Source organism: Haematobia irritans, chromosome 2, assembly GCF_050003625.1.
Source record: "Haematobia irritans isolate KBUSLIRL chromosome 2, ASM5000362v1, whole genome shotgun sequence".
NCBI lineage: Eukaryota > Metazoa > Arthropoda > Insecta > Diptera > Muscidae > Haematobia > Haematobia irritans.
In genome coordinates this window covers 6,728,334-6,872,512 of record NC_134398.1, presented here as the reverse complement: position 1 = coordinate 6,872,512, position 144,179 = coordinate 6,728,334, and the positions used below count along the sequence as shown (strand labels likewise).

At 33.7% G+C, this 144,179-nt stretch overlaps 2 protein-coding genes and 2 long non-coding RNA genes across 10 annotated transcripts; 3 read left to right on the top strand and 1 right to left on the bottom strand.

Moving 5' to 3' along the window:
- The first annotated feature begins 47,654 nt into the window (after nt 1-47,654).
- LOC142224522 (uncharacterized) lies at nt 47,655-48,021 on the top strand. The gene is made up of 2 exons (XR_012719166.1): nt 47,655-47,744; nt 47,812-48,021. It is a non-coding gene; the product is annotated as an uncharacterized LOC142224522 (long non-coding RNA).
- Nucleotides 48,022-51,833: 3,812 nt separating this feature from the next.
- Nucleotides 51,834-52,477, top strand: LOC142226700 (uncharacterized). Its single transcript, XR_012719729.1, has 2 exons — nt 51,834-52,199; nt 52,268-52,477. It is a non-coding gene; the product is annotated as an uncharacterized LOC142226700 (long non-coding RNA).
- A 587-nt stretch (nt 52,478-53,064) lies between these two features.
- Arglu1 (Arginine and glutamate rich 1) lies at nt 53,065-60,897 on the top strand. The gene is made up of 5 exons (XM_075293237.1): nt 53,065-53,655; nt 53,735-53,791; nt 53,854-54,054; nt 55,804-55,887; nt 60,265-60,897. Exons 1-5 carry the CDS (start codon nt 53,344-53,346, stop codon nt 60,430-60,432), a joined length of 822 nt encoding a protein of 273 aa, XP_075149352.1. The 5' UTR covers nt 53,065-53,343; the 3' UTR covers nt 60,433-60,897.
- A 12,861-nt stretch (nt 60,898-73,758) lies between these two features.
- On the bottom strand, nt 73,759-129,096 carry jp (junctophilin). 7 transcript variants are annotated; one of them, XM_075293230.1, is made up of 8 exons: nt 128,682-129,096; nt 104,683-105,940; nt 96,924-97,138; nt 84,276-84,547; nt 84,076-84,212; nt 82,030-84,001; nt 77,478-77,678; nt 73,759-75,395 (listed from the first exon to the last, which is right to left on the bottom strand). In XM_075293230.1, exons 2-8 carry the CDS (start codon nt 104,973-104,975, stop codon nt 75,309-75,311), a joined length of 3,177 nt encoding a protein of 1,058 aa, XP_075149345.1. In that variant the 5' UTR covers nt 104,976-105,940; nt 128,682-129,096; the 3' UTR covers nt 73,759-75,308. The 7 variants fall into 7 exon arrangements, with proteins under 7 accessions (XP_075149345.1, XP_075149347.1, XP_075149346.1 ...); XM_075293232.1 differs by lacking the exon at nt 128,682-129,096 and adding an exon at nt 119,564-119,709; XM_075293231.1 differs by lacking the exon at nt 128,682-129,096 and adding an exon at nt 119,221-119,365.
- Nucleotides 129,097-144,179: the final 15,083 nt, after the last annotated feature.

The following is a 144,179-nucleotide window of genomic DNA, read 5'->3' as shown; positions in this document are numbered from 1 at the left end:
AAAATTTTCTATAGAAATAAAATTTTGAGAAAATTTTCTATAGAAATAAAATTTTTCTATAGAAATAAAATTTAGACAAAATTTTCTATAGAAATAAAATTTTGACAAAATTTTCTATGGAAATAAAATTTTGACAAACCTTTCTATAGAAATACAAATTTTACAAAATTTTCTATACAAATAAAATTTTGACAAAATTTTATGTAGAAATAAAAATTTTACAAAATTTTCTATAGAAATAAAAATTTGACAAAATTTTCAATAGAAATAAAATTTGGAGAAAATTTTCAATAGAAATAAAATTTTGACAAAATAATCTATAGAAATAAAATTTTGACAAAATTTTCTATAGAAATAAAATTTTGAGAAAAATTTCTATAGAAATAAAATTTTGACGAAATTTTTTATAGAAATAAAATTTTGATAAAATTGTATATAGAAATAAAATTTTGACAAAATTTTCTATGGAAATAAATCTTTGAAGAAATTTTCTATAGAAATAAAATTTTGACAAAATTTTCTGTAGAAACAAAATTTTGACAAACTTTTCTATAGAAATAAAAGTTTTACAAAATTTTCTATAGAAATAAAATTTTGACAAAATTTTCTATAGAAATAAAAATTTTACAAAATTTTCCATAGAAATAAAAATTTTAATAAAATTTTATATAGAAATACAGTTTTTACAAAATTTTCTATAGAAATAAAATTTAGACAAAATTTTCTATAGAAATAAAATTTTGACAAAATTTTGTATAGGAATAAATTTTTGACAAAATTTTCTATAGAAATAAAATTCTGACAAAATTTTCGATAGAAATAAAATTTTGACAACATTTTCTATAGAAATATAACTTTGACAAAATGTTAGATAGAAATACATTTTTGACAAATTTTTCAATAGAAATAAAATTTTGACAAAATTTTCTATAGAAATATAACTTTGACAAAATGTTAGATAGAAATACATTTTTGACAAATTTTTCAATAGAAATAAAATTTTGACAAAATTTTCTGTATAAATAAAATTTTGCAAAATATTTTTTTTTTTTTTTTTGTTTGGAGGTAGATTATTTATGGCTCGAGTGACAGCCGTGATCACTCTCCCATTTACGCTATGCTCCTCCATTTGTAACATTTCGACTTCTTTTTGCTTTTAAAGTTTAGAAATGTCACTCGCTGTGAACACGAGTCAGGCGAATGAGAAAGTACTCGTCGCCACAGAGGCGTATTTAACAAGGTTGGAGGAAATTTATTTTCCAGACAGGTTAAAAAAGTGGGTGCATCGCTGGGTCAAGTGAGTTTTACGGCCATCCTCGCACTATTTTCTTTTCACAATCACTCTTAATGTTCTTTGCAACACCAGTTTCATGGATGTAAAAAAAACGTAAAAAGACGAGGTGCCCCTATCAGGACAAACATCTAAATATGTTGCATCCCATTTTTATCTCAGAAACTCCTTAACACTTTAGCTGAGCATTTTTGAGCCAATATTGATCTAGAAGATATTGGCGAATCGGACAGTAAATAAATAACCTCTCTTTGTCACATCATAACATGACAACATACCATTTCGGGCTTAAGGTCCATATTGTTGATGCAATTTAAATAAAAATTATCGCCCACTGTGTATTACCATCGTTAAAGATTGTTGATAGAGTTTTTGTTTGTCTCCATTGGAGATTCATAGTATCAGTGTACCCACCAAAGCCCTTTGAACAATGCATGAATGAAACTGTCGTATTATATATCGATGCCTTGTTGTTTTTTTTTTTTTTTTTTTTTTTTGTATTTTAGTCATGGTCCATATTAACGTGTGTCTCAAATGCCGAGGGAGGGAACTAAACTAAAATGTGTGGTGGTAACTAAGGGTCCATATCTTTTGAGGAGGAGGAGGTGGAGACTGACGAAGATCATAATCTATGTTAATGGGCAATATGTGTAAAATCGTTAATTTATGATTTAATATTTCGTCGTATCATCGTCCCATCATTTAGGCCTTTTTTTCGAACCCTACCAATAACCAATATTATCAGTTAACGAAACGAAAAAAAATACAAAAAAAATATCAAAATCCTAAAGCCATTAAACGACTTTTGCCTATGAGAGCAAACAAGCACTCAACCATTCAAACACATCTTCACTGCCGTACCATGCCACTATACCAATCAATTATTTAAATTTCGATCAATTAAACGATGAAATATGTCGATTTAGTAAAATGTCAAAATAGCGGGACATCTGGGCTAATACCTTATAAACGATACCAGAAAAAATATATGAATGTCTCAAAATACCTCAAACTAAACAATAACAGCAGAGTAAAGTGATGATGATGATGACGAAGAGAGGATTAAATTTAGTAAACTGATATAGAATTTAAAGAACCTGTAGTTGGGAAACTGACAGTGAATGAATTGGTAATATACAATAAGTTGGAAATTTGAAGAGAAATAGTTTCGATTAACAAATTTTCTATTGAAGAAGAGGGAATTTTGAAACTTCTAAAGGTTCGAAGAACTGAAATAATGTAAACCGCAAATAAAATAGTTGTCCTCTGATTCATCAGAAAAATAGGCTCCAATATTAACAAAGCAAAAAAGGCTGCACCAAAAAAGAAGTGAAAATGTTCTTTTAGGATCCAAAGTGGTTCAGTATTGGAAAATTGAAGCAGAAGCATTGAATTTAACTTGGGCTGGTCATGGGACGGAAGGCCACCATTTCAACAGCCGTTGCACTGAATTTGCATCACTTGATCCAAATTCAGTGTTTTGAATGTGTCAAAACTACCAAATTTTTTCGCTAAGAAGTTTTCAAAACCCACATAAAGAAGACAATCCCATATCGCAAGGTTTTAAGTCTATTATTAGACTCAAATTAATGGTCTGCATCCGAAATGTTTGTCTTCCCCAATCTTCAATACTGTCTTAGGACATTTTCACGATAATGTTCAGTATTTATTTTGACCCCACGGTTGACATTTGTGAGCGGGGAGTAGATAGTTTTTGTTGATCTGTAGTTATCCTCTATATTCGACTTAAACGGATTTATGGCTAAGATCAATAATGTTACTTTGGACGACAATCCCTTCGTATTATTCCAACCAAACTCAGCAACTTTTATACTTGTTCAAATTTCAAAATAATCACAGATTAACACTTTCATTGGTAATTTTATGCTGTCTTTAAATGAGACAACGATGCATCATAGTCTTGAACTAAATATGAGACCTAATAAATTTCCCATAGTCCACTATGAATAGGTTAAAGATGTGAAGGGTCCATCTTCACATCTATAGGTATAAGAGTCGATGAAGTGATAGGTATTTTGTTTACTAAATGATGATATATCGCCGAATATTATCCACACCATCAGAGCTCTTGTAGAGCTTTTGTTGCTTATCGAGCGATTCATCGAGTTTATTTTTGTGTTTTTTTTTATTTACACACAAATATTCAAGCATACGTACATATTTATGTAAATAAATTTAGGAAATATGAAACAACTCTATAAGGTAAATTGATATGATTTTTTTTTTTGGTTACTTAAAAAATACATATGCTAACAAACTATGTGATAATTTATGGGAATGATAGTGTTGCCATGTGTTATTTACAAATAATAAAATAATAAAAAAAAACAAACAGAAAATAAGAAATAATAAAATGATACAAATACAAATAAAGTAAAAAAATTAATTTATTTTGTTTTGTTTAAATTTAATTAATTTAATAATTAAATTAATTTGATTTAATTTAATAATTAAATTAACTTACATAAAACAAATTAAATAAAGTTATGTTAGATTGAAACCCTTGATGCCCCGGTTTCCCGCCTCATGTCGGCTAACATACAATTAAGGCAACAGTCGATTTTTTTTTTTGTGTACGATAGATAATTTTTAACGTTGTTTTCTCTTATTCTAGGACTTCAATGTTCTTGGTTAATTCCTCAATCTGTTCCTGTACACTCAAAAAAATGTTTACTTGGATCCAAAAGTTTTTACCTTCTGTTAGGGACTCTGGTATTGATTCCGAGCTGAAGAATCTTTTCTTTAAGGCTTCGGAGGGACTTATTTGGCTTTAAATCAAGGCTCTATAAAATTGAATTCACTCTAAAAAGAGTAACTTGGATCCAAAGATTTTGACCTACCCTTTAGGATTTCGGTAGATTCCGAGTCAACGATGAGGCTCCCTCAAAATAAAGACACACTAAAAAGAACTGTGGACCCGCAAAGAAGAAAAAATTTGGTTAAGTTTAGAAAATTTAGTTTATTTTTAGATGATCGTATTACAAAAGCTGACATCACACCGATATGAAAGTAAGTAAAGTTTTTTTGGACAAATTCAAGAAAATTTGCCAAAATTTTATTACTATACAAAATTTTGTCAAATTTTTATTTCTATAGAAAATTTTGTCAAAATTTTATTACTATACAAAATTTTGTCAAGATTTTATATCTATAGAAAATTTTGTCAAAATTTTATTACTATACAAAATTTTGTCAAGATTTTATTTCTATAGGAAATTTTGTCAACATTTTATTTCTAATTTTTCAATTTTGTCAAACTGAATTATATACGTATTTAATAGGCCTTTTTTTAATATATACCCCGTATGGACTAACTTGCAATTGAAAAGACGGTGTCAAGAAGTTTTAAGATAACTTGCCATCGGCAAATGTTACCGCAACCCAAGTAATTCGATTGTGGATGACAGTCTTTAGTACACATTTGTATGCAATCCATGGTGGAGGGTACATAAGATTCGGCCTGACCGAACTTACGGCCGTATATACTTGTTTTTAATTGAAACGTCGTAAACCACAGAAATTACAGTATCAATCACCAAAGTCAATTAAACAATTAACAATTAATTAAAAAATTAATTGATTGATTGATTGATGTTTGTTTTGATTAAACATTTTTTGAATCGATTTAATTTTTAATTGAATATTTTGAAAAATCAATTAAAATTTTAATTGGAAATATGTTTGTGAACATTTTTTCTGTGTAAGGAAAATTTAATTAAAAAATAATTGATACTATTAATTTTCATGATTGATGTTTGTTTTAATTAAAAATTTTTGAACCGATTTAGTTTTTAATTAAATATTTTGAAAATTCAATTAAAATTTTAATTGGAAATATTTTTGTGAATTTTTTTTCTGTGAAAAGAAAATTTCCTTTATTTATTCATATGATGTTAATGGAAAGACGCAAATTTCAAAGATTTCTATCCAAAATTGGAAAAAGAACATATTTCAAGTAAAAACTATGAACTTTATTTTAATAAAAATTGCTTTATTTAATAAAAATTGCTTTAAATTGTCCTTAATATTGTGCATATTCTAAAATGTAGGTAGCATAATTTTTCACATAAATTTAATGAAGAACATTTTTAAAGCAAAGATTATGGATTTTCTTTAAGTTACAAAAGTAAACGTCCTTAGTATTGTGTAAATTGTTTATGCTAAAATTTGGGATGAATAATTTGTCATGTTAAAATATTTTTAAGAACATTTTAAAATCAAAGGTTATGATTTTTTTTGTTTTTCATGTTAGCCTGATACTGAAACAGGCGATTAACGTTCAAATGCATGATATGTTAATTTACAATTATGAAGTTTCATTTTAATAAAACTTCTTCATTTTAAAGGAATTTTTCCCTAAAGTTGTGTAAATTGTATGTCCTAAAATTAAGGTTACCTAATATTTCATATTAGATTAATATTGTGTTCAGTGTAGTCTCTGTTAGGGTGCACTATAATTTCATGTGACGTGGAAGAATTAAGATTTCTGTTTATCCTATTTTTTAACTTCCCCACATTAGTGTGGCAACCCTAATTGCATTGCATTATCTATTTCCCTATGCCATTCATTTATCGATCTCCAACATTGTAATATGCTTATTCCGCCGCGACACGGAAAAGGGCACACAGAAGAAGACCGGTCAAGACCAATATGATGCTACAAAAAAAAATATAATCCGCTACACGTTTGATATATTGAGATGTCCAATGGTAAAGTCGTGAATTTGTAATCGTGAATAGTTTCACACAAAACCATGAAAATATCGTGGATTTTCATTTCCCAGCCACATCGGGAATAGGTTGGGTGGGGTGGGGTGGGGGAAGAAGACCCCTTACTGAGTTGTTATTTGGAGTTTCTTGGAGATTTTCATTATGCGTTTCTCATCTCATCTTCAGGTCAGGTGGAACTCTAATAAATTAGAACCACAACAAGTTTATTTTTATTCGATGATATTGTCCATCTAACCATCCAACCAAATAAAATAGTGGCACTTCACTACTGATAACTTCATAATTCAGTATGTCGTAGATTTTGGTCACACAAAAACAAAACAAATCCAACACACAACACTCTTAGCATCACCTGAAACCAGTGACCATAAATTAATTTTAATATATTGACAGCGACAAATGTCTCAAACTTGAGCGTTTCCATAACCAAAATCAATGATATTGGCCAAGGGATAGACGGACGGATGGACAGACAGACGGTTAGCTAAACTTTGGAGCAGCCAAAGGGGGCTCTTCAACTAGGTGCTTGTCTAGATGGCTGAAAGTCACTCACTCTATATCTAGCTGGCGGCCAAAGCATAACTAAAGTGTGAAACTACTGTTATAATGATGGCATAAAATCGTTAAAAATGTTAATCCCCTCTCTCTAACGCTCAAAGATCCCAGCAAGCAGGGCCCAATATTTTGGTGTTGACTGTTGTCTTTGGTTGATTTTGAAATTTACTATAAGCGAAAATCAATCTCCATGTGTCTAACGTCTAGCTTATAGAAAATTAGCATTTGGGGAGGGAGAGAAAAAAATCATTTTGCGCTTATTAGCAATTTGTTATTGATGACAACAAATTATCGCCGGTCCCCCGCCCAGAGACCCAAGAGAGGCAATAGATGTCTGGACATGTTAGCCAAGCCAAAAACAACTTAACCTGTCTCATATTGGTGTTCGACCAAGATTGTCACATTCCATGCCCCGAAAGCTATTTTCGGATAGATACGCAATGAGCCGGCTTAACTGGCATATACGAAGGCAGCCTAAGACCGGAAAATTTGTTTATATGGTGACAAGAAAAAAATTCACCATGCCATAGAGATGGATGAGTCCATTCATGATGTATGATCCTCGTTGACAGGGGACATTTAAGACAATGAAATAAAGAGTTATCGCTTATTTTTTTATTTCTAGTGAAAATGATTAACAGATGAGCAAAATTCCAAGGTTATCCTCATTTGTCACAACCAATAACAAGGCGGAGCTGATATTTAACAACAAAGGCAACAATGATGTGTGTCAAAATTATTGTAGAAAATTGATTTTGCTATCAATAATATTATTGCAATCTATAAAAGGTAGTTGCATATGCAAATGCAGTTGCTGCCACTGAAAAAAATATTAACCTAATATGAATAGTTAGGCAACCTAAATTTGAGGATAACAACATACAAAACAGAACACTGAGGGAAAATTTCTTTAAAATAAATAAATTTGAATTAACCCTCTAATACCCGCTTTTAGGCGGGCTTCATTAAATAAGGAAGCTTTTAATAAAACACGCCTTAAGACAACAAAAATGGGCAAAATAAAGAGAAAACTTATTTGAAACTACTCAAGAGGCTTTGCAGCATATGCTGAATTTTACCGTATAAATTGTTCTTGCTTAGTTCTCTTTATTTTGTGTGGTTAACATTGAAAATTTTATCAGCTGGCAAAAAGTTGGGGCATTAGAGGGTTAATAAAAAATTCATCGTTTTCACACAAAAAATTTTTTTTTATTGACTCAATCACGAAATTTATTAATCCAATTAATTTTTTAATTGATATGTCTTTAATCACGAAAATTATAGTATTAATCACTGTTTTAATTGGGCATAAAAAATATTTGATGAGGAACAAAATTCTCCGAACCCATTGAAATGTGGCTCTTCTAATTCCATGCGAAAATTGTTTCATATCGAAGGTGTTAATTTTCATCTGGCTTCTCTACATATAAAACCAAATTTGGTAACTGACCAATTTCGTGTAAGTGAAGCAACTTCTTGGCTCTTTCCAGTCAAACTATTTTGTGCATTGGTGAGCTCCTGCTCTCATAGGAACTTGAAACAATGAAAGTTCATATTTTTTGTGTTGCATCCTTTCTCGCGATATGTTCTACTCACGAGCAAGTTTTCTACCACTTTTTGGACGCAGTGCAACACTTCCACGGTTGCCACAGTTGATACAATTCTAACAAAATGGTAGATTTTTTACTATTTCGTAGATTGGTAGAATTCTTGATGGTTTTTTATAGCTTTTACAAAATATTCCACTCCAACTAAGAGGTACTTCAATTCTTTATAGAAATAAAAACCAAATTTTCAATAGAAAAAATTTGGTAAAAACTGTTAAAAAAATAAAAGCTTGACAAAAATTTAAATAAAAATGAAATTTCGACAATTTTTTTTTATAGAAATAAAGTTTGGACAAAGTTTTCCATAGAATTAAAATTTTGGCAAATTTTTCTACAGAAAAAAAATTGTGGCCAAATTTTCTATACACTCAAAAAATATTGTCGTGAGGCCAAAGATTTCATGTCCTTAAAATACGAATGCAAATTTTGCTTAGCGTAGAAGACGCATTTCTCTAATAAAAAGTTTTTTTTTTCTTGTCCAAAAGTCGATAAAGTTTTCAATGAAGTCCTATTTTCCTTATAATTAAGTGATTTGACTTAAAAATGGGAATCATAACGTGAAAGAAAAAGCCATTGGGCTAAAGTCAACTTGACTTTAATAATTCAGAAAAATTCTTTATAATTAGTGAAATTTTCTTTATATTTGTTGTATTTTTGTATCTTGACAACAAAGCAAAAACTCGTTCAAAAATAGGGCATGTTTTTCAACACTTTATTTTAAAGATGTGTTTTACTTGAATCATAGCATAATTTCTACTGAAAGTCGAGTCTGTATTTGGAAAATAAATTTGTCGTTAACCCGCTTTTAAAGGACTTTGATAGCATATGAAGAATAAAAGCTGAAAAAGCGAAAAATTAAAATTTGCTTCCTACACAAAAAAATTCTGATTCAATCACGAAATTAATTGATCCAATTAATTTTTAATCGAAATGTCGTCAATCATATTATAGTATCAATCATATTATCGTCAATCATAGTATCAATTAAAAAATTAATTGGAGGTCAATTAAAAAGTTAATTGATCCAATCAAAAAATTAATTGATACTATTATTTTTGTGATAGATTTTTGTTTCAATTAAAAAATTTGTTGAATCAATTAAATTTTTAATTGAATATTTTTTAAAACTCAATTAAAATTTTAATTGGAAAAATGTTCGTGAAATTTTTTTTTGTGTGTAGAACAACAAAAAAAAAATCACGAAAATTTTTCCAATTAAAATCTTAATTGAGTTTTTAAAAATATTCAATTAAAAATTTAATTGATTCAATAATGTTTTTAATTGAAATAAAAATCAATCACACAAATTAATTGTTTCAATTAATTTTTTAATTGGATCAATAAATTTTTTAATTTTTTTACTATCATTTCTGTGATTGAAGACATTTCGATTAGAAACTTAATTGGATCAATTAATTTCGTGATTGAATCAGAAATTTTTTTGTGTGAACCAAGTACACAAAACCCAAATTTAAAAGAGAAGTATGTCTTAAAAGTATCCTTACCTGAATCCTCCGCTTCTTTGGCTCGGAACCAATACCAAAATTGTTAAAGTAAAGACAAAATCTTTGGAACCGGGCATGCTTATTTTTTCAGTGTAGGAATAAAATTTTGACAAAATTTTCTATAGAAAAAAAATTGCAATAATTTTCTATAGAAATAAAATGTCGTCAAAACTTTCTATAGAAATAAAATTTTGACAAAATTGTCTATAGAAAGAGAATTTTCAAAAAATTTGCAAAAATTTTGTATAGAAATAAAATGTTGTCAAACCTTTCCATAGAAGTAAAATTTTGTCAACATTTTCTACCAAAATAAAATTTTGCAAAAATTTTCTATAGAAATAAAAGTTTGCAATAAATTTCTATAGAAATAAAACTTTGTCAAAATTTTCTATAGAAATAAAATTTTGCAAAAATTTTCAATAGAAAAAAAATGTCTATAAATTTCTATAAAAATACAATTTTGTCAAAACTTTCTATAGAAATAAAATTTTGACAAAATTGTCTATAGAAATAGAATTTTCAAAAATTTTTTTATAGAAATAAAATTTTGCAAAAATTTTCTATAAAAACAAAATTTTGCAAAAAATTAGTATAGAAATAAAATTTTGTCAAAACTTTCTATAGAAATAAAATTTTGACAAAATTGTCTATAGAAATACAATTTTCAAAAAAACTTTTATAGAAATAAAATTTTGCACAAATTTTCTATAGAAACAAAATTTTGCAAAAAATTTTTATAGAAATAAAATTTTGTCAAAACTTTCCATAGAAATAAAATTTTGACAAAATTGTCTATAGAAATAGAATTTTCAAAAAACTTTTTATATAAATACAATTTTGCAAAAATTTTCTATAGAAAAAAAAATTCTGCAAAAAATTTCTATAGAAGTAAAATTTTGTCAACATTTTCTACCAAAATAAAATTTTCTATTGAAATAAAATTTTGTCAACATGTTAGCAAAATAAAATTTTGTGTCAATTTTCTATAGAATTAAAATGTTTTCAAAATTTTCTAAAAATTAAAATTTTGTCAAAATTTTCTATAGAATTAAAATTTTGTCAAAAGTTTCTATAGAATTAAAATGTTGACAAAATTTTCTATGGAAATAAAATTTTGCAAAAATTTTCTATATAATAAAATATAATCAAAACAATGCTATCATTTCAGCGGGCAGAAAAGAATCCAAAGGTGTAAACAGGGTAATTGCAGCACGCTCGTTTGTCGGCAGTGCTGAAAATGCCCTCAATTTGCCTCTAGGCGTGGCACTATTTTCACAACAGAATTCGAAGCCTTTTCGCACTTTTGCCTGTTTGTTTTTTTTTTTTTTTGAGAAAAGAACCTAAAAAGTACATTTTCCGGGCTAAACGCAAAAAAGTGCGCATTTTTTACAAGAAAAGTAAACACCATACATTTTTTTAAGTTTGGTGGATTTTTGATAATATTTTCCTCAAAATTTTGGTAGTTTATTTTTGGCCCGAGTGGCAACCGTGAACACTTCACCTTTTCGTAATATCAAGGAAAATATTAATAAATTCGTAAAATATTAATAAATTCGCAAAACCATCATCACACGCAGGGAAGGAATATGATCACCCCAACCATGTTCCAAGAGCAAAATTTTACTTTTTCACGGAAAACATGTAGCATGTTTACCGAAACCATGTTCTTTTCTCAGATATTATGTATATGATTTCGGAAAGCATGTTGCGTTTGACGAGAAAAGAATATTTCTCCGGCAAAAAAAAATTTTACTTTTTCGTTGTGAAAAAAAGTAACATGGTGCTCTTGAAACATTTTTGAGGTGATCATATTCCTTCTCTGGGTGCACAACGCTCATGAAATATGAAGAAATTTTAGGTAAAGAAACGATCTTTTTAACGAATAATTGTCAATGTGCAGTATTTTGTAGACATGAAAATGTTATTGTTTTAATGAAAAATTTTGTAGACATGAAAATTGCATTGTTTTAATGAAGAATGATTCATAAAATTAACGAAAATAATATTTTTTTGTGTATTGTATATAACTTCCTGCAAATGTCTTTATTTTAATGTATACACATAATTGTCACGTGGTAAATACCAAAATCCTTACGGTAGGGTCACTATCTCTTGATCCAAGATTTTTTTTTTTTTTGAGAGTATAAAGACAATCCCTAGATGGATGGAGGTTTGGTTAGGTTAGGTGGTAGCCCGATGTATCAGGCTCACTTAGACTATTCAGTCCATGTGATACCACATGGACAGTCCATGTGATACCACACTGAGTGCTGCCCGATTCCATGTTAAGCTCAATGACAAGGGACCTCCTTTTTATAGCCGAGTCCGAACGGCCTTCCACATTGCAGTGAAACCACTAGAGGAGCTTTGAAACACTCAGAAATGTCACCAGCATTACTGAGGTGGGATACGCCACCGCTAAAAAACTTTTTGGTGTTCGGTCGAAGCAGGAATCGAACATGCGACCTTGTATATGCAAGGCGGGCATGCTAACCAATGCAAATGACTTTATTGGCTGGCCTAAATGGCCAAAACCAATTCTAACCCAAATCGCTGACATGTTCAACTTTCATGAACCTATCTGTAAGCTATCGATGTAAACCCAATTTGCAGAGCTCCATTGGAAAAATAGTCGCTTCGGAATACTAACGAACAGATAAAAATCTTTTCGCATAATTGATATACAAAGTAAGACAGGGAAGAAAAAAAAACCAAAAACCTTATGCTTAATTGCATCGATACCGAAGGATTTCCATTATAGCAGACGTACACGCACCTGACACCATTAACCCAAATGTGACACCATACGTCGTATATTTTGATATGTGGTGTGGGGAGGTGGGTTGGCAAGTAGTAAGAGGAGGGAATATTTCATTCATTCCTTCTGACATGTGACATAATCAAGAGCCCCACACCAGAAATCACAACTTTTGTTGCCACCACATGATGCCATTGTAACAAAAGCCATGGTGTTGACGATAAAGAAACAAACGCTTGATAGGCGAAGATGATGGTGGTGATGACGATGACGATTCAATAGAAACCAAACATATCGACAGAATCATTAAATTGCGATGTACAAAAGACCAGAGATCTAAATGAAAGAGTTTTGGTTACTTTGGGAATAGCGTTTAAATCTTTTTACCACTACCCACTTGTTACCACAGAAAACACTCATCTGCCGCATCTATCTAACCAGAGCCACCGTATGGCTGCGGCTGTGGCTGTGGCTGTGACAGCAAAGTAACCTGCATTATGTGGCAAAAGATGCATTTATGCCTGAACTCTTAAATGCCGCTTATTGCTACTGCTCTTGCTTGCCACCGCAAATCATTAAGGGCGGCTGCACTAAACTCAGTTTAATCAAGCTCCAGCTAACCGCCATTAATACTCAATGGTTGGTTGGTTGGTTGAAGCTGAAAGAAACGCAAAAAACAAAAATCATCGATATATCGTTGGCAAGTTTTAGTTGAAAGTCCTTAGCCACGTTGCATGTCTGAGGCTAAGGACAGTCATCCAGCCATTCAGCCAGCCGACCAATATATATGGTTGCAATATTTTATGACATTTGTGGTTTGCAGATTTTCACAAAAGCAAATCTGAAATTATTTCACTTGATCGGGAAGCTCATTGCATGACATGGACTTGTCGCAGATAATTTGATGTTTAAACCATCATCACTACTACCGCATGTAGCAAAAATAATTTTGTGGTTTTTTGGCAGACAACGCAACTGCAAATTAAAGACATGTGTAAAAACCAATTTTTGTTTGGAGTTAAGATGAGCTGTTAATTTTGTATGATTTAAAAATCCAGATTTTTGATTTATTCTATCTAATAAAGGATGAACAAATCTTTGAGATGAATTAAATTAATTTCGTCACTATGAGGTCAAAAAAAAATGTATTTATCAGAAATTAGAAATTGTAGTTAATTTTTCGATTTTTTCACACTTTAGAGAAATCGGTTTTTGACTTTCGAAAAAATCGAATTTCTTGTTAGTAGAGGAATTTTGCTGCTTTGACTTTGACACAAGGCTCTGCTAAATTATAGCGGCGCGATCATAAAATCGCTGTCCATACCATTACCGTGTGCCCGTTCGTAGACTCAAATTCTCCTTTGTGTTGACGGAATGCACTTGCGAGAGGACATTTTATCACAGAACACTTATCACAGAACACGATGTCGGAAATCCAGCACTTTCCTTTGGCGTACGATTATGTGATTTTTGGGACTCGTAAGGCTTTACTTTGAGCGTGCTGAATTGTACCTTTCACTCGCCGAACCATTTCATGTGTTGTGCTTTGAGTTTGGCAACGCTACCAGTATCATTATAACGATTTATTGTCCTATAAAGATTTTCATTTTGAGGGGTTTGAGCTGTCGGGAATCCACCGCTTTCGAGCGAGACCATCAATGCTTTTATGTGATTTTTGGAACTTGTAAGGCTTGTTTAATTTGAATTATTGCTGCTTTGCCTTTCAATACTCTACCATGGCGTTTGGCAACGCCACCAGTATCATAATAACGACTTATTGTGTGAAACACATAGATTTTCTGTACTTTGAGGGGTTTGAGTTAGTGAAAAATAACCAGTTTCGATTTTGCCTTCAAATATAACGTAATCACACTACCAGAATTCGATTTCATGAGAAATAAATACCTTTTTATATTTATATAAACTAAAACACATATGCATTAGGTTGCTTGTAGATAATATAATGAACTCTCAATGAAACCAATACTATACAGCTCTCATTTCTAGTGTTAGAATCCATTAAAAATTATAAAAATTTTTAAAATATATTTATTTGACAAAATATCACAGAATTTTTTTATTTACATCCAAAACATTGAAGTCGGATCACACCTAAAGAAGTGATGCAAATTCAGTGAAACGGCTGTTGAAAGGGAGGACTTCTGTCCTATGACAAGCCCATGTTAAATTCATCGCTTCTGCGTCAATTTTGCACCACTTCCGAATCCAAAAAGAACATTTTCATTACTTTTTTGGCAACGCTTTTTTTTGCTGGGGCGTAATGTACTATTTTGAGATGATCAACACTTTGGTATTTTTAGTACCAACCAGAGAACTGCAACCGGTGGCTTTTTATACCCTCCACCATAGGATGGGGGTATATTAACTTTGTCATTCCGTTTGTAAAACATCGAAATATTGCTCTAAGACCCCAAAAAGTGTATATATTCTGGGTCGTGGTGAAATTGTGAGTCGATCTGAGCATGTCCGTCCGTCTGTTAAAATCACGCTAACTTCCGAACGAAACAAGCTATCGACTTGAAATTTGGCACAAGTAGTTGTTATTGATGTAGGTCGGATGGTATTGCAAATGGGTCATATCGGTCCACTTAAACGGACCCCCTGATTTGGCTTTCGGAGCCTCTAAGAGAAGCAAATTTCATCCGATCCGGCTGAAATTTGGTACATGGTGTTAGTATATGGTATTTAACAACCATGCAAAAATTGGTCCACATCGGTCCATAATTATATATAGCCCCCATATAAACCAATCCCCAGATTTGGCTTGCGGAGCCTCTAAGAGAAGATCCGGTTGATATTTGGGACATGGTTTTAGTATATGGTCTCTAACAACTATGTAAAAATTGGTCCATATCGGTCAATAATTATATATAGCCCCCATATAAACCGATCCCCCGATTTGGCTTTTGGAGCCTCTAAGAGAAGCAAATTTCATCCGATCCGGCTGAAATTTGGTACATGGTGTTGGTATATGGTCTCTAAAAACATGTTAGAATTGGTCCACATCGGTCCATAATTATATATAGCCCCCATATAAAACGATCCCCAGATTTGGCTTGCGGAGCCTCAAAGAGAAACGAATTTCATCCGATCCGCCTGAAATTTGGTACATGATGTTGGTATATGGTCTCTAACAACTATGCAAAAATTGGTCCACATCGGTCCATAATTATATATAGCCCCCATATAAACCGATCCCCAGATTTGGCTTGCGCAGCCTCTAAGAGAAGCAAATTTATTCCGATCCGGTTGAAATTTGGAACATGGCGTTAGTATATGATCTCTAACAACCGTGCCAGAATTGGTCCATATCGGTCTATAGCTATATATAGCCGATCTACAATCACACAAGAATTGGTCCATATCGGTTCATAATCATGGTTGCCACTCGAGCCAAAAATAATCTACCAAAATTTTATTTCTATAGAAAATTTTGTTAAATTTTTTTCTATAGAAAATTTTTTCAAACTGAATTATATACGTATTTAATCGGTCTTTTTTGATACAATTTAGAAGACGGTGGCAGGAGGTTTTAAGATATCTTGCCATCGGCAAGCGTTACCTCAACTCAAGTAATTCGATTGTGGATGGCAGTGTTTAGAAGAAGTTTCTACGCAATCCATGGTGGAGGGTACATAAGCTTCGGCCTGGCCGAACTTACGGCCGTATATACTTGTTATATATAAACTAAAACAAATATGCATTAGATTGCTTCTAGATAATATAATGAACTCTCAATGAAACCAATACTATACATCTCTCATTTCTAGTTTGGTTTATATACTAGTCTTAACTTGGCAACACGTTATCTCAGCTAGTCTGTAATTAAAACGCCCGATCTGACACAGATTTGCGATATTTTGGACTATTTTACGTAATGTGCCATTTTGAGATGATCAAAACTTTGATATTTTTCAGTGCCAACCTTACTCTCCAAATTGAGATCGTGAGATTTTTGTGGTCATTGTGCGCAGAAACCTATTTTTTAATCGATTATTGGTTGACTTGTGATGTGTGCGATGGTGCTGAGTCCTGTTGGAATGTCCATATCCTGTGGCCGCAATGTTTGTCTGCCCTGACTTCTAATACTGACTTTAGGATATTTTCCCAGTAAACGACAATTGGCCGTTACAATGGCCCTTGACCTATCGGCGGCACTTGAGTTCTGGTGGCCAATCGAAGGTGTAAAAAATTTTAAGCTGACCTCTTTGGCAAGTAACAGGTTGGCTGATAAGTCCCCGGTCTGACAAAGAAAAACACATTTTTTGTCAAAATTCGTTTTTGTTATTCAACGTAGTTCCCTTCAAGATCGATACAACGATTATAACGACCTTCCAATTTTTTGATACCATTTTGGTAGAACTCCTTGGTTTTGTCTCAAAATAGGCCTCAGTTTCGGCGATCATCTCTTCATTGCAGCCAAATTTTTTTTTCCCTGCGAGTCCTTTTGAGGTCTGAGAACAAGAAAAAGTCGCTGGGGGCCAGATCTGGAGAATACTGTGGGTGGGGAAGCAATTCGAAGCCCAATTTACGAATTTTTGCCATCGTTCTCAATGACTTGTGGCACGGTGCGTTGTCTTGGTGGAACAACACTTTTTTCTTCTTCATATGGGGCCGTTTTGCCGCGATTTCGACCTTCAAACGCTCCAATAACGCCATATAATAGTCACTGTTGATGGTTTTTCCCTTCTCATGATAATCGATAAAAATTATTCCATGCGCATCCCAAAAAACAGAGGTCATTACTTTGCCAGCGGACTTTTGAGTCTTTCCACGCTTCGGAGACGGTTCACCGGTCGCTGTCCACTCAGCCGACTGTCGATTGGTCTTAGGAGTGTAGTGATGGGGCCATAGGTTAAAGTGGCAGCCCGATTAAGATTCAGGCTCACTTAGACTATTCAGTCCATCCATTGTCACATATCGACGGAAAAACTCGGGTGTATTACGAGTTAACAGCTGCAAACACCGCTCAGAATCATCAACACGTTGTTGTTTTTGGTCAAATGTTTGTTAAACAGACTGCAAAACCAAATCTGGTAACTGACCACTTTCGGCCAAGCGAAGCAACTCATTGGCTCTTTCCAGTCTAGCTTTTAAGCTCTTCCAATTTTTCTAACTTCAATGGCTCATTTGTCCATAAGTGTTGCATCCGTTCTCTCGATAAGTTCAGTTAAGGAGCGTTGTCAATTTCGATCAAATCCCCTACCTTCCTCTTCCAGAAAATTTCTAATGTTGTTACTGTTTTCTTCGTCGACTTTTTGGATGCGATGCAACATTGCCAGTAACACGGTAATGAGCAATAGGACGATAAGCAAAATATTTATTCACTTTTAAATGCTGGAGGCCTCAATCGGTATCCATTTTATGGGTTTCCACCCAAATATAAAGCAATCACACTATTACGCTTAAATGCAATAGATCGAAATACTTTTATAAGCTTGTAAATAACAAAATGAACTATCACTGGAATAAATCTGCCAGCTGTCTGTCAGCCGAATGGTTTAAAAATAATAGAAACCAGAAATTGGTTGCAATGCATATCAACTTAAAGGTCACTGGATGAACATCTGGGATTATAAAACACCGAGAGTGGAGAGAACCCGAATCAGGAGACATCTGAAAACCACATGCCAAAGATCGGTAGTAAGATCATTATGCCATTATTGAATAGGGCTGATACAAATAGAGGGATGCCAAAACGTGGAAGCATTTTCTCTAGAACTGACCTTCTTGGAATCAAATCGGGTTAAGTAAGGACAATGAAACCTCAGAAAACCGGACACTTCAGAAAAGTGGCCAATTCTCGTGAGACGTTTGCTGTATGAACACATTGAAACTAACCTCTCATAACTGGACACCTTCCAAATGTGAATAAAATTTTAGTGGATACTCACACACTTGTGAGAAGTTTCATCGTAGTTCTATATTTTACCTACCGACTTAATTCTTTTTTCCCCATAAAGTTCTTTTGTTATACCCTGCGCCACACTGTGGAACAGGGTATTATAAGTTAGTGCATATGTTTGCAATACCCAGAAGGAGACGAGATAGTCACATGGTGCCTTTGGCAATAATGCTCAGGGTGGGTCCCTGAGTCGATCTAGCCATGTCCGTCTGTCTGTGAACACATTTTAGTGATCAAAGTCTAAGTCTCAGTTTAAGTCCAATCGCTTTCAAATTTGACACAAGTTCCTGTTTTGGGTCAGAATAGAACCTTATTGATTTTGGAAGAAATCGGTTCAGATTTCGATATAGCTCCCATATATATCTTTCCCCCTATATGCACTTATGTAGACCCAGAAGCCAGAGTTTTACCCTGATTTGCTTAAAATTGTGCACAAACATAACACTTGGTCGCAGTGTTACCGTTTTGCGACTTTAGTCGCATTTTGCAACCTTTTTGACGTAATGCGACTTTTTGTGCGACTTTTTTATAAGTTGGAATTCATCGCTGTGCTGGGAGCCACCGTGGTGCAATGGTTAGCATGCCCGCCTTGCATACACAAGGTCGTGGGTTCGATTCCTGGTACGACCGAACACCAAAAAGTTTTTCAGCGGTGGATTATCCCACCTCAGTAAAGCTGGTGACATTTCTGAGGGTTTCAAAGCTTCTCTAAGTGGTTTCACTGGAATGTGGAACGCCGTTCGGACTCGGCTATAAAAAGGAGGTCCCTTGTCATTGAGCTTAACATGGAATCGGGCAGCACTCAGTGATAAGAGAGAAGTTCACCACTGTGGTATCGCAATGGACTGAATAGTCAAAGTGAGCCTGATACATCGGGCTGCCACATAACCTAACCTAACCTATCGCTGTGCGCCTTACGCGAAGCCACCGCAATGGCCCGCCTTGTACACAAAGGGTCATGGATTCAAACACAGTTTCGACCAAAGAGCAAAATGTGTTTCTACGGTGGATGCTGAATGTTTCAAAGCTTCTCCACCACAATGTGAGACGCCAGAACTCGGCTATAAAAAAGTTCACTTTTCAATGACAAGTTGTCATTGATCTAAACATAGAAGCACTCATAACTAAGAGAGAAGTAAATCACGTATAGTATCACAATGGACACCTAGCCTACGATACCTACCCTACACGGTGTTCTGGTTTGTTAAGTCGTTGTTTTGTTGCATATCATTTAAACCACTAGCTCCGTTCGAGTACCCACTAATTTTTGATAATTATCACAAATTTTTACTGGAGTCTTTCGTTTACTCCAAAAAGCCAACAAAAGAGAGTCAGAATGAGATCAAATTTGAAGAATAGATAAGTTTCCAGTTTTTGCTAGGATTTTTTTCCCCTGTAAAATCTTGCAAGAGTTAGCCATAAACAAATAATACGTGCAATATATTTCACAGAGTCAATTAGGAGTGTAGTATAAAAAATAAATATTTTTGTTTTTTTAATTGATTTAAATGCTTTTAATTGGCTGATAGTAAATTGGCACTTGATGGCGTTCTTGTACATTTCTGCTAATTTTAGGAAGGAGAAAAAAAGTTAATTTTTTATTTATTGCACGTTTACGTTTTACTGCATTTTATGATACAATAAGTTGCTAAAATATCTCTTGATGTTAAAGGGTGTGTTCCTTTATTGTTTCTGTGTTGATTTATAGAAGATTTTTTGTAATAAAAATACTTCACAAATGTATGCGACTTTTTTATCATTATGCTACTTTTTTGTGCGACCTTTTTTTAAGTATGCGACTTTTGTTTGCGACTTTTTTAAAATTTCCATATATATATTTCCGTAATATATATTGATTGAAATCGGTTCTGATTTAGATATAGCTCCCATATATATCTTTCGCCCGATATGGACTTATATGGCCCCAGAAACCAGAGTTGTAGCCCAATTTGGCTGAAAGTGTGCTAAATTTTATTGAATTCGGTTCAGATTTAGATATAGGTCCCATATATATCTTTCGCCCAATTTTCCGTCATATGACCACAGAGGTCAAACTTGTACTCCGATAGACGTGAAATTTTGCACAGGGAGTAGAATTAAAATACTAAGTATGCATGCCAAATTGGTTGAAATCGGTTCAGATTTCTATATAGCTTAAATTTTACGTCTATAGATTATAAATTTTGTTCGGATGGAGTAAGATTTAAATGTATGTATTTGGGACAAAAACCTTTATATAGCACCCAACACATTTGACGGATTTAAAATAGTATCGAAAATGTGTGCGGGCCCCGACCGTCTTTACATTTTACCTACTTGTTCTTCGTTGTAAATGAATGCATATATTGAGTTTACTTTTAAAGATTTGAAGAAATCAAAAATTAACATCAAATAGACAAATATAGATTTCTTTTGCGGTTTATCCTTCTACGTTCGCAGTTAAGCTAAGTCGATAATACATAGTTTGTGGTAAATTGCAACACAGAATACATATGCATGGCACCTTCATGTCATCAACCACATCAATGGAAATGCTTATATTTCTTGTATCAATACAAACAATTTTTGCATCCATTCCGTAAAGTATCAGAGCCCTCTCAAAAGAATTCAATGGGACAAATGACATTCGCCAGTAGTTGGTACTTCAAAGTTTGCGGTGATTGAAACAAACACGCAAGCATCTACTTTTTCACTTTGTTTTTGTGGAATTTGAATGAATGAAATCTTCTTTTGCGTATTAGTTCATATACCGACCACATCTGACCATGTGGCTACGGAGGTTTAGTTTTTTTTTGTACTACGTGAATATTTGGTTTTCTTCCCATAATGAAAGCGAAAATTACACAGTCTATAGAGAGCATAGCGAAACCGTGAATTATATGATTTTTTTCAGTTTTTTGTTTATTTGAATAGACAGAGGGAGCAAAAATCTTAAAAAGTGCTTGCGGTTTCAAGAGAACAACTGACGCTGTCCAAGTATGGTTTAGGTTTAGGTCTGTTGCGAATTGTCTATCCTTGAAATGGGGTTGACTTCTTTTTTGAGTAAAAAATACTGAAATTTATAATCGTATGAACACTTAAAAGGAAAAGCGCTATCCAATGCAATGCCTTTGTAAAGTGTTTTTCTAGGAAGCATATATCCTTTCGAAACCATATTTATGTAAAATATTTGTTTATCAAAGGCCTCAGAGAAAGTAATTGAATTTTTTGTATTCAAAGGTAAAAAAAAATATTTTTGGTTTATAAAGTAGTTAGACTCACCTCTTCATGTAAGAGCAATTTACTCTCGTTTTGAACTTTCTTGTAAACGACAATTCTCAAAATTTCCACTCGTATTTTAGTGTCCTTTTTTTTGTAGGCTAGCACAATTTAATGTTATATTCGTTTCAGTTTTCAACGTATAAAGAGTACACCTATAGAAAACATCGTGAACGCCATGCTCGATTCAAAACGATCCGTTTATGAAAGTGTGTGTTGATTGTAGTGTCAAACGGAGAACAGGCCGTGTCAATCTGACAACGATAAAGTGACATCATGCGTAGCCAAAACAACAACCAGCGTTCATGATTTGAAAACGTAATGGTTATGAAATTATTAAAAACAAGTATATAATGCAGTAAGTTCGGCCGGGCCGAATCTTAAATACCCACCACCATGAATCAAATATTGTGGACTGAATAGTCTAAGTGAGCCTGAATCTTAATCGGGCTGCCACTTTAACCTAACATGAATCAAATATTATAGTTTACTTTGAAATTTCAGGGGGGTTTGATGAGAGATATTCTCCCAAGCAGAGCAATTCAACCAGTACACTTCCCGAAGATAAATTTAAATATTTTACCTATGAAGACTCTACAATATTCTGGATTTATAAGAACCATTTTTGTTTGAGTTTTAGAGAAATCATTAACATCTCTTTTAAATGTGCAAGGTAATGATGAAATTACAACTTTATTTCAAATTTAAAATTTATAGATTTTCATCCCCATTATTAAAATAATTACGAGAAGTAAAATCTGGAAATTTTACATTCAGGTTCAAGAAATTTTCATGATCGCCTTCTATACCCTCAAGAAGTGAGTCCTTAACAAATGGACCGATAAAAACTAAATCCGATACATTTTTTTTAATTCTAAAATTCCAATATATTTACAATTTCAGGCAAATTGGATAAAAGCTACGGTTTCTATAATCCCAAGAAGTAAAGTCTAGAGATCGGTCTATATGGGGGCTATATCAAAACATAGACCTATATTCACTATTTTCGGCACACCTTTTTATGGTCCTAAAATACCTCTAGATTTTCAATTTGAGGCAACTTGAGAAAAATACTACGATTTTTATAAGCCCAAGAAGTAAAATCGGGATATCGGTCTATATGGGGGCTATACCAAAACATGGATCGATACTCATCATTTTTGACACACCTCTTTATAGTCCTAAGATACCTCTAGATTTCCAATTTCAGGCAAATTGGATAAAAACTACAATTTTTTTAAGCACAAGAAGTAGAAGGGAGATCGATTATATGGGGGCTATACCAAAACATGGACCGATACACACCACTATTAGCACACCTCTTCATGGTTCTAAAGAACCTCTAGATTTTCAATTTAAGCCAAATCGGATAGTAAATACAGTTTCTAGAAGCCCAAGAAGTAAAATCGGGAGATCGATCTATATGGGGGCTATACCAAAACATGGATCGATACACACCATTATTGGCACACTTCTTCATGGTCTTAAAATACTTCTCGATTTCCAATTTCAGCCAAATCGGATAGTAAATACAGTTTCTAGAAGCCCAATAAGTAAAATCGGAAGATCGATCTATATGGGGGCTATACCAAAACATGGACCGATACTCACCATTTTTGGCACACCTCTTTATGGTCCTAAAATACCTCAAGATTTCCAATTTCATGCGAATTGGATAAAAACTATGGTTTCTATAAGCCCAAGACCCCAAATCGGGAGGTCAATTTATATGGGGACTATATTAAAACCTGGACCGATATAGCCCATCTTCGAACTTGACCTGCCTGCAGACAAAAAACGAGTTTGTACAAAATTTCAGCACATTTGCTTCATTATTGAAGACTGTAGCGTGATTACAACATACAGACAGACGGACATGGTTAAATCGTCTTAGAATTTCTCCCTGATCAAGAATATATATATACTTTATATAGTCGGAAATCGATATTTCGATGTGTTACAAACGGAATAACAAACTTATTATACCCCCGTCACCATTCTATGGTGGTGGGTATAAAAATCGATACCGTGACTCGAACCTGGATTATCTGCTCCCTACGCGTTAATAGTCTTCTTAGCACATTGAACTACCGACAGAGTAGCCATAACAACGTCTAACGAGTATTTTTAGACTTTTCATGGCTAAAGAAAAACGAAAGCCATTCATGGAATCGTAAACGCCCGTGGACGAAACCGTAAACATTCCGTTTTGATTTTTCATGAACATTGCTGTTTCATTTTGTTACCATCCGTTCACAATTTTGGAACGTAATTTTATTTATTAGTGTATAGATTTAAAATAAATTTGTGCTACTTAGAGAAAATTTGTTGTAATGATTCAGATGTTTGACTGCTTCACTTACACTTCGTCTGTCGGAGGAAGCATATAACAAAGTAGATAGAAATTTTATTGAAATAGAAAGAAAGGCTTAATCGAACCACTTTTCGCATTAATAGAAAATACAAAATTTTTCAATATCCGGTTCCGATTTTTGTAACGAAATCCGATTAACAGTTGTGGGTTTTGGACATCCTAACAATAGGTCTCTCGAATTTCCAATTATGTGGAAAACCTCGTATTTCCAATATCGTAACATATTTATAAATCCCAATATCCACAGGTTTCTGATTACCTATACACTGCCAAATTTTCCAATTTTCCAAATCTTGTTTTTGTAATCGCAGTTACCATATGCATCGAAAATTTGCTGTTGACATGATAATGCATTCTTCCCCATCTACGGCCGAAGGTCTGTATAATTTCTGCTTATATTCAAATTACTTTATTCCGAAGTTGTCAATCATTTTTCGATAGACAAATTTACTAACACCCGAGAATTTTCAAATTCCGCTCCCATCAGATCTTGTCATATGTTATATGGACGACATCGTTCCTTCCTCTCATACATCAGAAATTGACAGTCTCCATAATTTCTTATTATCTACAAATTGACGTAATCATAAGCATTCGATTGTCTATTAGATGGCAAATTCAGCAGTTTTTTATCGTCTGTAACTCGACGTTTTCATCAAGTCCCGTTTATAGATACAAATATAACATAATACAAGATGAAGAGTGAGAAACACCTACGCTCTTACTCTGATCTTTTGCGGATCCTTATGAAGATCCCTGGTAACTTTATCGTTGTCGGAATCAAATTTTTCCTGTTCTTTGTTAGTTGAAAATTCTGAATTTTTCGGCTGATGTCTTTTGCGGTCTAATATTGGTAACCCAATAAAAACTCTCATTGACAAATAATCCTACAGCTAACTCAGTTTTAAATTGGTAAGCAATTGCAATTAAATGGGAATCTCGGTTACTTGAGCATGTCCTATGAGGAAAGTACTTATCACCAGCATTATCAGATGCTAAGTTGCAAGCGTGGACGAGATATAAGCAAACAATGTAATTTGTGAGAAATAAACAACAAACGTTTGTGCTACGTGGTAGTACATATAAAAATCTGGGGTATAGTAATCGAAACAGTCAGGTGATAGTAAGTCATTATTCCCAACCATACCGTATTGCTGAGGGTATGGCACAATGCTTTTGCTATACCCAGAGAAGGAATATGATCAGTTTAAACGTGTTTCAAGAGCAAAATGCTATTTTAATAAGTTGAACATGTAACATTTTTATTTTCTCAGAAATTACGTATTTGATTTCGGCAAGAATGTTACAGCGAGAAAAATCTTACCAACCAAAATGTTCCATATTCCCCGTCCAAACAAGGCAAAAAAAATGTTGCACTTTTTATTAGAAAAGAAATAAAAAAATTAAAAAATACAGACCTCGAGCTCGTTTCAATCAATCAACAATTCATTAATTGGAGAAATCGCCATTCATTTCAAATCTCCATTTCTCATTCTCTGGTACTTGCATTGCCGTATCTAGACATTTTTAACCAGGGGGGCTAGAGCACCCTATCTATACTACAGTAACAATATATAATGAAAAATCATATTATATATAGGTTTTCACATACTAGGGGGGCTAATTTTTTTCTGGAGGGGGCTAATACCTCCCCCCAGAGGCCTGACTACGCTTATGGGTACTTGAAATCTCAAATCTTCTCGTTCTGACATAGTGAAAGGATCAACAGTTTCCGATTCCTAAAGCTGATCGCTTTTGTGATCCCTCCCTCCCTGGTGGATTATTTGACGATCGCCGTTATGAGATTCCCTATAACTTTGATTTTGAATAGAATATCGGTTCCATTAAAATGGAGATTTCATAATTTCGAAGGCCGCAAATCTTGATGACTATTCTTGGTTTCTATCTAAAACATTTTTTTTTTTTGATAGTATCGAACAAATTATGGTTCATCAAACATGCTGGGTGAATAGTTAGTCTTAGCCATTTAATATTGCCCCATACTCTGTCTACACTTCATTCTTGTATCTGTGAAGTTAATCTTATGGATTTTTCAAGTGCACTCCAAAATGAATACAATAACCAATGGCATTTCTGGTGGGGGTATATACTGGACCCCACAATCATCCACACGGTAAAGGTAACTTTCCGTATGTACAGATAATGCTCCATCATCATATGGTGCTGGGTGATAGTGATTAGTTTAATAACGTCATCTCATTCTGTCTTCGGCATGGCAAGAACTTCAAAATATGCACAGTACCACATTGGAAATTGAAGACACATTGTCTGTAGAAATATTTTCCAGACAACCAACAACTCAATACAGATAGATGGATGATCTTGGTTGGATGGATAGACACGGCGGACACTCTGGCTGGCTCAGCGCGTACAAATGCATTTTCAGTTGGTACGATGGAATGTCCATTTTGAAAAGTTAAACTAACTGCTGGGTCATATTCTGAAAGTGTGAACTAACGACATTGATGAGTTTTTTCATCAGCAACTCATGAATCATGATTATGGCCTTTCTTTCATAGGCTCCTCCATTCGAAGCGTTATTTCGAGTTTTCATAATGAAATTTCTGGCATTTCATATTTAATGCCTTAGCCAGGCACATTGGAAATGGATACATTACATTGATGTTCTGAGTTGTGTGTTTGGATTGGGGGGTTTGAGTCACACTCATTTTACATGTAACACTGAACACTGAAACCATTAAAAATTCGAGTAACATTGACCATAAGAGGTGGCGGCATCTTCCAAAAACCCCAATGAGGACGTAGAACCTATGGCCAGGCCAATGCCATTTCCCTTCTGAGCGCATCTTTGTTGCATGCTAATGACAGTCCATCAATCAGTTGCTACGGCAGCCATTCTGACTGCTTGCTTTGCATGCAGCATAACTCCTGCACCAAATCGAAGTACATTTCAAAACAATCAAGTCAGTCAACCAGTCCATCTAGCCAAGATGGAACATTAACGGTCTTAGATGTCTAGCGATGGATGATGGTAATTCATGACTTTGGTATATTTGAAATTGAGCATAATCTATTTTCTACCTTTGACGCAGCAATTGGAACCTCAAAAACCTTACAAAAAAATCAACTTCTCAATTTTTTACTCATTTATGGACAGGGACCGGTATGTCATTATTTCATCATTTACATCGCTCATTTATCAGCATTTGCTTCAACCAAAAAAAAAGAAACAAACAAGTATACAAACGCAAAACCGCCACATTATAATCACCAATGAAATAAAAAACAATTTTTTTCTTCTCCCTAAAAAGAAGGTAAAACCATCATTAAGAGAGACATCATCAGCAATTGGCAATCGCCCCCTACAAAATACAATAGAGATATCACAACAATAAAAAAACAACTCGAATCTAATGAAATCAATTCAGAAGATTTTTCTATAATTGCAGAAGTGTCAGGATAATTGATTGCCGTATGATAGGATCAAGATTAGAGTTATAGCTTTGGTAGTAGGAAACTGCACGAATAAAAATCCAAAGCAAAAACAATATACAGTGTGGCTAATATGTATTGTTATCAATTTTAGGTTGATATTTCCTATGGAAATAAATTTTTGATAAAATATTCTATAGAAATAAATTTCTGACAAAATTTTCTATAAAAATAAAATTTTGACAAAATTTATTTTAGAAATAATATTTATATAAAATTTTCCATAGAAATAAAATTTTAACAAAATTTTCTATAGAAATAAAAATTAAAAAAAAAATTCTATGGAAATAAATTTTTGACAAAATTTTCCATAGAAATAAAATTTTATTTAGGAATAAAATGTTGACAAAATTTTCTATAAAAATAAAATTTTCACAAAATTTATTTTAGAAATAATATTTATATAAAATTTTCCATAGAAATAAAATTTTAACAAAATTTTCTATAGAAATAAAATTAAAAACAAAAATTCTATGGAAATAAATTTTTGACAAAATTTTCCATAGAAATAAAATTTTGACAAAATTTTCTATAGAAATAAAATGTTGACAAAATTTTCTATAGGAATAAAATTTTGACAAAATTTTCTATAGAAATAAAATTTTGGAAAAATTTTCTATAGAAATAAAAGTTTAACAAAATTTTTTATAGAAATAAAATTTTGACAATTTTGACAAAACTTGCTATAGAAATAAAATTGTCTATAGAAAACAATTTTTGACAAAGTTCTCCATAGACATAAAATTTTGACAAAATTTTCTATAGAAATAAAATTATGACAAAATTGTATATAGAACTAACATTAAAAAATTTTATAGAAATGAAATTTTGATAAAATTTTCTATAGAAATGAAATTTTTACAAAATTTTCTACAGAAATAAACTGTTGACAAAATTTTCTATAGAAATAAAATGTTGACAAAATTTTCTAAGAAATAAAATTTTGATAAAGTTTTCCATAGAAATAAAATTTTGATAAAGTTTTCTATATAAATAAAATTTTGTCATAGTGTTATGTAGAAATAACATTTTGACAAAATCCCAGCAAAAGAGCGTCGCCAAAAAAGTAATGAAAATGTTCTTTTTGGGTCCGGAAGTGGTGCAAAATTGGCGCAGAAGCGATGAATTTAACATGGACTTGTCATAGGACGGATGTCCACCATTTCAATAGCCAGTCAACTGAATTTGCACCACTTCTTAAGGTGTGATCCAAATTCAGTGTTTTGGATGAGAATTAAGAAATTTTGTGATATTTCGACAAATAAATAGTTTTTAACTTTTTGTATGATTTTAATGCATTATAACGCGTGTCTTGAATGTTTAAAATCAAATATTTTAAAAAATTCGCAATTTTTCTAAAAACTATTTTGATTTTTTTTTCGGCAAAATTTTAATAATTTGTACCATTTTATTAATTCTTAATCTGTTTTTAACGCATTTGAAACAAAAGATTTTTAAATTTCCTATTAAAAATATTAAAAAAAGCGAGTTATAAAAATTGACTCAATTGAACCTCCTCTACAGTTAAAATAAAGAACATCTTTGGGAGGACATTTTTGGAAGTGCTTTTAAAGTTGTGCCTTTAGAAGAACTTTCAATTTTTTGCTGGGATGTTATATAGAAATCAAATTTTGAAAAAAATTCTATACAAATAATATTCTGACAAAATTGACGAAATCCTATTTTGACAAATTTTTCTATAGAAATAAAATTCTGACAAAATTTTCTAACGAAATACTATTTTGAAAAAACTTTTCTATAGAAACAAAATTTTGACAAAGTTTTCTATAGAAATAAAATTTTGACAAAATTTTGTATAGAAATAAAATTTTGACAAAATTTTCTATAGAAATAAAATTTTGACAATATTTTCTATGGAAATAAAATTTTGACAAAGTTTTCTATAGCAATAAAATTTTGAGAAAATTTTCTATACAAATAAAATTTGGCAAAGTTTTCCATAGAAATAAAATTTTGACAAAGTTTTCTATAGAAATAAAATTTTGACAAAATTTTCTATAGAAATAAAATTTTGACAAAATTTTCTATAGAAATAAAATTTTGAAAAAACTTTCTATAAAAATGAAATTTTGACAAAATTTTCTATAGAAATAAAATATTGACAAAATTTTTTATAGAAATAAAATTTTTCGTTTTGTTCTTGTTGGTTTTGTTCTTTAATCATTGTTATTGTTTTTTTTTTTAATTTCAGCATAAAACCATGCATTGACTAAACTACAAGTGTAGCTTAACCAACAGAGCAAAAGAATGTTTGTCAAATATATTTGGGCAAAGCCCTATAGACAATTCCGAAACGTGCGTCCTTGCAGTCTATAGGGCTTTGCTCAAATAAATTTGACAAACATTCTTTTCCTCTGTTGGTTAAGCTACACTTGTAGTTTAGTCAAAGCTGAAATAAAAACAAGTATATACGGCCGTAAGTTCGGCCAGGCCGATTTTTTCATGGTTGTTTGAGACCATATACTAACACCTTGTACCAAATTTCAGCCGGATCGGATGAAATTTGCTTCTCTTAGAGGGTCTGCAAGCCAAATTTGGGGGTCCGTTTATATGGGGGCTATACGTAAAAGTGGACCGATATGGCCCATTTGCAATACCATCCGACCTACATCAATAACAACTACTTGTGCCAATTTTCAAGTCGATAGCTTGTTTCGTTCGGAAGTTAGCGTGATTTCAACAGACGGACGGACGGACGGACGGACATGCTCAGATCGACTCAGAATTTCACCACGACCCAGAATATATATACTTTATGGGGTCTTAGAGCAATATTTCGATGTGTTACAAACGGAATGACAAAGTTAATATACCCCCATCCTATGGTGGAGGGTATAAAAAAAATAAAAAAAAATTATATATTTGCTACAAATTAAAATTTTGACAAAATGAGATTTTCTTGTTTAGTAGTTTTTTGGTAAAATTTTCTCGAAATTGTGGTAGATTATTGTTTGACACGAGTGGCACATCTATTTGTGGACCTTGTGATGAACTTGATATAATTGGGGAAACTATATCAGAAATTTAAATTTTAGCAATCTCTAATAACACATCGAATATAGAATGGAATTTCATCACAATCTTTCTTTTAATATTTTTGTTTTTTATTACAAAAATTCTTCGTCTTTTATCCCTCGAAGATCTAATTGTATTTCCTAATTTAATAATAAATCATTTCACTTCACTCTATAGTAAGCCAGTCCAACCAACTCAAACCTTTAACCATACTTTCTCAGTTTTCCTTACATACATCGACTGTGGGGATATCTTAATTTTATTTCATTAGAAAAAAATTTTTATTCCAAAAAAATTTGGAAAGCAAAATAAGACACACTGGCGCACGTCATAATACATGGGAAAATGGTTTCTATTAATGGAGAGGGAGGTTTTACATTTAATATTGATGTTATTGTAACACCTACCAAAAACTTGTTTCCTTCGAGATAGTGCCCCAAAAAGTGACCGTCAAAGAAAATAAACGAATGTTGCAATGAGAAAGCAAAGTGGATTGGTATGTGAGGTGCATGTGTAACACTTAGCTCTTCTATACCATACGAAAATCGACATCGACAAACAGATCCAGATCAGATCAGCAGCTTAAAATTGCTGTAGAAGCGTCAGGAGGGGGTGAGGGGAAACAGATCATTGCGATAACATCTCCACCATCATGGTAATGTTGACACATGGCAACATGGAATTACTTTTGAAGTAAAGCGCTAAAACAACAAAACCGCCTTGTCAAGAGGAACCCGTTGTTGGATTTACGTTCTTTTTTTCCTCTTAGTTTTTGAGATATTAACTGCCGATAATGATTAGGCAAAAATGTACTTGAAAAAATATGTGCGTCATCTATAATGTGGGAGGGGTTTCAATAAATTGGAGAACAAAAGATTGATTGAAGTTCAAGCTTTGGAGAGTTGGTGTTTTGAAAAGTTTCCAATGGATTTAAATATCACTAATGAAGAGAACAAAATATTTAGCTTTTTAGAGATATTTGCCAGATAAGATTTATACCATCAGGGTCCACGTTGTTCAATGGAGTAGAAATCGAAAGAGCAATGTTTTATCCTCTGCTAGTTGGTGACATTTCAGGGGATTTCAAAGCTTTTCTAAGTGGATTCACTCTGATGTGAAACGCCGTTTGGACTCACCTATGGAACACGATTGCCACAGTTGGGAGAATTCTACCAAAAATGGTAGTTTTTTTACTTGATGTTTTGGTAGATTTTGCAAAACATTTCTCTCCAACTAAGAGGTACTTCAATTTTGCATATAAATGAAGTTTTGACCAAATTTTCTACAGGAATAACAGTTCGAAAAAATTTTCCATAGAAAAAAAATTGGAGAAAATTATCTATAGACATAAAATTTTGAGAAAATATGCTAGAGGAATATAATTTTGAACAAATATTCTATACAAATAAAATTTTGAAAAAATTGTCTAGAGAAATAAAATTTTGAGAAAATTATCTATAGAAATAAAATTTTGAGAAAATTTACTAGAGGAATAAAATTTTGCAAAAATATTCTATACGAATAAATTTTTGAAAAAATTCTCTATACAAATAAATTTTTTTACAGAAATACAATTTTGAGAAAATTATCTATAGAAATAAAATTTTGAGAAAATTTGCTAGAGGAATAACATTTTTAAAAAATATTCTATACGAATAAAATTTTGAAAAAGTTTTGTATAGAAATAAATTTTGAGAAAATGTTCTATACAAATAAAATTTTGAGAAATTTTTCTATAGAAAAAAAATTTTGAGAAATTTTTCTATAGAAATAAAATTTTGAGAAAATCTTCTATAAAAATAAAATTTTGAGAAATTTTTCTGTAGAAATTAAATTTTGAGAAAATTTCATTCCATACTAATCACAGAGATTTCTTCCAAATTTTCTACAGGAATAACAGTTTGAAAAAATTTTCTATAGAAAAAAAATTTGAGAAAATTATCTATAGACATAAAATTTTGAGAAAATATGCTAGAGGAATATAATTTTGAACAAATATTCTATACAAATAAAGTTTTGAAAAAATTCTCTAGAGAATTAAAATTTTGAGAAAATTATTTATAGAAATAAAATTTTGAGAAAAGTTGGTAGAGAAATAAAATTTTGAGAAAATTAGCTGGAGGAATAAATTTTTTAAAAAATATTCTATACGAATAAATTTTTGCAAAAATGATCTATACAAATAAATTTTTTTACAGAAATAAAATTTTGAGAAAATTATCGATAGAAATAAAATTTTGAAAAAATTCTCTATAGAAAAAAAATTGGGAAAATTATCTATAGAAATAATTTTTTTTTTTTTTTTTGAGAAAATTTGCTAGAGAAATAAAATCTTGAAAAAATATTCTATACGAATAACATTTTGAAAAATTGTTCTACTGGAAAAACAATTTTTGAGAAAATTTTCTATAGAAATAAAATTTTGAGAAAATTTGCTAGAGGAATAACATTTTGAAAAAATATTCCATACGAATAATATTTTGAAAAAATTTTGTATAGAAATAAAATTTTGAAAAAAACTTTCTATAGAATACAATTTTGAAAAAATTTGCTAGAGGAATAAAATTTTAAAAAAATATTTTATACGAATAAATTTTTGAAAAAAAATCAATACGAATAAAATGTTGAGAAAATTTTCTATAGAAATAAAATTTTGAGAAAATTTTCTGTAGAAATAAAATTTTGAGAAAATTTTCTGTAGAAATAAAATATGAATTGAGAAAATTTCATTCCATATGTTACTAATCACAGAGATTTCATCAAAAACTTCAGAATTAATTTGATAGATTGTGGTAAAATTTTCTTCAAATTTTGGTAGATTATTTTTGGAACGAGTGGCAACCATGGTATGGAATCAGTTTGCACCACTGTAGTATCACAAAGAACTGAATTGTCTAAGTGAACCTGAAATAATGGGTTGCCACTATACCCAACCTTCACACAGAAACATCGTAAAGCTGAAATGTCAAAGATATTTCTTAATGGATATTTAGGCACTTTTTTGATAAAAATATATCGTTAGGTCACATATTGAAGATAAGCAAAAAAGCTGAGAGAGTAGGCATTTCCAAAGATCTCAAACAAAATGTTGGATGTGAGATCATTTTGGAGTAGCCTTTGATGTTGTTTAAGCTCAATTCCACTGAGTTTCTGCATGTATTAATGAACCCAGTGGACCAAGGACCAAGGTGTGCGAAAAAGCCCGAAACAAGGCAAAGACTGAAAGGTGATGACTACCGATGTCTGTGATGAACCATAACGTCGACTTTAAGAAGGCTAAAAGGATTTCCATTAGGTCATTTCAACCATTAATTATAATATCGGATGGGCTATTCAGCCGATTCTGTTGCTGTTGTAGCTCCAGGGATTTTTATGTATGAACAAATGAGGGGAGGTAAAGAAAGACGAAACAAATTACAAGGATTAGACGTTTAAGTTTCAATGTTCCGTTCCAGGAATAAACTGAACTAAATAAGTCCAGAGTGAATTATTTCTCAGTTCTGTTGGTTTCACAGGACACGCGAAGAGATGCTCCGTGATGTGAGGCGATCGTCCACAATTTGAGCAAACATCTTGAATTGCTAAGATCAGAAGTGAGAGGTAATTGAGATGCCGTATATTAGATGGGATAGCACCGACCTGATGTCTCTTGCAGTCGTCTCTCGTCATTGTTGACAGGTGGTGGTCTTGTATCAAGCCCAACGCTGCTCTGATAGGAAGATATTGCCTTCTGAACCGCTGCCGTATGCACGGCATCCAAGCCGCGGTTCAGGTTCAGGAAATGCCTGATCTTTGCTGGGATAGCGCCATCCCTCGTCGTCATTGGCATTTGGGGCCTTCCACCCAGCCCAATGCTGCTCTGATAGGAAGGTGCTGCTGTATACACCGCCCCCAATACCGTCCTTATTCCCTCATCACTTGCAACGCCGATTAAGTGATGAATTGACTGTAGGTCTTTTCTGCAATCGAAGCAGATAAACTTGGCTCGTTCAGATGGTGCTCTCCTGGATGTGGCATGGCGATACCTTACGGTAAACAATGTTATATTTCTCCATAATTACTCACCGGCCACACGTCCGACAAGTCATGGTAAAATTGACCAATTTCTACGCAATCTACCTTATTCTGAGCGACGAATTTCATCACCTGATCTGACCATGAGAGGCTTCTTTATAGTTTCTAAACTATCGCTCGCTGGTCTCTGAGAACCTCAGCCTCGAGAAAATTTATTTTCTCAAAAGTCTGGTTGTTTGCCTATTATCAGGTGCCGGCGGGTTAGGAGGTCACAGTTTTACCTCAACGAGAGCATTTGTGGCTCATGCTACAGATACTGCTTTGATGTTTGGTAGTGACATCCAGTGACAGTCCGCAGTGCATATTCTGCACCATTTGAAGATTTCTCCATTTGGATCTCACCGATTCTTTGCCAAGGATGCTGGCTAAAGCAAATACGCAAGCATAAAATACAATGACTTAATACTTAAAGCGGTGATACGCGCCTCGACGAACGCACTCAGCATTAGCCTCTACTTCACAGTGTAATGAACTCGGTTGATACGTTGTTGGAATTCAGTGGTCTCATGCCCAAAGCGCATAAATCGCATATATAAGCTTGGAATATCATCGATAGCCACTTTTCCAAATTGTTTAGTGTAATATAAACCACAGCTACAGCGACAATTTGAGGTATTTTCCGCTCCAACTTGCTTATTGTGTATATTTCAGGCGATTCACATCTTATCCACCTTTTCCTTATCGTATGGAATATTCACTCCGTCTATCAGTCTTGCACAACTGAATCTGGTCGAAGGAATCTATATGATCATACATATCGAATTAAACACTTAGAACTCACCACACAAACTCGCTTAGCTTCATCATTGGGGTAAATAGAATCTTTTTTCTGACCGGGACTAAGCTCAGCAGGACCATCTAAAAATTAAAATTTTCAAAGTTGACTGAAAATTTTCTTGGATGAAATCAGCCCCCAACACCTTTCCTTTTTTGCTATCCATGATTGACAAAAATCAGGTTACACATTCAGAAAGTTATTAAACTCTTAAACGAAACTATTCCCTTGCTAACAAAACTTAAGCCCACAGTTTTTTTATCTACAAACGCACAAGTAAATCTTACAAGTGTGAAGTTTTGGAAAATTATTCGAAAATCACTGACTCATCAAGTCAGACATGAATTGCACGGAGAGCGATATAAACAATGCCGGGGGTAATGATTGGAGTATCAGGATTGATCTACCACTTGAAGTTCACCCGCGCATACTTATGCCTCTCACAGTAAAAATTTGATGGAGTGCCCAAATGAGCATCATACCATGGCTATACATTTGCCAGCCCAAAAGGCTGGGCTGTTTGGTTGGTCGGTCAGCTTGTTGGTCGGCCTTTTGGTCCGCTTACCGCTGGTTGACTGTTTACTGGTGTGCACATTTTCATCTATGGAGATTATGATTGTGCATATAACACCGCGTAGATATGTAAGTACCCATGTGCATAATAAAAAATGATGAGTATGTTTTCTTGAAGTTGTAGCTCAGCTGAGTTATATGTCCAAACGCGATTACCGCAACGAATCGCTCTGAAACATCAATCGACATTAGTAATATTCATTGCTGTTGATCGGCACCACAACAACACGAATGAACAACAACATTGGCATTTGATTTCTGACCGTGATTTCCAGTGGAGGGAGTTTGTCAGGCCTTTTGGAGACGATGTCAGGCGGTGGCTACCGCACACAGCCAAGGGAATTTCAATAGCTCTTTTCACGCACTCTGCAGGATTTACTGCAAGACTTTTCTCCCTTGGACATTATTCAGTCATTACAAGAGGTTTTTGGTATGATGTCTCTAATTGTATCTGGGAATTTTCCCTCACTACTATTGGTCCAATATTCGGACTCTGCTAGATTAGGTTAGGTTAGGTTATGTGGCAGCCCGATGTATCAGGCTCACTTAGACTATTCAGTCCATTGTGATACCACAGTGGTGAACTTCTCTCTTATCACTGAGTGCTGCACGATTCCATGTTAAGCTTAATGATAAGGGACCTCCTTTTTATAGCCAAGTCCGAACGGCGTTCCACATTGCAGTGAAACAACTTAGAGAAGATTTGAAACACTCAGAAATCTCACCAGCATTACTGAGGTGGGATAATCCACTGCTGAAAAACTTTTTAGTGTTCGGTCCCAGCAGGAATCGAACCCACGACCTTGCAAGGCGGGCATGCTAACCATTGCACCACGGTGGCTCCCATTGGTTAGTATACATGCCTTGCATGTAACATTTTTGTTTAAATTTATTGAAATTCCCCACCAAATCCCCGAGTCCCCAACTCCAAACATTTGTCCCAATCACGAAAAAAATTCCGCAATTTGGGGACAAATCCCCAATACTGGCAACAATGATCCCAGCTTTGGTCGAACAACAAGATGTTTTTCAGCGGTGATTTGTAACCTCTCTGTGTGTCAAAGCTACTTCAAGTGGTCTTGCTGTAAACGCCATCACTCATTGAAACTCTAAGAACGAAGAACTTAACCACCTGCTGTACTATAATGGACGGAATGCTATAAGTGGACCTATAAAGTAGTGGGCTCCAACCATACCCACTCTAAGTGGTCCCATGCCTATTGGAAACATAAAGTCGGGAAGCACTCATTGACGTAACAGGAACTCAGCACCTGTGGTATCACAAGATTCGAATCGAATGACGCAGAAACTCTAAGGATTTAAAGAACGCCAAATCCAGATTTTAAATATCTCTCGGTGGCGCTTGCCGTCTGCAGGGTCTGCCATTGGTTCAGCTACCACGCGTTCATTCAACCGACATAGTGATTTATGGTGTTTTCTTTTCTTATAAAAAATGCCCACTTTTTTGTAATTTGCCCGAATTATGAGCTTTTTAGGTTCTTTTCAGCACTAGGGCTGTTTTCTTTTTGCACTGGATGCAACATTTGTATGAGCTATCCAGAACATCGTTGCACTGGTGTTCTATCCAGAACATCTCATCAGTGCAAGTCGCGCCGATGTTGCCAGATTTTATTTTGATAAAGGGACGCTTCATCGATTCACAATAGAAATTTATTATGATTAATTTCGGGGAGCCACCGTGGTGCAATGGTTAGCATGCCCGCCTTGCATACACAATGTCGTGGGTTCGATTCCTGCTACGACCGAACACCAAAAAGTTTTTCAGCGGTGGATTATCCCACCTCAGTAATGCTGGTGACATTTCTGAGGATTCCAAAGCTTCTCTAAGTGGTTTCACTAGAATGTGGAACGCCGTTCGGACTCGGCTATAAAAAGGAGGTCCCTTATCATTGAGCTTAACATGGAATCGGGCAGCACTCAGTGATAAGAGAGAAGTTCACCACTGTGGTATCACAATGGACTGAATAGTCTAAGTGAGCCTGATACATCGGGCTGCCACATAACCTAATCTAACCTAACCTATGATTAATTTGTCGAAAAACATGAAATTCAAAGTGATACAGTGTCATAAATACTCGCAGCATTAAATATTTATTACTAATTGGAGCATTTCATATATTAAAAATGCAAGATTTCACTTCTTTTCTGTGATTGTTTTTAAACAGCTGATTTCAGTGTTGCATATTTTTGGAGAAGTCCTGGATAAACGAGTACTCTGTTTTCTTTTAATCCTTCACGGCTTAGCATATCCAGTGCTAAAAGAAAACAGCCCTACTGCTGACGAACGAGAGTGCTGCGATTGCCCTCAGAAGCAGAATTGCATATGCTGTTTGCTCCTCTGAATTCTTGTCTGTCCGCTGAAATTATAGAATTTTTTAAGTTGCTGGCAACATTTTAAAAATGTACATTCTTTAAAGACTAAATGTAGACAAAAACCTTTTTTCAGAAAAGAAAACACCATTAGATTTTCTTGCGCGAAAATAACAAATCGAAATACCAATCGATATTGATGCTCTCCATTTCTGAGGGCAATCCTATTTCTATAAGCTATATTTTCAGACCACCTCGTATGGAGAGATCTTCATCATAGGATTCATAATTGATTCCATATATACGAATTAAAAAGGCCTTTATGGGTTACTTCCTAACTCCTGTCGTCTATCCATTTTCAATCTCCTGCATACTATAAACATACTTTAGACATTATCGAATATTATTGGCGATTTCATTCGTTGGAGTGGAGAGATAATAATCTTACCTCGGTATGCTTTGCTTTGGAGGTTTCTTTCGATCCAAAAAGCAAAACAAAATTTCTGCGCCGTCATCGTTTGCACAGTCACTTCAATTGGATCAAAAACAATAAGCCGCCGCCGTCGCAGCAGTTTGCCGCCGCACCATAAAAATCGACCCAACGAACGACCTCGCTCGCTTAGAGTTGCAGTAATAATTATTATTATTACTGGATACAACAAACCTTCTCGACCAAATGAAGAAATAATATTCAACTAAGCTCCAAACTGTCTAACACAGCAAGATCTCTTAATGGATAAAAAAAAAGTTCAGTGCAAAATAAGAAAAAACACAACAACGACAGACATACCAAAAAGTGATAAATAATCGAATAGAGACAACGGAATACAACAAGAAGTAGTGGAAATTCCCCCCACTTCATCTCCTTATCCCAAGGGGAGAGCTAGACAGGCATACGGTCATTGCAAACATTTATGGCGATTGAGTTATTTCATTTAAATCACCGGCCAGCTGGGTTCGGCAATTGATCTCAATTCACAATAGCCAGCCCATAGGATTGTAGGTGTGCGTGTATGTGTGTGTTATACGATTATATATCGATCGATTATTGTGATCTAATTAATCATCTTCACAAGTATGTATCAGATTTGAACATGGCCCATATGATGTTGTCTGAACGGTAGGTAATCCAGCTAATCGCTTGACATGTTATCAAGAGATTTGATTTGAGACCTCTTCTCCACCACCAATTCTCCTACAAAGCCTAACCCTAATTTCAATTTTTCAATCATAACAAAATTATTCTGTAGACCCATACCCAAATATAAGGAAACTGTCATTTGTGCGTCACAAATCCGGGTTAAGTTTTGTAATAGAAACTCTAAATAATTGTCCAAGTGTGAATATAGATGGGGGGAATGGAGTGATCGATTTATGACAAAACCCTCAAACCAATAGGCTCAATAGTTGGGCTCAATTGCTACTACTGCCACTGTTGGTGGTATAATTCACTGATCAATGTCCCCAAATGTAAATTGACCATCAGTCATTGGAATTTTGTGTAGTAGCACTTTCAGTTTTTGATATTGATAATGGAGACGGTGGTGTTGGTTGTGCTTTTGGTGGCCTATGATGACGATTCCTGTTCCCTCACTCACTCACTTACTTCAATAATAAAATTGCCACCACGAGTGCGTGAATAATCGTTCAAATTGATCGAGTGTCTTAATTCAATTGTCAAAGTACAAGAATCTAATATGCGTACAAAATGTTTTTTGGGGGGACATTGTAGGGCCCCATGGTTTGGCTGATCCCTTTCCAAGTAATTGTCATAATACGCGTGCCCACAGTTCGGAGAACAGGTTAACAATGAAAAGCGATAGAGCTTTGTTTGACATTACGGATTTAATGAAATTGCGTATTATGTTGAGATAACAAATACTTTTACTTTTTGTTTTCATTTTGTTTTGGAATGGAATTTCTTTGCACACACCCTCAAAAAAAATCGCTTCTTTAACATATGTTCCAAACATATTTTGCAGGAAGCACATATATTATTGGATACTGCCGAAACATTAATATGTTTGATTTATGTGAACATATTATATGCTTGGAAGAATTTTTCCCAAAGACGATTCTGCTCATTGCCTAACATACTCGTAATTTTCACATCCACGAAATATTTTAGTTCTTGGCACCTTTTTCTGTAATACAAATAATGTTGAAGAAATTATTCACTTTTATAGATTTTCTAAATTTTACCTTTCGCCTGCACGGAGAATCGAGTTTGTAAGCCAACACACTATCCACTGGATTACGTAGCTGTTATAGTCACCAGGAGATAATTATCGTTATAAATTACATTTATATAGCATAGTTTGCAGCGCCCACGAGCCCATGCAAACATAACATTATTTAACAGAAACATACATTTGTTTGCCACGTGGAGCAGTGGGTAGCATGTCTGCCTTGCATGCAAAGGGTCGTGGGTTCAATCCCTGCTCCGACCGAACACGTTTTTTTTATTTTTAATTTACACATTTATATTTATACTATATTAAATTTTTATAATGAAAATTCGAAATGTGGATTATTAAAGATTTATAGTCAGTAACAGTGCTTGATATAAACAAAATTGACTGATTTTTGGATAAAATATTATTTTTTTTATTGCAAAAATAACAATTTTGTAACAAAAAACTGTTTTTGGTACAAAACTTTAAACTTTTGAAGGAACTCAAAAACTCTAACAAAAGAAGAACGTGGAGTCGAGTATAAACATACATAAATAATTTTATAATATAAACATAAATTTAGTTAGGCGTGAACAGTTTTTTTACTAGCATTTAACACCGTCGCTCTAAAATGCCTTTTATTTTTCTTTAATAATTCATTTTAAAGAAAATAAACTTTTTTAATTGTTTTAGCTGCAAAACTCGAATTTAATGCCCGCTTTTATATTTGAAGGTGTCCGTCAACTACTCGTGGACTACTTATTAATAAAGAGGAACTAAACTTTGTTTTTATACATTTTACTGTGTAATTTTTCACTATTTCCTCCTTATTTCATTTTACTGTCCCAACTCTAAAAAGAGTATAATGCCCTTTCGTTATTTTTATGAAGACCCCTGATTTCTTTTAATGAACCAAGAAAAAAATTGTGCCCATAATGCCAAAATGATAAACAAAACACATGTCCACACATTCATAAAATGGTGCTCTCAAGGCGAAAACATATGCTGTTTGTTTTTCAAATGTCTATTCTCTTGGTTCCGAATGTCTATTCTCTTTATTCAAATTAAATAATATTTAAACAATTTTCGAAAAACAATTTTCCGAAACAACATACAAGCGGTTTCACAGAAATTGTTCTCGTTTGATTCTTTCGCTGTTATGTTGATATCTTTCGTCAACTCTCCCGGTTTCCATCTCTATTTCTTACTCTATACTCTCTCTGTCGCTTTGAATAAAATATCACAACATATGTATGTTTAGTCGAAATTTGTAAATTTATATATGTTTGCATTCACACATATGATTTTTATGAAACATTCATGCCACAAACATAACATATTCTAACATATTAACATAGATGTCCCAAACATTTAGTGTCAGTTTAGGAACATTACATGTTTGAACTTAAATATATTGTGTTTTAAAATTGTGCCCGAAACACATTTTGTTTATATCGGAACATATGAAAAACATATTTTTCTAACAGTGCAGGCAATTTTAAACCAATGAAAGGTCATAAATGTGACCAAGATTTCCATTTTCCATAGGTAACAGGTTGGCTGATAAGTCCCCGGTCTAACAAAGAAAAACACATTTTTTTGTCAAAATTCGTTTTTATTATTCAACATAGTTCCCTTCAAGAGCGATACAACGATTATAACGACCTTCCATTTTTTTGATACCATTTTGGTAGTACTCCTTCGGTTTTGCCTCAAAATCGGCCTCAGTTTCGGCGATCACCTCTTCATTGCAGCCAATTTTTTTCCATGCGATCATCCTTTTAAGGTCTGAGAACAAGAAAAAGTCGCTGGGGGCCAGATCTGGAGAATACTGTGGGTGGGGAAGCAATTCGAAGCCCAATTCATGAAGTTTTGCCATCGTTCTCAATGACGTTTGGTACGGTGCGTTGTCTTGGTGGAATAACACTTTTTTATACTCACCACCCACCATAGAATGGTGATGGGGGTATAATAAGTTTGTCATTCCGTTTGTAACACATCGAAATATCGATTTCCGACTATCAAGGAGAAATTCTAAGACGATATAACGATGTCCGTCTGTCTGTTTTAATCAGGCTACAGTCTCCAATTATGAAGCAACCGTGCTGAAATTTTGCACAAACTCGTCTTTTGTCTGCAGGCAGGTCAAGTTCGAAGATGGGCTATATCGGTCCAGGTTTTGATATAGTCCCCATATAAACCGACCTCCCGATTTGGGGTCTTGGGCTTATAGAAATCGTAGTTTTTATCCAATTTGCCTGAAATTTTAAATCTAGAGGTATTTTATGACCATAAGAAGGTGTGCCAAGAATGGTGAGTATCGGTCCATGTTTTGGTATAGCCCCCATATAGACCGATTTCCCGATTTTACTTCTTGGGCTTCTAGAAACCGAAGTTTTTATCCTATTTGCCTGAAATTGGAAATCTAGAGGTGTTTTCGGGTCATAAAGAGGTATGCCGAAAACAGTGAGTATCGGTCCATATTTTAGTATAGCCCCCATAAGAACGAACTCTCGATTTAACTCCTTGGGTTTCTAGAAACCGTAGTTTTTATCTGATTTGCCTGAAATTGTAAATATTCTGGTATTTTAGGCTCACAAAAACGTGTATCGGATTAAGTTTTTATCGGTCCATTTGGTAATGCCTCCATATAGACCGATTTCACTTCTTGAGGGTGTAGAAGGCCCACTGATCATGAAAATTGCTTGAAACTCAATGTAAAATTTCCAGATTTTACTTCTACAGATTTAAAATTTCAAATCAAGACGTTATTTTATAATTTTCTTGCACACTTACAAGAGATGTTAATGATTCCTCTAAAACTCAAACAAAAATGGTTCTTATAAATCCAGAATCTGATATAGTCCTCATAGGTGAAATCTTTAAATTTATCTTCGGGAAGTGTCCTCAAGTCCTCAAGCCCTCCTGAAATTTCAAAGGAAACCCTAATTTTTGGGTTCATGGTGGTGGGTATTTAAGATTCGGCCCGGCCGAACTTAGTGCTGTATATACTTGTTCTTCTTCATATGGGGCCGTTTTGCCGCGATTTCGACCTACAAACGCTCCAATAACGCCATATAATAGTCACTGTTGATGGTTTTTCCATTCTCAAGATAATCGATAAAAATTATTCCATGCGCATCCCAAAAAACAGAGGTCATTACTTTGCCAGCAGACTTTTGAGTCTTTCCACGCTTCGGAGACGGTTCACCGGTCGCTGTCCCCTCAGCCGACTGTCGATTGGTCTCAGGAGTGTAGTGATGGAGCCATGTTTCATCGATTGTCACATATCGATGGAAAAACTCGGGTGTATTACGAGTTAACAACTGCAAACTCTGCTCAGAATCATCAACACGTTGTTGTTTTTGGTCAAATGTGAGCTCGCGCGGCACCCATTTTGCACAGAGCTTCCGCATATCCAACTATTGATGAATGATATGACCAACACGTTCCTTTGATATCTTTAAGGCCTCTGCTATCTCAATCAAGTTCATTTTACGGTCATTCAAAATCATTTTGTGGATTTTTTTGATGTTTTCGTCGGTAACAACCTCTTTCGGGCGTCCACTGCGTTCACCGTCCTCCGTGCTCATTTTACCACGCTTGAATTTTGCATACCAATCAATTATTGTTGATGGGAGCCACCGAGGTACAATGGTTAGCATGCCCGCCTTGCATACACAAGGTCGTGGGTTCGATTCCTGCTTCGACCGAACACCAAAAAGTTTTTCAGCGGTGGATTATCCCACCTCAGTAATGCTGGTGACATTTCTGAGGTTTTCAAAACTTCTCTAAGTGGTTTCACTGCAACGTGGAACGCCGTTCGGACTCGGCTATAAAAAGGAGGACCCTTGTCATTGAGCTTAACATGGAATCGGACAGCACTCAGTGATGAGAAAGAAGTTCACCAATGTGGTATCACAATGGACTGAATAGTCTAAGTGAGCCTAATACATCGGGCTGCCACATAACCTAACCTAACCTAATTATTGTTGATTTCCCTGGGGCAGAGTCCGGAAACTCATTATCAAGCCAAGGTTTTGCTTCCACCGTATTTTTTCCCTTCAGAAAACAGTATTTTATCAAAACACGAAATTTCTTTTTTCCCATTTTTTTCACAATAACAAAAGTTGCTTCACAAAAGACGCTCTATCTCACAAACTAATTGACTTACAGACGTCAAATTTTGACACGAATTATTTTAAGGTTGGTACTATATAAAAATAATATGCATTTAATACTAGCGACCGGGCGTCAGACCGGGGACTTATCAGCCAAGCTGTTAATTAGTGTTTATAGGAAAAATCTTTTTTTTATATATACATACTGTTGCCAGTATTTGTATGGCTCTTGTCCCCAAATTGGGAAGCTTTTGTCCCCAAAATACGTCGCATATTTAAATTAAAATTACCCACAGATATCCTCAATAAATGTTTAACCAGTTTTTCTGAAAAAAAATGAAGAAATAGGCTCTTCTGTAGAAAATCAGTAATAATTTAAAAATTTTAAAGAATATAAAATTTTTGTTATACCAGCTTGCGAGCTGCAATAAGATCAAGATTTCGAATTTCGGAGTTGTATCAACATGAAATGAAAATTTACTTCTCAATACTAAAGTAATAATATCTTCATCGTTTCTATATATGAGAAATATTGTCCAAATCAGAGATGAGGGGGCAACAGTTAGATCCGAGGCCGAGTTCACAATGGTAGAATAATACCTTAGCCAAACTGAGTAAAATTATACATTAGCGATTGGGCCCCAAAGTAAAATCATTTGTCCTTTTGATGCCTATGATCCATTTGATCCCTATTATAGTTTTTATTATATGACGACTCCTTGTGCTTCTTTTTTAGTAATGTAGAAAAAACGAATTCCTGTAAACCTGACTTACCATACTGAACTGAAAAAATCGCCACAAAAATCCCCAAATTTATTGACCACCCATCAAATCTCCAAGCCCCCAACTCCAAAATTTCATCCCAACCCCGAAAAGTTTCCCCAATTTGGGGACAAATCTCCAATACTGGCAACACTGAGTGGACCCTATGGTCGCCAAAATTTTGTCCACATTTGAGAGGTGTTCCCTTTTGAGAGGTGTATGCTTTTCAGAGTGTCCAGATTTGGCAGCTTTCACTGTACTTCCCAACCTATCTTGAATTAAATTGAAATTAGTTAATTGAATTAAATTGAAAAGGATTGAGTTGTAATTTATTTTAAATTTACTTATCCTTTATTAAGTTTTCTATGCCACTTAACCTTTATTAAGTTTTCTATGCCACTTCGTTCACCAATGCCACATAACCTAACCTAACCTATGCCACTTAATATGTACAGGATAGCTGATAAGTGATGTAATTAAGAAAAATGTGTGCTGTGTGCGATGGTGCTGAGTACTGTTGAAATGTTTAGGGTCTGCGGATCAAAATGTTTGTCTGCACATGGCTTCAATACCGTCATTAGCACATTTTCCTTGAAACATTCGGCATTTAGTTCGAACCCATGCTCGAAATATACTTGAGGGGAGAGACCTTCGGCCGTTATGGCGACCCACACTTAAGTTCTGTTGGCAAATCGAAGGTGTAATTTTTCAGCCTACCTCTATGGAAAACAATCGGATCGGGTTTACTTGATCATATTGTTTGAATTTGGCATCAATTTGAAAACAAAATTCGCGGTAACAGACCACTTTCGTGCAAGCGAAGCAAATCCTTGGCTCTTTTTGTGCACCGAAGCATTTATTGGATTATCTGTGGCTTTAGTCCAAGCTCAATAAGCCAATAGGATGTGTGTTTTAAAGATCTTTCCAATTAGAAAAAACTTACCGCCATCTAAATTTCAATTTGTTACTCATGAATAGATGTGACCTTTAGAGCTCGATTCAAAATGGGTTAAGCGGCGACATCTATACGTTACTAAAAACAGCAATGCTCATGACCACCCTGTTACTGTACAATAAATGTAGTCGAAATCATCCTGTTACAATAAAGTGCAGTGATGCCACCACAATAGGTAGGTTTGTGCACTTTTCCAGTAAAAACTTGCAAATGGATTTTATGCATCGTCCAGATTATAAGTTTTTCTGGACAGAATCTCCCATGTTCCGATATTCGGAATCGCAAATCGCAAGAATTTATTTTTCTTGCAACGAAAAAATAGAGATTCTCTCGAACTCCAATACAATTTTAATTTGAACTTCTCATTAAAGAGAACAACAATATTACGAAGATTTAAGTTTAAAAGTTTCAGGGTTATGAAATGATGGCCAAAAGAAAGTATTGCGATTTGCGATCCCGAATTTCGGAACATGGGGGAATGTCTGTGTTTGTAAAGAATCTTACAAATCGATACGATTTGTTAGCGATGACTAAATAATCGGTAAATGTGTTATCGATCCCATAAACATGCAGAAGTATCGATTATACACCAAAAAAAAGTGACCTCACCGTGGAAGAAAATGTAGGTTTATTTTAGAAAATTTTAACTAAAATAGTGAAACGTTGGATAGAAATAATGCAATAATTAAATTCTGGCTTTATTCGCATTTTCATGTCACGTCATTAAAATAGCAAAAAATTATTCAAATAAGGAACATTTACTCATATTGCGCAAAATTTAACTAAAATCAACTAATCTTCATGAACTAAAATAAAGTTCAGTTGGCATTAGAGCCCCCTTTTTCTGGGTGTGCCTTCGGACTTAACTTATAATGTTTCCGATATATGGGATATGTTCGACACGAGCACTGTCGTCCGGATAAACTTATAGTCTGCAAAGCGCATCATGCGCCTTCAGTTCAGCGTCATGCGCCTTCATTCAGTTATTCCGGACGGAATGTAGGTGTTTGTAAAGAATCTTACAGTGTGTCGGATCGATACGACTTGTCGGCGATGACTAAATAATCCGTAAATGTGTTATCGATCCCATAAACATGCAGCATTATCGATTATGCCTTCGGACTTAACTTATAATGTGAACAATATATAGGATATGTTCGACACGAGCACTGTCGTCCGGACCCTGCCAGCATTTCAAAGTTCCATTTCATCCTCATCGCTACCACAGACTCGTAAATGTCACCACAACCATCGCGAACTGTGGTGGCGGAAGCATATCAAAAAGTACAAAATGTACATGAAAGTATTTTGCCATCACTACTGTTAGAAGAGCCATTTTATTTTTTGTTAAAAGCCAAGCGCAACCAGCTTGTTATATTTTATTTAAATAAAAACGAAAATAAAGTTCTGAAAACATAGATATTACGCTTAAAATTGTGAAAGGTATATGGTGAACAATTTTCGACTTTCCAAATAGAATAAAGTGATCGTTTTTCAAATATTTTTCCAGGCACGCTGTCTCCATCGAAAATAAACAAACTGGCTGATAGACGCTGCAATATGTAACTTGCTACTTAAAACTCAACATCATTCTTTTATTAATGCAAAAAATTATGTTAAATGTGATGAGATAAACCGAAAAATGTTATATTTATAAGAAATTATAAATGTTTAATCAAATCAATAAACATCTACACAATCGTGTTTTACTTGACCACAATGATTCTTCTACAATTATCTTAAAATGCACTTTTTCTAATAATTGCACTCATGAGAAACTTTTTCGTAGTAACTTGGCGTGGTACAACTTCTCAATAGTGACGGCGCTTTTCCGACGAGTTTTTGATGTCGTATATGATTGTTTTCGACGTAGTGGGGATTCTCAGAAGCGCCCCCAAATTCAAAAAATGTTGGCAGGGCAATAACCAGCTGGCAACGTATGCTATGGTTTGCAAGATTTTGCTGGGGAAAAAATCTCTAGTAAAAACTTGCAATTTCTCTATCTCATAACTGTTAAATGTAGTCTCTCTCCGGCTCTCTTTTGCTGGCTTTTTGGTGTAAACGAACGACTTCCAGTAAAAATTTGTGATAATTATCAAAAATTATCGGGTTCTCGAACCGAGCTAATATAAAATGGCTCTTCTAACAATAGTGACGACAAAATACTTTCATTTACATTTTGTACTTTTTGCTTGCTCATCACAGTTGGCGATTGTTGCAGTGTCACTTACGAGTCTGTGGTAGCGATGAGGATGAAATGGAACTTTGAAATGCTGGCAGGGTAGTTGCTGCTTTCTATTACAAAATTAACATTTTATTTTTCCTTTGACAATTGATCTGCTACTGCTTTGATCCGCTGTATATTTTCTGAATAAAAAGATAATCCTTGTATGCGTTATATTTAAATAGTTTTAATAAATAAATTATATCTTTCGATTGTTTTTCGCATTTTTTGGTTTTGTATGGAGTTTCAACGCGAAAACCGAACAGAGTACCGGCCTTTATTCGACAAATTCATCACAAGAAATTGCTGTCATGAATCGAGAATGTCACTTTATCAAAATGCAACCTGGCAACACCGACTTGATTTGCACTGATGATGTTCTGGATTGCTCATACAAATGGGCTAGAAAATCATCCATTGGATATCGTCTTTGTGATTCTTCGCCTTCTTACCCCAATGGTCCCTCCTTCCTGGACCATTTTTTAATCAGCTCAAACCTGATAAATAGTAACGCGACAAACTACCAAATATCAACATTACCATCTTTTTCGGATCACTTTCCAATTAAACTCACCTTAAAATTGGATCATACTGGTCTTATTTTGAGAACTCCAACAACTATTACTTCTTACAAAACCACCAATTGGGAAAATTTTCGCCGTGACATGGATTCAGCTTCAAATCGCCTACTACCTCAGCTTAACGACAACATAGGAAATGATGAAATCGATTATTTAATTGACGAATTTAATGAAAATTACAAAATGATACATAACTCACACTCTCAACAAATCCAAATTGACAACAACAAATTCCCATTGTCAGAAAGGACGAAAAGGCTGTACAAAATAAAACACAACTGGCAGAAGCAATTGAAGAATATTTTCCATCGCACTGGGAATAGACGAAGTAGTGAGTATGTTATCCTCTCTAAGCAAATTCAACTCCTGAAAACAATAATTAAAGAATCAGTCAATATTGAACAGGCTGAAAAATTCAAACAAAAATTACAAAATATAAATACTGGTCCGTCCGCCTTCAAGGAAATTTATAAAATAACGGGGAAAACAAAATCCCCATTTTGTAACCAAATTGTTATTAATAATGACATTTCCACAAATTGTAGTGAAATTGCCAATCATTTCCAACAATATTATTCCACAGTCTTCCAACGTACAATTCCCCTTCATCCTGTACCGGATTTCAACACAAAAGTACCCGCTTACATCGGAGCTTCAGCTTCTCACATATACTCATTTAACGAAGACTTCAACGCATTTCAAAACGCTGATAATCTTCATTTTACAAATACAATACTCATCGCAAGTATTATAAATAATAAAAAATCAAGTGGCATAGATGGAATTTCCAATTTTATCATTAAAAAATTTCCAAGTACTACGATAAAATTATTTACCTGTATATTTAACCATTGTATAAATAATGGATACTTTCCTTCGGCCTGGAAAGTGGCAAAAGTATTGCCATTAAAAAAAACCTACTAGCGTTGATCCGGCTGATTTTCGTCCAATATCACTTCTATCCAACATAGGTAAACTTTTTGAACATATTCTAAAGGAAAAAATCGTAAATGATTTCATCATTGACCCCATACCATGCTTCCAATTTGGATTCAAAAAAAGTCATTCCACTCAACACACCCTGTTGAAATTCCACAATGACATAACATCAAACCTGAGGATGCAGAACTGCACTGTTGCCATTGCATTGGACATTCAAAAAGCATTCGATTCCGCATGTCACATGGGTATTCTATACAAACTTGCTGAACTGGAAACTGACCCGTACATTGTAAAAATACTCACCAGCTATTTCACAAACCGAAAATTCACTGTTGACATCCAAGGAACTTCCTCTAATTACGGCGAAGTAAATAGTGGGGTACCACAAGGTAGCGTCCTGGCACCATACCTGTTCAATATCTTCCTAAATGACTTTCCACATGTCCATAATGGTTCTCAAGCAATTTTATATGCAGATGATTGCCTAATTTATACCCATAGTATTTCTCCAGCAGATACACTTAAAAAAGCAGCCAGACACCTCAACCTCATCAACGACTACTACCAAAGATGGGGTATAACAATAAATGCTTCAAAATCCGAAGCAATATGCATAAGAAATGCTTCTGGAAAATGCCCCAGGTTTGTAGTCCCTGAGAGTAAAATTCTTAAACTCGCTCTAAATGATGTTGAAATACCCTTTAAGACGAGCATAAAATACCTAGGCGTCACTCTCAACACGCTGCTCAAATTTAACGATCACGCTAGATCGACACTGCAAAAGACAAAACGTTTACTTGGGTCCTTTTCTTTTATATTGGGTAACAAACACTTACCTCAAAAAACAAAACTGTTGCTCTATAAGGTGGCTATAAGACCGATGTTATTATACGGGTTTCCAATCTGGTTCACTATATCACCAACAGTGGCCAACGAATTGGAAATCCTCGAGCGCAAAGTCCTGAGAAAATGCGTGAGCAAACACTATCAAAACCGCGAAAAGAAATTCTCCAATTCCCACATCTACGAATTATAAGGGATTGAACCACTCTGCAGATACGCATTCAAACTCCAGCTATCATTCATCGAGAGGTTAGCCACACACGAAAACGATCTGCTGACAACAATTTTTAATATAGAACAAAATTTACATTGGTTTGATTCAACTTACCTTTCACCTGTTGCCATCATTAACGAAACACTTGACAATGAATCAGCCAACGACATCTTACCACAATTCTACCAGAAATATTATCCTGGAACTCATAGAGGATAAAACAGTATAATTATAAATAATTACTACACTTACAATTATCTAATATTTACAAATAATTTTGTATAAACATAATCGTATTGAAAAGCAATTGATCTATACACTTATTTTTTACTACCAATGTACCTATAAAATGCAAACAGCATATTCGATCAAACTGTGATATTAATGTAAACATACTTACCACTATACTATAATTAGCGATTATGCTAGCTTTCGTTGCTACCATACAATTTTGTTATATCGTTCCTAAGCGTTATGTAGTTGTAGATTTATTAAATTATTTATTTATTTTCACAGACACTCACGCTCTGTAAGCAACAGTAAAGGCAAGGAGCAAGCCTTATTTCCATTCATGTTATGTGCAATTTACGCACAATCGATACATTCATAAAAGCATGTTGCTATTTTACCCCATATATTGTGTATTAGAACAAGACAGATATAGTTCTAAGTTTTCCATAAAATTATCGATAAACACAAATCAACATTGTAATCGAAAAGAAAAAAGTCTCAAATAAATTTACTTACTTACGGCCATTTTCATGTAGCTCCGTTAGGCTTTAACTGCCAGTTAACAGAAAGTAAATTGCAAATATCTTCTCTCCGGTTAACTCCCTGCCAGCATTTCAAAGTTCCATTTCATCCTCATCGCTACCACAGACTCGTAAATGTCACCACAACCATCGCGAACTGTGATGGGGGAAGCATATCAAAAAGTACAAAATGTACATGAAAGTATTTTGCCATCACTACTGTTAGAAGAGCCATTTTATTTTTTGTGAAACGCCAAGCGCAACCAGCTTGTTATATTTTATTTAAATAAAAACGAAAATAAAATGCTGAAAACATAGTTATTACGCTTAAAATTGTGAAAAGTAAATTGGTGAACAATTTTTGACTTTCCAAATGGAATAAAGTGATAGTTTTTCAAATATTTTTCCAGACACGCTGCCTCCATTGGGAATAAAAGTACTGGCTGATAGACGCTACAACATTTAACTTACAACTTGTAACTCAACATCAATCTCTTATTAATGCATAAAAATGTGTTAAATGTGATGTGATAGCCGCATAAATGTTATATTTATGAGAATTTATAAATGTTTCATAAAATTAATAAACATCTAAACAATCGTGTTTTATTTGACCACAATGATTCTTTTACAACTATCTTAAAATGCACTTTGTCTGATTGTTTGAAGGGGCTCTTATCGGCTTCCTTCTAAATGTATCCAGAAGGGCTCCTAATAATTGCACTCATGCGATACTTTTTTGTAGTAACTTGGCGTGGTACAACTTCTCAATAGTGACGGCGCTTTTCCGAGGAGTTTTGGATATCGTATACGACTGTTTTCGACGTAGTGGGGATTCTCTGAAGCGCCCCCAAATTCAAAAAATGTTGGCAGGGACTTTAACTGAAATTTTTTCGTCAGTTAAGTTCCTAACTGGCCTATGGAATATAAAGGCAGGATGACAGCTTCGTCTAGAATAAGGTTTAAAAGTTGGTTAGTTAACGGAACACTAACGGAGTTTTATGAAAATGGGGGTTACTCATACAAATGTTGCATCAAGTACTAAAAAACAGGCCTAATATAAAGACGTGATTCATACTAAAAAATTGCGGGAACAGACCTAATGTTATTTGCGCGTGCAATTTGATTGACTTCATAACTATCCACATTGAACATAGCCATAGAGAAAAATTAGCACTGAACACAGCTCTGTATGTTGAACGTAGCCGCAGGTCACAATCATGGAATGAAAAGAGAAAGAAGAATTAAAACTGCGAACGGGAATTTAAGAAAATTTATATCCAGCGGTCAGAGACAGTTTTACAAGAAAAAAATTGCAAAATTCGTGAAAACGTGTGTATATTTTACGTAGTTTATTGTGCCAGCATAAATTGCCACCAATAGCCAAAACGTGGGCTAAAGTTAAATAGTCCAAAAGTGTGGAACGGGGGGATAGTTTCGTCCTAGTCATAAGGAGCATTCACAACCGGCCATCAAGTTAAACAAAATGGGTTCCCGGTCACGAAGTCCAACTCCCAAACGGCGGCACCACAAAAGTAAACACAAAAAACGCAGTAAATCACATCACAGTGAACGAAAACGCGAAAAAGATTCGGAAGTATACTATGAATATAGCCAGAGCAAAAAGGAAAACAGAGACAGGGAAAGGGAAAGAGAACGTGAACGTGAACACAATCATCATAGGTCCAGCCGGAAAAGATCATCATCTTCGACATCGTCGAGTTCATATACAGACAGCGGGGACAATCACAGTCATAGAAGTAGCCACAAAAGGAGTCGGTATAAGAAGTTAGATGAGGTAAGTGACCAATGTTTCCTAAAAGGATATAAATTGGAAAAGGTTATGTAAAATCTTTTTGTTTTTGTATTGAATACAGGTCGAACGTTTGGCCGAAATGGAAAGACAGAGAAGACAAAAGGAGGCTGAGCAAAAGGTGAGTATCCCTTAAAAGAATATCCTTTGGTCTGTATTAAAATGCTTGGAAAATTGTTTCAGATTATCGAAGAAGAAGCATCGAAACGCATAGAAATGCTGGTGAAAAAACGTGTAGAAGAAGAATTGGAAAAGAGAAGAGATGAAATCGAGCAAGAGGTGAAACGACGAGTCGAGGAAGCCAAAGCAGAAATGGAAAGAGAAATGATGCTCGAATTAGAGCGAAGGCGTGAACAAATTCGTGAAGAAGAACGCCGCAGAGAGGTAGGTGCTCGTTTTCAGGGATTAAGTAGGCGACTTGGAGCTTTTGTGTCATTTATACTCCTAGCCATCATGAAGAATAACTTGAAACTTTTCATATTCCTTCCCTTCATCTACATCAAACAGTCCCCAACATAAAAGCCATCCTTTACATTCCATCAGTACATCCTTCGAAAGATCCTTCATATTCACATCCCCTATATCCTTTTACAATTCTACTCAGATCCCAAATCCCTATACCTTCACCACTGTGTATGAGACTCTTTGTATGCAAAACTATCTTTGATTTTTTTAATTACAAATTTATTTTTCCATAAATTTTGATTTTTGATCTCATGAAAACTCGTTGATGAGTTTTCAGCAAAAACAAAATACCCCTTTTGTGTGGCCTGTAATATATGCTTTCCTCTTATGGAGGAAAATAGACAAGCTCCACACATAACCATACATCATACAACCACAAATCAAAAGAATACACTACTACTAACTCTCCACACAAACAAACCCAATAGAAAAACCAAAAACAAACAAAAAAATCAAGCAAGCCACACAAATATACGACAACCCCATCTGCTACTGCAACACCATTGATCTCAAGTGACACATGATTCAAAAATATTACGAAAGCCTTGTAGCAGTCGTCGGTGACTAGACCATGTGTTGTGGACTTTGGAAGTAAGTTTTAAATTTAGCATCATCAAGGGACCTGAACCAATTGAAACCAATGTGAAAAATCGACACTCGCAAAGAAGATCAATCACCAGGATCATTATTTCCTTTAAAAAAAAATGCACAAGTTTACCCACCCCCACATAAAGACTTGGGAAACCCCCATTGGCCTATAGACGGAAAGTTCTCTCGATACGAAAATCCATGTGAAAGCTTTTCGATATGACGTTGTGACAGGTCCATACAAATTTAAGTCCGATTTTTAGATTTTGTTTTTATAAGATCTGCTACAAAATCGAAGGGGATACAGAATCCAGTAAAACTGAATTTTCTATATTTCGCACATACTTTTATAGATCATACCAATCGAGTTTGTTGTATCTTGCCACATGTACGCCTTGCATCATTCTATCTCTCGATATCTGTTGTATTTTCTTTTTAAGTTAAACGACCATTATTGCAATATTCAGTTGTTGATGTTGTTCTTGTTGTTCAGAAATATATGACATGTTTAGAGTAACTTACTTGTTGTAATTACCATGTACATAAATAATACTACATATTTTGAAATGCAAAAGTACATATTGGAAACGCGGTGTTGATGTAAAATGATTGTAAGTAAAATTTTGAAATTTAAATGGATTAAAAAAAACCAAAAAAATACTGGCATAGTAAACAAAAGCAAGAGCCACAAAAAACAAAAGAACTCTCAAAAAAAAAGTAATATAAACATTTCAAATACTATTATTAATATATTTTAAAGAAACCATCAAGAAAAAAATGAACATTTTCTAGTATTAAGTATGTCTATCTTCATCTATATATAATTTTTTCTTAATATATTATGTATGTATCCACTAGATATGTGTATATTAATTTATATGCAATTTACCAAGATGAAACTCAATGGTGCTCTCTATGTACTTTAAAAACAATTTCCCATGAAATGCAAATTAAAAAAAAATAGAAATTTTAATCAATTGTTTTTGTTTTGTTTAAGTTCATATTTTGATTTAGCTTAAACATTTGTTATTCAAAATCCCAAATGCTTTAATAACATTTAATAATTTCCCTAATTTATAGGAAGAGGAGAAGAAGAAACGGGAGGAGTTAGAAGAAATTTTGGCTGAAAACAATCGCAAAATCGAGGAAGCCCAGCGCAAATTGGTAAGTCAACAAAAACATTAAACTATGCACACAGATAAAATGTATTTTGTCTTCAATCACGAAATCAATTGATTTGTATTCTTCGACATCCTCGAAGTACATTTGGTGTCCAATTCGCATACAATTTAGTGCCCAATTAAAGAGAACGTAAAGCTAATTCTTGATTCGCAACAAGGCCGTCTACATGTATTTTTATTTAATTTGACCAAGACAAATTTCGGACGACTATCCAGCGTTTGCTGGGTAAAGGCTTAAAAATCAAATCCTTTCTTCATTTGAGATTTTTTTATCGAATTGCAAATGATCAGCTAAAAGATGTATTCCTTAGTGCCGATAATGGGGTTAGGGTATAACATTTTCTAAAACTATATATCAAATTTTTAGGGCAGCTAATGAAATTACGATTTACGGCAATTTTCATGTAGCTCCGTTACGCTTTAACTGCCAGTTATCTTCTCTCGGGTTAAATTTAACTGAAAAATTTTCAGCAGTTAAGTTCCTAACTGACATATGGAATATATAGCCAAGATGGCAGAGAAGTCCCTAGCATGGTTTAAAAGTCCGTTAGCTTCATGAAAATGGGAGCTAAAAATGTAAAAATTTCAATTCGAAGTAATTATGAAAACAAGTGAGTAAAGTAGAAAGTCTGGCGGGGCTGACTATATCATACCCTAAACCACCCCCATTAAATTAGTAAACATTGTTTGTGGGGTATGAGTGGTATAAGATTGGGAGATAACCCACATTTCCATATGTAAGAACATTAAGGGCTACATAGTTATGGGAGTTTTAAAGGGTGATTTGTTAAGAGCTTGATAACTTTTTTTTAAAAAAAAACGCATAAAATTTGCAAAATCTCATCGGTTCTTTATTTGAAACGTTAGATTGGTCCATGACATTTACTTTTTGAAGATAATTTCATTTAAATGTTGACCGCGGCTGCGTCTTAGGTGGTCCATTCGGAAAGTCCAATTTTGGGCAACTTTTTCGAGCATTTCGGCCGGAATAGCCCGAATTTCTTCGGAAATGTTGTCTTCCAAAGCTGGAATAGTTGCTGGCTTATTTCTGTAGACTTTAGACTTGACGTAGCCCCACAAAAAATAGTCTAAAGGCGTCAAATCGCATGATCTTGGTGGCCAACTTACCGGTCCATTTCTTGAGATGAATTGTTCTCCGAAGTTTTCCCTCAAAATGGCCATAGAATCGCGAGCTGTGTGGCATGTAGCGCCATCTTGTTGAAACCACATGTCAACCAAGTTCAGTTCTTCCATTTTTGGCAACAAAAAGTTTGTTAGCATCGAACGATAGCGATCGCCATTCACCGTAACGTTGCGTCCAACAGCATCTTTGAAAAAATACGGTCCAATGATTCCACCAGCGTACAAACCACACCAAACAGTGCATTTTTCGGGATGCATGGGCAGTTCTTGAACGGCTTCTGGTTGCTCTTCACTCCAAATGCGGCAATTTTGCTTATTTACGTAGCCATTCAACCAGAAATGAGCCTCATCGTAAAGCGCGAAACACATTTCGAACCGAACACTGATTTTGGTAATAAAATTCAATGATTTGCAAGCGTTGCTCGTTAGTAAGTCTATTCATGATGAAATGTCAAAGCATACTGAGCATCTTTCTCTTTGACACCATGTCTGAAATCCCACGTGATCTGTCAAATACTAATGCATGAAAATCCTAACCTCAAAAGAATCACCCTTTATAACAATCTAAACAAAAATGTCTGATATTAGAAGCTATAGTTGATTCTGAACCTACAGAGTTTGTATACCACTAATATTGCTTCCATTATTAAAAAAAGAGAAAATAGCTCAATTAGTTTGGTTAATAAATCCAAAATGGTGCAAATCGGCCAATATATTTATGTACAAGCTACATGTACAAGGCTAAATAGATCGTCTAATAAATAAAAAATTGAAATTTAAGTAACGTTGGTTAATAAATAAGAGAATTATAGCAAACTTTGGGAAAATCGAGCTATGCATATATATATGGGACCTATATCTAAATCTGAACCAATTTGGATAATATTTGCAAGTTTGATTGATACCAAAGAAGGTTATCATGTGCTAAATTTTAGTACGATGGGGTAATAAATAAGGAATTTTTGGTAAAAATTAGCTTTATTAGGGCAAATTTTTGAAAATCAGGCGATACATATATATGGGAGCTATATCTAAATCTGAACCAATTTGGATGATATTTGGGAGGATTGGTTGATACCACAGAAGGTTACCTTTTGCTAAATTTGGGTAAGATCAGGTAATAAATAAGGGTTTTGTGGCCAAATTTGGGAAAACCGGGCGATACATATATATGGGAGCTATATCTAAATCTGAAGCGATTTCGATGATATTTGGCAGGTTTGGTTGATACTACGGAGGGTTACCTTATCCTAAATTTGAGTAAGATCGGGTAATAAATAAGGGTTTTGTGGCCAAATTTGGGAAAATCGGGCCATACATATAAAGGGTGGTTAAAATATCAAGGGCCGATGTTGATTTTGAGTAAAACACAAACTATTTAGGAAATTATTGTAGTTTTATTTTATTATGATATATTGATATTACTCAATTATGTATGGAACAAAATATCGGCCAAATGGGCGCCGCGACCTCGGTGGCACACCTTCATTCGATGGTCCAAATTTTCGATGACGCTCAGGAATAATGGAGGTTCTATGAGGTTAGGTTAGGTTAGGTTATGTGGCAGCCCGATGTATCAGGCTCACTTAGACTATTCAGTCCATTGTGATACCACAGTGGTGAACTTCTCTCTTATCACTGAGTGCTGCCCGATTCCATGTTAAGCTCAATGACAAGGGACCTCCTTTTTATAGCCGAGTCCGAACGGCGTTCCACATTCCAGTGAAACCACTTAGAGAAGCTTTGAAACCCTCAGAAATGTCACCAGTATTACTGAGGTGGGATAATCCACCGCTGAAAAAATTTTTGGTGTTCGGTCGTAGCAGGAATCGAACCCACGACCTTGTGTATGCAAGGCGGGCATGCTAACCACTGCACCACGGTGGCTCCCAAGAGGTTCTATGACGTTAATGTGCCGAATTATCTCATCCTTTAGCTCTTGAATTGTTGCTGGCTTATCGACGTACACCTTTTCTTTCAAATAACCCCAAAGAAAAAAAAGCCCAACGGTGTCAAATCACATGATCTTGGATAACACGGCCATTGAATTTTTTGCGCAAAAGAGCCATTGTTTCGTTAGCTGTGTGGCAAGTAGCACCGTCCACATCCATATATTCCTATTCGGACCATAAAATGTTCGTTATCACCTCACGATAGCGAACACCATTCACAGTAACTGCCTGACCGTCCTCATTTTGGAAAAAATACGGCCCGATGATGCCGCCAGCCCATTAACCGCACCAAACAGTCACTCTTTGTGGGTGCCTTGGTTTTTCGACAATCATTCTTGGATTCTCATTCGCCCAAATGCGGCAATTCTGTTTATTGACGAATCCACTGAGGTGAAAATGTGCCTCATCACTGAAGATGATTTTCTTCGAAAATTGATCATCTATTGTTGCCATTTCTTGGAACCATTTAACACGTTGTTGGATTGTGTATCTCTCCATGGTTCAAATTGAGTAAATCTGAAATAGAGAAATGTCAAATAAAATTCGGAAAAAAACTTGGCGTTTAGGTGAGGTTCACATTCAACATTGGCCCTTACAATTTAACCACCCTTTATATGGGAGCTATATCTAAATCTGAACCGATTTTGCACACTTGAAGGGTGATGAAAAAGATTGCTTTGTGCGAAATTTTACGATAATCGGTTAGTAAAAAAGCGCAACGTAATATCATTTGTCGAAATCGGGCGATACATATATGGGAGCTATATCTAAATTTGAGCCGATTTCTTCCAAATTCAATAGCGTTCGTCCTTGTACCCAAAAAACACCCTGTACTAAATTTCATCAAAATCGGTTAATAATTGCGACCAGAATCCTGCGAACAACAAATACATGGACAGGCGGATGGACGGACACCAAGCGCTAGATCGACTTAGGAGGTGATTCTGAGTCGACCGCAGTGTTTCCAGGTTGGTGGTCCTGGTGGTCGATTAGAATTAATGTGAATTAAAACAGTTATTCATTGGGGGGAAGATTCCAAAATTACCTGGCAACACTGGTCGATCGGTATATATTTTATGGGGTCTAAAATCAATATTTCTGGTAGGCACATTTTTGGCAGTTATTTACCCCGACCACTATATATAGTAATTATACCCTGACCACTATGTGGTCAGGGTATAATAATTATATATGACTTATAATAAATTTATTTTCTAAATTCGTATAACTAACTAACCGCGATTCTTTTTTGTTTTTCATTACAGGCTGAGGAGCGTTTGGCCATCATTGAAGAGCAACGCTTGATGGACGAAGAACGCCAACGAATGCGAAAAGAGCAAGAGAAACGTGTCAAAGAGGAACAAAAAGTCATTCTAGGGAAAAACAATTCACGACCAAAACTTTCATTTTCATTGAAACCGGGCGCCTTATGAGTTTCTCCTGCTTAGTTGATTCGATTCTTCATTTTTTAGTTTGTATTTGAAATGTTGTTCAAACGCTTATTAAGTTCCCTGTTTTTCTTTTCCTCTTCTAATTTTAAGTTTAACTTTTTAGGTTTCGTAGTTTTTAAAATTTAGAAAAAAAGATTTGTTTTTACCAAATCTTTAAACAAAAAAACAGACGAGATGGTGCTGTCTTTTTGTACACGAAGAAAAAAAAAAAGATGCCAACTTGTATTTCATTGTTCATATTTGTCTCTTTTGAGATTATTTTACTTGGTCTGATTTCCAAGTAAATCACAATCTTAGACGATGCCAAATTATGGATATTGATAAATAAGCAGCCTGAATCATTGCAAAATAAATATTTAACAGAAAAGCAAGAACAGATAATAATGAGACCTTGATATTCCTCTCTAAATTGCGAAACAAATAAAAAAAATATATATACATTTGAAATTTAGTCTGAATAAACGAAATCAATTCCAGCAAAATGGTAATGAAAAACAAAGTATATTTGTAATTTTAAAATATGAATATTAAAGTGTAGCAATCAACAATTTTTTGATAATTTCTAACAATAAACATATAAAACGTTTTTTTAAAACTCATACTCATAAACAAATTGCGATTTTTTGCTTTTTGGAGGAAACTAAAACTGTAAACAAAATTTTCGAGAATTTGGGACAGTGTATAGCTTTATTATATTTGATAAGATTTTTCAGAATATTTAAAAAAATTTTAAGATTTTATATAAAATAATCGGGCTTGTTTTCGTTTTCACGTGAATTGTTGACGGGGAAACTTTCCCTGCGCGATTTTTCTGCAATGACTTTTCGCTTCACAGATGGGAAAACTATTCATACAATTTTTTACGGTGGAAGCAAAGGAAATCTTGCTTATTTGGGAAGAAAAGGGGATTCATATGTTTTTTTATTCGATTCGCATGCTTTAGAGGTGTGCATGTGAGGTATAGTTTATGCGCTTTACAGACTATAAGTTTATCCGGACGACAGTGGTCGTGTCGAACATATCCCATATATTGGCCATATTCTAAGTTAAGCCCGAAGGCATAATCGATACTGCTGCATGTTTATGGGATCGATAACACATTTGCCGATTAATTAGTCATCAACGAATTGTCGTATCGATTGGACACACTGTAAAGCGGACGTTAGACGGTCGGATAAATACTACGACAGGGGTTCGCCTATTTGTTGTGTGTTCGTTCAAGTTTTACCCTCACATTTCACGAACAATTATGATAACAACATGAAGAAATAAGAAGAAGCATAAACACAAACAATGAAGATGGACGAAAAGTTAGGTGTAAAGCCATTTTTTAATAAAAAATGGAAGAAACAATAAAAATTCCAAGCTGAATTAGCGATCCATCATTAATTTCATTGTAGAAATGCTTGTTTAATTATGAAAATAAATTTGCTTTTTCTAATGTTTGGCGAACATGCCCTTACACGTGAAGATTTGTGCCTCCTAAAGGCCGGTATGCACCTCTAGCGATAAATTTCATTCCCATAAGAAATGCATTGCTATTTATGCTAACGAAATTTTCGGTAGCGTTCAATTTCGAAAGCTGGTACGCACCTCTAATGAAAATAACAGGGTTGTCAAAAGCATATTTTGGCAGCAAACATTTAATTTATTACAATCATTGTGTGCGTAAAAGTTTTAAAAGGTCTGTAACCCTGCCAGCATTTCAAAGTTCCATTTCATCCTCATCGCTACCACAGACTCGTAAATGTCACCACAACCATCGCGAACTGTGATGGGGGAAGCATATCACAAAGTACAAAATGTACATGAAAGTATTTTGCCATCACTACTGTTAGAAGAGCCATTTTATTTTTTGTGAAACGCCAAGCACAACCAGCTTGTTATATTTTATTTAACCCTGCTATTATGTTGGGGTCATTTGATGACCCAAATCGAATTTATTATTACCCCATTTCTTTGTGGTGGAATATAATTAAAAGATCTTACTACTCAGTGCATGAATTGGTGAAATGTACTTAATTCAATAGGGTTTGTTAAAATTTTATGTTCGTAGGGCTTTTTATTCTTGGTGTATACACATAATAGGTTGGGGTCATTTAATGACCCCATATATTACACAGGGGAACAAACACGAACTTTTTTGTGTTGATTTGAAATTTATAGCAAATTTTAGTAATTTGAGGTCGCTGAATCCAAATATACACTTGGTTTTTATCCATCAGTTTGACTTTTCGAGATATACCGTTATTTTCATAATTAAGGCACTTCACTACATATATTGGAAAAATTTGAAAACGGTTCACCATTTTAAATAAAAACAAACCGAAAATCCCAAAGAATATTATCTTTAAGCCGTCTTTACATTGCTTTTCAATTTTCTAAGTAGTTTTAGAGATATCGTTTAAGTTTTGAAAAAAAAAAAATTGAAATTTTTAACAAAAAAAAATTTGTTCTTTAAAAATTCCTACAAAATAAAAATGGGTCAACAATCACAGTTTTGGTTCAGAAATAGTTAGCTTAATATATTTCGAATAAAATGAGCTTTATTTCATTACAATCGGTGCACGACTTTTAATATTGTTCACGATTTACTGAATTGATATAAATCGCGATTTCCGTATAAAAATTACATTTTCTAATGGATGAATGTTTGTATGTAATAAGTTAGTGTTTTTATGGTTCTGTTGATGAAGAACTGAATATTGTTTTTATAGTTATTTGGGACGATGAATCCAAATCTGCACGTGGTTCCACATTTCGGTGAAACCACATAGAGAAGCTTTGAAACTCAGAAATGTCACCAGCAGAAGATATATTATTCCACCCGCTGTAAAAATACTTTGGTGTTTGGTCGAAACTGGGGTTGAACCCATGACCCTTTGTAAAACGGGCATGCTAACCATTGCGCCACGGTAGCTCCCATTACCACCTACATACAACTTTTTTACAACCAAAAGGCGCGAGTAAATTAAAAAAGTGTAAATTTTTTCATTAAAGAAAAACTTCCAATAAAGCATAACTGGCAAAATAAACGGTATGTTCGTCTCAACGACAGAAAATTCCAGTAACAACAACCTATTCCGATGATCCCAAACTATAAAAAACCTTTTAATTAGATACACATTTCATTTTATTTTACAAAATTAAGTGTGGGTCATGATATGACCCCAACATAAAATCTGTAAGTTTTTTCTAACATAGTAGCAGGGTTAAATAAAAATGAAAATAAAGTTCTGAAAACATAGATATTACGCTTAAAATTGTGAAAGGTATATGGTGAACAATTTTCGACTTTCCAAATAGAATAAAGTGATCGTTTTTCAAATATTTTTCCAGGCACGCTGTCTCCATCGAAAATAAACAAACTGGCTGATAGACGCTGCAATATGTAACTTGCTACTTAAAACTCAACATCATTCTTTTATTAATGCAAAAAATTATGTTAAATGTGATAAACCGAAAAATGTTATATTTATAAGAAATTATAAATGTTTAATCAAATCAATAAATATCTACACAATCGTGTTTTACTTGACCACAATGATTCTTCTACAATTACCTTAAAATTCACTTTTTCTGATAGTTTGCAGGGGTTCTTATTGGGGTCCTTCGCAATTGATCTAAATAGGCACCTAATAATTGCACTGATGAGAAACTTTTTCGTAGTAACTTGGCGTGGTACAACTTCTCACTAGTAACGGCGCTTTTCCGACGAGTTTTTGATGTCGTATATGATTGTTTTCGACGTAGTGGTGATTCTCAGAAGCGTCCCCAAATTCAAAAAATGTTGGCAGGGAAATAATAAACAATTTATTTGAGGAATATTTGGAACATATATTAACAATTTTTAAAAGCGATTAGCTGGTTTAAAATTTGTGTTCACAGCCCCGTTTTTTTTTTGTTGTAGACTTAAATAAATTTTTGCTACCGAAAATTTTGCTAGAGGTGCATACCGGCCTTAAGGTGTGTACTATGTTCGGTTTTCGAGTTGAAAATCACTTTATTTTCGCGATTACTTTTCCTCAAATAATCAAAATTATAAATGAAAACAGACATATTTCTGTAAAGTCTAGCCGAAATCTAGAGGAACAAGAAATTGCACATCAATTTAGTTAATTTATCTGCTTTATATTGAACTGTTTTAATAAAGTAACCGCGAAAATTTCAACGCGAAAAGCGAACATAGTACTTACCTTTAATCAGAAAAATCAAAGTTGTTTTGATTTTATGGCAACAAGCGAACATGGCCTTATATTAGGGGATTTGTCGCCGCAACGTGTGTCGCAGAGTTTATCCGACCTTTAAGGACACCTTATACGGTCGGGCAAAACTTGAACACACAACAAATAGACGAACTTCTGTCGGAGTGTTTATCCGACCGTCTAAGGTCCGCTTAAGATTCTTTACAAACACAATCGCTAGGAATTATCAGCGATGACTAAATAATCAATAAATGTTTTATCGATCACATTAACAAGCAGCAGGATCGATTATGCTGTCGAAAATAACTTATAGTGTGGCCAATATCTGGGATATTTTTGATTTTATAGTCTGGACGGCGCATCACTGGAAACCAAGAACAACCAAAAACTGTTTGGGAGGAATGAAAGTGGAAGGTGAAGTCTATTCGAAGGGAATTTCCGAACATAAGATGGTTCGAACATAAGTTCGAGTTTATCCGCTAAAGGTGAGTATTAAGTTCGAGTTTAGCCGCTAAAATTCACTAAAGTTAAAACTATATCAGTAAAAAAAGACATAAAATTATAAATATTTGTTGCAGATTTCATTATATCTTGATGGGGAATAGCCCAAAGCAAATTTTCACAAAGTTTGTATTCCTTAAAATGGATTATTAAAGAAAAGTAATCGTGAAAAAATGACGATTTTAGCGGCTAAACTCGAACTTAATACCCACCTTAAAATCGTAATTTTTTCACTAAAGTGAAAACTAAATCAGTAAAAAAGGCATAAAATTATATATATTTGTTGCATATTTCATTATAATTTGATGTGGAATAGCCCACAGCAAATTTTAACAAAGTTTGTATTCTTTAAAGTAAATTATTAAAGAAAAGTAATCGTGAAAAAATGATGATTTTAGCAGCTAAACTCGAACTTAATACCCACATATACACCCTAAATTGTAGTTTGAACTGAAAATTTGGATATCGGCATTATTGTACAAATATTCTTCCAATGTCAACAGCCAATTAATCCCATTTGCTAAACACACATACAAAACCTTCCATTATTACAAAAAATGCATTTTTGTTTTTATATGATAGTATTTCTTTTTCTTTATTTGAATTTTATTCGTTAGTTTTTATTCTTCGGTTTTTTTCATCTTTTTCTTCATTGTGGTTGGGTTGGATGTTTCTTCGTATTTTGATTGGAGGATACACGTATAATAAATATTTTTAGCGCTCTTACCAGGGGAGCATATTTATGAAAGCTAATATTGATTTATTATAGAGTTAATAATGTTATCAATATGGTTTAGAATAAATTTATTATTAATAAAAATTTCTTAGATTGGCGATTGCCTTAATTCAGTACTATGCTTCCAATATTGTATAAGCGTAAATCAAAAATATTTTGTTTCTTATTTGATCTACTCAAATTTAAAAAAAGAAAAAAAAACTTGTTTGCAATTTTTTATTTTTTTTTTTTACTGTGCAAATTTACCACTATCATCTTTGATTTTTTGCTAGCTTCATATGAATGATACTAATAATAATAATAATAAAGTAGCATATCCTTTGTATTTCACTTTTATTTGTCTTCAAAAAAAGTTGATACGTATAAAAATGTAGTTAATTTTGTTTTTGTTTTTTATTTTTATTTTTTTAGTTTTGTTTTTCTTTGGTTATTGGTTTTTAGACTTATTCAAATTGTTTGCCAATCTTTAGAGTAATTGCACTTGTTTTTCTTTGGGTTTAGGCTATTTCATCCTTCAGCAAAAGAGGGAAATAGAACAGCCAAAAAGGTATAAATAATGTAGTAGGCTTGGTAAAATACCATAAGCAACCGTTACCATGATGTTTTAACAATGAGTCGTTATTTTATTTTTTTTTTTATTATTTTTTATATATATAAATTTCATTTATTCTTATTTTCATTTTAATAATTAAAATTACCAAATAATTTACAATAAAAATAAAAGAAAAAAATGACAAAACCAAATAGTAAGATTTCTTTTATTTTTCGATCCCTTCGGATTGATTAAAACTATTTTTTTTAAGTCCAGTTAGCATCTGGTACCCATAGGCAATGTACTTGCATTTTGCTGCGAAATTTTCATTAGACGATATAATCGACACACATCGCAAAATAGAAATAGGTATTTTTGCAACAATATTTCGAACATAGAATTCTATAAATGCCAATAAAAAAATTCGCTTTATATTTATGTGCCCTGCTACATGCTCATTTGCCACTTGAGTTTTAGGCCCCTTAGGCGCTTTACAGACTATCAGTTATTCCGGACTGAATGTCGGTGTTTTTTAAAGAATCTTAAGCGGACATTAGACGGTCGGATAATCACTACGACAGAGGTTCGCCTATTTGTTGTGTGTTTGTTCAAGTTTTACCCTCACACTGCACGAACAATTATGATAACAACATGGAGAAATAAGAAGAAGCATAAACACAAACAATGAAGATGGGCGAAAATTTAGGTGTAAAGCCATTTTTTTACTAAAAATGGAAGAAACAATTCGAATCTGAATTAGCGATCCCTCATTAATTTCATTTCAGAAAAGCTTGTTTTAATTATGAAAATAAATTTGTTTTTGCTAATGTTTGGCGAACATCCCCTTACACGTGAAGATTTGTGCCTCCCAACCGGAAAAAATCAAAGTTGTTTTGATTTTAGGCCAACACGTCCCCACAACACGCGAACATGGCCTTATACTAGCGGATTTGCCGCCGCAACGTGTTGTGTCGTAGGGTTTATCCGACAGTATAAGGTGCCCTTTACAGTGTGTCGGTTCGATACGACTTGTCGGCGATGACTAAATAATCGGTAAATATGTAATCGATCCCATAAACATGCAGCAGTATCGATTATACCTTCGGACTTATAATGTGCACAATATATGGGATATGTTCGATACGAGCACATTATGCTCATTATGCGCTTTACAAAATATCAGTTATTCCGCTCGTGTCGAACATATCCCATATATTGTGTCATTATATAAGTTAACAGCCTGTTTCTGTATGTCGAACGAGTTCAATCGATCGACTGAAATACATAGAAACAGCTGTTTTTTGGTTATAAATTCAGCTGTTTGTTTCCATTTTAGTCGATCGACAGAGCTCATTCGACATACAGAAACAGGCTGTAAGTCCGAAGGCATAATCGATACTGCTGCATGTTTATGGGATCGATAATACATTTACCGATTATTTAGTCATCGCAGACAAGTCGTATCGATCCGACACACTGTAAAGGGCACGCGAACCCTATAATTCTTGTAATTATCACAAATTTTTACTGGAAGTCGTTCGTTTACACCAAAAAGTCAGCAAAAGAGAGCCGGAGACAGAGAATGAAGCCGCCGAGTCGCGCCGCCGATTTTAGCCGCCGCCGACCAGTTTCTTCCAGCCGAAGCCGCCGCCGAATATATCGACTCATCTCGACTCATAATTAGCCGCCAAGTAATCAAAAATATTGATTTAAATCAGAAAAATTTATTAATAATTGTTGTATTTATTGTTAAAATGTTTAACTTTCAACCCAAAATCCATCAGTATCATGTTTCTATAATAGCTTTGCAACCATTTAGCTCAGAAAATGTAAATGAAATGAAAATTTGATTGTAAGTTTGGTTGTACAACTAATCTCATTACCATTCGGATTACCTCAAATCGATTTTATAATGGATAATTGTCCGCCGCCGAATAGACGAATTTATATCGGCTTAGCCATCAAGCCGCCGCCGCCGGAGGCAAAAAATTAGTGTCAGCCGCCGCCGGCAAAAATGGGTCGGCTTCATTCTCTGGCCGGAGAGAGACTACATTTGACAGATAGATAAATTGCAAGTTTTTGCTAGAGATTTTTCCCCAGTAAAATCTTGCAATCCTTAGCAAACGTTGCCAGCTGGTTGTTGATAGCAAACAAAGCACCAGTACAGTGAACATTTTCCGCAACTGCATAAATACTTAGCGAAGCTTTACTTAGAACGATGTTATGATCGTTAAAATTAGCAAGACGTGCAGTTTCTGACCATAAGAAATTCATATTTGTTTTTGTTTGCGAAATTTTCGCCAGGACGATGTTAGCGATTGTTAAAATTCTATACCATAAGAAAATCATATAAAACTGACTTATCGACATGCAACAGAAATTTTAACGAGAGCAACATGCCGGACCATAGAAATAATATGTTTTGCTAGAAATAGACGCACTCATAAAAATTAGTCAACTTGTTGGAAATATATTCTAGATATTTCTAAAAGGTTTAGGATAGCGTGGAGTTAAAACCTATACATAAGGGACGAGGATCCATACCCGCTGAAGTTTTTCACGCCCATAGAAAAATGTTTTGGCTAGTCAAAATCTAGAGCAAATTTTCTCTCACTCTCTCACAAAGTAGTCTTCTATGTATACTCTTTTAGCGAAATTTCAGCAACCTCTTGCTAACGAAAACTTCCAGAGGCGTTAGTACATAGAAAAAATATTTTTCGTCTTTTATCACGAAATTATCCAATTAATTTTTGATGGGAATTTCTTCAATCACAGAAATACTTGTATAAACCAGCAACGAAACAAATTTAATTGATACTATTAATTTCTGTGAATAATTTTTGTTTCAATTAAAAAATTTGTTTAACTTATTAAATTTTTAATTGATTTTTTTTTTTGAATTCGATTAGAATTTTAATTGGAAAGATTTTGGTGCTATTTGTTTTTTATGTGTATCGATTGTTTATATTATACTCCCATAAGGTTATTGCCATACATGAAAAACCTGCCTTATTGGCAAACAAGAAGAAAAAGAGCTGTATACCGGGATTAAAGCTACGATTTAAACTCTAGCAAAATGTTTGCGGCTCATATGAAATATAACAGGTTGGCTGATAAGTCCCCGGTCTGACACATAGATGGCGTTGCTAGTATTAAATGCATATTATTTTTATATAGCACCAACCTTTAAATGATTCGTGTCAAAATTTGTCGTCTGTAAGTCAATTAGTTTGTGAGATAGAGCGTCTTTTGTGAAGCACTTTTTGTTATTGTGAAAAAAATGGAAAAAAAGGAATTTCGTGTTTTGATACAATACTGTGTTCTGAAGGGAAAAATTACGGTGGAAGCAAAAACTTGGCTTGACAATGAGTTTCCGGACTCTGAAAACATCAAAAAAATCTACAAAATGATTTTGAATGACCGTAAAATGAAGTTGATCGAGAGAGCAGAGGCCTTAAAGATATCAAAGGAACGTGTTGGTCATATAATTCATCAATATTTGGATATGCGGAAGCTCCGAGCAAAATGGGTGCCGCGCGAGCTCACATTTGACCAAAAACAACAACTTGTTGATGATTCTGAGCGGTGTTTGCAGCTGTTAACTCGTAATACAACCGAGCTTTTCCATCGATATGTGACAATGGATGAAACATGGCTCATTCACTACACTCCTAAGTCGGCTGAGTGGACAGCGACCGGTGAACCGTCTCCGAAGCGTGGAAAGACTCAAAATTCCGCTGGCAAAGTAATGGCCTCTGTTTTTTGGGATGCGCATGGAATAATTTTTATCGATTATCTTGAGAAGGGAAAACCCATCAACAGTGACTATTATGTGGCGTTATTGGAGCGTTTGAAGGTCGAAATCGCAACAAAAAGGCCCCATATGAAGAAGAAAAAAGTGTTGTTCTACCAAGACAACGCACCGTTCCACAAGTCATTGAGAACGATAGAAAAAAATCATGAATTGGGCTTCGAATTGCTTCCCCACCCACCATATTCTCCAGATCTGGCCCCCAGCGACTTTTTCTTGTTCTCAGACCTCAAAAGGATGCTCGCAGGGAAAAAATTTGGCTGCAATGAAGAGGTGATCGCCGAAACTGAGGCCTATTTTGAGGCAAAACCGAAAGAGTACTACCAAAATGGTATCAAAAGATTGGAAGGTCGCTATAATCGTTGTATCGCTCTTGAAGAGAACTATGTTGAATAATAAAGACGAATTTTGACAAAAAAATGTATTTTTCTTTGTTAGACCGTAGACTTATCAATCAACCCTTTATGGTTACATCTACTAGCAAGATCTTGTTATCGATTTTCAAAATTTTGCTCTTAATAGCTGTATGTACTGCTTTTGAAATTTTTGTTACGCATAACAAAAATATCGAAACGACAATTTATTGATGACTAAATAATCGGTAAATGTGTTAAGCGGACCTTAGACGGTCGGATAAACACTCCGACAGAGGTTCGTCTATTTGTTGTGTGTTCGTTCAAGTTTTGCCCTTACACTGCACGAACAAATGTGATGACAACATGAAAAAATAAGACGAAGCATAAACAAACAATGAAGTTGTACGAAGATTTATGGGTGAAACCATTTTTTACTGAAAAAATTGAAAAAAAAAAATAAAAAAAAATCCTGGTATATGTGTCAAAACAATGATGCCTGAAGTAATCCACATTTAATATATTACAAATTACTTGATGAATTTAAAATACTTGTCGCCTGGTTTCCCATTGATTGGAAGTGGATATTTTCCACGTTTTTGCCACAATACTGGTTTAGATTTATATATTTCTTTAATTTTCAACCAGAATTGGTGATCCATCATTAATTTCATTGCAGAAATGCCTGTTTTTAATGTAAAAATAAATTTGTCTTTGATAATGTTTGTCGAACATCCCCTTACACTCAACCCCCACCCAACCAGAAAAAATCAAAGTTGTTCACGTCCCCGCGACAGCCGAACACGACCTTATACAATCGGATTTGTCGCCGCAACGTGTTGTGTCGCAGGGTTTATCCGACCATATAAGGTGCCCTTTATGGATCCCATAAACATGAAGCAGTATGCCTTCGGACTTGACTTATAATGTGGCCAATATATGGGATAAGTTCGACACGACCACTGTCGTCCGGATAAACTTATAGTCGGCAAGGCGCATAAAATAGCCATACATTTCTTATAGGTACCGAAATTTCCCCTAGGTGTACATAGCTGGCCTTATAGATACATGGTAGAACTGCTTTATCGGTATGCAAACACGATAGAGATATATACATTAGCGTAGCTAGGCAATTTTCCTAGGGGGGGCTATAGCCCCCCTAGCTAAAAATTTATAGACTGAACTTATAGGTTCAATTAATGTTTTATTTCATAAAATTGAATAAAAAATTAGACATCAAAATAACTCGACAATTAATTTATAATAAAGCAACTAAAAATAGTTCCACACTTTTCCCAGCAAAAAAATTGTGAGTTGTTCTAAAGGCACAACTTTAAAAGCACTTCCAAAAATGTTCTCAATTATTTTAACTACACAGGAAGTTTTTTTACTTCATTTTTTTTCATATTTTAATGTGTAATTTTTTGTTTTCTATTTTTTCTAAATAGTTTAAAAAAAGAGTAAGAATAAATAAATTGGTACAAATTATTCAAATTTTGCCATAAAACTGCTAAATCCATTATAGAAAAATCGATACTTTTGGAAATTATTCGAAGAAAAACGTTTCAAACAAGCGTCAGAATGCATTAAAAATCATAAAAACAATAAAAAACAAGTAAGGAAAGTCTAAAGTCGGGCGGGGCAGACTATATTCTACCCTGCACCACTTTGTAGATCTAAATTTTCGATACCATATCACATCCGTCAAATGTGTTGCGGGCTATATATAAAGGTTTGTCCCAAATACATACATTTAAATATCACTAGATCTGGACAGAATTTGATAGACTTCTACAAATCTATAGACTCAAAATTTAAGTCGGCTAATGCACTAGGGTTGAACACAAATATGTGAAACATTTAAATCTGAAGCAATTTTAAGGAAACTTCGCAAAAGTTTATTTATGATTTATCGCTCGATATATATGTATTAGAAGTTTAGGAAAATTAGAGTCATTTTTACAACTTTTCGACTAAGCAGTGGCGATTTTACAAGGAAAATGTTGGTATTTTGACCATTTTTGTCGAAATCAGAAAAACATATATATGGGAGCTATATCTAAATCTAAACCGATTTCAACCAAATTTGGCACGCATAGTTACAATGCTAATTCTACTCCCTGTGCAAAATTTCAACTAAATCGGAGTTAAAAATTTGCCTCTGTGGACCCTATACCAAATTTTAGGACAATCGGACTAAAACTGCGAGCTGTACTTTGCACACAAAAATACATCAACAGACAGACAGACAGCCAGACGGACATCGCTAAATCGACTCAGAATTTAATTCTAAGACGATCGGTATACTAAAAGATGGGTCTCAGACTTTTCCTTCTTGGCGTTACATACAAATGCACAAACTTATTATACCCTGTACCACAGTAGTTGTGAAGGGTATAATTATTTATTTGGGAAAATATCACAAAATTTTTTAATTCACATTCAAAACACTGAATTCGGATCTCACCTTAAGAAGTGATGCAAATTCATTGCAACGGCTGTTGAAACGGTGGACATTTGTCCTATGACAAGCTCATATTACATTCATTGCTTCTCCGCCAATTTTGCACCACTTCTACACCCAATAAGAACATTTCACTACTTTTTTGGCGACGCTTTTTCGCAGCATTATTAAGATATTAATTTATGAAAGAATAGTTTTAATATCAATTACTATTTTTTTAATTAAATTGACTAAACTAAATCAATCAAAAGGTCAACCACAGCTTTATTTCAGAAATATCTGACATCAAACATTGCCATCGGCAACTGCTACCACAACCCAAGTAATTCGAGTGTTCATGAAAGTCTTTAGCGAAACTTTGTGCGATTGTATATACTTGTTTAGTTGTTAAAAAAATTAAAAAAAAAACTATTGACATTTATTGAAAAATGGAAAATCATAAATAGAGTTCCAAATTCTGGGGGGGGCTAAAATTTTTCTGGGGGGGTCTAAGCCCCCTCCCCAGAGGCCTTCCTACGCTTATGGATATATACCGGTCTTTATTGGCATGTATAGTTATAGGTACCATTCTTTTAAATGCAACAACAATTTGTAGCAATAAAGTCTTGTGCCTTGATTGCTGAACTTCAACAAGTAGAGCATTTTACTAGAATTTTCCCACATAAAATTCCCAGAAAATTATAAAATAAAAAACATAATAAACATATAAAATATTAAATTATATTGAAAACAAATTTTATTAATAAATACAAAATTTTCCAATCTGAACAATTCCAATTCGCTAAAAATATTGAAGGACTGCTAACGAAAATTAAGTGAAAATATATATATTGAAAACAAATACATATGCAACTGAAAATGTATAGTTACTGGGGTTCATTTTAAATGAACACAAAAAATATATATATATAAAGAAAACCCATTAAAAATGTTATAGAATCTTAAAGCCAACAAGTCCTTTTTTTTATTATAAAATAAACATGAATGATAAATAGAATTATGATATTTGGAGGGATACGATCTTTCGTTAAATATGGTTTTGAAAAGTGTATGATGTCTGTATGGGGGATGTTATTCAAATGGATCAGTGTCTCTATGTGTGTGTATGTGTGCAAGAGTATCGCTTCTACTTCTACTTCGATTTTGGAGTTCGACGATTGTTTTCTCTTGTCTTCATTAATTTCGATAATAGACTAATTTTGTGTAGTTTTGTTTAATTTTTGCTAAATAGATTCACTAGATCTTTTAAAAAGTATATAAAATTCGTTTAGGTTATTGTTTACTTTTTTCTCTCTCCCTCTCTCTTGCTCTTTTACTAAATTTCTAAGCTAAATTCTGAGTGTGGGGAAGGTGAGAGAGGATTTGGTTTTTAGAGCATTCTCAAAATCAAATGCTTTTGTATTTCTTCCTTTTTCTTTAGTACAGGCATTTTACAAATTTTGCCTAAGGGTAATATGAGTGTGTTTGTATGTGTGTGTTTATGATTTGAGGACATTGTTTTTGTTTTTTCTTCTATTATTTTGTTTTCTTTTTCATTTTTTAGATTAAAATTAAAATATATACAATGTACATATTACGTTCATTCTAATTTTTCATAGATTTGTTGTTTTGTTAAATTTTTATAAATTAATATTTGTTTGCTTTTAATTATGTTTTGCATTTTGTTTTCAGTTTAACATGATTGCAGTCCAAGTGTTTGAAGTTATTTTATTTTTGTTTTTGTTTTTTAAGTTATCTTTGTTCTCTTGCTTCATACATATTTGGGATTTTGTTTTACAAATATTTACTGCAAATGCTAAATAATAATATTATTTTTTTTTAATATAGATATATTTATATATATTCATATATGTAGATGTATTGTATATAATATAAATATAAAATAGATTTTATTTTATATTTAGAAAATAAATAAATAAAACATTTGTTTAAATTCAAATGATTATAAATTAAGAAAAAAATAATATAGCAAATAAATAACGAAGCTCTTTCATTTCCAAAAACAAACCCCTTGCATTGTCTCTGTAGGTGTACACCAAAGGGGCAAAGCTAATGTAGTAAAGTTGTATGTTAGGGGCTTTGTTTTCCTAGATATCGACGAGCTTCTCCGTGGCTAAGAAAAACTGAGTCTAGTTGATTAAAAGTTGTATTAAAATTTTCCATATCCTGTGACTGTCGTCTGCTGTACAACATTTTGGTTGTAGGTGGCTGTGGTAGCTGCTTCGGAGGCGGCAACGGCGGCTAGGTAAGTGTTCGCTATGTCAGCATCTTGAAAAAGATTATGGCCAATATGATATTTACAAAAAGCACTAAGAGCACCAACTGTTGTCGTGAGAACCAATCCTGTAATGGCAAAATATATTGCATAGAGAGAAGTAGTGTGTTCAAATTGTTAATAAATTTTACATACACCCCCCAAACAAAAAAAACATTCCTCAGGAACGAAATTTCTATTTTATTTGCACGCAGAGAAGGAATATCAGAGATAATATATACAAGAGGATGGAAAATTCTTTTCTACAAAAACAATAAATGTCAGCCCTATAGATGTCGCACAATGCCTGCAGCTTTGGTATTACCGACGTTGCGGTCGAAGCGCTGATAAATTGTTTATAAAGGCATCGGCAGTTATAATTTCAAATTGTCTGCCAAAAATTTTGATAGAATGAAATCATTTTAAAAAAAAATAACTTTTGTTACTACAAAGTAGGCTTTAAATCCTATTTTATTTACGTTTCGTAAAGTCGGCAGAGAACTGAAGTGGGTGATGCCAACGCAAACTGTATGATATTTGAGAGAAGTGCCGACAAAAACTGCATGATATTAGAGAAATTTTCCTTATAACTGCTACCTACTGACGCAGTTTCATTTCATAGTTTCGTCCTCTTGTCTTTTTATTCTCTCTGAGAATATTACCACCAGGGTTACCATTTTGGTCCGATCGGATCAGAATTGGTCCAAAATATTATTCATTTTTAAATTTGGTCCGATGGTCGTCGGAACAAATGGAATTTGGTAGATATTGGTCCATTTTCGTAAAATCAGCCTTTTTTTCAAAATTTTATATAGAAAAAAAATGTTGAAAATATTTTCTATAGAAATAAAATTTTAACAACATTTTCTATAGAGATACATTTTTAACAACATTTTGTATACGAAGAAAATTTTGGAAAAATTTTATATAGAAATAAAATTTTGCGATAACTTTATATAGAAATAAAAGTTTGAGAAATTTTCTATAGAAATGAAATTTTGACAAAATTTTCTGTAGATATGAAATTTTGACCAAATTTTCTATAGAAATAAAATTTCGACAAAATTTTCTATAGATATGAAATTTTGACAAAATTTTCTATAGATATGAAATTTTGACAAAATTTTCTATAGAAACAAAATTTAGACAAAATTTTCTAATGAACTAAAATGTCAAGTAAAATTTTGCCAAAATTTTGTACAGAAATAAAAATTTAAAAAAATTGTATAGATACAAAATTTTGCATGCGAAGAAAATTTTGCAAAAATTTTATATAGGAATAAAATTTTGCGATAACTTTATATAGAAATAAAAGTTTGAGAAATTTTCTATAGAAATTAAATTTTGACAAAATTTTCTGTAGATATGAAATTTTGACCAAATTTTCTATAGAAATAAAATTTCGACAAAATTTTCTATAGAAAAAAATTTTTGAAAAATTTTTCTATGAAAATAAAATTTTGCAAAATTTTCTATAGAAATAAAAATTTGACAAAATTTTCTATCGAAGTAAACAAATTTTGGAAAAGTTTTAACTTTTAAATGATATTAATTTAATTTGGAAAAATGGTCCGCTGGTACGAATTTTGGAAAAATGTTGGGCCAAAATAAAAATTCAGTTTGGCAACGCTGATTACCACCCCAAACATGTTTCAAGAGCAAAATGTTATTGTTTGACGGTGACCATGGCACATGTTTGTCGCAACAATTTTATTTTCTCCAAAATTATATATCTTATTTCGCCAACCATGTATATGTTTGGCGAGAAAACAACATTTTTTAAATATGTTTGGGGGGATCATATTCCTACTCCGCGTGTACCTTTAAAAAACATTTTTTAATGTCAAAAGGAATGTTCGATTATCTAAAATGTCATTCCTTTATGTGACTACTAAGTTCGAGTTTAGTCGCTAAAATCGCTAAAGTGAAAACTAAATCAGTAAGAAAAAGGCATAAAATTATACATATTTGATGCAAATCTTTTTATAACTTGATGGAGAATAGCCCAAAGTACATTTTCACAAAGTTTGTATTCCTTAAAATGGATTATTAAAGAAAAGTAATCGTGAAAAATTACGATTTTAGCTGCTAAACTCGAACTTAATACCTACCTTTTGGAAATGAAACCTTTTCTGTCAGTGTAGAAAACAAATCGAAATTTTAATACTTACTTTTACTTGTGGACTGACGAGATATAACAATGGATTCGCTTTGAGCTTTTCATTCATTTCTATTTGACGTCGCACCGCTTCGCGTCTGGCTGAGCCTAAAGCGGATACCTCTTCACGGCTCATAGCCTCTGTAGCACGTGGCAGTTCTTGGACATCTGGTAAAGACTTTTTACGTTGTAGCGTCACATTGATGGGAACACTCTGGTGTAAACAAAAAAAAGGAAAAATGGTTTAAATATTATTTTATAAAAATATTTTTTTTTATAGATAAAAATTTTATACAGGCGTCTGTGGTATCGCAAAGGACTTGCTATGCGCGGTTCATACTACAATTTTTTTTTGTACAAAATGTCTGTCTGCATAGCATTTTATAATATGTCCAGCTTTTACGATTTGTCTCTGATAAGTTAAAAATCTATAAATTATTCAAAATTTAATTCCGGCGATGGAATTTTTTCAATCATTTTTTCGTCGTCTTTTTATAACCTACGCCACACTGTGGAACAGGTTATAATAAGTTAGTGCATATGTTTGCAACACCCAGAAGGAGACGAGATAGACACATGGTGCAATTTGGCAATATTGCTTAGGATCGGTCCCTGAGTCGATATGGAAATGTCCGTCTGTTCGTCCGTCCGTCTGTCTGTAAACAAATTTATGTAATCAAAGTCCAGGTCGCAGTTTTAGTCCAATCAACTTCGAATTTGGAACAAGTTTCTGTTTTGGGTCAGAATAGAACCCTATTGATTTTGGAAGAAATCGGTTTAGATTTAGATATAGCTCCCGTATATATCTTTCTCCAGATATGCACTTATAACAGGTTGGCTGAAAAGTCCCCGGTCTGACACATAGATGGCGTCGCTAGTATTAAATGCGTATTATTTTTATATATGGTACCAACCTTCAAATGATTCGTGTCAAAATCTGACGTCTGTAAGTCAATTAGTTTGTGAGATAGAGCGTCCTTTATGAAGGAACTTTTGTTATTGTGAAAAAAATGGAAAAAAAGAATTTCGTGTTTTGATAAAATACTGTTTTCTGAAGGGAAAAAATACGGTGGAAGCAAAAACTTGGCTTGATAATGAGTTTCCGGACTCTGCCCCAGGGAAATCAACAATAATTGATTGGCATGCAAAATTCAAGCGTGGTGAAATGAGCACGGAGGACGGTGAACGCAGTGGACGCCCGAAAGAGGTGGTTACCGACGAAAACATCAAAAAAATCCACAAAATGATTTTGAATGACCGTAAAATGAAGTTGATCGAGATAGCAGAGGCCTTAAAGATATCAAAGGAACGTGTTGTTCATATCATTCATCAATATTTGGATATGCGGAAGCTCTGTGCAAAATGGGTGCCGCGCGAGCTCACATTTGACCAAAAACAACAACGTATTGATGATTCTGAGCGGTGTTTGCAGCTGTTAACTCGTAATACACCCGAGGTTTTCCGTCGATATGTGACAATAGATGGAACATGGCTCCATCACTACACTCCTGAGTCCAATCGACAGTCGGCTGAGTGGACAGCGACCGGTGAACCGTCTCCGAAGCGTGGAAAGACTCAAAAGTCCGCTGGCAAAGTAATGGCTTCTGTTTTTTGGGATAATTTTTATCGTTTATCTTGAGAAGGGAAACCATCAACAGTGACTATTAGATGGCGTTATTGGAGCGTTTGAAGTTCGTAATCGCGGCAAAACGGCCCCATATGAAGAAGAAAAAAGTGTTGTTCCACCAAGACAACGCACCGTGCCACAAGTCATTGAGAACGATGGCAAAAATTCATGAATTGGGCTTCGAATTGCTTCCCCACCCACAGTATTCTCCAGATCTGGCCCCAGCGACTTTTTCTTGTTCTCAGACCTCAAAAGGATGCTCGCAGGGAAAAAATTTGGCTGCAATGAAGAGGTGATCGCCGAAACTGAGTCCTATTTTGAGGCAAAACCGAAGGAGTACTACCAAAATGGTATCAAAAAATTGGCAGGTCTTTATAATCGTTGTATAGCTCTTGAAGGGAACTATGTTGAATTTTGACAAAAAAAAATGTGTTTTTCTTTGTTAGACCGGGGACTTATCAGCCAACCTGTTAGATTTTGTAGAAGTATTAAACATTTTCTCCAGATCGGGTCAGATTGATATATATGTATATGGGAACATAAACCTTTATATATAACATCCAACCCATTTGACGGTTTTGATATGGTATCAAAAATGTGGATCTACAAAATGGTGCATGGTATAATATAGTCGGCCCCGGCCGACTTTAGACTTTCCTTATTTGTTTATAGCTAATTATGACATTGCAAGATTAATTTTTCAAATAAATTAATTATGTTATTAAAATAAAAACAACCTCTACTGGTGGATCCACAATCCAACTTTCTGAAGCTCTGCGGGCCAATAAAGCTGGAGAGAACATCAAATCCTCTTCGTCTTCATCAGGATACCACTCCATTATGTTGTTTGTTTAATCACTTTACTTAGAATTATTGGTATTTGATTTATTTAGAAAATGTTCTTCGGTAAATTATTTGTGTATGGAAATTATTTGCAAAAATTGCATAACTTTTACATGTACATATTTAATAATAATTTCAATTTCTCTCAACACTTGGTTATAAACAACCTGGATGTATATCTGGTTTTATTCCATTTAAATTTCCATTACATGACCTTCTGCAAGTTTCTTGAACAGCAAAGATTTTCGTTCTATTATTATTATAATTTTTTTTTTTTCAAATTTATTTCCCCTCGTTTTTTTCGTTTTTTTTTTGCTTCCAAATGGCAAATCTATTGTTGTTAACAAATTATTGAAATTCTTGGTGGTATTGTCGTTGTGTCGTACCGTCAAATGATTTTTTAAAAATAGGTTGCTTGCAGAGATCAGCCGAAAAAAACGGTAAAAATAAATGGAAACCCCCTCTTAACAAAGACACAATTCTTGAAGTGTTTTTGTTTTTTATTTTAAATTTCTTGCTGATTTTGTCTTTGTGAATTTTTGGCCAATGAACGGAATTTAAAAAAGAAGAAACATTCAAATATACTTATAACAATAATTTCTTATGTCGCGGCAATGAATGTTTCCCAAATATACGAAAAAAAAACAACGAAAATACACGCGAAATGCGGTTGGTTGATATGTCGGATCGGAATATTGACTTTTTGCGTGCGTGAAATGGTGTGGGTTTTGCACTATATATCTTGGATCCGACAATATCTTTCGAATTCAGTCGTTGATGTTTTACAATTCGCGTATGTTTACAAACTAAACTGTATGGGGTGTTTGCTGCCTTTTTTTTCACAATCCTCTTAGGAAGATGACAATTTATCGAAAGAGTCCACTTCAGGTTGTCCATTCTCCCCTCTTCGAAAAGCATATGGCCTCTTTTTGAAAAGAGTCTTTTAAAGATTTACTTTCTCCCCATTATCGAAAGTGTTTTTCGAAAGAGAGATTGCTTCCTTTTGAAAGAGTCTTCTAAAGATTTATTATGTTATTCTCCCCATTTACGAAAGAGACATTTTCTCTTCTTGCTAGACTCCTCTAAAGATTTACTATTCTCTCCATTTTCGAAAGGGAGATTTCCTCTTTTTGTTTTTCTCTTTGCGTGGGAATTTTCCTTGATGTATTGGTTTGATCACTCTCTGGCGTCGTTGTTTTGTAGCTTTCCGTTTTTCGAAAATGTGAAAGCAACAAACACTTGTGAACGATTCATCCGTTCACCAAGCATCTGGATCTATTTTTAGGCAAACCAAATGAACTCGCTGCTCTCATTTCCCCAATCTCTTGGTCATTTGGTCATTCTCACTCTCTGAGTGTGTTTTTTTTTGTTTTAGCCCCTTATTAGAAATTATGGCCCACTAGCATTTTGTATTGCAAGTTTTTGTATTTGAAAAATATATAAAGAAAGAAATGTAGATATGAGATGCATGTAATGTTTCCAGGCAAAAATGGAAATTCTATAATCTGTTCCCAGCTTCAATTGTTGAAGGATTATTTATAGGGGTGAATCGAGAATCCACTAAAGGGGAAACATTTGAAATTTTTATTAAGCATTACCACGGTTGGGAATGAGAATGATCGCCCTTGTAAAACTTTATTTTATGCCCTATTTCGTACACTGAAAAATGTTGGCTTAATAAGAATATTAATATTGACTTTAATAAGGAAAAATTCTTTTAATATAAAGATATTTTTCTTCTTCTCTCTTGTGAATGAGAGCTACCCGATTCTATGGTTTTTTTCTTCTTCTCTCTTGTGAATGAGAGCTACCCGATTCTATGGTTAGCCCAATGACAAGGGACCATTTTGTAGTCGAGACCGAGACCAATATTCCACTTAGAGAAGCCTTGAAACACTCAGAAATGTCACCAACATTGCTAAGAGGGGATAATCCACCGCTGAAAAAGTTTTTGGTGTTTGGTCGAAACTGCAAGGGTGGCTCCGGGTGTTTGCTCGAAACTGGTACCGAACCCATGACCCTTTATATGCACGGCGATCATTCCAAATAGCCAGTATTCTTTGAATAAAATTCAATAAAAAAAACAACAACTTACCTTCAATTTCTTGCCACCACCACCACCGGCGGCTGCTAATGGCGATGCCGGCTTAGCTGGCATATACAGACTTTCTGTACGCTTTGGCTGTGAGGGCGAGGGAATGATATCCTGACCCAGCGTACGCTTAACCAGGAGTATGTCTTCAAATGGTTGATTGGGTTTCGAATACAATGGCTCCACGCCCATAGAGGGACCCGTTGTAATGCTAGCACTAAAACTGGGTGTACCGGCTCGCGACAAACGTCCCGATCCAGTTGGAACCGATCCATTGCCCGTCGTGGCCGTGGGCGTATTTCCAGCCGATGGTGCGGGCGTTGAACCCCTAAATACCGAACCAGCTCTTTGCCGCTGCTGTTGCTCCTGCGACACAGAGTTTGAGTCATTGGCCACAGTGGTGGCTGTTGCTGCTGCTGAACGATCAACAGAAGCTTGTCGCGATGCAATACCACCGCTTAAACGGCTGGCTGCACGGGCATAACGATCTATGGATGAGTCTCTACTGGGGGGACGTTTGTAATGATCGAAGTGATCAATCGATGATTGTTGACTACTTTGTCCCAACATGGGGGCCTTGCCTGAGCGTGTCATGCTATCGATTTGGTCCATTTGATGTTGTAGTTGTTGTTGCTGCTGCTGCTGCATTTGTTGTTGATGATACAGCATTTGCGAGGGTCGACGAGATTGGCTGGGATTATATCGGGGTGAGTCTAGATTCGTTTGTGATTGATGCAATTGATTTCTTTGTTGAGCCGCCGCTTGCTGCTGCTGCTGCTGTTGTTGCTGCTGTAGCTGTAGCTGTTGATTGGCATTGTACATGGGCGAGTCTAGATTCGATTGGGATTGATGCAATTGATTCCTTTGCTGGGCCTGTTGTTGTTGCTGTTGGCGCAATTGTTGTTGGTGCTGTTGCTCTTGTTGTTGCTGCTGCATTTGCATTTGTTGTTGTTGTTGCTGCTGCTGATATGCCTGCTGTTGTTGCTGCTGCATAGTGGTAAAAGTGTGCGTGGCTTCCGCATTCTGGAAGGTTAAATTCTCCGTTTGCATTTGCTTCATGGCCGGACTCCCGCTGCTACTCAAATTACTGTGACCCGAATAGCTTTGATTCAAATTCATCCTACTGCCACTCATACTTCCCCCGGGAGGCTGTTGTTGCTGATATTGATATGCGGGATTCATTTGAGGATTGCTTTGTTGCTGATGGTACATTTGATTGATGTTATTGATGGCACTCAGTTGCGATGATTGATTCACCATTGACGATAGGTCAGTTTGAGGCGCAACGGGCAGTTGTTGCGAGTACATTGAACTGGGCACCGGAAACTCGGCAGCTTGCTGAGCCTGCATGCCCTTGTGTTGAGCCATTGCTCTCTGGGCAGCCGTGTGGCCACCAAACAAATCTCCCGCGCCCGCGACGGGTGGATATGTGGGAGACTTGTAGCGTTCACGAAAACGCAATTTATCAAAGCGCTCGAGCACAGTGGGCTTAAAGTCTGGAGCAAAATCACGAGCCATTTGCACAGCCATGTCGCAATCGACACGAGCCTGTTCGGCAGCCACATCGGCACTTTGAGCTTTAGCATTGGCTGTGGCGGTACGAGAAACCGCAATATCGGACCTCTGCATGGCCATTTTGAGAGCTCGTTGAGCTGAAGCCACCGAAGCGGTAATACGCTCACGGAATTTGCGCGAACGGGCTATAAACAAATGCTTTTTCTTTTGGCTGGTTATCAAGATATTATTCTTGTATTTGCCTTCCTCGAAGGTACCATCGCGGAAAGTGGTTACACCATAGCCATGTTTTTTGTTATTATACCACTCTCCTTCATACTTAAGGCCATCGCTGCGTTCGGCCACACCAAAACCACAACGTTTATCCTTTTTCCATTCACCCATATAGGTTTCCACAGTGGTAGGATCTAGTTGATCATCTTCCATGGTAAAGCTGGCATTCGATTCGGTATGAATGGATCTTTAAAACAAAAAAGCAGAAAAAACAATTAGTCTGAGGAAAGGGAGAGAGAGAGCGAGACTGTACTAACTAACCTGGCTGTTAAATTTGATTGTTCTGATCCTGTGCTTAGCCAAGAAGCTGTTGACATAGTCGAACGTATGCTACCTGAGGCTAGGGTACCACGAGTTGCTAAATCACCAGTGCTGCGTTGTTTTCGCATTTTAAGGCCCTACATGAAAAACAAGAATTACGGATTCTTTTTTCGGTCTCCATAGGCATCTTCAAAACTTACCGATAAAAATCCCTTTTTCGTTTTCTCCGATAGGCTATTTCTCCTTTGTGGCACTTTATCGGATCTGGCGGTGAGGACAAAACCACCTCGCACCTCTTCACCTTTGGCATTTCCTTTTGTGGTACCAGGACCGGTATTTTCTGTACTTCGAAGGGAAGCCATCGAGGCATGTACATCTTTACGACGATGATGTGAGGCCAGACCAAAGGGGGCCGATGTACGTATACCATAACCATGGCGTTTACCTTCTTGCCACTGTCCTTGATATTTACCTGCAAACACATAAAGCAAATATGAGTGTGAGTGGCAGAAGGGTGTAAGAGATTGTAATAAATAATCCTTTGCTCTAACAAGAGACCCCTCAACCTCACCCCTTCCATGACGGTTAAACTATGTATGGTCAACATACGATGGGTTTAGCTGTTCCATACTACTATCCAATAACACAGTGCAATGATGGGATCCCTAATGAACAACTCCATATACAATGAATCCAATTAAGAATTGTGTGTATTTGAAAAAATTTGCACTAGCACTAACGAAGTTGTCGCATAACGACATAAAGTGTCCTTCGAATGCCATCACATAGACTAACATGCAGTTATTCATAGATAAACGAGTATTAGAGAGGCACTAGTTTTTTTTTTTGCGAGAAGCAATTCGTCAGAAACGGACAGAATTGTGGACAAACCAATCGTGGAACTTGCACCATGATACGGCAGCAGTGCACACCTCAGTCTTATTTTTATCAGACCTCGTATATAGTGTGGCTGATACGTATTGCAGCCAACTTCAGTTTGGTATCATGTCTAAACCGTTCATCTACAGCTAACAGATTTAATGCAGCGACAGTTCATTGTATTGCTTACAAGATTTTGAAAGCATTTTGAACTATTTCATACAGAATTAAATTTATCCGTGATGGAATTCAAGCTTATTAGTCAGATTGCTTCATATTTGGCTGGCGAACAACAGGGGGCTATCCTTAGGGCCGGCAGTATGGCATCGCGTCCAAAAAGTGGATAAAAAGAAAAAAACTATGACAACGCCAGGAATGATCCGAAAATTGAAGGCCAAATTTCATTGAAATCCACATTAGCTGAACATAAAGCAAGAACGAATGCAATACATATTGAGAAATGAGATGGGACTAAAATCATTGATGTTCCAAAAAGATCATACCGATGCAAAAAAAAAAATAGTTAAGGAGTTGCTTCGCTTGGAAGAAAGTGGTCAGTTACCAAATTTGGTTTTAAGCTAAATGTTCCAAAAAGATCACGCCGATGCAAAAAAAAATAGTTAAGGAGTTGCTTCGCTTGGAAGAAAGTGGTCAGTTACCAAATTTGGTTTTAAGCTATTGAGCTGTTTGAACAAACAAAATGATCAGGCTAACTTTCCAAAGAGATGAATAATGGTGAAGAATGGTCTACGTAACGGCCAATGGCAAGCTCGTATTCATCGACCTTGGGAACAAATTAAGTGCCTATTATCGGGAAAATGTCCCAATGTCTGTATTGAAGCTTTGAGAGGGCATACATTTCAGCCGAAGACGATTCATATTTCAGCCACAGACCATTGATTCCAGCAGGACTCTGAACCATCGCACTCAGCACTTGTCAACCAAGAATGGCTTTCTACCTCACAATTGCCACCAAAATCTCCGGATCTCAATCACGTTTGCCACTCGTGCCAAAAATAATCTACCAAAATTTGAAGAAAATTTTTCCAAAAATGTACCAAACTTAAAAAATTCCATATTTTATTTTTATGGAAAATTTCGTCAAAATTTTATTTCTATGGAAAATGTCGTCAAAGTTTTATTTCTATAGAAAACCTTTTCAAAATTGTAATTTCTATAGAATTTTTTTTTTCAAAATTTTATTTCAACAAAGAATGGCTTTCTACCTCACAATAACGTTCGTGCCAAAAATAATCTAACAACATTTTAAGAAAATTTTTCCAAAAATCAACAAAACAAAAAAAATTCCATATTTTATTTTTATGGAAAATTTCGTCAAAATTGTATTTCTGTGGAAAATTTCGTCCAAATTTTATTTCTATGGAAAATGTCGTCAAAATTTTATTTCTATAGAAAACCTTTTCAAAATTGTAATTTTTATAGAAATTTTTTTTACAAAATTTTATTTCAATAGAAAATTCTGTCAAAAATTTAATATAATAGAAAATAGGGTCAAAATTGTATTTCCATAGAAAAATTCATGTACCTCTTATTTGAAGAGATATAATTGCAAAATCAAGCAAAATATCAAGAATTTTAATAATCTACCAAACAGTAAAAAATCTAAATTTTTTGGTAGAATCCTATCAATAGTGGCAAACGCGCCGCCCCTGGATTGTATGAATCAGTGTGGAGATATATATTTAACCCATATTAAAGTGATTGGTCCCTTATGGTACACTGAAAAAACAGTGAACCCACCAGGAAGAAAACTTTCGGTTAATTTTAGAAAATTTTGAATATTTGTAGAAAATTTTAACTAAACAGTATTGCAAACGTTGGCATCACGCCGATGTCGTAAAAATAAGTACATATTTTTCGACAAATTCAAGAAAATTTATTGGACATAACTAAGTTTTTTCACTTGTTAAAGAAAATTTTGTAGTTTGAAGGAAAAACTTGTAGTTCAAAATTGCAAGAATGTATTTAGTGACATACGAAGTTCATGATGGACGCATTTTTGGTCAAATTTACAAATTTAAAGAAATTCTGAACTATTTTGTGGAAGACACGAATTTAGTTAATCTTTATGCTTCATTTGAGTATATTTTTTTTCCTCGGGTTTAGTTAATTTAACTAACGTACACAAAAAATTATTAGAGTAAAGAAAACTTTCTCCAAACATAATAATTCTATGAACTAAAATAAAGTTAAATTGGCTTTAGTGAAATAGAGAGTTCACTTTTTTTTGAGTGTAGTTTTAAAATTTAGAAATGTGTTTTGTTTCATATAAAATATATTCATATAAAAAATTTGACTTCTTAACATTTTGCGGCAGTTACCCTGTCAAAATTTTATTTCTATAGAAAATTTTGTCAAAATCTTATTCGAATTGAAATTTCTTGTCTAATTTTTTTCTATAGAAAATTTTGTGATTTTTTTTTTTTTTTCATTAGAAAATTTTATTTCTATAGAAAATTCAAAGTTTTGATTTTATAGAAAATTTGGTCAAACTTGTATTCTATAGAAAATTGATGTACATGCCTCTTATTTGGAGAGATATAGTTTACGAAACATCAAGAATTCTACCAATCTACCAATAGTAAAAAATATACTATTTTTGATAGAATTTCACCAACTGCGATCCAATTAAAGTGATCACGTTAGATTAGGTTAGGTTAGGTTAGGTGGTAGCCCGATTTATCAGGCTCACTTAGATTATTCAGTCCATTGTGATACCACATTGGTGAACTTCTCTCTTATCACTGACTGCTGCCCGATTCCATGTTAAGCTCAATGACAAGGGACCTCCTTTTTATAGCCGAGTCCGAACAGCGTTCCACATTGCAGTGAAACCACTGAGCGACCCAGCAAAGAAAGTGTCGCCAAAAAAGTAATGAAAATGTTCATTTTGGATCCGGAAGTGGTGCAAAATTGACGCAGGAGTGATGAATTTAACACGGGCTTGTCATAGGATGGAAGTCCTCCATTTTAACAGCCGTTGCACTGAATTTGCATCACTTCTTTAGGTGTGATCCGAATTCAATGTTTTGGATGTAAATTAAAAAATTCTGTGATATTTTGTCAAGTAAATAATTTTTATAATTTTTAATGTTTTCTAACGCTTGTCGGAAACGTTTGACCTCAAATATTTTCAAAAATTCACAATTTTTTCAGATTGGACTTAGCATTTTTTTCGACTAAATTTAAATGATTTGTATCATTTTATGAATTTTTACTCTGCACGGATGAAAAAGACTGTTTTTCATATGTTTGGCTATAAACATTATATGTTTGGAACACAAATTTTTAAACACAATATTTTTGAGTACAATCATATAATGTTCATAAACTAGCATAACATGTTTGGGACATATATGTTAATATGTTAGAATATATTATGTTTGGGACATAAAATGTTTGTAAATATAATATGCTTGGATGCAAACATATATTAATTTAGAAATAGCCTATAAACATATATGAGTTTAGTAGCTTGGAGCGCTATTTAACAGGGAGCGATATTGAATTAAGTTGGTGGTTATTGCTGGTTATTAAAAAATTAACATTTTATTTTCCCTTGAGCAATTGATCAGCTACTTCTTTGATCCTTACAAACTGTGTGGTCCGCTGTTCGAATCCCCGTCCGGTAAAAGGTAAAATTAAAATAAAAAAATCATAAAATTGAACAATTTCTTCTACAATGTTTGTATTACAGAAAAAGGTGCTAAGAACTAAAAAATCTCGTGGAAGTGAGAAAGATGTGAGGGTATATACAATTAGGCAGAAACAAAATTTTGAGCATTCAGGTCGAAAACCTATGTTGTTAGCACCTATATTACCTGTTTAATTTCATAATTCATTATGATTGTAAATATATAAATAAATAAATAAAATTTTGAGCACAATATTGTTTGGGAGAATTTTTTTTAAGCAAATAATATTTTTGGGTGCAAAATGCTTCCAAACATATTATATGTTCACATGATAACATATTGTTTTTTGGAAGACAACATTATTGAATTTGGATGCAAAAATACAAAATGTTTGGAACTTAGACTACCCAAACATATTATATTGTTTAGACCAATATGCTTTCAAACATATTATATATTGGAAGAGATCAAACATGTAAATGTTTGGGCAATACCCAAAAATGTATATGCTTGAAGCAAAATATGTTTGGGAGTATATGTTACAGAAGCGATTTTTTGTGAGGGTGTGTTTTTAATCTATTTGAAACAAAAAAAGTTAAAATTACCCATTAAAAGTATGAAAAAACCAAGTTAAAAAATATTACATTAAAAGAACTTCCTGGGTAGTTAAAATAAAGAACATCATTGGGAGTACATCTTCTGGAAGTGCTTTTAAAGTTGTGCCTTTGGAAGAACTTCCAAATTTCTTTGCTGGGGAAGCTTTGAAACCCACAGAAATGTCACCAGCATTACAGAGGTGGGATAATCCACCGCTGAAAAATTTTTTGGTGTTCGGTCGAAGCAGGAATCGAACTCACGACCTTGTGTATGCAAGGCAGGCATGCTAACCATTGCACCACGGTGGCTCACGTTAAAGTGGTAGTTTTAAAATTTAGAAATGTGTTTTGTAGTAACATAAATATTTTCATTAAAAAAGTTTGACTTCTTAACATTTTGTGGCAGTTACCCTGTATACAACAAACATGTCAAAATTTTATTTCTATAAAAAATTTTGTCAAAATTTTGTTTCTATAGAAAATGTTGCCAAAATTTTATTTCTATGGAAAATTTTGTCAAAATTTTATTTCTATAGAAAAAATTTTCAAAAAATTTTTTATATAGAAAATTTTGTCAAAATTTTATTTCTATAGAAAATTTTGTTAAAATTTTATTTCTATAGAAAATTTTGTCAAAATTTTATTTCTATAGAAAATTTTGTTTAAATTTTATTTTTATAGAAATTTTTGTCAAAATTTTATTTCTATAGAAAATTTTGTTAAAATTTTATTTCTATAGAAAATTTTGTCAAAATTTTACTTCTATAGAAAATTTTGTCAAAATTTTATTTCTATAGAAAATTTTGTCAAAATTTTATTTCTATAGAAAAGTTTGTTAAATTCTATTTCTATAGAAAAGTTTGTTAAAATTCTATTTCTATAGAAAGTTTTGTCTAATTTTTTTTCAAGATCTCAAGATTCGAACTTCTTGAATGGCTTTGTCGGTCGTTTGAAGGCCACAATTCTTGCTAAAGGTAGAAAATTCGAACTGAAGGGTGATCCAGTCAAAATTTGGTCAAGGGAAAACGCGTGTAAATCAGTGAAATCGTTTATTTAAAAAATCAAATTAAATTTCTTTTTCAAGTTCAATTAGTATAAAATTCAGGAAAAATATTCAGTTAGGCTTTCGCTTTTCCAAATCCGAATTGCCGGGCCTCACGCTTGACACCTGCCATCAGATTTTGTACAGCCACCTTGTCCACCTTCTTCGCCGCAGAAAGCCAGTTTGCATTGAACACTGCTGCTCGTCCTTAGCAGTTTTTTTGGTCTTCTTTAGGTTCCGCTTGACAATAGCCCAGTATTTCTCAATTGGGCGGAGCTCTGACGTGTTGGGAGGGTTCTTGTCCTTGGGAATCACCTGCACGTTTTTGGCGGCGTACCACTCCATGCCCTTTTTACCGTAATGGCAAGATGCCAAATCCGGCCAAAACAGTACGGAACAACCGTGTTTCTTCAGGAAAGGCAGCAGACGTTTATTCAAACACTCTTTCACGTTAATTTCTTGGTTGACAGTCCCGTAAGCTATGAAAATGCTGATTTTGAAGCCACAGGTACAGATGGCTTGCCAAACCAGATATTTCTTTGCGAACTTTGACAGTTTTATGTGCTTGAAAATATCTGCTACCTTTCCCCTTCCTTTTGCCGTATAAAACTCCTGTCCCGGAAGCTACTTGTAGTCGGCTTTGACGTAGGTTTCGTCGTCCATTACCACGCAGTCAAACTTCGTCAGCATCGTCGTGTACAGCCTCCGGGATCGCGCTTTGGCCGTCGTATTTTGTTTATCATCGCGATTTGGAGTCACTACCTTCTTGTAAGTCGATAGTCCGGCTCGTTTTTGGCTCGATGCACGGTTGTAGACGATACACCCAGCTTATTTGCGGCATCTCGGAGAGAGAGGTTAGGGTTTCGCTTGAAACTACCGGCAACTCTCTTTGTCGTCTCAGCGGCTTCCGGTTTTCGATTTCCCCCCGATCCAGACTTCCTGGCTGTCGACAAACGTTCCCCAAACACTTTAATTACATTTGTAACGGTTGATTAGGCAACTTTTAGCGCTTTTGCCGGCTATGCGTGCGAGTAGCTCGGATTTTCGCGATGCGCGAGCAAAATTTTGATACGCTGCTCTTCTTGCTTGGACGGCATTTTGACAACTGAAGAGTGTATTCCAAAACCAAAATAGGAGCAACATTCTACACACACACCTTAAAAATGAGGGGTGTTCAGGTTTTTGAAATGCAAAATTGAAAGAAATACGTCAAGTTTATATTGACCAAATTTTGACCATATCACCCTTTAAAATGTTCCAGCATTTTATTTTATTTGCGACATTTTTGCTTTTGAAGTATAAAATGTAAAAAAATATAGCGGTTTACTTGGTTACAACTGCCACCCTATATATTTTTTAACAAAATATTTTTGTATTTTCAATATTCCTTAAAGTGTTATTTGTTATATATATATTTAATTTTTTGTAGTTTGTAGATTTTTATTTTTTTTTATAATATTTCCAAATGCTTTTCATTTGCAACGAACTATTTTTAAAACATTTTTTTTATAATCAAAATTTTCGTGAATATTTTTTCTGTGCAGATTAGACTATAATTGAGTTTTAAAAAATACGCAATAAAAAATTTAATTGATTCGACAAATTTTTTAATTGAAAATCAATCACATAAATTAATAGTATCAATTAATTTTTTAATTGACTTTCAAATAATTTTCTTGATTGAACCAGAAAAACACAATTGTGTGTGCTGAAAGTGTTTTGTTCTTAGATTTTTAATCTATTTTTAATTTTTTGGGATCTAATAAAATATGTTATTAATACAATTTCCAAAAACTTTATGATTTCTTATTGACCCACTCTAATGTTAATGCTGATAAATAATAGTTAACGCATTCTCTTATACGCTATGGCTTTGAGGTGATTGTGAATGTGTGTGTGCTATGGCCTTGAGAGAAACGGTTTTAATGGGTTTGAGAAAAGTTTTTCTCATGACATAGGGATACAGGTGACTTAGTCCCTATACAACACACACACTCATGAGATTGCAAATAACTGTAGTTGCTATGAACTAATTATCTTTGTTTTTTATTTTCCTATTTAATTATTACTGCGTCAAATCGTTTAAGCGCTTGCCATCAACCAAGTAATGATCAGGGTGCCGTATGAGTATTAATAAAAAGTTGTTGTGCTATTAATATAACTCATACGCAGATAAGTACCAATGTACCAAACGATATGGTGGCATACGTGTCGTGACATGCCAATACATATATACACCATACTCTCACTCATACACCATGAATTTCATCCTATATTTTTGCACATTTGAATAGAATGAAAAATGAACAATTGAGATAATATCAGTATTCGAAATAAGAAAAAAAAAACTGCAGCTGCAGGCACTTGTTAAGAAAATTTCAAAATGTATACCAGCCATTGCTGAGAATGGAAGAGATAAAATTTCTCGGCCAGGGGAGACCAATGGATTGACATATTTTTAACATGACTTGAGAGGAATGATTGCGATTGAAAGAAATGACGTCAGTTTATGGTTTATGATTCAGTTACATTTTTGTTTTAGCCGCCTATAGCTTTTAAAATATTTTTAAATAAAAATCACTATAAAATTATTTACGAAAATCATACAAATAATAATAATAATAATATTTTTTAAACCATAAACTATATACATATACACTACTCTAGTATACGATTTGTAGTAGATATATGTACATCTCTATATTTGTTTGATTGTGCATAGATTTGTACAATAGTTTTGTTGTTGTTGCTGTTGTCATTGTATGCCGTTATGTATGAATGTTTTTTTTTTTTTTTTTTTTTTTTTTTTTTTTTTTTTTTATTTATTTATGAAAACGTTATATAGGAATGTTCGCCTTTAAACCCCCGCCAACAAAACAATGTCGTTTTGATGTTTTGACTATGAGCCAAAAACACACAAAAAAAATGCTGAAGGAAAGAAGAAAAAAATGATCTCATGCATAGCTCGAAAACAACAACAACTAAGAGACAATACATGTTGAGTTCTCTTTCAAACTAAGATATTAACTAAAAAATGAAGGCACTATACAGAGACAGAGACACACAAACCTAAACGAACATATGTTAGGTACATGGGTACAAAGTACCAGAATCTGGGACGTATGTATGTCATTCAAATCAACTTTTTGTATATTACTGTTAGCTGGTGTGAAAAACTGTTTTGTTTGAAGGATGCATATTCGAATGTAAGTCTTTTGAAAAAAAAAAACATTTTTTGGAAACATTAACTGTAATTCGTTGTATAGAATCAGTCATTGATTTTAAGGTCAATGTGTGACTTTTTCTAATTCATGAATATATTTAATTTAACTTATATTTCATACTAGACTAGTCAAGCTAAATATTTCCTTGAACTTTCCCGTACTGCCTACGACCAAACACAATCTAGAAGAAGCCGCAGTTTTGTCATAACAAAACTGAAGCACCAGGGGTCTCTATCAATATAATATCATGAAGTTTGCGTCGATATTTCTCTCAACGGAACTGCCGTTTGCATTGGAAAATATCAATAAAATTTGTGATTTTTTATAAATTGAATTAACAACCTCAAAATAATACCAAAACTATGATAAAAAATTAAAATGGAAAGTATATGTATAATAAACAGGAATATTTATTGTGGTTTTTTGAAAATATTGCTGTTTTAATTAATTCCTAGGCAGAGGAAAAAATTGAGACATAAAGCAAATTTTTGTAACCACCACCATAGAATGATGACAGGGGTATAATAAGTTTGTCATTCCGTTTGTAACACATCGAAATATCGATTTCCGACTATATAAAGTATATATATATTCTTGATCAGTGAGAAATTCTAAGACGATATAGGCGTATCCGTCTGTCTGTCCATCAGTCTGTCTGTTGTAATCACGCTACAGCCTTCAATAATGGCGCTATTGGCACAGATTCGTCTTTTGTTTGCAGGCAGGTCAAGTTCGAAGATGGGCTATATCGGTCCAAGCTTTGATATAGTCCCCATATAAACCGACCTCCCGATTTGGGGTCTTGCGCTTATAAAAACTGTAGTTTTTATCCAATTTGCCTGAAATTGGAAATCTAGAGGTATTTTAGGACCATCAAAAAGTGTACCGAAAATGGTGCCTGTCAGTCCATGTTGTATGTTGTATAGCCCCCATATAAACCGATCTCCCGATTTTACTTCTTGGGCTTCTAGAATCCGTAGTTTGTACCCAATTTGCCTGAAATTGGAAATCTCGAGGTATTCTAGTACCCTAAAGAGGTGTGCCGAATATGTTGAGTATCGGTACAGTTTTTGATATAGCCCCCTTATAAACCGGCCCTCCGATTTGGGGTCTTGATTCTAGAACTACAATTAAATGTGCTGAATACTGTGTGTATCCTTCCATGTTTTGGTATAGCCCCCATCACACACTTATTGAGGGTATAGAAGGCGCACTGATCTGCTTGGGAAAATATCGGTCGATGTTTTGATATAGCCCCCATATAGACCGATCTCCCGTTTTTACTTCTTGGGCTTCTAGAATCCGTAGTTTTAAACCAATTTACCTGAAATTTGAAATCTAGAGGTATTCTAGGACCCTAAAGAGGTGTGCCGAAAATGGTGAGTATCGGTCCATGTTTTGATATAGCCACCATATAGACCGATATGCCGATTTTACATCTTGGTCTTCTAGAATCCGTAATTTTTACCCAATTTGCCTCAAATCGGAAATCTAGAAGTATTCCAGGACCTTAAAGAGGTGTGTTGAAAATGGTGATTATCGGACCATGTTTCGATATAGCCCCCATATAGACCGATCTCCCGATTTTATTTCTAGGGCTTCTAGAATCCGTAGTTTTTACCCAATTTGCCTGAAATTGGAAATCTAGAGGTATTCTAGGAAAATAAAGAGATGTGCCGAAAATGGTGATTATCGGACCATGTTTCGATATAGCCCCCATATAGACCGATCTACAGTTTTTACTTCTTGGGCTTCTAGAATCCGTAGTTTTTATCCAATTTGCCTGAAATTGGAAATCTAGAGATATTCTAGGAAAATAAAGAGATGTGCAGATATAGCCACCATATAAACCGATCACCAGATTTTACTTCTTGGTCTTCTAGAATCCGTAGTTTTTATCCAATTTGCTTAAATTGGAAATCTAGAGGTATTCTAGGGCCATAAAGAGGTGTGCCGAATATGTTGAGTATCGGTACAGTTTTTGATATAGCCTCCTTATAAACCGGCCCTCCGATTTGGGGTCTTGATTCTAGAACTACAATTAAATGTGTTGAATACTGTGTGTATCCTTCCATGTTTTGGTATAGCCCCCATCACACACTTATTGAGGGTATAGAAGGCGCACTGATCTGCTTGGGAAAATATCTGTCATCAAACCCCCCTAAAATTTTCATAGGTTAGGTTAGGTTAGGTTAAAGTGGCAGCCCGATTAAGAGTCAGGCTCACTTAGACTATTCAGTCCATTGTGATACTACATTAACTAAAAGTACCTATTACATATGGGCACTTCTAGTTTTAACGGCTGAACCTTCTCGATTATTTTCTTCTGTTGAACCAACCAGATTGTTCCAAAAACATTAGCAGACTGCTTAAGTTAACGTTTTCCAGGTCCACCAGTAATCTATTATATGCCCCTAAATTTATATGTCCCTAAAATTTGCTTACGCCTTACACAAAATGCAGGACACTCACACAAGAGGTGTTTTATTGGTTCCTTTTCCTCCGCATCATGACAGCTCATACAATAGTCATTATACTTCGCACCAATAGTTTTTGTAAAATCTGGCGTCTCGAGAACTCTAGCATATCTAGTGTGCGGTTTAAGTTTAAATGAGGCCATATTTGCTTGGTGTCGTTACAATCCTTGCAATACTCCCATCGAACATTTGCCATCATGACAGCCTTCTAACGCAGTAAGAGCTTGCAGGTAGCCAGAGGCATACCAACAGATTCTAGTTCCCCTGGAATATGTAAGGTAGTTCCTAGCAATTCTCCCTTGCAATTCTCCCATCGAACATTTGCCATCATGACAGCCTTCTCATGCAGTAAGAGCTTGCAGGTAGCCAGAAGCATACCAACAGATTCTAGTTCCCCTGGAATATGTAAGGTAGTTCCTAGCCTTGCTAGCTCATCTGCTTCACAGTTCCCCGGTATGTTCCTATGGCCAGGCACCCATATTAGGTGAATATTGTGCTGCTCAGCCATCTCATTGAGAGATTTGCGGCAGTCGATGGCCGTTTTCGAGTTGAGGAACACAGAGTCCAAGGATTTTATTGCAGGTTGACTGTCTGAGTATATTTTAATTAATATATAATAAATTTTCATAGGAAACAATTATATTTGATTCATGGTGGTGGCCCGGCCGAATTTACTACTGTATATACTTGTTCTCATACAATTTGATATTTAATTTTTCTCTCTTTCTCTCAGAGAAACTGGCTGCGTCTTCTTCTAGATTATCTTTGCTACGATTTTGTGTACGTGTTAGCACTTGTCACAAATGGAGAGAAAAACAACTTTAGACATAAAATTACATACTTGAAACCCTTTTATGTAATATTGAATTTCCTAATATATATATTTTTTTATGAACTCGTTTTTAAATTATTTATTTTCCCTCTCTAATAAATATATTTTAAGACATAATAAATTAATAAACGTAATAACTTACCACCATCAGCATATGATTCACAGCCGTAGCCATCTTGGTAGCCCAAATTCCAGGTGCCTTCATACCTTGCTGTCGATACTGTACTCTCACGTACACCATAACGACCTTTGTGGCCTTCCTTTGACCATTCGCCACGGTATATTTGTCGCCCCACTTGTTCGACACCTAAGCCATGACGTCGTCCATTTTGCCACTGACCCTCGTAATGGGAACCACTGCAAAAATATAATTTACATTAGAATAGAATACTTTTGTTCAAGCAGAATTGAAATTGATAATCTAAGAACCAAATCAATATTAACTAAAAATTTCAAAAAGTTTTTTTTTTTTCAGTTTAAGAGCACCCATAATATATGTAAAACTAATTATTGACCCTGTATAATAACTACTTGGTCTAAGTTTCCTCACCACGGCAGGGAATTCTTCCACAAGCATTGTAATATTTATTTTATGGAAATTTTAGTTACAGGTCGGTTTTTAGTTCGAGTTTAGCCGATAAATTCTTCCACAAACATTGTAATATTTATTTTATGGAAATTTTAGTTACAGGTCGGTTTTTAGTTCGAGTTTAGCCGATAACATCTCCATTTTTCATTTACTTTATAAAGAATATAAACTTTGTGACAAATTGGTTTGTCGTATTCCCAATCAAGTTTTAAGAAAATTTGCATTTTTTTACTGCTTTATTTTCGATTTTAGAGACTAAACTCGATCTTAATACTAACCTTAAGTCTGGAACATATGATTTGACCAATTAAAGAATACATTCTATGGATCAATGGCTACATTTACACTACTCAAAAAAGAGGGCAATAAAGCCAATTTAACTTTATTTTAATTCATGGATGTTATTATGTTCTAATTCACAAATTTTCCTTCATAGGGAATTTTCGATGAAAAATAGAAAAAAATTACGCAGCACTAAAAGCGTAGTCAAAAAGTAGTGAAAATATTCTTTTTGAAAGATTGACGAAGAAGCGATGAATTTAACATGGCTTTGGGTGGATGTCCACCATTTCAACAGGCGTTGCACTGAATTTAAATCACTTCCTAAGTATTTTGGATGTGAATTATATATTTCTGTGACATTTAAGCAAATAAATAATTGTTATACCCTGCGCCACACCGTGGAACAGGGTATTATAAGTTAGTGCATATGTTTGCAACACCCATAAGGAGACGAGATAGACACATGGTGGCTTTGGCGAAAATACTCAGGGTGGGCTCCTGAGTCGATATAGCCATGTCCGTCTGTCCGTGAACACATTTTTGTAATCAAAGTCTAGGTCGCAATTTTAGTCCAATCGACTTCAAATTCGGCACAAGTATGTGTTATGTCTCAGAATAGAACCCTATTGATTTTGGAAGAAATCGGTTCAGATTTGGATATAGCTCCCATATATACATTTCGCCCGATATGGACTTATATGGCCCCAGAAGCCAGAGAAGCCAATTTGCTTAAAATTTTGCACTAAACGAACAATTAGTATTATAGTCAAGTGTGCCGAATTTTATTGAAATCGTTTCAGATTTAGATATAGCTCCCATATATATCTTTCGCCCGATATGGACTAATACGGTCACAGAAGCCAGAGTTGTACCCCAATTTGGTTGAAATTTTGTACTAGTAGTACAATTAGTAGTGTAGTCAAGTGTGCCAAATTTTATTGAAATCGGTTCAGATTTAGATATAGCTCCCATATATATCGTTCGCCCGTTTTACACTCATATGACCACAGTAGCCAATCTTGTACTCCGATTTAATTGAAATTTTGCACAGGGAGTAGAATTGGCATTGTAGGTATGGGTGCCAAATTTGGTTGAAATCGGTTCAGATTTAGATATAGCTCCCATATATATCGTTCGCCCGATTTACACTCATATGACCACAGTGGCCAATTTTTAACTCCGATTTAGTTGAAATTTAGCACAGGGAGTAGAATTAGCATTGTAGCTATGCGTTCCAAATTTGGTTGAAATCGGTTCAGATTTAGATATAGCTTCCATATATATGTTTTTCTGATTTCGACAAAAATGGTTAAAATACCAACATTTTCCTTGTAAAATCGCCACTGCTTAGTCGAAAAGTTGTAAAAATGACTCTAATTTTCCTAAACATCTAATACATATATATCGAGCGATAAATCATAAATAAAATTTTGCGAAGTTTCCTTAAAATTGCTTTAGATTTGAATGTTTCTCATATGTTTTTACTAACATTGTGTTCCACCCTAGTGCATTAGCCGACTTAAATTTTGAGTCTATAGATTTTATAGAAGTCTATCAAATTCTGTCCAGGTCGAGTGATATTTAAATATATGTATTTGGGACAAACCGAAACCACTGTGTAGATCGAAAATTTTGATCTTCAAAGTGGTGAAGGGTATAATATAGTCGGCCCCACCCGACTTTAGACTTTCCTTACTTGTTATTTATTAACTTATTTTTTTAATTTTTATACATTCTAACGCTTATGACGAACTTTTGACTTCAAATATTTTATTTCGATTTTTTTTTGACAAAATTTTAATAATTTGTACTATTTTATTGTTTTTTTTTCTCTCTGTTTAAAGCTTTTGAAATAGGAAAAGTAAATATTATTACTTTAAAATATGAAAAAAGCTAGTTTTACAAAATTGAATCAAAAGAACCTCCTGGGTAAGTAAAATAAGGAACTTCTTTAGGAGTACATTTGTGGAACAATTTCCAAATTTTCTAGCTGAGAAGTTATGTCTAATAAATTTCCTTTAATTTGTTAAACAATATATATTTATCTTACATATTATGGCAATTTTAATAGGAGCTTTTTGGACATGAAGATTAAGGAATTGGCCAGTGTTTCCAGGTGATCTTTGAACCTTCCCCCAAATCTTAAGAAAAAATCCCAAATTGGTCATAGTTTTCGTTTTTGGAAATAAGAACAAAATGGGTATCCACATTTTGTGAAAAACTTCTGGAATGATACACTTGAAAAATTCAATTAACAAAACAACAAAAAATACAATATGTATATCAATTAAAAGAGCATGTAAAACAACACCAAGCAATGAATAAATGTTTTAAATCAAACTACACCCAAAAAAAAAGTGGCCCCACCGTGGAAGAAAATGTAGGTTTATTTTAGAAAATTTTAACTAAAATAGTTTTCTAATTGCAACATGTTACAAATAAGTTAATACTTTTTGTCAAATTGAAGAATTTTTTTTTTAAATAATTATTTTTTTCTGTTGTTTAAGAAAATTTCATATGTTGGAAGAAAAAATTGGATTTAAAAATTGTTAAAATGTCTTTAGCGCTGTACGAAGTTCGAGACAGGTACAATTTTAGTAAAATTTACTCATTTAAGAGACTTATGAACTCAATTTAAGCAAACTTCTGCCATTTTAGGAAAACATTAACTATTTTATTTTTTAGTAAAATTGTGCACTATATTTGTATACAATTTTTTTCTGATTTTTAGTTCACATCATTAAAGTTAGCAAAAAATTATTCAAATAAGGAACATTTACTCATATTGTGCAAAATTTAACTAAAATCAACTAATCTTCATGAACTAAAATAAAGTTCAGTTGGCATTAGAGCTCCTTTTTTCTGGGTGTACTTAAATATAATTTTGTTTATAAAGAAGACAAATAAAAAAGGAAATTCATTCATTATTCGACAAAAGAGTCAACAATTTCTAAATTTTGTGCAGATGCAGTGTACAAATTGAATTATGACACCCATAATTAAAGGAATTTTCAAGTCTTAAAATACTTCTAGCGGTTGGAGTTAACATAGGATTTCTTAATTGGTTTTTAATTATATCGAACTTTGAAAATGGCCTTTCAATTTGAAAAGCATAGTGAAACTAATGCTAATGAATACTAGCTTATATTTAGAAACTTGGGCTGACCTTGCACACATGCTTTTCTCCAAATTGATTGCAGAATTGTTTCGAATTCACTTGAGGATTATTCAACTTTATAAGATTTTAAATAGTTTTTACCACTAAAAATACCTTCAAATAAATGTTATCCATAAAAATCCCCCCAAACGTACCAAATATCCCTAAAGAAGGGGGGAAACCCCCACCTGGCAACACTGGAATTGGTATTATCAGAGAGTAGGAAATAGAAGACAACGAAACTGTGAAGCGATACTGCGTTAGTAGGTGGCAGGGATGGAAAATGCAGTACTATAGAACTTTTTTCAATACTTTTCCACCCTGGTCAGTACCGTAGTACCCCCCGGAATGATTTAGTAACTTTTATGTACACAATAGTTTTGGCAAAATATTTTAATATTTTGAGAAAGTCTTTAACAAACTTATTTGCTAATAATCTTTTACAACTTTGGCAAAACAGACAAGTCCATGCGGGAATAAAATCTCGATTTTGTAAAAGCCATAGTCAAAAACACCCATTTATTGAATTGCAAGAATGTTTTAGTCGAAAAAAAAACACGCATTTCTATATTACGCTTCCACATGAACACTTTCTAGATGAGAAGTTTTTTTTTTTGGGAAAATTTTGTCAAAATTTTATTTTATTTTTTGTCAACATCTTATTTCTATAGAAAATTTTGCCAAAATTTTATTTCTATAGAAATTTTTGTCACAATTTTATTTCTATAGAAAATTTTCTCAAAATTTTATTTCTATAAAAATTTTTGTCAAAATTTTATTTCTATACAAATTTTCTCAAAATTTTATTTTATAGAAAATTTTGTCAAAATTTTATTTCTATAGAAAATTTTCTCAAAATTTTATTTCTATAGAAAATTTTCACAATTTTGTTTTTTTTTTTAATTGAGGAGTTGACAAACAAAATTTTATTTGCTTAAAATTCAGTCTAAAGAAGTTCTTGACAATAATAACCCAATGGGATTTTTGTTGAAATTTAGTGAAAAGTACTTTTTCGCTCAAAAAAATACCTTTTTTGTACTTTCTTAAAAATTTTATTTTTCATCCCTGGTAGGTGGCAGTCTTGAGAAAAATTTCTCCAATATCAGCAGTGTTTGTCAAATAAATGTTACCCCTAAAAATCCTCCCAAATGTACAAAAAATTCTTAAATGGGGGATGTTTTTGTACTCGAATTCGTATTATCAGAAAGGAAACTGTGAACCGAGACTGCGTCAGTAGGTGACAGTCATGAGGAAAATTTCATGCAATATCATGCAGTTTTTGTCGGCGTTTATCTCAACTATCAACGATTTGCGTCGGCGTTATCCAGTTCTGTTTTCTGCCGCCTTTACGAAACTTAAGGAAAATAGGAGAACCTACTTTTTAATAACAAATTTCCTGTGTTTTAAATGTTTTCATTCTATTAAATTTTTGGCAGAGAATTTGAAATTATAACTGACGATGTTTGTATAGTTAATTTATCAATGCAACGCTTCGACCGCAACGCCGGTAATACCAAAACACTGCGGTCATTGTGCGACATCTATACGGTTGAAATTTGTTTTCTTCGCAGAAAAGCAATTTTCTTTCTCTTGTATTTCCTGCTCTCTGGTATTATTAAGTTATTGAAAAGAAAATGCCAGATACCAATCTCCACAAACCTAACTAGACATATGTTTCATTACTGGTTAAAGCAAATTTCCATAGCCTTTAGTGTATATGTGGCGGTGTGGGATGATTCAATTTGGGTCTTTTATGTTAATTTCGTGTGGAAATTACCATACTTACGAGAACGAAAAACCCGTATTGCATGAAACATATAAGATCTTCAATTCTGCAAATTGTCCTTGGTAGTCAAAGTATCGAGCTAATGAGAAGTTAGCGCAAATATCGTTTTGTGCATGTAGGCCATCGCTATCAAAAATTGCCCACAAATGAGATGTTCTGCAGGAAAATCAGCTCTTTGCGCTTTTCTATCAGTATCCGAAAACACTGTTCTCACGTATGAGTCAAAACAACTATTTTTTCTGAGAGATCTGAAGAACGTGTGTTGTGTAGTGAATACTGCGATGAGTTCCAGAAGAGGCAAAGACTATTCAGATTAATACAAAGATTTTTATTCCCTCCACCATAGGATGAGGGGTATATTAACTTTGTCATTCCGTTTGTAACACATCGAAATATTGCTCTAAGACCCCATAAAGTATATATTCTGGGTCGTGGTGAAATTCTGAGTCGATCTGAGCATGTCCGTCCGTCCGTCTGTTGAAATCACGCTAACTTCCGAACGAAACAAGCTATCGACTTGAAACTTGGCACAAGTAGTTGTTATTGATGTAGGTCGGATGGTATTGCAAATGGGCCATATCGGTCCACTTTTACGTATAGCCCCCATATAAACGGACCCCCAAATTTGGTTTGCGATTGCTCTAAGAGAAGCAAATTTCATCCGATCCGGCTGAAATTTGGTACATGGTGTTAGTATATGATCTCTAACAACCTTGCAAAAATTGGTCCACATCGGTCCATAATTACATATAGCCCCCATATAAACCGATCCCCCGATTTGGCTTGCGGAGCCTCTAAGAGAAGCAAATTTCATCCGATCCGGCTGGAATTTGGTACATGGTGTTAGTATATGGTCTCTAACAACCATGCAAAAATTGGTCCACATCGGTCCATAATTATATATAGCCCCCATATGAACTTATCTCCAGATTTGGCTTGCGGAGCCTCTAAGAGAAGCAAATTTCATCCGATCCGGCTGAAATTTGGTTCATGGTGTAAGTATATGGTTTCTAACAACTGTGCAAAAATTGGTCTATATCGGTCAATAATTATATATAGGCCCCATATAAACCGATCCCCCGATTTGGTTTGCGGAGCCTCTAAGAGAAGCAAAGTTCATCCGATCCGGCTGAAATTTGGTACATGGTGTTAGTATATGGTCTCTAACAACCATGCAAAACTTGGTCCACATCGGTCCATAATTATATATAGCCCCCATATAAACCGATCCCCCGATTTGGTTTGCGGAGCCTCTAAGAGAAGCAAATTTTATCCGATCCGGCTGAGATTTGGTACATGGTGTTGGAATATAGTTTCTAATATCCATGCAAAAATTGGTCCACATCAGTCCATAATTATATATAGCCCCCATATAAACCGATCCCCAGATTTGACCTGCGGTGCCTTTTGAAGAAGCAAAATGCATCCGATCTGGTTGAAATTTGGTACGTGGTGGTAGTATATGATATTTAACAACCATGCCAAAAGTGGTTCATATTAGCCCATAATCATACATAGCCCCCATATAAACCGATACCCGAAATTTGGTTTTGGAGCCTCTTGGAGAAGCAAATTTCATCCGAGTCAGTTGAAATTTGGTACATTGCGCTAGTATATGGCCGTTAACAACCATGCCTAACTAGGTCCATATCGGTCTATAGTTATATATAGCCCTCAGATAAATCGATCCCCAATCACACAAAAATTGGTCCATATCAAGTTCATAATTGTATATAGCCCCCATATAAGCGACCCCCATATGACAATTCTGACTCTCTACGTACCGTGCAAAAGTCCATGTCGATTCGTAATTATTTGTCTTATATATACCACGTATGGACTAACTCACAATTAGGAAAACGATGTTAATAAGTTTAAAGATACCACAACCCAAGTAATTCGATTGTGGATGACAGTCTTTGGTAGAAGTTTCTACGCAATCCATGGCGGAGGGTACATAAGATTCGGCCTGGCCGAACTTACGGCCGTATATACTTGTTTTATTTTATATATTTGCTTGTATCTGTAAACCCTATCTTAACATACTATTGTTAATGTTGTCAACTTATTCAACGTCTTCAACTTACCTTGGCCACAAATATGCACCGGACACCTCAAATCCATAATTCCAAGCGCCGGCAAAGGCTCCTTGATGTTTAGGCCCCGTACAAACACCATGACCATGGGCCTTACCCTCATCCCAGCCACCGCAATAGGTGCCACCATCTTCAAAATCAAAACGGCCACCGCTTATTGTTGTTGTTCTCTTGCCAGCATTCTGATTATTGCCATAGGCATTGGCTGCCGCTGTATCTAATCCTAAACCAATACCACCATTCGCCTGTTGTTGTTGTTGCGAGGAATCAGAAGCCTGTTGCATGACCTCCGTTTGTGAATTTTATCTAATTACAGGAATAATTGGTGATTTTTACAAAGAAAAACAATAAATTTGCTTCTGCTATTTATTCTGGAATACTTTAGTCTTTTATGTTTTCGACAATTTTTCATTGACTTCTTCAATTGCTGTATATCTTGGATATCATCTGCGGCAATACTGCTTGGGGGCATTTGCTCGTTGTCGGATCCTCTTCTCCCAAGCGTGAGCGTGTGTGTGTTTGTATATACTGTACTGGGTGATTTTGGCTTTATGAGATTGATACGTTTTTCTCCCTATTCTATTAGACTTCTACGGCTATTACTATTGCTGATGCTCTCCTTGGGATAGATATTTTGATTTTTGCTTCGTTTAGTATCTCTTAATCGTTTTGTGTGTGTGTTTTTTTTATTTTTTTTTATGGGGATTTTGTTAGAAAATAAAATTTTATTTATGTCTATATATCTATCTTTTTTTTAAATATGCATATATAAGTAGCTTATTTTATATGTATGCACTTGTGTTTTTATTTTTATTTTTTTTTCGTGCTGTTGGATGTTTCCGTTATTTTATTTTGTCGATGTTTCTTTTAATTTTTAGTATTGTGATTTTAATATCTTCACTGTAACGCGAACAATTTTTAAAAATTGATTTGTACGGCATTCTAGACTCGGCGCTTTTTTGTTTCATTTATATTTTCTTCGGTGAATCCAGCTTAAAGACTCTTACTCTCTAGCTCTCTTCGATTCTCCCACCTCTTTTGGTTTTCTCTTTTCGATGTCAGTGTTGGGAAGTTTTAGGTTTTTTGTTTTTATTTCTTTCCACTAATACGTATTGTTGATGTTGAAACAATAGTTGTAAAAGAAATTCTAACTGCTGCTTGCAATTGCTGTCGTCGTCATCATCGGTTTCAAGAACATCGTCATCAACATCATTATCCTCATCGGCATTGTCATCAATGTAAATTATGACTGGAATGACACAATTTTATTTCGTTTTCGATTATTCTGCTTTGGACTTTGGACAGTTGCTGTTGTTGTTTTGGCTTGATTGTTTGGCGTTTATTTTTTACGAACTTTATGTCATTGTTATGGACAGGAACTAATTTAAAGCTAAAGGGAAAATACATGAATTTCTCTTACTATCCGTTTCCGTTTGTAAGCTATAGTGTGAATAGTTCACCGTCGTCTCTGTGTGTTTGTGTTACTCGTGGACGTATGAACCACCATCCAACTGTGAGTGCGAATGTGTGTTTGGGATATTTTTATAGTTCTTTCTTAACTTAATCAATCATTGTGGGAGGGTGGAAGAACTATATAGCTCTGGACGGAAATCAGGCAGGAAGGAAACTAGTAAATAGGTTAACACAAGCATTCACATAATATTTGTTGGTCATCTTTCTAAAGGCTAGGTCAAATGGTCATCATTAAAGAAAGCCAACATTTTTTTTTTGGGAATGGCATTGTTGGAAAGGTAGACCAGTAGACAGATAGACAGATAGACAGTATCTTATACAATGATTCACCATATAAATTATCAAGAGTAGTAAAAGGCATTCAAGGAGATATACACTATGAGAACAATAGAGCTTCGCTTCATTAATGTGAAAGTGTAAAAACACACTGCAAAAATAGAATTCACTCACGCAGATCACAGACATATATTCCACGAAACCCCACGAGGGACAAGGTCCAATCCAAATTATATGTTAGTTATGCACCCAAGTGAAATTACAGAACACAGGAGGAATATTATAACCTTCAGGAGCTTAATGTTATTTTTGGACGAGGAACACGGCACATTTTTGTCTGAATAATATTTTTTTCTTGTCGATATCAGATAAGTATTTTCAGAGAAATTAAAATGTCAAACATTTTACATTTTACACGCAAAGAAAAAAAAACGTTTGGAAAACGTGTACCGAAAACGTTTTTCTTTTGTTAGAGTTATTTGAATTGCTTCGAAAATTTTAAACGTTTATCACCAAAAAAATTCGTTTTTTTACAAAATTTTTATTTTTTCAATAAAAAAAAAATTATTTTTGAAACAACAACACAGTCCATTTCGTTTATATCAAACACTGTTCTTTTGTGACTTTAGGTCTTTAATAAGACACATTTTACAGTTCATAGTAAAAATTTTATATAGTAGAATGTAATGTTGAACATTTTTTCGGAATCTTCCGACCATATTGGACTATATGTAAAAAAAAAAAAAAAACTTTGGTCGAAGCAGGGATCATACCCACGACCCTTGGCATGCAAGTGGAGCAACCACTGCTCCACGGTGCCCAACTAAATGTACTTTTCTGTTAAATAAACTTTATTTAAACGGCTCGTGGGCGCCGCAAGCTATGCTATATAAATATAAATTATATGGATAATTTTCTATTGATGACAATAACGGCTACATAGCTCAGTGGATAGTGTGTTGGCTTACAAATTGCATGGTCCGCGGTTCGATTCTCCGTCCAGGCGAAATGTAAAAAAAAAAATAAAAATTTATAAAAACGTATAATTTCTTCTACATTGTTTGTATTACAGAAAAAGGTGCTAAGAACTAAAAAACTACGTGGAAGTGAGAAAGATGTGAGGGAAAATGTAATTAGCCAGAATTTTTTTTTTTGAGTTAGTCTTTCTGAAATTGTTTTTACATCCTGGAAAAGAATAAACGTTTATCACAAAAAGTATATACTTTTCTTCCAAATACACTTCCTTTCAACGAAAAGCAAATGAGAAACGAACTTTGTTTGTCTAAAATTTCGTTTGGGAGGAAAGAATTATTTTTTTGCGTGTACATGCTCCCCGTCCACAAATACCAGTTTGCTCTTGAAACTGGTTTGACGAAATCATATTTCTCTGGTGGGTGTACCACAAATACTAAAGTGATCAAAAACCCAGGTTTCTTCGGTTTTAAAAACCGGATATTTTTCCAAAAGCGGTGGATGAAATTTTTTAAAACAAATAATCGGCAACCGGTTTTTACAAACACACGTAATTTTGAAAGGAAAATCTAATTTTATTGTCATAAAAAATCAAAGAAAATATAACTCGAGAGTTTATTAAAAGTTGGATACAATTTTGTTTAATTCAAGTGTACGTTGCAGATATTTGGAAGTCTTTTCATTCAAAATGCCCAGATGTATTTAGCATTAAATTGGCAATTTTAAAATGAAAATTTAAAAACCGAAAACCGGTTGTTGAGGCTTCAAAAGACTGGTTCTAGCGTTCCACCGAAAATGAGATTTTCATGAAAACCGGCCATCGGTGTAAGAAGATAAACCGGTCCACGGGTTTTATGCAAGAGTTTTGATCGAACCATACAACACTCACGATAGACAATTTTAATTAAACACGCTTATGAACAATATTTATGGTAGCAACTCAATTACGAAGTGAATAGCCGATCTCTCGTACAATCACTGAAGAAAAACTTTCATATCTCCTGCTCACCCACTCTCACGAGAGTAGACATATTTATCACGTACAAGCATGTGTAGAGTAAGTTGGTGAGTGCAAGGGACTGTGAATATGTATGTGAATAATTTCATAAACAGCATTATCCAAGGAACTGTAGTACCACATTATTTCCACGACACTTTACGCATAACAACGCTATTGACTAGAGGTCTGCATCGAATAACTTTTCACTACATGTATGCAATTCGCTGTCGAATATAGTACATACACTGTCTTTCTCTCAGAGCGCAAGTAGTGAAGTGAAGAGAACACTTGCTTGTCAAATACCACCAAGTACTTATACGAAACAATATGTGTTCCGAAAAAAAGGAACAATAAAAATGTAAGTACTTGAGAAAAAGTACAACATGGATTTTCTTCACTTCACGTGGTACCACAAGTATTTCTCAGTTATGTGCGAAGTAAAACTTTCCATTATTATTAATCATAGATATGTATGTATATCACATATTTCATATATTTATGTATGTCACCTTACCTTAATGTTTGCCGTTCTTTAAAACAAACCAAAACATATATTATGGAGAGTAACTGTTTTTTTGTATTTCTGAAACTGCACGTGGTACATGGAGTACTCTATGAAGTTTTGTTCTCGCAACATACTCGACGTGATCACTCTGAGTACACTTCTATAAGAGAGAAATAGGAATATGTGTTTGTTGGTAGTGAAGACATCAGAGTAGCAACAAGAAGTTACTCGTGGCTTTTGGTGTTCATCAAAATGTGTACCAATTGTTTTGCGACTCTCTCAAATAGATGTACTCATGTAGTAAGTACACGTGCACCCAGAGAAGGAATATGATCACCTCAAACATGTTTCAAGAGCAAAATGTTATTTTTGTATGGTGACCATGTAACATGTTTGTCACTAAAATGTTATTTTCTCGTCAAATATAACCTGCTTGCCGAAATCAGATACATGATTTCCGAGGAAATAACATGGTTGGGAAAACCATGTTACATGGTCACCACCCAGAAGTAACATTTTGCTCTTAAAACATGTTTGAGGTGATCATATTCCTTCTCTGGGTGTGAACTCTGCATTTACAAATGGAATTGTGCAGACCTCTAATATTGACTTCTACGAAAATATTCTATGTTCGTGAAGTTTATTTGTTAATATAGGACCATAATAAATCAATTTTTATATATGAAATTCTGATCGTCTAGAGATCATTTTTCAATCTTCCATACATTTCGACTGATAAACCACAATTGTAATAAACTTGGATGATATATGCTCACCATACAATAATGGTTTCTTATTTTATTCAACAAAAGTGCAATTTAATGAAAATTCATATAGAAAAACACCTGTTACAGCGTATTCTTCAATAGCTTGCATTTTGGGTCAATTTCCTTGGCGTTCATGTGCCCTGGTGATAATGTTCCAATTTTATAGTGGTATACATGTTGCCAGACAGCAATATATAGAAATATGTAGAAATATTGGGATGTGTTGATAAATATGTTTCGTGTGAATTTAGATAATAGGCTCTATATACTACCCTCAAAATCCACATTTTTCGAGATTTGAAATCTCATTTTAAAAAGCAAATGAAAGTGTAAATCTACACCCAGAAAAAAGTGCCTTCGAAACTAAAGGAAACAATTTTCATCAATATAGTTTATCCATTTTATTTCCATTAAGGTAAATTTTTGTGAAAAATAATAAAATTTACTCGTTTCAGTAAAAAAAATCCTAAACTGTAAGCAGTTAGGAATAGCTCATTAACTAGAATAAGGCATGGAATTTTACACATACTATTTTCTTCACTGGGTATAAGAATTTACTACTGAAAAAGAAAATTTTATTCACCGATAACAAAGCATTCGTAAAAATAAACAAAAACCGAACTAAAACCAAGTTTCCTCAAAATTAGTAAAATTTCTTATAAAATGATAATTGCGACTTCCTTTATAATAGAAAGTTTTTCATACATACGAACAACACTTGGCATAGAAAAATATTTTAGTTCATTCGTACTAAGAAGTATGCAATCCTTTCAAAACTTAAGGAAACACACTTGTTAGAATATAGGAAATTTTCCTAATTTTCTATTGTCTACCTGTAATCGATACCTGTCATCGTAATCGATGTGTTTGCGCGTGGGTGTAATCGATATATTTGCGCGTCGGTTGTTTTTTTAGTTGGAATCGCGTTGTTTTGGTATACGGAGAGATTGTTAAAAAATAATATGGTAAAATAATATAATAAATAACAAATAAAATATATAAAATATTTGTTATTTTAAATTAGTGAGAAAATTTTTCGTTTTTTTAAATAAATCTACCAATGTTCGTGATAGTGTATAAAGAAAGAAAACACCAGCAGAATAACAACCCGTTCATTTGTCTTCATTTTGGAATCTTCAATTATCAGGTAATATTCAGTGACGCTAACCTTTTGCAACAAAAATGTTTTATGATTTTTTATTTTTGTAGGTATTGAAATTGTAAAAGGAGGACAAAATCGTTAGGCAGCAACTTATTAAAAGTGAAAAGTACAAGAAGAAGAAAAAGTGCGTTTTACAGTTGATAATATCACACGGAAATTGGAAATAGTGGAATAATAAACTAATATTTCAAAGAGATTCGATGCTGTTGATTCTTAATAAATATATTCAATATATTAATAAAACATGTCTTTTATTGAAGATAAAATTGTTTATAGAAATACATAAAATTGTATTTAAAAACGAAGGTAAGCAGTTCTAATTATGAAGTAAAAGTTTTACCACAAATGTGTAAGATTTGTCGAAATGAATGAAAAAATTTCAATAAAATCATTCCATATATGAATTCAAATTAGTTAATTTTTTTTCATTCTGTAGTATAGTGGTATATAAATATAGGAAAATGTTAACTAATATATGGAATGCATTATTCCTAATTTCTACGAAAATCACATCGTTCAAACAAATAAAAATGTCTTTGGCGCTATACGAAGTTCAACTTTCTTCACAATGAGTTCATTTTAACTTAAAGAAGGGGTCACTTTTTTCTGGGTGTAGTTAAAGTGGATTTTGTGATGTGAATGTTGTATAAGCATATTTATATTAATGGCCCAGCAAAAAAAGCGTCGCCAAAAAAGTAGTGAAAATGTTCTTTTTGGATCCGGTAGTGGTGTGAATTAAGAAATTTTGTGATATTTTGACAAATAAATAATTTTTATTAAATTTTTTTATGATTTTTAATGCATTACAACGCTTGTCTGGAACTTTTGTGATCAAATATTTTCAAAAATTCGAAATTTTTCTACAAAGGATTTAGCATTTTTTTCGGCTAAATTTAAATAACTTATACCATCTTATTAATTCTTAATCTGTTTTTAACCTATTTGAAACACAAACAAAATAAAAATATGAAAAAAACGAGTTATAAAGAAATTGACTCAAATTAACTTCCTGTGCATTTAAAATAAAGAACATCTTTGAAAGAGCGTTTTTGGAAGTTCTTTTAAAGTTGTGCCTTGAGAAGAACGTCCATTTTTTTTGCTGGAAGTTAATATGACATTCACATTACACTTCCAAAATCCACTTCAATTACATTTGAACTTTATAATTTGAATTATAAAAAGAGATCCCAAATCTCAATGGATTTTTAATGTGTAGAGCTTATAATACTAAGATTGAATGTATGACAGTATAGACAAACTTTCGAAATTCGTATCTGAACATGTTTATAGACCAAGAAATATAATTTAATATCTTTACTATTTAATTTTAACAATTCTTCAATTTGTTTCCTTTTCTTTCTTCTTTTATAATTCTGCACTATCAGCTCATAGTGCTCACATTTATTTTAAGAGTAAGAGAGAGATAAATCGATAGGCTGAGACTCTTTTTAACATTAAATCAACTTCCATAAGGCTGTGATATTAAATTTACTCTCAGAGAAAATTCCCTCATTTACCCAACATAACAAACAAGCAGTGTTGCCAGTATTTTCCGAGCTCTTGTCCCCAAAATGGATCGCTTTTATCCCCAAAAATCCCCAATTTAATTTAAAATTCCCCATAAAAATCCCCAAGAAATGTTTGGCAAGTTTTTTAATTAAAATAAATAAAATAAAAATGTGCAATTGAATGAAGATTTCACAACACAAAACCAGGAAACGGGTGCTCATTGGTATAAAGAGTCATCGAGTCATCTTATGCAAATCCTCGCTCGAGAAATAAAAATGGGAGTTCGGTCAACATATAGTCAAGAAATAAAATTGACTTATCGATCAAAATGCGTTGCTGTCCCGATATGAACTCTACTCTGTATGTGCGGGATATGGGATACATGTTCAAAATCAGTGATGTACGCATATGAGTCCTTACGAAATAATTTCACAATAGTAAAAAATTTCTTAGGAAAAAGAGTAAATTGTAAAGAAGCTCTTGGGCCACCCAAATAAATTCCGTGGAATAAAGAGGAGGAAAGTTTTTTTATTTTTTTGAGAATCTCTGTACTTCTTTAAGCCTTTTTTTAAGCATGTAAAGAATTTCATATAAACCATAGTTCTTACTGTGATAATTACTCGTATACTGAACAAATATCGAAAATTCCCCACAAAAATCCCCAAATTTGTGGAAATTCCCCACCAAATCCCCAAGTCCCCAACTCAAAAATTTTGTCCCCATCGACGAAAAAACATCCCCGATTTGGGGAAAAATCCCCAATACTGGCAACACTGCAAACAAGGCTAGTAAAGTGCATTTTAATCAGGCATGGGCAGAGAGAAATTTTTGTTTGTGTGCTAGTCCATATGATCGCTCTCTTTACGTACTTTGACAAATGTTAATTGAATTTGGGATTAAGAAAAAACGAAGTTTACTTCGATATTAAGTTCTACAACTTGTTTCATTACCTTTCTGAAAGAAGACATTGGAAAAATTTTCGATTATTTCTATTTAAAGTTTCCTTTCATAACTAATAATATTATCAATAATATTATTTTGGAGAGTAAGAGCAAACCACCACAAGGAAACCTTGTCTAAAATTTCGGTCCTGAGAAAAAATTTAGTATATAACAAATTAGAATTTCAGTCAAATCAATGCTAGATGATGTATTTTGGTGTTGCAAAGTAGAAAAAAATCTTCCATTTCATTGAGATGAAGTTTTACAAAAACCCGTGATAGTTTTAAAACATTTTTATTTGACTTAAGGAAATGAATTATTTAAAAGAGGAGAATATTTTTCTAAAATCTCACTTCGAAAACACATGCCATGAGAATTTCATCTACCGGAAGCCTTTATTGTTATGTCCAGCAAATCGATTAATTTAAAAATCATCAAAAATCGATTGGTTAAATTTGAAGATATGTTTAGAAATTTTAGCGATACACCCTAATATTATATATTTTATTTTGCCTTCAAGAAAATGTGTAATAAACCCCAAAAATATTTTCAGGTTGTTGTACAATTGTCGAGCATGAGAAAGACACCACCAGAAAAAATACGAACAAAAAAACAAAATTAAATAAAACTAAAATTGTGATGTGCAAATGAAAAGCTCAATGGCAAACATACAAGTGTGGGTGGGTGGGTGTTTGTTTGGATGATGGCTAGTCAGCCAGACAAACGGTCAGTCAGTTATACAGTTGATGTTTAAAGTATGAGACAAATGTTTATAAATTCTACCACACAATCAATCTCTTTAACAATCAAATGCGAGATAAACTAGGAAATCACTGGGAAACATAGACATACAAAGAGAGAGAGAGAGAGACAGTGAAAAAGAGAGGTGGGAGGATTAAAAAAGAGTCATGCAATCCCAGGTAAGTACATTATTAGGTAAATTACACGCATGTTTAGAATAGCTTGGTTTAAGGGATAGAATCTAAACGCAGGGTTGGTGGAAAGGGCAAATTTTGTTTTTCTCTTCTTTCCAAAACGAACACATACCAAATATTCCAGAGTTTCACCATCAGCCTTCAATGAGTTGTTGGGGCTTTATGTACGTATTGCTGGTAGTGGTAATAGAAAAATATGAAAACCACATAGAATGATAGAAACATGCCAAAGAAGAGCACAGAACTTTTGACAAATTGCATGTTGTAAGTAATACCCCCTCACTCTGTCTCTCTCACTTCAATATCCTTGTCAATGAGTTCAATGATTGAAGTTCAAACATAACACATTCAGAGTAAATGATCTATTGGATTGCAAGAGGCTTATGACTGTTGTTGTGGCTAATTGATTTTATATCCATGCATGTCGTCACTGGTTTATTGTTGTTATTGTTGCTGTCAAAAATTTTGAAATACGAAACGAATGATCTCCGAATGTTGATAGTGGGCTTTCGTTAATCAATTGACATACGAGTTCGAGTAGAAGAAATGTGGGTCTGTTATTATTGCTGAATCTTTCTTTGTGTTGGTGTTTGAGAGGTGTGTGTATGTTTTTTTTTTTGGTGGCACGCTGAATGTTTTCCCAGTAGTACGTAGAAAAGTGGGAGATCTTTTCGTCGGTGGTTTGAAAAAGCCAACAACAATTAATCATGTTTGGCCATATTTTTTTTTTTTTAATTTTTTGTTTTTCTTTATTTTCCTTTTTGCACAAAACAGAGCAAACAAGTAGCAACAATAATGATTTAATTTAATTGGCTGAATATTTCGTTGCTAGACGCAGATATGGAATATGATCATCTCAAACATGTTTCAAGAGCAAAATGTTATTTTTTAACGGTGAACATGGAACAGTTTTATCGCAAAAATGTGGTTCTATCGGCAAACATATAAATAGTTGCCGTTATCAGATACATTATTATATTACATGGTTGCAAACATGTTACATATTTACAGCCCCAAAATAACATTTGGAAACATGTTTGGATTTCAATCGCTATGGCTATTAACTACAGATATTAGAGAAAAAATCTAAATCTTAGAATATATTAAAAGAAATAGTTTCTTATTTTTAAATCTTTTTTTTTATAGAAAATTAACAAAAAGTGAACTGCGCGCAAAGAGGGAATATGAGAATATGACCTCAAACATGTTTTAAGAGATGCTAACAATTTGCATGTTTTTTGGAAAACATTGGTATATAAGGTTTCCCCCAACTAATGCCCATATATTTTTAATCATATTCCCAAACGAAATTTCCTTATTTTATAAATGACTCTAAACAATTATGTAGAAAACTTTCTTTTAATGCAAAAGATGATTTTGTCTAATCTAAAATTTTGATAAAAAAAAACCTTCTTTCAGCGATCTTGTTATATCCATCCGTCTAGCTAAAATCTTGGGAATTGGTGTTTCAAAATTCTCCACATCAAAAATCGCATTATTTGTGTATTATATTTTAGACAAGAGCTGCTTCCGTACTGTAGCCAATCAGTATATCTAAAGGCAATAGACGCAAAATGGAATTAAAGCAATACGTTCATGTTTTACTAAATGGGCCTGAAAAATACAATGAAGCCATTCGGTGAACTTGTTTTCTAAAATCCAGTAATTCAATTGTTGGGGAGCTGATCCCCAGAAAACTACACCATACATTTATATTATCCACAGAACAATTTGGCTTCAAATTTTGATATTTAACTTCAACAAAAAAATTAAGCTTATAGGCATTGCCGTATCTAGACATTTTTAACCAGGGGGGCTATAGCCCCCCTATCTATACTACAGTAACAATATATAATTGAAAATCATATATAGGTTTTCACATTCTAGAGGGGGGCTAATTTTTTTCTGAAGGGGGCTAAGCCCTCCCCCCAGAGGCCTTACTACGCTTATGCTTATAGGGTCATTATTTCCCCCAATTGTTGAATATTCAGCAATTGCTATCTAAGTTAGTATGACCTATTCAGTTCCAGTAATACTGGAGTTGGGTAGTTCGCGAACGAAGTAGTTCAATTGAACGGTTCACTGAATTGAGCGAGCTGAACTAGTTCACATATATCGTTCTTTTCCGTTCACCATGTCAGTTTAGCTAATTAAGCACATTGTATCAGTTTGTTCGCTCAGATATTTTCGTTTTCCTTGATAAAATTTTCTGAAAATTTACTGCCTCTACACAGAAAAAAATAACCCCAAAATTTTAATTGTATTTTAAAAAAATTATCAATTAAAAATTTAATCGATTCAACAAATTGTTCAATTGAAGCAAAAATCAATCACAAAATTAATTATATCAATTAATCTTATTAATTGGATCAATGAAATTTTTAATTGACTATGGTGATTGATACTATCATTTCTGTGATTGAAGATATTTCATCAATTGGATCAATTGATTTCGTGATTGTAGACAACTAATATTTTTTTCTGTGTACGCTCATATCGGTCTTTTTTGCACATAAGCTGTTCGGGATTCTTTTCGCAAGGCTAATATGTTTCATCTATGATGAACTGGAAGAAAGCAAAAACAGAATTTGAATTGAACCAGTCACTGACCGGAAATGAACTATCTGACCGAACTAGTTCGTTGATCTGAAAAGAGCTGAAGTGAGTTATCACTACACTGAACTATAATGCCCAACACTATCCAGTATCAATTACTAATACATACACAGAAAAAAACATCACCAAAATATTTCCAATTAAAAAGTTGATTGAAGTTCACAATGTTTTCAAATAATAAATTAATTGACACAATTAACTTTTTAATCAAGACAAAAACATTAAGTTAATTATGTCAATGATTGAAAATTTTAAAATTTCTAATTGAAAAAATAATTGATACAATTAACTTTTTAATCAAACTCGGAAAAGTAAGTCAGTGAAAAAAGTGATGTAATTTTTTTTTAATTTTTAACTAAATATTCATTACAAAGAATCAATTTTTTAATGAAACTAAAACCACTAAGTTAGTTAAGAAAATTATTGAAAATAGTTACGTTTTTAATTAAAAAAATTAATTGAGTGTTGCAATCAACATCAATTAAATTTTTAATTGAATCAATTAAAAAATTAATTGATATTTGCTAATAAAATCAATTAATTTTTTATTAAGTATTTTCTTAATGTCCAATTAAAAATGTTATTATCATTTTTGTGATTGAAGACATTTCAATTAAAAAAGTAATTGGATCCATTAATTTCGTGATTGAAAGAGAATTTTGTTTTGTGTGTAGTGGTAGCATATTTCACTTTTTGGACCTGCAACAGGTCACAACTAAACTGAGATCCACATTAAATAAATGTCTAAAAAAGGAATATTGACCAGATTGAAGTTACGTTTCCATCTATTACCCTAATATTCCACTTTTAGATCTTTACGGAAATAGAATCCATAAAAACCCGATCTCTATATTGTTCTCCCATTGTTGATTTTCAATGAATGGAGGCAGTGTATGTTGCATGGGCAATACGTTTCCCATTTTCTTTAAAATATTCATAGCTGCTGTCTAAAGGGTACATCCGTATGACTTATTTAGTTCCAGTATCAACTGTTATTACCTATGTGATCTCATATTTCATTTTTTCATCGACAAGTCACAACTAAAGTGATCAATTCCAATCTTTGAACAACTTAAAGCTGCGTTTTCACCTATGGCCCTTATAAACATTTTACTTGAGATCCATCTCTATTAGGTCATACACAACAAACCTATTCAGTTTCCAATTTTTTTTTATCGTTTTATTACAAATAATAAACTTTTTGTATAAAGTTATTCGTGAAATTTGTTTATTATTTTTTCCAGCTCCAGCAAAACTTATGGGTAAGCAAATCATAATTGAGATCTAATATACATATGTGGAATTGTTTTTAAATTGTCTAAAGTTTTGGGAACTGAAAAAAACTTTGAAAACGATAGTTTTTCGCTAGGTTTCCAGTACAATTTATTGTCATATATACTTGTATTGATTCAACATTACTCTCATATTTGCCAAATGAATTTCGAAAAAGAAAATTCAAATTCATTTCGATGATCCATCTATTCACTCATCGATTCATTTAACTATGCTCTTGTGTATTCGTACAATATAGAAAATAGTTGCTGCTCTTATGTGTTTTAAGATTCATTCTCCCTCCCTCTCTCTCTTTTTTTATACGTTCTCAATATGAGAAATATGTTCTCAACGTTGTAGTCTATATCTTAGCCAACAATGAGAAGAGAAAAGCCAAACCAGTAACACACACAGCTACAAACACTTATGCACACATACACGCACACACCAACAAGCTAATACATTTTTGAGGGTCTACACGATTGCACGGATTAGAAAGAAGAAGAAAGTGTAAGAAAAGAAAATATATCGAAATGAATTCTTTTTTTCATTCGTTTTTCACTATAATGTTCGAAAATTTTTTTTAAGTAAATTATGTCACACATAAACAGGGTTTTTTTTTTCATTGACCAGCTACCAAAAGACATCAAAAGCTTTGGTATTCATTTTGTCTAGGTCCCCGGCCTGGAAGATCTATCATTCATTCTTTGATAGTTATTATTGCCAATGAATAATGGCGAAGGAGATGTAAATTTATTGATATTTTTTTTGTATAATTTAGAATTTAGTACACTTTTTAGATGAAAATCCACTAGTTTCGTTTTTTCTTATTTTAATTTTTCTATAATTTTAAGCACACGAGTAGTATTTTTAGCAACGACCAAGTAGTATCCAACATAATATATGGTGAATTATTTTTAGGTTCACAAAATATTTAGAGATTAAAATAATAATTATTTGTGGTTTATTTTCCGTTTATTCGTTGTTTTTTTTTTTTATTAAAATATAATATTCAATTTGTTTCATTTTTATATTATTCGGATACACTCTTTGATTGTTGTAGATTTTAATGTATTTAAGTTTAATTGCCAATAGATTTACTTTTGAGACCCACTAGAAAAAAACGGGATGTTCTTTTTTTTGTTATAGAGATGTCTGTTTGTTCGTTCGTTATACTTTAGATTTCCAAATCTGTTTTTTTTTTTGCTGCTCGGCAAGACAGCTTGCACAGCCAATGTGGGCTGAGAATCTATGACTGATGGCCACCAAAAGTAATAACGAACATCGCGCACATACACTCTGATTGTATAGATTCCGAGTGAGATCCACTCAACTGATTTGAACAATGTACAAACCGTGCCACCGAACTGCGTGCCGCACGCCTTACGCTATTTGAACGGAATGAGAGAAATGAAACTGTAAAAAATGTCCGAAAGACCAATACCAATTGCCAAAATATTATGCTCTGCTATGGACTGACTCTATATCATTCCACCGTAATGCATTGAGTGACAATGGAGATGTTTAGTAGACCAAATGACCGAGCGACGACGGACACAGAGAAAACCTAGTTATTGGGATCGATCTACAACTGGCAACTACACGACATTGGCAATTTGTTTGTTAGCCACAACATACTTTCTTTATTCGAAAAAGGAAAAAAATCGAAAAGATTTTCGAAAAGAGACAGCCCCTAAATACCCATGCATTTTCTTCTCTTTTTGCAAGCAATTAACTAAGAGAAAAGAATATTAAAAACTACAAAAGTCAACCATACAAAATAAATCGCTTTTGATAACAGGCAAATATGTTTTCGACAATTTAAACTTCATTAGCTTTATTTATTATCGAAGAGAGAGAGAGAGAGAGAGAGAGAGAGAGAGAGAGAGAGAGAAAAAAAATGTTTTCGAAATTCTCACAGACAATAGGGTTTCGAAAATTTTTAAATTCATTAGCTTTATTTATTATCGAACATAGAGAGAGAGAATATGATAAGTGCTTTCGAAATTCTCTCAAGTTAATTATTCTATCAACATCAGCAAAATACTGTAGAATGTTTGAAGCTTTAGCATCCATACTCTTTATCACTAACCCCCCTCAAAATAAACATTGTTTTAGTTTATGTATAATTCCTTTAGGTTTTCTTCAATGAGATTTAATTGAAATGTTCTTCTTTTGTTTTCCCCCTGCCAAAAATTGTACTCTATTTGATGGGGGAAGGGTAGGATGTGTTATATATATAAAAACACCGGGGAAATTGAACAAAATTACTTGCCAATATGTAGTCATGCCCCAGGGATGAGTCAGTAAGAGGAAAATAAAAAACAAAACAAAACAATGGAATATTAAGTGACTATAAAATATGGCAAATTATTGGGAACGCCCATAAATATATTTGCCATATTTTATTTCAAAGAAAACAACAACAAAATGATAAATTCTTGAGAGAATTATTACCTATGTCATTGTAAACATATATGAAACACAAATAAGGATCACCTATCCATTCATTACTCCCTCTAAAATAGTACGTAGAAATTATTTGTTTGTTTTTCCAAAATAACATGGTCATAACAGAGTCATCAAATCAAAATTCATGGTATAAAATATTCTGATATTCAAAGTAATTCACACTGTTATCTGTCGAGGCGAAAAGTTATTCACTTTTACATTCATCAAAAGCTAACCTTATTGAAAATCTATTCACTTAAGGTGGGTATTAAATTCGAGTTTAGCAGCTAAAATCGTCGTTTTTTCACGATTACTTTTCTTTAATAATCCATTTTAAGGTATACAAAATTTTTAAAAATTTGCTTTGGGCTATTCCCCATCAAGTTATAATAAAATTTGCAACAAATATGTATAATTTTATTCCTTTTTCTTACTTATATAGATTTCACTTTAGCGAACTTAATATTCACCTTTACGCATGATTAATGTTGATCATACAACCCAATATCCAATAAATAAAAATTTAAAAGTTGTTATACCCTATGTGTTCTGAGGGCAACTTAAGGATGCAACCGCGAAGGCATAGCTTAAGACATACGAGGGTGTTTCAATAAGTGGCGATAATGGCGTCATCATTTCAATGATATTTGTGACGAGGATGGTTTTTGGTAGTTGCAGAGGTTCAAATTAGGATGGCCTACCGATTCGTAGACCAATTTGACCGTAGACAGGAGGTGAAAGATCACGTTTGTCTTAGCAAAGTGCGATTCTTTACGAATCATAATCGTGTTGACCCAATAATTCGGCTTTATATGGTAACGAAATTTTAGATCTACGAGGTTTTCTTTTGTCTATTTAAAGGCAAATACTTCATTAACCCTTAAATATGCACTGTTTCTTTTAAGATACAAAAAAAATCTTACGTCTTAAAATTTTGGCCAAATTCAATGAAATTAAGTTTATTGCGTTTAAAATATTATAAGCCTGTTTTTAAACAAGTAAATACCGCCGTAAGTTCGGCCAGGCCGAATCTTATGTACCCTCCACCATGGATTGCGTAGAAACTTCTACGAAAGACTGTCATCCACAATCGAATTACTTGGGTTGTGGTATCTTAAAACTTCTTAACATCGTTTTCTAAATTGTACGGGGGTCGCTTATATGGGGGCTATATACAATTATGAACTTGATATGGACCAATTTTTTGTGATTGGGGATCGATTTATCTGAGGGCTATATATAACTATAGACCGATATGGACTTAGTTAGGCATGGTTGTTAACGGCCATATACTAGCACAATGTACCAAATTTCAACTGACTTGGATGGAATTTGCTCCTCCAAGTGGCTCCAAAACCAAATATCGGGATCGGTCTATATGGGGCCTATATATGATTATGGACTGATATGGGCCACTTTTGGCATGGTTGTTAAATATCATATACTACCACCACGTACCAAATTTCAACCAGATCGGATGAATTTTGCTTCTCCAAAAGGCACCGGAGGTCAAATCTGGGGATCGGTTTATATGGGGGCTATATATAATTATGGACTGATATAAACCAATTCCTGCATGGTTTTGGATACCATATACTAACATCACGTACCAAATTTCAACCGAATCGGATGATCTTGCTTTTCCAAGGGGCTCCGGAAGTCAAATCTGGGGATCGGTTTATATGGGGGCTATATATAATAATGGACCGATTTCGACCAAATTGTCCACGGGTGTTTGAGACCATGTATTAACACCACGTACCAAATTTCAACTGAATCAGATGCATTTTGGTCGTCCAAGAGGCTCCGGAGGTCAAATCTGGTGATCGGTTTTTATGGGGGCTATATATAATTATGGATCGATGTGGACCAATTTTTGGATGGTTGTTAGAGTCCATATACTAACACCATGTACCAAATTTCAACCGGATCGGATGAAATTTGTTTCTCTTAGAAGCTCCGCAAGCCAAATCGGGGGATCGGTTTATATGGGGGCTATATATAATTATGGACCGATGTGGACCAAATTTTGCATGGTCATTAGAGACCATATACTAACACCATGTACCAAATTTCAGCCGAATCGGATGAAATTTGCTTCTCTTAGATGCTTCGCAAGCCAAATCGGGGGATCGGTTTATATGGGAGCTATATATAATTATGGACCGATGTGGACCAATTTTTGGATGGTTGTTAGAGACCATATACTAACACCATGTACCAAATTTCAATCGGATCGGATGAAATTTGCTTCTCTTAGAGGCTCTGCAAGCGAAATCGGGGGATCGGTTTATATGGGGGCTATATATAATTATGGACCGATGTGGACCAATTTTTGCATGGTTGTTAAAGATGATATGTTGACACCATGTACCAAATTTCAGCCGGATCGGATGAAATTTGCTTCTCCTAGAGGATCTGCAAGCCAAACTTGGGGGTCCGTTTATATGGGGGCTATACGTAAAAGTGGCCCATTTGCAATACCATCCGACCTACATCAATAACAACTACTTGTACCAAGTTTCAAGTCTGTTAGCTTGTTTCGTTCGGAAGTTAGCGTGATTTCAACAGACGGACGGACGGACATGCTCAGATCGACTCAGAATTTCACCACGACCCAGAATATATATACTTTATGGGGTCTTAGAGCAATATTTCGATGTGTTACAAACGGAATGACAAAGTATATACCCCCATCCTATGGTGGAGGGTATAAAAATATGGTTTTCCGGACAATTTCTAGTACGTCTGATTAATCGGCAAAAATACAAAAAAAAACTATAAATTTGAAGATAAATAATATCTACCAGATTTTAACATAATGTTGGTAAAAACAACTGTGTACACCCCGAGAAGGAATATGATCGTCTCAAATATGTTTCAAGAGCAAAATGTTATTTTTGGACGGGGAAAATGTAACATGTTTGTCGCAAAAATGTTATTTTCTCGAAAATTATGTATCTGATTTCTGCAACCCTGTATTTGTTTGCCGAAAAAAGAACATTTTTTTGACAAAAGTGTTCCATGTTCACCGGTCAAAAATAACATTTTGCTCTTGAAACATGTTTGGGGTGATCATATTCCTTATCTGGGTGTAGTGTAAAAATATCTCTATCAATCAAATTGTTTATTTGTAAATAACAACTTAGTTTAATGCGCACTGTATTTTTTAAAATACAACCACTATTTTATAAAAAAAAAAACACACACACACATAAAAATATTTTTTGAAAAAAATGCAGATTTTTTTTTACCATTTTGCATATTATATTTTTTTTCGGAGGAATCTGTGATCTTGTGCATTTAAGGGTTAAAGAGATGTGTTTGCCTTTTTAAGATAATCGTTGCAAAATAAACAATTTGAACAACAAATGAAATTTTTGTTGGCTTAAAATTTAATAATAATTTTAATAATTTTGTTCCCGAAATAAACCCAGCCAACTGTACTCAAATCGATAATTTGACATTGGCAAAGGAAAAGAGAGATGTTTGTACAAAGATTTGTTTAGGCATAAGCCGACTATCACAAACCTTTTTCGGAACGTTCAAATGTAGTTCACTTTGGGTTTAGTTAATTACCCGACAATTTATTTATTTATTTAGTTTATTTATTTATATTTGTAAAACCAACACAACAAGAAGTACCCTTATATGTGAATGTGAGTTTTGGACGCATTGGATTAAAGTACAATATTAGAATATTTAACTTAACTATAGATATGAATATGGATATACAAATTTAATTAAATAATTGGTTGATAGTTTTGCTGCAAGTAGGGGATGCTGATGAGGAATGTGGTAATTCCGAAACGTGCATCCATCCAACCATCTTGCAGTCTATAGGGCTTTGCCCAAATAAATTTGACAAACATTTTTTTCCTCCGTTGGTTAAGCTACTCAATATAACAAATATGATTAATTTTTCCGTGCTATAAATCTCTGAAAACTGTGGTATAACCTTTCCGGTCTTCGTTTTCTACGCGAACACACAAAAACTTGTTTTCTTATTCCATAATGAAATTAATTAATCCTAAATAATCTCTTAATTGAAATTGCTTCAATCATGAATGTATTAGTGTCAATCGCATATTTAATGACAAATAAAGATTATACTTAAAACAATTATTTCTTCGGCACATTAAATTAATTTTCTAATTGAGGCAATCAATTATTTATTGTATAAATTATTCATTTATTTATAGTTATTTTAATAAAATAATAATCTTGTAATAGAGTATAAGAGTTCATATGATTTAGGACTTTCTTATGAATTTTCTGATTTGATTTCTGAGTTGGATTTTTATTTGGTCAAAATGTGAAAATTTATTGAGCAAATTCATGAATATTTATTCATCTTGAATATGGACGTACGCGGAAAAATTATTGCCAATGTTTTTTTTCAATTTAAATCTTAATTCAATTAAAAACTAATTTTTTAATCAAAACGAAAATCAGTTGAATGAATAAAATTGGATCAATTAATTTTTTTCATTGCTGTTGGCGATTGATACTATCATTTCTGTGGTTGAAGAAATTTAAATTAAAAATTTATTGGATTTTTTTGTAATTGAATCGAAAAAAAAATATTTTTTTCTCTGTGTATAGGTTAGGTCAAAATGGCTGCTCGATTTATTTTCAGGCTCAATTAGATTATTCACTTCATTCTGTATATAAACTAATTACTTACGAACAATATTTGCAATTTATATTTTTAATGAATATGTTTTAATTTAATGATATTGTTAATTGGGTGCAGAAAAATAGATATCAATAATTTTTTTAATTAAGATTTTGATTGGAGTTAAAAAAAAATCTTCAGATAAAGATAAACTAAGAAAATTAAATATTATTTTTTTCACAAACTGATTAATATTATTATTAATGGACCAATTACTTTTAACCTGAAGTGGTAATTGATATTATCCCTACCGTGATTTCAATTAAAAAATAATTTATCATTTAAATTCGTGATTGAAGGCAATAAGTATTTTTTATGAAACACGTTCGTTCAATTAATTTCGTCATTGAAGTCAATAAATATTTATACCCTTCACCACTACTGTGGTACAGGGTATAATAAGTTTGTGCATTTGTATGTAACGCCAAGAAATAGTGGTCATAGACCCATCTGTTAGTATACCGATCGGCTTAGAATTAAATTCTGAGTCGATTTAGCAATGTCCATCTGTCTGTCCGTCCGTCTGTCTGTATATGTAATTTTGTGCACAAAGTACAGCTCGCAATTTAAGTCCGATCGTCCTCAAATAACCTTATGTTTGACCATTCAGGCCTCATTTCTTAACTGATCTTACTCAAATCTTGCACAAGGTAACCTTTTGTGGTATTAATCAAACCCGTAAAATATTATGCAAATTGGTTCAGATTTAGATATAGCTTCCATATATATGCATCGCTCGATTTTCCCAAATTTGGTCATAATACTCTTATTTATTAACCGATGTTACTCAAATTTCAAATTTTGATGTACTAGCCGATCGTACTTATACGTACTTGTAGCTCTTACATAAGAATATTGCTCGATTTTTACAAATTTGTATTTATTACCCACACTAATTTAACCATTTTCTCTTTTTTAATAATGGGCTCAATATTAGTGGCATACTAACCCCGTAGGTGCAATATCAACACAGCCAGTGTTGCTAGAAGTAGGGGAAATTCCCTATATGTTGGGTTTTTCTAATATTTAGCGTCTTGTAGGGTCATAGGGCCACAATGTAGGACATTTTCACTCAACACAATTTGTAATAATTTTTACATTTTGGTGGCTCTAGAGGAGGAAATTAGAAGCCGGCAAGGCTTGATCTTTAACAATGTGTGTTAAACTTTATTCCTGTAGAAAATTTTGTCAACATTTTATTTCTATAGAACATTTTGTCAAAATTGTATTTCTATAGAAATTTTTTTCAAAATATTATTTCTATAAAAAATTTTCTCAAAATTTTATTTCTGTGGATTTTTTTCTCAAAATTTTATTTCTATGGAATTTATTGTCAAAATTTTATTTCTATAGAAAAATTTCTCACAAAAATTTGTTTATAGAAACTTTTTCCAAAATTTTATTTTTATAGAGATTTAACAAAAAAGATTACTAATTTGGGTAGAATTCTACCAACTGTGGCAACCGTGGTGGTAATATAAATTTATATTCTAAGTTATATACGTTGCATATGTGTTTTAAGATAATAATGTACTTAGAACCATTTTTGTTTTGTAAAAATTTTTAAATTTAACGAAAAATCTAGTAGGGAAAATTATTTGGGAATGTATGGGAAAGTAGGGAACTTTTTTTGTCCATGTAGGGTAAACCGAACATTTTCCCTGGCAACATTGACTATGAGCTATAGTCTGATTGACACAAAGCACCCATAGACATGTACCCCTTAATTTTCTTAAATATGCAACTGCAGTTTATCTCCCAGACCTATATGTTACCCCACAAATGCTTAAATATGATTACTAATTCTGTAATGATGGTTTAGGGTATGATATAGTTGGCCCCGCCCGACTTTCTACTTTACTTACTTGTTTTTATATGTATTACGATCGCGGGATCGTTGATCTTTGTTATGAATCAGAGAATTCAGGTTTGGTCGATTGTCAGGAAATAACCACGGACTTTTCCACAATAAATAATTATTATTATAAATAGTTTTCTTGTCTACACTGTAAATATCTAATCGAATCGAACAGCTGATTATAGACAAACATATTTTTACCCATACATATATTTTACCCATAAGCCCATCAACTCTTAATGCCGGGAAAACTTTTGTACACAGTCTACGTATGTGAGATTCATACATATGCTTGCTTGAATATAAACAATATTGTAGAATTTAATCAAATCATATGGTATCTCTGAAAACTGTATTGCCTCATTCCTTTTGCTATAGGATTTTTACATACATTTATTTCATTTAAAATGAATGGTTATATTGCCTCAATTCTTTTTTTTCATGAATCAAAGAACGACGACGAGAATAATAGGTAAAATACTTTCACAGAATCATTTGTATAAACAAGTACTTGCCTAACTGTGCGAGTGTGTGTGTGTGTGTGTATGAATTTTTCCTATGCGTTTGTATATTTATTTTTTGGGGATTTTGTAAAGCGAAAACAAATCATTTTTTTTTTTGTGTTGGGAATTTTTCAAAGGAAATCTATGAATCATGTCGAGTCAAGATATTAAGTAAAACTGAATGACACACTGATGACAAAAATAAAAATTAAAAACAAGCAAGCGCCACCTTATGGGTCCATTAAACCTTATTGCTGTTTCTCTGCAGGAACCTGGGGGGTAACCTATTCGCTCTCTCAAAGCCATTCCCAAAAATCTGTAGAACTTATATTAATTTAGTCATATACATTTTTACCTACGTATGCCTGCCTATAAATACAAATATGTATGTATATGTATGTATGGCCACCACCATCTCTCTATCTTACATTCGATTTTCAAGTATGGATGTTTATGGCTAATCGTATAACGGCAACAACAACAACAATAATGAGTAAACAGCAACAACAATAACAGCAACGATGACATTGTAACGTGATTGTCATTGTTTGTGCTCTTGCCTTTGCTGCTGCTACTACTACGACTACTACTACTGATAATGATGTTATTGTTGTTGTTCTTGTTTTTGCTATTGTCATAGAAAATTATCATTTGATGAACACTCTCGGAGAAATGACACATTGTCCTCCTTGGCATTATATAGAGGTATCAAACACCTCTTCTTTGTTTTTGTCCAAAAATAAAATCCTTGTACGACTATGAGTCTCTATTTCAATACAAATGCATAAATAAATACGTACACATATACACGCACTTGAGAACTCAGATACTATAAACGTGCGTGTAACTCATGAAAGTTTAGAACAAAATATTTATTGCCTTTTGTAGTTGGTTGAGGAGAAAGGATAAAATTGCTGGGTTATAAGACAAACATTTCTTATGTGTTTTTTTTTTGTTCTTTTAAGGGGGTCAAAGAGCGAGGGATATATTTCCTCAATAGCTTTACACCATAGCCACCATCACCGATAACAACAACAGCAACCATAGGGTCAAAGTAAGGAAATCTGCTTACATTCGTTTAAGCTTTAACCCACTTGTAAAGGAAAGTTGATTTTCAGTTGGTTTACAACAAAAGGACGATGAAGTAAATAAAAAGAAGCAAACAATTTCAAATTATTAAATTATTTTCGTATTCTTTTTCTTTTTGATATTCTCTTTTTTCTTATGTGTTGTTTTTTTTTATTCAGACTGGGCTAGGTATCATTCACTAGCTTTCTATCTTTCTCGTTATTCACCACCACCTTAGATGTTATTGTTAGCATTAATTATTGTTTTAATTTCACTTTTTGTTTTTGTTTGTATTATAAACGTGCAATTGACCAAGCGACCGACTGTTAGCTGAGGATAAAATACACACAGACACTCTTTATTTGATTATTATTCGTGGCAATCCGCGCGCTCGAGTTGATTTCGTAAAAGTCGTTCGTTTCATACTGAGCTCCTTGTGCTTGATTGCAGCAACATCTACCTGAAGCACCAAGCACTGCTGGTGGCACAAAGAGCTTTTTGTTTTGGGGCTTTCAGTGTTAAAAGAAATATTGCCAGATTTTTCAAAGAAGGTAAAAAAATTGGTAGTGAAAATTTCATTGATTTGCAATGTTCTATATTTTTCTCCAAATGTTCCAAGGGCATCGCAAAATAATTGGAGGCCTTAACTTTGCCTGCTGATACTTGCAGTTTTCCCACCCCTCATTTCACTATCTATGGGACTTTGAAATGAAATAATGGAGAGCCAAGTTTTATGCATTGTCACATATCGTTGACAAAACTCGAATTTTTTACACATCATCACTACACTAAAAAAAAAAAAACAAGTAAGGAAAGTCTAAAGTCGGGCGGGGCCGACTATATTATACCCTGCACCACGTTGTAGATCTAAATTTTCGATACCATATCACATCCGTCAAATGTGTTGGGTGCTATATATAAAGGTTTGTCCCAAATACATACATTTAAATATCACTCGATGTGGACAGAATTTGAAAGACATTTACAAAATCTATAGACTCAAAATTTAAGTTGGCTAATGCACTAGGGTGGAGCACAATTTTAGTAAAAATATGGGAAACATTTTTTTTTTTTTTACTATTTTTATTGTTTGAATGAATTCATTTTACACAATAATTTAATAATTATATTTTAAGAGTTCAGTTACATAACACAACTTTTCAACTTAAACATAATTTTTAAACTTTGAATAATTTATGGTATCTAAATAACAAATGAAACGGGGAATATTAATGAAGGAAAAAACCCCGTGAATCTTCCATAAAGTAGTGTCAAAAGAGTAAAAAGTTAGTACTTATGAAGAAATACAACGTATATGTGCATACGAAGATTGTGAGCATCTAGCATAGAAATTATCAGTGATATTTTTTATTTTGTCTTTAACAAAAGAGAGATTGTAATTCAAATGTAATTGAGAGGTAGAGTAGTCGAAAGGCAGATTACACATCATTTTCACAATTTTATTTTGAATAACTTGCAATTTTCGTAAATGACAATCTGCCGCTTTGTGCCAGACAGGAGCTCCGTAGTACAAAATAGCGTGGAAGATCACTCTAAGAATTATTAATTTGTTGTGAATAGACAGCTTTGATTTTCTGTTTATAAAAGGATATAAAATTCTTATAGTTTTGTTAATTTTGTCTATGGTGTAGCTGATGTGGTCGCCGAATGTAATCTTTCTGTCTAGGACCACTCCCAAATATTTCACCTTATCGTCCCATGGAATATCGAAGTTATCAATTATGATATTCGAGGATGGGATATAACAGCTCCTTCTTCTCCTTGAAAAGAATATGGCTTGGGTCTTCGATGTATTCACCACTATCTTCCATCTCTTAAAATAGTTGGACACTTCTCTTAGTGCCACCTGTATGTCACTCATAATGTCAGAAGCAAAAACACCCGAACATAAAATCGCGGTATCGTCTGCGAAGATGGAGGATTTACACCCATCAAGTTCGGGGAAGTCGTAGGTGTAAATATTGTATAGTAACGGTGACAAACAAGAGCCTTGAGGACATCCTGCTGGAGATGTGTGTACAGAAGACATTGCATTTCCGATATGAACCTGAAATGTTCTGTTTTCAAGGAAGCTTCTTATCAATTTAACTGTCGGAACATCTAGACCGATCCTAGCCAGTTTATGAATTAAGGCGTCGTGCCACACCGAGTCAAATGCAGATTTTATGTCCAGTTGGACCATAGCCGTTGAACTCCCTTCATTTAGTTTAGTTGAAATAATGTTCCTAATGCGGACAAGGGGCAAAATGGTATTGTGTTCAGGTCTGAAACCGAATTGTTGTGTTGGCAGAATTTTGTTGCGTTCTATGTGGTCTGCGATTTTATCCTTAATAATTTTTTCAAGAAGTTTGCTCATAGAACTAAGGAGGCTAATTGGTCTGTACGAACCTGGGCAAGACGCGTCCTTTCCCGGTTTCGGTATAGGGATAACTTTGGCGTGTTTCCAAATTTTAGGGAAATAACAAAGTCTAATGCAAGAATTGAAAATGTTCGTAATTAACCTAAGGCCGCTTGGGGGAAGGCTCTTTAAACATCGATTCGTTATTCCATCTGGCCCAGAGCTCTTTTTTATTTTGAGATTTCTTATAATATTCTTAAGTTGTGTGGCAGTGACCGCAAATGAGCCGACGGGATTAACTTGGCTATCAATATTTCTGATAGTCTCCGAAACCATATTTCTGGTTGCAGAATCACTGAGGTTTTCGGAAAAACAGTGATTAGAATGGAATTTCTGGGCCAATAATTCGGCTTTTTCTAGGTTAGTTGTAAAAACGCAACCATTTTGCTTCATAGAGGGGACTGTGCCCGTCTTCCTTTTAATAATTTTCGATATATTCCAAAACTTTGAAGAAGCAGTGTCTAAACTAGAGAGCATATTGTTCCAATTCGAGTTCCTAAACCGAAATGTCGACTCAGCAATCAATTTGTTCAAAAAAATTGTCTCTGAGCGGTAAAAGGGCATCCTATATCTAATCCAGTTGCGCCTGGAGGTATTTCGCATAGAAATCAAGTTCAAAATATGTCTAGGAAGCCGCTTAACATAATTGACGCAAGGAACAGTCTTTGGAACAGATTCCTCGATGGCATTTGATAAAAGAACATTAGTTTGGTCGATCAAACTATCAACATCAGATACCTGGTTAATTGGAACATCCATAAGACTGGAAATATTGTGGTTAATATGTCTCCTAAACTTTCTCCAATCCGCCAATTTATAATTGAATCTGAGTGAATTGGATGGCTTGTGGACCGTGTCATAGTTGGTCCAGACTGGTAAATGATCGGAGCTGAGTGCGTTTAAATTTAACGCCGCACTAAGCTTCTCAGGAACATTTGTAATGAAGAAATCAATAACGGAAGGGGTTGAATTATTGCAACTAGGTATATAGGTGGGCTCGGGAGGGTATACGAGTCCAAAAGTATTGGTCAACAACAGTTCGTTGAGGATATTGCCCCAACAGTTTGATCGTACACAGCCCCATTCACGGCTTCTGGAGTTAAAGTCTCCACCTAGTATGAATCTGTCCCTGATTCTAGAAAATTTCATTAGATCCGATTTGAATTGACTCTTTTTCAAGTCCGAAGGACCGGACGATCCCCCCGGGAAATAGCAACTATATAAGCAAAGGGTCGAGTCATCACTTAGAGTTATTTTGATACCTATATTTTCTATTAAAGAAGTATTCATTATAGGAAGCAGATCGTGGGAAATATTCCTACGTACCACAACAGCTACTCCACCACCTCTCCTATGTTCCCTGTCGCACCGATAGCAGCAAAATAATGGATGTTTCATTATAATCTCTCCTTTCAACCACGTCTCATTGATTAAAGCTACGTCTATATTTTGTTCCAGTAAATAATCGAATAATTCATACATTTTATTTTGGATTCCTCTAGAGTTCCAAATCATTATTTTTAAGCTTTGATTCATGACAAAAATTTGAAAGCTAAGCTTGTGATTACTTGAAATTGATCTGATTTAGTTTTACAATTTTTTAAGTTATTAATTAACTCTACGGTTAATGATCTAAGTTCTTCCAATGAAAACAAGTCATTATCAACACATGAGATATCATAATTTGATTTCAAAACATTGGCATAGTTTGTTGAGTCAGTGGCTTGTGGTGTGTATGTAGGCCGCTGGTCCAGAGCATAACCTTTAAATTGAGGTTTCGGTGATGAATTCCGCTTCTTAAGATTCATATATCTAATCCTACTTGGACAATCAGGAGAATTTGATGGATGTTGCCCATTACAATTGGCACATCTGGTAGTAGAAGAGTCGCAAGATATTGTTTTATGGGATCCGGCACATCTTGCACAGAATGTGTTAACATTACAGTTTTCCGATCCATGGCCATACATTTGGCAATTGTAGCATTGGGTTATTTTGTTTCTATATTTGACTTGATAGTTCCACTTTACTTTAATGTAGTCGATACTATGATATTTTTCTCTGAGTTCTTTAATAGTAATAGTACCCTTTTTGAGATAGACTATATACAAAATAATTTCAGCATTAAATTCAGTCTTTCTAAATACTGGCTTAACATCTATAACCATCAGACCTGCTTTTATCAGGTCAGCTTTAACTTTACTAGCTTCCATTTTGTCTAGGCCTGATAGAACAACTTTGTATGGCCTGTTGCTCTTTGACAAATATGAGAAGTACTCAATATTGTTGTCTTTCAGATGCTTTGTCATCAAGTCATAATCATATTGAAATTCGCAAAACAGTTTGTGACCAATAGATATTTTACGAATAGAATATTTTATGATCTTAGCCATTTTACACATTTTATGGATGTTATCAGTAGTTTGCTTTAATATAGTTATAGGTGGTATGTGCTTCTTAGTAGCAGGTGAGGAGTCACCCATAACAGTTTCTTCTTCTTCCTTATCATCGTCAACAATAGTTTGTAGAGGTTGATAATAATTAGATTTCGATAACTTACTGGACGTTGATGGCCCATCATCTCTAACTCTCATTCTCTTTCTCGCTTTCGAACTCATGTTCGAAAGAGAGAATTTGGTTTTACCAACTGGATCTCTCGCTCAGTATGTAGAACCAAGTGGATCCAGTTATTTGTTGAGTAGAAGTTGTTGTTGTTAATGATATTGTTTCTTCGTAAGCGAAATCCAAAAAGGTATGGAAACAAAACGTCCGTGACGTGTCTTGATACTTCAACAGCACAGACTATACATGGGAAACATTTAAATCTGAAGCAATTTTAAGGAAACTTCGCAAAAGTTTATTTATGATTTATCGCTCGATATATATATGTATTAGAAGTTTAGGAAAATTAGAGTCATTTTGCAACTTTTCGACTAAGCAGTGGCGATTTAACAAGGAAAATGTTGGTATTTTGACCATTTTGGTCGAAATCAGAAAAACATATATATGGGAGCTATATCTAAATCTGAACCGATTTCAATCAAATTTGGCACACATGACTATATTACTAATTGTACTCCTAGTACAAAATTTTAACCAAATTGGACCAAAACTCTGGCTTCTGGAGCCATATAAGTCCATATCGGGCGAAAAATATATCTATGGAAGCTATATCTAAATCTGAACCGATTCAATCAAATTTGGCACACATGACTATACTACCAATTGTACTCCTTGTGCAAAATTTCAAGCTAATCGGGATAAAACTCTGGCTTCTGGGTACATATAAGTGCATATCGGGCGAAAGATATATATGGGAGCTATATCTAAATCTGAACCGATTTCAACCAAATTTGGCACGCATAGCTACAATGCTAAATCTACTCCCTGTGCAAAATTTCAACCAAATTGGACCAAAACTTTGGCTTGGACCATATTAGTCCATATCGGCGAAAGATATATATATGGGAGCCATATCTAAATCTGAACCGATTTCAATCAAATTTTGCACACTTGACTATACTACTAATTGTACTCCTAGTGCAAAATGTCAACCAAATTCCGCCAAAAATCTGGCTTTTGGGGCCATATAAGTCCATATCGGGCGAAAGATATATATGGGAGCTATATCTAAATCTAAATCGATTTCTTCCAAAATCAATAGGGTTCTATTCGGACCCAAATCAGGAACATGTGCCAAATTGGAAGGCGATTGGACTTAAATTGCGACCTAGACTTTGATCACAAAAATGTGTTCACAGACAGACGGACGGACGGACAGACGGACATGGTTATATCGACTCAGGGACCCACCCTGAGCATTATTGCCAAAGACACCATGTGTCTATCTCGTCTCCTTCTGGGTGTTACAAACATAGGCACTAACTTATAATACCCTGTTCCACAGTGTGGCGCAGGGTATAAAAAGTGAACCCTATATTTCACCATAGCCAATTTAACTCTTTTTAGTCCATGGAATTATTAGGTTTCCACGGGAGCCACCGTGGTGCAATGGTTAGCATGTCCGTCTTGCTTACACAAGGTCGTGGGTTCGATTCCTGCTTCGACTGAACACCGAAAATGTGTTCAGCGGTGGATTATCCCACCTCAGTAATGCTGGTGACATTTCTGAGGGTTTCAAAGCTTTCCTAAGTGGTTTCACTCTAAACACTAAACACATTTTTTTTCGATTTTGAATTCCAATTATTTTCTTCACACTAAGAAATGTTCTTTTACAAGTTTAAAAAAAATAATTAATCTTTACTAATTTGTCGTAAAATATCTTAGTTTTGTGATATCTGTGTGATGTCAGCGTTTGTAATACTATTTAGTTAAAATTTTCTAAAATTAATCTAATTTTTCTAAAATTAATACAATTTTTTTTTCTAATCGCTTTCAAACATCCCACAAATCCATCACACGCTGCACGAAAGTGGCAGAGTATTTTGGCCCATTTCCGGCCAAGTACCGTACGGAGATGATCGACACTTACGTATGTTTTAGTGTCAATCATACTGCCCAAAATGCTCCGGAGCAAAAGTCCTACGAATTAATATCAGGAGATTTTGGTAGCTAGTTTATGTCGAAATGAAGCAAGGAACCCTTTCTTAAGTCGCTATTGGTTGACACGTGCTGAGTGTGATGGTGCTGAGTCCTGTTTGAATGCCGAAATGATTGTCTGTCCAAAGGAGTCAATACTGTTTTTCGGCACTTATTTTGACCCCCAATGAATACGAAAGGGGAATAACCATAGGCCGTTACTGCGGCCCATACCAGTGCCATGGGCAAATCAATCAGGACATCCCATTCTGGCAGTTATGCAATCTGGCAAAGCCAAACTGTACTTGAGTTTGTATTGTTGTAACTTCTTGAGAAAAGCTCTTTTATTTATTTATTATTTATATGTATTTTTCATATTCATTTGTTGTTTTCTTCGTTTGTTGTTATTCTCAATAGCCTGGTGTGCGCATTTCTTCTTTTATACAAAGCTATAATGCTTGCTCGGTGGTGATGGCGGTGGACATTCATCGTGGACATTGAGGGGCCACATAGTGTACATGGAATCATGGAAAAGGACATAAACGAGGATATCTACAAAAGATTTTTATTTCCTTTTTGCCTTTTGGGAAATGGGGACAAACGTTATGAAACAACAAAAATGGAGAACAAACAAACAACACACACACAAGTGAATTGCTGCATTCCCTCACACACACACAAATATACATACATGCTATGACCACATGTACAGGCCCCCTTGTCTTTCATGTGCAAGCAACAAAGCAAATAAATATTTAATTGAGTGGAGGCTCGGTTGGTGAGGATATTTTATAAACATATGTACATTGTAATCATTCGTTTAGTATTTAGTTGAAATTTTATTTTTATTTAATTTTCCCCATAGACATGCGAGTGAGCCTTAAATTTATACTTTTCTTGCAATAAATGCATAGCACTTGAATTTCCCCCAAAAAAATATTCTTCGCACAGACAAAATACTCACGGGCATAAAACACATTCCAAACGTATTCTTGTGAAAATATAATTTTTGTTATTGGTTATATGGCTGTATGTACAATGGTGCGTATGAGCGATTTATATACCCCCTGAATTTGCTTTGAATTTGTTTTTACATATATCTACAGGTAGTTGTAGTAGCTTTGCTACAGTACAATAGATGGAGACCCTTCGACCCCCAAAAAGAAAATACGCGAACGTACACAAACCTCTCTTTTCTCTATTGCCTCTATGTATAAAGCACAAACACACACACAAATACAAATTAATTGATTTTTGCTCATATGTTTACCCCACGTTGGTAAAACAAGCCTTAGATGTTGTTGTTGTTGTGTTATGCATTACCACCAGCATAATTTCAAGTTTCTCTTATTCAACGTCTGTTTTGTATTGTTTTACGTTGTCTATGTTTTTGCACTTGACTTTTTTGCACAGATTTCACTGTTAATTGCGGTAATTTTCTTGTTTTCTCTTTTTCTCTTTCGTTTCAATGTTTTGATTTTTTTATTATGCCTATTCCCCCAACAGGACGCTACGAGCTTGTGGATGAATATTTATGTGTTTTTTTTTCTTCTACTCATTTACACCTTCATCACACATTCGGACACGCATACACAAGCACTGCTTAAAGGATTATATGCAACGTTCGTTTTAATGGTACTCTTTGCACCAACTAAACTAAGAGGTTTGGGGGTTTCTTCCTTTGTGTTCAAAATGGATTTGCCACAAGTCGTTTCGTTTTCATAAAATATAGGCCACTATTCTTCGTTACTACATACATACAAAACGCATACAGATATCGCACATATACACACAAATTGCCTCATGAACTCCAAGAAGTGTGCTCTCTTCCATTTCCTGTTAATGTAACACTCTCATTGCAAGAGACGGTTTGCAAATAGAGTTGCCAATACACTAAAAAAAAACAGTGAACCCAACAGGAGGGAAAATATGGATTATTTTTTCGAAAATGTTACCTAAAAATAAGTAAATATTTTTCGACAGTCAAGAAAATTTATTTAGCTTAACTTGTTATATTCTATTTGTTGTTAAAATATTTAGAAAATGTCCTATACAAATTATTGATAAAATATTCTAAAGAAATTAAGTTTCTACGAAAATTTTCTATATACTCAAAAAACTGTGAACCCACCAGAAAGGAAAATTTTAGTTAATATTGGAAAAATTAGGTTAATTTTAGAAAATGTTAAGTAAACTGTATCGCATACGCAGATGTCACACCGATATCAAAAAAATAAGTAAATATTTTTCGATAAATTAAAAAAAAATCATTAAAAATATTTATTTTCTTTCACTTGTTAAAGAAAATATCGTGTTTGATGGAAAAAAATTGGGTTCAAAATTGCAAAAATGTCTTTAATGCTATACGAAATTCAAGGTGGGCACATTATTGGTAAAATTTACAAATTTTAAGAAATTCTGAACTATTTTGTGGACGACACGAATTTACTAAATTCTTTATGCTTCATTTGTACATAATTGTGTCCACTATTTTAGTTAATTTAACTAACATACGCAAAAATTATTAAAGTCAAAGAAAATTTCTCAAACCACACAAAAAAAATTCACGAAAAATGTTCCAATTAAAATTCGAATTGAGTTTTAAGAAATTTTCAATCAAAAATTTAATTGATTTAATAAATGTTTTAATTGGTACAAAAATCAACAACAAAAATTAATACTATCAACTAATGTTTTAATTGGATCAATTAATTTTTTTAAATTCATGAACTGAAATAGAATTAAATTGGCTTTAGTGACATATAGAGTTCACTTTTTTTGTAGTGTAGAAGCGAAATTTCAGCAACAACATTTGGGCCTATTAGTCGTGTTAGTAATAAATAAATAAATTAGGAAAACATTTCTACACCCAAAAAAAGTGAATGCAATTTGTGAATACTTATTGTCAAATTGAAGAAAATTTATGAAAAATAATAATTGTTCCATTGTTTAAGAAAATTTCTTAATTTGGAACGAAATAATTAGAGCTAAAAATTATTAAAATGTTTTTTTTTTTTATCCAATTTGACCAAGACAGAGACAATATAATTAAATTTTTATCAAAATTATAAACACAGATTTTAGAAAAATAAGAACCTTAGGTTAGGTTAGGTTAGGTGGCAGCCCGATGTATCAGGCTCACTTAGACTATTCAGTCCATTGTGATACCACATTGGTGAACTTCTCTCTTATCACTGAGTGCTGCCCGATTCCATGTTAAGCTCAATGACAAGGGACCTCCTTTTTATAGCCGAGTCCGAACGGCGTTCCACATTGCAGTGAAACCACTTAGAGAAGCTTTGAAACCCTCAGAAATGTCACCAGCATTACTGAGGTGGGATAATCCACCGCTGAAAAACTTTTTTTGGTGTTTGGTCGAAGCAGGAATCGAACCCACGACCTTGTGTATGCAAGGCGGGCATGCTAACCATTGCACCACGGTGGCTCCCAAAAAAAATAAATAAAAAATAAGAACCTTTTTTTTCAACAATTTGGTACATTTTAGTACTTCGTTCGTATAAAACTTGTTTTCTAATGTCTAGTTCATGTCATTAAAGTAAAGGAAAATTTGGTATATAAATTAAATTGTATCTTTAGTTCTTTATATTCATAGTTAACAAAATTTTTAAAAATCTTCTAATAAAAATTAAATTAAAATATTTTTTTATCAGAAGTAAATGTTGACAAATTAGCGACATCTAGTATTTAACTTTCTTTACAAAATATCAAAGTGATTCGTGTATAGTGTAAAGCTTTCATCATTTCAAAGCTTGAAAAACTAACATAAAATAAACAACGACAAAACTTGCTTCACTGATAACAAAGTCCAATGAAAGAGTATAGGAAATGCAATGAGTGACATGAAAGAGAGCATGAGAGATGCTAAGTTCATGGTGTTATACACATCGGATATGAGACAGTGGATTTTATGATACGCAACATTTTGGTACCAATAAGTACGAATATAATCGATATTGAGTTTTTGTTCCTAATATTGAAAAAATTAAAATCAATTGAGAAGAATTTAATAAAAAGCTAAACAAAATCAATAATACAGTCGAACACGGTTATCAGCCAGAGAAGGAATATGATCTCCCCAAACATGTTTCAAGAGCAAAATATTATTTTTAGCGGATGAACATGGAACATGTTTGTGGCAACCATAACATATTCCTTCTCTAGGTGTATATAAGCTAGAGGTGTGCGCGTGACACGAAATTTTCGTGACACGCGTGAATCACGTGAGTCGTGAACAAAATTTGAAGGCACTCTCGTGAATGTGCGTGAATGGGACTAAAATGAATATGTCTTGCGTGAGCGTGCGTGAGAAAAAAAATCGGTTCGTGAGTGTGCGTGAATAAAATCTCTGCAAAATCACACGCTCACGAAAAAAATCAATATTTAATTCATACTTGTATGTAAACTGAAATTGATTTAGCTCTCGAACTATATTTTATTTTTGAATTTCATTACCTTTGCTGATTTCCGTTTGGAAAATGTCGTGAGTCTCGTGAATTTGTCGTGAATCACGGGAATTGTCGTGACTCATGCGTGAGTGTGAGTCTTTAAATGAAGTTCGTGCGTGAGCGTGCGTGAACAAACATTTTGCTTCGTGAATGTGCGTGAGTGTGAATGAAATTTCAGTCACGCGCACACCTCTAATATAAGCCTCTTTAATTCTTCATGGGTTTATATACACCCAAAGAAAAAATACTTTCTTCCGGAACAAAATTTTAGACAAACAAAATTCTCCTTTTTTTATAAAGTAGTTTCTTTTCGAGCAAATAAACCCGTTTTTATGATATCTGATTCAACTATTGTCTCAAAATTTTTTTTATTTACTTTTAAAGAAAATTTTGTACCGTCAAAAGAAAACTTTGTCGTGAAATTTTAGTCCTGAGAAAAGAAAATTCTTTTTTCAGTGTAGAGAAGTCCAATTGAACCAATTATGAACCAATTTGACCCATTTTTCGCATGGTAATTATAAGGTCAAATTTTAAACGTATCGGATGAAATTTACTCTTCCAACTATGGACCGATATGGACCAATATTTGCATGTTTGTTAGAGAGTATCAAATTTAAATGGGATCAGATGAAATTTGCTCCTCCAAAAATCTACGGAAATGAAATCTGGGCATCAGTTTATATGGAGTCTATACATAAAAGTCGTTGCAATATCATCTGACCTACATTAATAACAAGTAGTTGTGCCAAGCGATATCTTCTTTCGGTCGAAACTTAGCGTGATATCAACAGACGGAGAGATGAACATTGCTAGATCGACTCAGAATTTTACCACGACCCAGAATATTTATACATTATGGGGTCTGAGACCAATATGTATTACAAACGGAATAATAAAGTTAGTATAAACTAAAAAACAGAGAACCCTATATGACACTAAACCAATTTAATTCTATTTTAGTTCACGCAATTATTATTTTTAATAATTTTTTTCCGTATGTTTAATAATTTTGACTTTAATATTTTTTCCATATGTTATTTAAATTAACTAAAAACGAGGAAAAAATAAAAAAAAAAAAAAAACAAATGAAGCATAAAGATTTACTAAAACGGTGTCTTAAATAGTTCAGAATATCTTAAAATTTGTAAATTTTACCAATAAGACGATCATCATAAACTTCATATGGCACTAAAGACAATTTTGAACTCCAAATTTTTCCTTCAAACTACGAAATTTTCTTTAATAAGTGAAAAAATAATTACTTTAATAAGTGAAAAAATAATTACAATTTTTTCATTCAAACTACGAAATTTTCTTTAATAAGTGAAAAAATAATTACGCCTAATAAATTATCTTGCATTTCTCGAAAAATATTTACTTATTTTTTTGTGAAATCGGCGTGACATCTGCTTTGTTAGTAGTGTTTATTTAAAATTTTCTACAATTAACCTAAATTTTCCAAAATTCAACAACATTTTCTCTCCTAGTGGGTCCACTGTTTTTTTGAGTGTAGTCTCCCTCTTATGGTGGAGGGTGGTATAAAAATCATCGTGAAAGAAAATTTCTATATATTTATAGTTTGTCAACTCGACGACCCCTTCCTCTTCTAACCGAAATTTTTTAAAATCTTATCTAATCAACCAATTAAATGTTCTTTGACTTGATCAGATGATCTCTCTAATTTTAAAATTGAGTAAAATTTAACTTTAGATTTTGTTCAATACTCATTTTTCGGCTTCCAAACTTTAACAAAGAAATCACCGAAAAAAAACGCACAATCGACGTCCACGTACGATAAAAGTTAAATTTTTATTGATTAAAAATTATACTTTTTATTAAATAAAATATAACAATTTCAAGTCGACATATCATTATTGAAAAAAATATGAATTTTTATTTTTAAAAAATTTTAAATTGTTGACTTTTAGCCCATTGAAAAATTTGTTAGTTCTTCTCAACTCATTACATTTCATTTCGAACATCCAAGAATGCTATTCCTGAGATGAGCTAATCTATTAAAATCAATTGTTTTATGCTATTTTAGCAATAAATTTAAATATTACACATTATTGTAAATTACTGGGTTATAGTTAGAGTGATCAAAGCCGGTGGACCTGTTTATCTTCTTACAGCGATATTCGATTATCGTGAAAATACCATTTTCGGTGGCATAACCGATTTTTTCAAGGCCTCGACAACCGGGTTTCGAGTTTTATTTATCCATTGTGAAATTGACATTTTAATGCAAAAACTCTACCAAATAGGTCCCAGCAAAAAAATTTGGAAGTTCTTCTAAAGGCAAAGGAGGTCCTTTGTCATTGATCTTAACATGGAATCGGGCAGCACTCAGTGATAAGAGAGAAGTTCACTAATGTGGTATCACAATGGACTGAATAGTCTAAGTGAGCCTGATACATCTGGCTGCCACCTAACCTAACCTAACCTAAATGCACAACTTTAAAAGCACTTCCAAAAATGTCCTCCCAAAGATGTTCCTTATTTTAGCTACACAGGAAGTTCTTTTAATTCAATTTTTTATAACTCGCTTTTTTTTTCTTATTTTTAATGGGTAATTTTAACTTTTTTGTTTCAAATAGCTTAAAAACAGAATAAGAATTAATAAAATGGGACAAATTATTCAAATCTTGTTGATGAAAATGCTAAAAACGATGCTGAATTTTTGAACATATTTGGTCAAACCTTTCAGACAAGCGTTAGAATGCATTAAAAATCATACAAAATTATAAAAATTATTTATTTAATATCACAATATTTTTTAATTAACATCCAAAACACTGAATTCAGATCATTCCCTAAAAAGTGATTCAAATTCAGAACAACGACTATTGAGATGGTGGACAACCGTTTTATGACAAGCCCGTGTTAAATTAATTTCCGGATCAAAAAAAAAAAAATCCGGAGTGCAATGATTAACCCTTATATTATGTTGGGGTTATTTGATGACCCACATCGTATTTTTCATCAGCCCATTTCTTACTGTTGGTAAATAAATAAAAGTTCTTACTAGTCAGTGCATGAATTGTTGACATGTACCGAATTCTTGCTGAGTAGTAAGAACCTTTAATTATATTCCAACAGTAAGTAATGCTCTGATGAAAAATATGATGTGGGTCATTCAATGACTCCAACATAATATAAGGGTTAAAAAAACCGTTTCTAACGTTTAATAAATTATCGAATTATTTTTTTCTTTGATTTTTTTTTTTTTGGTAATGAAATTAGATTTTCCGGTTGTGCCGGTGTTTCAAAAAACACCGTCCCCTGGTTTTGGAAAAAAGTCCGATGCTTCAAAACCGAATTCCAAAAAACCGCTATATTTCATAGAATATACACACAGAAAACAAATTTGTTGTGCCAACCAATTTTTTTGCCAACCGAATTATTTGGTCCCATCTACTATCACAAAATTTGTTAGAGGAACCAATTCTTGCCTGGCACACCTATACAGAAAATAGATTGGATGACTAAATTTTTGGGCACAATAACAGTCTAATTGGAAATCACAACCAATAAGGTTTCATTCGTTTGTTTAAGCAATTATCTGTTTTTTTTTTGGAAAACCAATTATTATAAAATTAAAGAAAACGTCCGTTGAATGATTTCAGATTTTATTTTATTTAATTGTATTGCAAATTAATATTTCTCATATTGATCATTTATCTAATGAAAAGTTGGAAAGTCGCCCAAATTCGGCATTTGTTGTTCTTTGGACACGGTTCTAAAAATAGAAGTGCTGGAATATATATATATATATATATATATATATATATATATATAATATATATAAATATATATATATATACATATATATATATATATATATATATATATATATATATATATATATATATATATATATATATATATATATATATATATATATATATATATATATATATATATATATATATATATATATATATATATATATATATATATATAATATATATATATATATATATATATATATATATATATATATATATATATATATATATATATATATATATATCTATATATATATATATATATATATATATATATATATATATATATA

Excerpts from the sequence above, each read along its gene's own strand:
- jp (XM_075293230.1), bottom strand. The coding sequence starts at position 104,975 with ATGCAACAGGCTTCTGATTCCTCGCAACAACAACAACAGGCGAATGGT. Across the intron at positions 84,213-84,275 it reads CGAAAAAGGGATTTTTATCG|GGCCTTAAAATGCGAAAACA; the intron begins GTAAGTTTTGAA and ends TTTTTCATGTAG. Across the intron at positions 84,002-84,075 it reads CAATCAAATTTAACAGCCAG|ATCCATTCATACCGAATCGA; the intron begins GTTAGTTAGTAC and ends TTTGTTTTAAAG.
- Arglu1 (XM_075293237.1), top strand. The coding sequence starts at position 53,344 with ATGGGTTCCCGGTCACGAAGTCCAACTCCCAAACGGCGGCACCACAAA. Across the intron at positions 53,792-53,853 it reads AAAAGGAGGCTGAGCAAAAG|ATTATCGAAGAAGAAGCATC; the intron begins GTGAGTATCCCT and ends AAATTGTTTCAG. Across the intron at positions 55,888-60,264 it reads AGGAAGCCCAGCGCAAATTG|GCTGAGGAGCGTTTGGCCAT; the intron begins GTAAGTCAACAA and ends TTTTCATTACAG.